Raw genomic sequence first — 144,179 nt, forward strand, 5'->3', positions numbered from 1 at the left:
GCATGAGCCTACATAGCTCCACTGACCCCCCCCCACATTACTGCAGAGGAAGCTAGGGTACATGGAGGAGGCGTTACCCAGCAGGAGATCAAAGGGGCCATCAAAGCAATGGCCCGTGTTCAAACACCGGGGATGGACGTTTTCCTGATAGAACTATATACCACTTACCCAGTCCTCCTGGCTCTCAGGCTGGAAAAGCTGTACAATGCAGATCTATCCTCAAGCAGCTTGCCCATTTCCACTCGGGAAGCGGTAATTGTCCCCTTACTGAAGCTAGGGAAACCTCAGAGCGACTACAAAGGATATCAGCCACTCTCAATGCTCAATGTGGATTCAAAAATCCTGAGCAAGATCCTGGCGGCGCTACTGCTCCCCTATATGAATAGACTCATCCATGCAGACCAGACTGGCTTCATTCCTTGCCGAAATACAGCCCTCAGTATTAGACACCGTCTGTCAATAATAGAACACAGAGACCTTCCTTGAGAAGATGCAGCGATCCTCACTGTGGACATGAGAAGGCCTTTGATAGCCTGGAATGGGGTAATTTGTATGAGTTATTGAGGTTCATTCAGCTGTGGGATGCGTTCCTGACCTGGATCAGATTGCTTTACACGGTCACAACCTTCAGAGTTCCAGAGGGGAAAGGTAATATCATTTAGTTACTGGGTTCGGCGAGGAATATGACAGGGCTGCCCATTGTCCTCATTGCTTTTAACTATGGCCATGGAACCCCTGTCTGCCAGGGTGAGATTCCGGCTGAACTACCAAGGACTGAATATAAACCGGGACTGGCACAGCACATCCCTCTATTCTGATGACCTACAGATTTTTCTGAAATATACACATAAGGATCTAATTGGTGCAAGAACCATGCTAGAGGACTTTAGTGAGTTATTGGGACTTAAAGTAAACTGGTGGAGGATCCAGATACTATCCCGCTGGAGCAGCTGAAGCCATTGCGGTGGGCCCCCAGAGACTTGCCTTACCTGGGAATTAGGATGTTTCACAACCATGCTGACCTGTTAGGGGGGAATGTGGGTAGGGCCATCAGATCCGTGAAAACAAGTCTGGAATTTTGGAAAACACTACCGCTCTCGGTAATGGGGAGGATAGTTTTACTGAAGATGGTTTCCCTACCACTTTTTCTATACTTTTTTTGGACCCTCCCAGTGTGGATACCTAGGGGGATTTTCAGAGAGCTAGATTCCTTCCTTCTCTTCTTTATCTGGGGGTCAGCCTGCAAAAGAATGTAATTGACTGCACTGCAATGTCCTATTACAGAGGGAGGGTTAGCGAGGCCCGACTTTGAAGCATATTACATTGTGACTCATCTGCAGTGGTTGGTGGGCTGACAGAGACCTGACAGGGTTCTTAGCCCATTCGTGCCTGGGCTGGTGGATCTGGTGAAAACTTAACTGAGGGTGAAACACCCTTATTCCCTGGACACATGGGAATTCTGGGTACTAACCAAATGCTCGATCTGATGTTTGTACACAACCCACACTAAGAGCCCTTACTGCCCAGACTTGCCTATTACTATGCTGCGAGCACCCACCATGGAAGGTACTGGGGGGGTCTGGAGGACTTGATGACTTTGGGGGCCACCACTCTGGGTCAGCTGGATGGTGCTGGGGAATTACTCCTGTTTGAAGACTTTTGAGTGGAGTTTGACCTCCTGTGGGGACATTTCACTTCACTGCAGCAGTCAGGAAGCAAACAAGCTCTGTGGAACCTCAGGCCTATGGAAGCTGCCGTTATATAGCCCTTTCTTCCGGCACCGTCAAGGTTGTAACCTGCTTATATCGGGCCATTGGAGCAGATCTACAGCACACTCTGGAGAAGCTAGGGAATAGCTGGGAGGGAGACCAGGGGATACCGATTTCAGAGTTGGCTTGGGCCTTGATTCTGGACAGAATCCCCTGGGTGTCCAAAAATGCTTGCTTTAAATTGATCAATTTCTACATTTTACATAGGGCAGACTTAACCCCAGAATGTATTCAGCATTACTTCCACGTAGAAGATGTGGCCTGCCGTAGATGGTGCGAGATGTGAATGGACATCCTCCATATGCTTTGGTCATCTCCCTATTGCATTCCTATCTTGAAGAAATCATGGAGATGCTAGAGACCGTGTTAAGTATAGAGGTTGCATGCACACCAGGGCACTGCCTTTTAAACTGATATCCACACACCTCCAAAACTAAAGCCACTAGTAAATTTCAGGATCTGGCCTTTCTTATAGTAGAGGGAAATAATGAGCTTGAAAGGTGGGCAGCATGCGAAGGGTAGGGTGCTACTGAGCGAGATCAAGAGAGGGATTGGGAGACGGCTCGAGCATGGGAGGCAATAGTTGCAGATTTTCAGTCCCCCGAGGCAGATGAAGGGGGGTTACATGAGAGTCCGTTATCACGCCAAGACATTGTTTAGCCTCCATTTTTTCATTAGTGTCCACGTGCCTGGGTGCTCCACCTCCCCCAGCCGATACTCAACTTATATCATGCCTAGGTACAAAATGGATTCTACCCTGGAGTCCTGGAAGAGCACTTATACCAAAAATACAATAATAGGAGAGGAGGAAAATGGAGGGGGTTCCTTTTATTTGTGAGGGTTCAATCAGGAAGGTATTATTATCCAGTGTTATTTGGTGGCTTTCATTCTGAATGCTATCTGATACATTAAGTGACCACATCTGTTATTTCTTCTTTAGCTAAGGGAGCTCATTGGATAATGCCCTAAGGGACATTGGTGAATGTAGCACGTATTCATGAATTCCAATAAAATGTGTTGAAAAGAAAGGTACACAGAGACGTACAGATGGCGAGAGAGGTTACGAGAGAGGGTTCAGGCCTTTGGTTTTACTTCTGGGGTCTCACGTTCAAGGTAAGTAGGTCCAGTCTTAGGTCATGCTTCACACAGCACATCAGTCCTTTTTCTGAGCCTCCAATGGGCCAGGATGGTTCTGATGAGACGTTATAGGGTGCCACTTTTATGCTCAGTGGCAACCAGATGATAGGAACACCCCCTTTGTCCGAACCTTAAGTGGTTCTGGCCAGTTCTTCCTTTTACCCCGAGTCTGGCTCCAGTATGGCTAAGGAAGAAAAGTGCAAGCAGGCATAGGTGTGACAGGACAGAGATAATTTTAAGTCAGACATGGGTTGGGTAGAACCCTAGGTTATCCTTTGAAGCCCAGGAAGAGAGTTGGGTACAACCTCACATGCCTTCCTGCTCAGGAGAGGAGCACCCTCCCCACACTCAAGCTCTTTTTGTCTACTGCCTGCAAGGAATGCACATCATACCCCAGGAGATCCATTAATAGTCATGTGATCCTTGACACTGTCAAAAGGCACATTTGCTTTCGGCAGAAACATTTAAACTCTCAAAAAGTGGCATTTCCAAAACAGTAATTTAAAATCCAACTTTACCATTAAAGATAAAGTTGATTTTAAATTCAAATTAGTGGAAGGATTATTTCTCTAGCTGTTCTCTAACTGAAGGTATTTCCTAATATCACTCTACGGGAGGCTAAACTTGCCACAGCGAAAAATAGCTTTGAGGGATTCTCATTGCCAGGACATGTAAAACTTAAGTGCACATGTCCTTCTTTCTACATACTATGCACCCTGTCATAGGAGGCATTAGCATATCTTATGCATGTCACATCAATATTATAAACAAAGGTTTAGGGTTGGCAAAAGGTTTATTCTGTCAGGACGAAATGTCAGTTGTAAACTACGTTACAGGCTGCAGTGGCAGGCCAGAGATATGCTGTACAGGCTACTTTCACGGGTGGCACGATGAGTGATGCAACTCACTAGTAGCATTACATTTGCAGGCACTCTGCACCTGCAATACCATTTACTAGGGATGTATAAGTAGAATAAATGCGTCAATTAAGCATATACAGATCCTACCATGTTTGGAAGGGAGAGCTCAAGCACTTTATCACTAGTTAACAGGAGTAAACTGAGCAGAGTCCTAAAGCCAACAAAAACGGGTTCAGCAAAAATAAGGTCATAAGGGTAAAAAACTCTGGGGTGATCGTGCAGAAAGGGCAAATTTCCAACAATGTTTTATTAATATGATGAATTCCACAGTATGAGCATTCAGTAAATTCATAGACTGAATTGGACACTGAAGAGTGGTTTCTCTGATGCTGGCTTTCCATGCAGTTCGAATCATATACAAGAGCCCAGCCTAACTCTATATTCTAAATGCACATATCACGTCATGGGTAAAAATGTCATGACCTATAGATAGAGCACCCACACAGGGCCATATTACACCACCGGGCTCCAATCTCAGTGGGTCACCAAAAGCCCTTAAAGTTCAGAAGTTATGTTCCATGACAGGTGCATGTGAATGCACACCTTGCTTTTTGCTTTGGCTCAGAAACTGTGTTAGACTGGTCATGCTACTTGACTCAACAGGAGAAAGGCTATGACAGCTGCAGTTGTTCCTCACTAGAAGGATGAACGACTTGAAGACTGGACTATTGGTGTGCAGCAGAGGGATTCAGTGGGGGTAGGAGGTGTCATAGGTTTGTCATGAGATCAAGAGGTCCTTGCTAAAGCCTTGTGCTGTACAATCACCGTCAGAAGAGCCACAACAATAGTTACAAAATAACTTTGAAATTACCCTTCTTTATGTAATTGCTTTAAAACTCCAAAGCACCAACTGATTTATCACCAATTGAGTAATAACCCTCAATGTAATTGTTGGAACTGGTCATCTCTGCAAGGTCACACCCAAACTTTGTGGGCCTTTCTCTTCAGTTTTTGCTGAAATTATGTTTACTTCTTTAGGACTCTATTAACTTTACCGCTGCTAACCAGTGCTAAAGTACTTGCACCCATTCCCCTAAAATGGCTTGATTGTCATACACCTGATTGGCATATTTAATTTACTTATAAATCTTGGGATAATTTACTTCAAGCTAGCTGTCTGAGCAGTACCATATTTTGGAGCATTATCACCTGGCCTTGTTTTACCCCAGATGATCACATTACCACAGACAGGTGGATTTCTCATGTGAAGCAGCTATAATTGTATGGCTTCTGCCTTCATCCTGGATTCTATTTTGACCATGGAAGTGACTTCTAATCTAATATTTACAATAGAAGAAGTTAAAAGGGGTATACTATGCTTGACTAAGTCCGAGGCCCGGATGGTACCCCACTTGACCTGTACATAAGTGATATCGAGACATGGGCTCCAGTACTAATTCAGACTTTAAATGCTGCGGTCAGTGACCTCCTCATTCAGGATCTATTCCCATCATTGTCCGAGTCTCTCAGAAGGGTAACAAGTACAACCTCCAGTGTAATAGACCAATTTCTTTAATTGACTTGGTTGTAAAGGTCTTTGGAGGGAAGTAAGATAGTATCTGATCTGCTATATGGATTTAGGGACAGCAGGTCTATCATTGAGCAGTGTCTGAATTTATAAATGGTTTTGATCAAATATACAATAGCTCATTCTGGTTCTGTACACATGGACTTTATGGACCCTACATTGGCCTTCAATAGAGTGAACCGTGAACAACTATGGGAAATCCTTTTGACCATGGGATTGAATCCAGACATTGTCTACTTCTTGAGGGATCTTCATGCCAATACTATAGCAGCAGTCCTACATGCAAATGATTCCATCTGTACACATCATTTAAAACTGGTAGATGTGTCTGACAAGGATACATTCTAGCTCTGTTTCATTTACCTTCTACATAATTAGATTACAACGGGCACTAGCGGCAGCTAGAGCAGACTGCCCCTTAAAAAGGACATGATCTCTGCCAGTATTACTTTACACAGATGACGCTGTTTTGATGGCTTGGACAGTGAGGTGTCTGTAAATCCTTCAGGAAGCATTTGTGGCATTGATGGAAGAGGTGGATTTAGCTGTCAATTTTAATAAATGTTTTTTAATGGTGGTGGGACCTCGCTCAGCTAAGTCTCAACCTTTCCAAGTGGGGACACATTATTTATCAAAGGTGCATGCATTTCCTTATTTGGGAATTTTGTTTAAAGCTTAACTGTGTTGGAAACCCCTAATGCACGTTAAAAAAGTGAGTTTATAAGGGTCAATGCAGCAGTATTTAGCTCTCCTTCCAGATTAGGCAGGGGGGCATTAGTGGCTCTAACGCATATGGTGAAGGTACACCAAAGTGGGTGAAAGAACACTTTTTAAGAGAAGGCTATTGGATAAGCAAGAATTACAGAAATCTACAGTTTGAGGGTTTATCTTGCTGACAATGGTTCAATCAGTGGAACCCTATTTTGCATTTGTGACCAATAGTACTCATCATTTTTTGCTCTCTAGATTTAGGTTCAACCTGTTCATTCTATCATCAGCGACGCTTAGAGGATAGAAAGAATTAAAGACATTGGATCCTTGTAGTTGCGACCATGTGTCTCTACAAGATGCTATTCACTTTACAGTGTTCTGCAGATTTTATGTTGAACTGAGGAAGGTTTATATTATTCTACTGTTAAACGATTGGAATTTAACTCAAGTCCAACCTGCTTTAATGGTTTTACAATTACTTTCTGGTGGATGTATTACTTATAATTACATCAGTTTTCTAAAAGCTTCCTTTAGATTAACACGTGCATGGGGAGACTGAATGTAACTGTGTACTTATAAGTGTATTTTTAATTATTTAATTTCCTGTGACTCTACTTTGGTGAAATCTGTATTAATCGAATAAGGAAATCAGATTTTTGTCTGACTGAACATACACAGGGCAGGCAACTGCTATCTGGAAAATTACAGATGCTGTGCATGTGTGTTTTTTATGTAGATCTAAAGCATTGTAAATATTGTATTGGTGATCTGTTTTTTTAATCAATATGGATGTATTTATTGTTGTACTTTTATTGTTTTTATTGAAGCTGAATAAACCTTAATAGAACTAAGTATAAGTCCCTTGTAGAGTAGTAAACTGTACACCCAGGGCCTGTACATTAAGGGCTACCAGTTGACCTGCAGCACTTACTGTGCCACCCACTTAAGTAGCCATGTCCTAGGCATGCCATTGCAGCCTGCATGCAGTATTACACTGCTATGTTGACTTTGCATTTAACCCTGGTAACACACTGTAAACTCCCATTTTATTACATCTGTCACCCCTTAGGTAGGGCCTTGGAAGCCCATGGTTGTTTAAGTTTTATATGTCCTGGTAGTGAAAAAAATCCTAACTGTATTTTTCACTGCTGTACGGCCTACTCCTTCCATAGAATAACAATGGGCATCCCTTATTACATTTAATAAGCTGTAATTCCTAATTGAGAGCAGGTAGATCTGTCCTGTTTGGTACCTATGAAATTGTAATAATAAGCCCTCTTTAAATATATAGTCAGATTTTTCAATACAATTTTTAAAAAATTAACGTTTAGAAAGTGGCCATTTTCTTACCCTTGGCCCTTTGTGCCTCAGCCTCTCTTGGGTCACATGATTGTGCGTAACTGACAGTTAGGCATTGTGAATTCCACCCAGTCAGTCACACAAAAGAGGGATTAAGTGTGCGTGAATGGGCCATCTGCTGGCAGGATGCGGTGGAGCTGAGCATAGCCCCACTTACAACTGGATAGCCTAGGTTATCCTTTGAAGCCCAGGAAGAGAGTTGGGTACAACCTCACATGCATTCCTGCTCAGGAGAGGAGCACCCTCCCCACACTCAAGCTCTTTTTGTCTACTGCCTGCAAGGAATACACATCATACCCCAGGAGATCCATTAATTAATAGTCATGTGATCCTTGACACTGTCAAAAGGCACATTTGCTTTTGGCAGAAACATTTCAACTCTCAAAAAGTGGCATTTCCAAAACAGTAATTTAAAATCCAACTTTACCATTAAAGATAAAGTTGATTTTAAATTCAAATTAGTGGAAGGATTATTTCTCTAGCTGTTCTCTAACTGAAGGTATTTCCTAATATCACTCTACGGGAGGCAAAACTTGCCACAGCGAAAAATAGCTTTGAGGGATTCTCATTGCCAGGACATGTAAAACTTAAGTGCACATGTCCTTCTTTCTACATACTATGCACCCTGTCATAGGAGGCATTAGCATATCTTATGCCTGTCACATCAATATTATAAACAAAGGTTTAGGGTTGGCAAAAGGTTTATTCTGTCAGGACGAAATGTCAGTTTTAAACTACGTTACAGGCTGCAGTGGCAGGCCAGAGATATGCTGTACAGGCTACTTTCACGGGTGGCACGATGAGTGATGCAACTCACTAGTAGCATTACATTTGCAAGTACTCTGCACCTGCAATACCATTTACTAGGGATGTATAAGTAGAATAAATGTGTCAATTAAGCATATACAGATCCTACCATGTTTGGAAGGGAGAGCTCAAGCACTTTATCACTAGTTAACAGGAGTAAACTGAGCAGAGTCCTAAAGCCAACAAAAACGGGTTCAGCAAAAATAAGGTCATAAGGGTAAAAAACTCTGGGGTGATCGTGCAGAAAGGGCAAATTTCCAACAATGTTTTATTAATATGATGAATTCCACAGTATGAGCATTCAGTAAATTCATAGACTGAATTGGACACTGAAGAGTGGTTTCTCTGATGCTGGCTTTCCATGCAGTTCGAATCATATACAAGAGCCCAGCCTAACTCTATATTCTAAATGCACATATCACGTCATGGGTAAAAATGTCATGACCTATAGATAGAGCACCCACACAGGGCCATATTACACCACCGGGCTCCAATCTCAGTGGGTCACCAAAAGCCCTTAAAGTTCAGAAGTTATGTTCCATGACAGGTGCATGTGAATGCACACCTTGCTTTTTGCTTTGGCTCAGAAACTGTGTTAGACTGGTCATGCTACTTGACTCAACAGGAGAAAGGCTATTACATCTGCAGTTGTTCCTCACTAGAAGGATGAACGACTTGAAGACTGGACTATTGGTGTGCAGCAGAGGGATTCAGTGGGGGTAGGAGGTGTCATAGGTTTGTCATGAGATCAAGAGGTCCTTGCTAAAGCCTTGTGCTGTACAATCACCGTCAGAAGAGCCACAACAATAGTTACAAAATAACTTTGAAATTACCCTTCTTTATGTCATTGCTTTAAAACTCCAAAGCACCAACTGATTTATCACCAATTGAGTAATAACCCTCAATGTAATTGTTGGAACTGGTCATCTCTGCAAGGTCACACCCAAACTTTGTGGGCCTTTCTCTTCAGTTTTTGCTGAAATTATGTTTACTTCTTTAGGACTCTATTAACTTTACCGCTGCTAACCAGTGCTAAAGTACTTGCACCCATTCCCCTAAAATGGCTTGATTGTCATACACCTGATTGGCATATTTAATTTACTTATAAATCTTGGGATAATTTACTTCAAGCTAGCTGTCTGAGCAGTACCATATTTTGGAGCATTATCACCTGGCCTTGTTTTACCCCAGATGATCACATTACCACAGACAGGTGGATTTCTCATGTGAAGCAGCTATAATTGTATGGCTTCTGCCTTCATCCTGGATTCTATTTTGACCATGGAAGTGACTTCTAATCTAATATTTACCATAGAAGAAGTTAAAAGGGGTATACTATGCTTGACTAAGTCCGAGGCCCGGATGGTACCCCACTTGACCTGTACATAAGTGATATCGAGGCATGGGCTCCAGTACTAATTCAGACTTTAAATGCTGCGGTCAGTGACCTCCTCATTCAGGATCTATTCCCATCATTGTCCGAGTCTCTCAGAAGGGTAACAAGTACAACCCCCAGTGTAATAGACCAATTTCTTTAATTGACTTGGTTGTAAAGGTCTTTGGAGGGAAGTAAGATAGTATCTGATCTGCTATATGGATTTAGGGACAGCAGGTCTATCATTGAGCAGTGTCTGAATTTATAAATGGTTTTGATCAAATATACAATAGCTCATTCTGGTTCTGTACACATGGACTTTATGGACCCTACATTGGCCTTCAATAGAGTGAACCGTGAAAAACTATGGGAAATCCTTTTGACCATGGGATTGAATCCAGACATTGTCTACTTCTTGAGGGATCTTCATGCCAATACTATAGCAGCAGTCCTACATGCAAATGATTCCATCTGTACACATCATTTAAAACTGGTAGATGTGTCTGACAAGGATACATTCTAGCTCTGTTTCATTTACCTTCTACATAATTAGATTACAACGGGCACTAGCGGCAGCTAGAGCAGACTGCCCCTTAAAAAGGACATGATCTCTGCCAGTATTACTTTACACAGATGACGCTGTTTTGATGGCTTGGACAGTGAGGTGTCTGTAAATCCTTCAGGAAGCATTTATGGCATTGATGGAAGAGGTGGATTTAGCTGTCAATTTTAATAAATGTTTTTTAATGGTGGTGGGACCTCGCTCAGCTAAGTCTCAACCTTTCCAAGTGGGGACACATTATTTATCAAAGGTGCATGCATTTCCTTATTTGGGAATTTTGTTTAAAGCTTAACTGTGTTGGAAACCCCTAATGCACGTTAAAAAAGTGAGTTTATAAGGGTCAATGCAGCAGTATTTAGCTCTCCTTCCAGATTAGGCAGGGGGGCATTAGTGGCTCTAACGCATATGGTGAAGGAACACCAAAGTGGGTGAAAGAACACTTTTTAAGAGAAGGCTATTGGATAAGCAAGAATTACAGAAATCTACAGTTTGAGGGTTTATCTTGCTGACAATGGTTCAATCAGTGGAACCCTATTTTGCATTTGTGACCAATAGTACTCATCATTTTTTGCTCACTAGATTTAGGTTCAACCTGTTCATTCTATCATCAGCGACGCTTAGAGGATAGAAAGAATTAAAGACATTGGATCCTTGTAGTTGCGACCATGTGTCTCTACAAGATGCTATTCACTTTACAGTGTTCTGCAGATTTTATGTTGAACTGAGGAAGGTTTATATTATTCTACTGTTAAACGATTGGAATTTAACTCAAGTCCAACCTGCTTTAATGGTTTTACAATTACTTTCTGGTGGATGTATTACTTATAATTACATCAGTTTTCTAAAAGCTTCCTTTAGATTAACACGTGCATGGGGAGACTGAATGTAACTGTGTACTTATAAGTGTATTTTTAATTATTTAATTTCCTGTGACTCTACTTTGGTGAAATCTGTATTAATCGAATAAGGAAATCAGATTTTTGTCTGACTGAACATACACAGGGCAGGCAACTGCTATCTGGAAAATTACAGATGCTGTGCATGTGTGTTTTTTATGTAGATCTAAAGCATTGTAAATATTGTATTGGTGATCTGTTTTTTTAATCAATATGGATGTAGTTATTGTTGTACTTTTATTGTTTTTATTGAAGCTGAATAAACCTTAATAGAACTAAGTATAAGTCCCTTGTAGAGTAGTAAACTGTACACCCAGGGCCTGTACATTAAGGGCTACCAGTTGACCTGCAGCACTTACTGTGCCACCCACTTAAGTAGCCATGTCCTAGGCATGCCATTGCAGCCTGCATGCAGTATTACACTGCTATGTTGACTTTGCATTTAACCCTGGTAACACACTGTAAACTCCCATTTTATTACATCTGTCACCCCTTAGGTAGGGCCTTGGAAGCCCATGGTTGTTTAAGTTTTATATGTCCTGGTAGTGAAAAAAATCATAACTGTATTTTTCACTGCTGTACGGCCTACTCCTTCCATAGAATAACAATGGGCATCCCTTATTACATTTAATAAGCTGTAATTCCTAATTGAGAGCAGGTAGATCTGTCCTGTTTGGTACCTATGAAATTGTAATAATAAGCCCTCTTTAAATATATAGTCAGATTTTTCATTACAATTTTTAAAAAATTTACGTTTAGAAAGTGGCCATTTTCTTACTCTTGGCCCTTTGTGCCTCAGCCTCTCTTGGGTCACATGATTGTGCGTAACTGACAGTTAGGCATTGTGAATTCCACCCAGTCAGTCACACAAAAGAGTGATTAAGTGTGCGTGAATGGGCCATCTGCTGGCAGGATGGGGTGGAGCTGAGCATAGCCCCACTTACAACTGGATAGCCTGGGCTCTGCCTTCACACAGCAAGCAATCTTGTACTTTCACGGCAGCCAGTTGGAGCCAGGGTGAGAGTCAATAAATTCCATGCACTTCACAGAACCTTTCCGGAAGCTTCTCCCACCTTCCAGAAGAAGGACATGAGGGTAGAAAAATAGGACTTTCACACCACCTCTTTAATTCACTACTAGAAGTACTCTCAGGGGACTGCTGTGACCTGCTGTGCGCTCTGTCAGATTTTTGCTGTACCTGAAAGGACTGCTTTGCTGCCTGTAGCCTGTCTTGAACCCTCAGAGGACAGCCCTGCCTTTGAGCCCCGCATCTACATCTGCACCCAGGGCAACCAGAAGTGATTCCAATGGCTAGTTAGTTGGCCTCCTCTTCAGAGCCACAGGAACATAACAGGCTCGCACCATCTTCATTCCACATGTGGACCCAGCTGGAGCAAGTCCTGAACCTCCCAGAGGTGTCCTACCAGTCCTGGACCCTTGGCTGTGGTGCTAATGTTGCCCAGTTGGCCAGTTTCCAAAACTGAGGGCGAAACCTGGCCAAAAAGTGCTCTGAGAACCAGGAGGAGACCAGGGCCAACCCACTCGTCTATCCGCCAGAACTACATCACCGATAGGATTGACTTTGTAGCTTTTCCCACTACATTCTTCTCCGCAAAAGCAAATCTGTTGCAGGGGGCCTTCACCAAGGAGGTATCTGACCTTGTGGAAGTGTCTTTGTCTACAGCCCTCTGCTTTCTCCCATTAGTTTGTTTAGACTTCCAGGTGAACGTAGAAATCTTCACTGCAGCATCAACCCAAGGCCATCCGAGGACCATGCTCCTGCCTCAGACACCTCCTGCAGCCTTGCCCAGTTCAAATTTACTATCTCAGACATTGTTCCTCAAGCATTCTTTAAAGTCTGAAGGTAAGCTTTGACCGGGCCCTATCCACTTCTTTTATCTAAATAGCGCACCATTGCAGTTGGCCTTAAATCTTTTTTTTAAATAACTTTTTATTAGGTTTCCAATCACAGAGTGCCAGTATTTCTTGCTACATGTATAACATGACAGTTCATGTATTGTTTATACATATCAACAGTACAATTGTTTGAATCCAGCAAGCGAAATCCAGAATATATACCAAATCGTTATTCTCATCCCCTCCCACTCTCAGCATTGTAATGCCCTGCATTCCTGATGGCGGAAGTAACACCCAATGCCTCTGCCCACCCTCCCCGTATCTTAGAGTATTTCTTGGGGCACCCTCGTGCCTTATACATGGGACACCCCAAACTCATTTAATGGTCCATGCTCTTACCCCACCCCTCAACAGAAGGTGCAGCTACACCTTTCAATGCTTTCGTGATATGTTTTTTTGCTACCACTAGATCTAACCTTAACAGCGCTTCCTGATAATGTGTGCCCCTCAGGTCATTTGTGAAATGTAACAGCACTAGCTTGGGTTCCCTCGGTGTGTCCCTTCCAAACACTTCCCTCAACCTCCCCAGAACTCCCTCCCAAAAATGGGAGTGCAGAACAATGCAAGAATGTATGGGACAAGTCTCAGAGAAGTCCCACAACACAAGCAATCATCAGTAGTGACCAATCTCATACAATGGGCCATGGTATAATATATTTAGTGAAGTATTTTAAGTTGTAAATGTCTGAACTGTGAATATATGATAGCCTCCTTTTTGCCGCCTGTGCCTCTTTCTAGTCCTCATCCTCAAATTCTCCAATTTCCATCTCCCAAGCCCTACGTATCACCACCATTGGGTCAGGCATAGTTCGCATGAGCATCTTCTATGCCTGTGACGGTTTATGTTCACTAATATTTCTCAGAAGGAGCCTAGCCTCCAACGGACAGAATTCAAAAATCTCCATATTCTCCTGGAGCATCGGAGTCTGCACATGTCAGAGTTGCAGGTACTGGAAAAAATGTTTGTACATAAATACTTTACACATTGCCTCTAAATTAAGCCTTACTGCTTTATGTGCCAAGATACTTTTTGTGGTTTACCTTGCAAGGGATGTTGGCTGTTGCTTGCCCAGAGCTCACACCCTACGCAACCAACAACCCAGTTTCTCACAGTAATCCATCAGCAAGGCAGCCTCTCTCACATTTCACATCCTTAACTTTATCATACTTCCACTAAGAATACTTGTGTTTTACAGTTTTCTCATGCAGCATATGAATTTTGTGTATAGTATATCCTGAACTGACACACTTCTAGGTATCTGGGTGATTTTAGGTGCAGAAAGGTGTTTGGATAGACCACAATTCAGAGCTCTAGAACTGATGCTAAAGAAAGTGTGTGTTACTCAGATTGCCTATTAGTGAGCCATAAAGGTGCGCATATCACATGCTCATGCACTTGTTGTGGTTGTAAAGCAACACTCACTTATGTTTCAATAGTAATTAGGTGTTCATTTAAAAGTATTTGAAGAAATGATAGAGTTGCCGAAATATGAACTGTTCCAAAAGAAAAACAATTCTATGTTTAGAAGTGAGGTGAGTGTGTTTGTGTGTGGACGAGTATGATGTCATGGTGAAGTGTAAGTGACGCAAGGAAATACATGCAAAAGGTCTTCATCATGACAGTTGTGAAAACATGTGACCAGTTTGCTGGCAATGAGTGTAAGTACTCTTAAAGTATTCCAATTCAGTGATGCAGTCTCTGTGTATGTTTAACTTTTTCTAGTTAATGCTGCATGGTGTATGGGTTTTTCCCGTTTCCTAATGTTGTGCTTCAATAGTTTTGATTTTCATACAACACATGAGTTTGTGTACTGCCTACTGTTTATGACTCGGCACTGCGCATATGTGTGAGTTCTAAGTGTGGATGGATGTTAAGAATGGGGCATGACTAAGAGCTCTGGAGGAGACACTGAATGCAGTGCATGTTTTTCACAGTTCATGTCGTCACTGGGTCTGAAACTATTTAGCCTACACACTTACCTAATCATTGGCTTCTCTGCAGAAAAAAGCAATGGCAGTTGTCACATATGGTCCAATGATTTCCACTTCCCTCTGGACTCCCTGTGTGTTCCCTCCGTCTTAATCCATCCCATTTCCACTGCCCTCCCAGTCAGGGAAACCATATGGAACATGCATAACTAAGAGCTCTAGAGACAGAAAGATGGTCACATATAGCCCAATCAAAATTATAATTATATGGTAAGTGACAAGGGTACGCAGCTGTGGAAGCAGGAACAACAGCAAAGGAAACAAATGCATCTTGTAATGTGTGGGGTGGGGGTGCCAACAGAGAATATTGCAACTGGCACTACGGATGTCAGACAATTGTGAGCATTCCAGAAAACAAAGTGTTACTCCAGTAAGTTAATCCTGCAACAGGTTCTTCCTGGAAGAATATTATATTGATTCTGCTTCTAAGGATTACTGATTTATATCATGACCGTCACTGCAGACCCTCATTCTTAATAACATAGTCAGGTATTATATTCCTCTGTCTCTAAGCAGGAGCGCTAATACATCCCAAGTGCTGATGAAAACAAAATGCTGTTCTTATTTGTGTCTCACAGTCATCCTGCTGACAAAATCCAGTTCTCTCTCTCCCACCTTGTTATCAAGATGTCCTGGATCGAATGAGAATGCTATTGCCCTCTCTAGCGACAGCAAGAACACAGTGGTTAAGCACACAAATAAAAGGTTGTGTTGGTTTGTGAAACAGGGAATATTTAAGCAGATCTGTGATTGGGCCATTGGGCTATTATTCCAGTCTGCCCAAAATTGATGTGTCAGTTGGTGGTTTGGCCCCGGCCACAGGAGAATATCTGTCTCATCATATATCCTTGACTCTTTGGTAGATCAATCCTCTTCTATGGAGTGACTGCTCAGCAATACATGTAACTATTTATATTTTAAAAATACACTAAGATGCGAACTTTTGCATTTAATTTTTCACTGCAGCAGACTGCCTTTGAACAAAAATGTATCAGTTAGGACTTAAAATGCTTGTTTTGGTAGGTTCATGGTTGGAGGCAGGGCGAGTTATTCAAAATATGTTCACACCAAACTCCCCACAACGTCACATTAATAATATATCCATCAAAACTGATTTCTAAGCTGATCAATACTTGTCATAAGACTGTACCACATTATGAATTGTTCCCACCTCTATATGTAAGTAATTTTAATTCAAGCTTTAGGCAGCTTGCATTTTCTCGTGCTTAACTGGAGAAAGCCGCTGGTGCTAAGCTTCAGTACACGGTTGTGCTGCACTTACTGTTATTTACGTACTGTATACAGCTTTGGGGAACTGACTGTTAGCCTCAGTGCCTAAGAGGGAAACGATTAGTTCTTCAAAGATTCACACATCAAAATTGAAATTTGGAAACGCTGTAATAAAATCCCTTGATTCTTAGTAACTAATTCCAAAAAGTCTTGGTATCGGCACTGCTAGCGATTAAGTAGACCTGCTTCCCACACTACAAATTCATTTAGGAATTAAATAAAAAAGAAGCAGCTTTCTCACTTTTATGTGCATTTTCATAGGGTTTTGTAAATTTCTCCAGTCGACTTTAATGTGCTTTGTTCTCTTTTACACATTCATCAGGACCAGATCTCTATGTGTGTTAAAATATGGCCCATGTGACTTCAAACTATGTAGAAACAAATAGCCAACTGCAACGTTTTACGTTATAACATCAGGGCCATTGCCAGTCACCAACATATCCTAGGCCGATTGCTTGATGGAATTTACAGACTTATTCCAGGTTCTTTTATATCATTCAGTTACTTTTTGAGCTACAGCAACAAATGGAGGAAAATTAAGTGCCTCATCTTAATCGAGAGGTTTCTATTTCTTCACCCTAACACATGCCTTCAGGTCAAAACATTCACCCTAGTGTTTACACAGAAAAAAGCTGATTCCGCTGCATTCTTGAGAAAGTGCTATAGTTTCACATTTAAAAATGTGGAACCTAGAATGCTATCAAAAGCAGACATTACAATCCATGAGGTCTGTCGTATTAGCATACCATCATCTATCCACGACAGTCAGCCTGCATGGGCAGTCATGTAGCATACTGCTGAGCGGTGTAAATAAACTATTCAATTGAAGATAGCTCAAAAGGCACTGAAACTGTCACGTGCCCTGAAATATGAACACTTAGCGCGTGCAATGTAAGGGGGCCCTGTGACATTCATGTAATGCGGGCTGGATTGATTCTGGGAAGAATCTTGCAGGGGGAGTTACACTGAGGTTATTGCAACGATGGTCTCCCAACCATAACATATTTAAATTAAGGTATTTCAGGGTTGATGGAACTTGCATTTCCCATGTGCAGGTACATATGCACCGAGATTTAAGTTTTCACCTTGTCAGCATTTGTGCTTCTAAATGACTGGTACTTCTGTTGAGCAGACGAGTGCTCTATTGACTTCAGTGCACATCTGCGGTCGTTCCTACGTGATGTGTGATGTGAAGCTGTGATACCACACTATTCATTACAAATGAAGTGCTATGCAGAGGCGGACGGTGAACTCTGAATATGTAGGAGCGTAAACGCCTGCATCTAATTGGATCAAGCGGTTGAGCACGTCTCACTTCCTTTGGGGGTGTCCTGGAATCATTCCCAAGAGCAGTTTTGCATTTTTAGGAACAATTTTATTTAAAAAAAATACTTTGATGGAGCGCTAATTAAACACGTCGGACTTTCATGCCGTGCAAGACCAGTTTTACCTCACAAAAAGGGGGGGGGGGGCGGGGGGGGGGTGCGTTGACAAGATAATATATTTTTCAGCTCAATTTGCAAAAAAAAAAAAAAAACATTTAATTATCTGTAGGTATTGTATGAAGCGACAAAAATCGCGGTGTGCCATTTTACGTGGCATATTTTTTTTTCAAAATGTATGTAGCCTCTTTCTTCACCTATACATTCCACTTCCTTGTATCATTACATCCTGACCGTGTAGATGCCAGGGTGGAAACAAAAACATACAATCAGAAGCCATTAGAGAAATCTTATGTAACCTCATAAAGCAGTCCTACCACTTTACTTGCAAAAGCCTTACAGCAGCAGATTTCAGAAAGTTTCAAACAGTTTCACATGCCTAGGCATCCAAGAGTCACAGTGATACTGTAATAAATAGGTTTATCAAAACAGATGCTCCAATTAAACAATACTTATTTATACTAGTAAGTGCATGTGCTAACAACCAAGCTGTATTGAAAATGGGCCTGCCGAGGCGGCATGATTTAGCAGAAGACTATTGGATTTAGACGAATGTCTGAACAGTCATTTTTTTTTTACCACAAACAGGGGGTTGCTAATTTCTAGAATACACACATTTTACAATTTTACCATGAAATATAAATATTTCATTTTGAACAAGGAAGGTTAATCCTCTACGCTCTATGGTTTTACGCGATTGACCCTAAAAAAAGGGTGCACCAAAGCAGTTAGAAAGTAGAAAAAATCAGAGTAAGAACCCCACTCCACTTTACAAAAAAGAGTGAATAGTTTAATGAATACAATGAGAACAAAATATAAAAAATCCATAAAGAGCAACAAGAGGTATGAATTTTTAAAATTTGAATTACATTTTAACACCAACATTTTTAAAATGCCAACCATGGGCAACTGGTTGTGATAGACCAGGACAAGTGTAAGTTTTAAGGCTGACCATGATAGAGTGAATACAAGACCAGGAAGGTTTACTTTCTGATTTAGTGTTTGAAATGGATGTCAAAAAACCTCAGCAGGACAAGAAAACAGGCTGAGACTGAGATGAGTTCCATAAGGCCGGTTAGCTATTGGAAGAAGTCCCAGTGAAGCTGTTGAATTTAAGGTGGAAAGCCCGAGCAGCAGAACTTCAAAATTTGCATCTAAGGATGGTCCTTCACTGTCTGGATACTTTTAGGGGCACATTTACAAGAAAGTGGCACATCAGTCCCGATGCACCATTTTTCTTGCGTCCCCCTACCGCCACCTAATGACACTATGGTTGCGACATATTTATAATGCAGGGCACCATGGCAGTCCTTAGCACAATAGCATCAACATTTTCCATGCTATTGTGGTACTTTGCTGCATTAGCATAAACAATGTTGACGCTAGTGCAGCAAAGCACAAGAAGGCCCAATAGTTACTATGTGTTCATCATTTTAATCGCTGCCTTGGGCAGGCATTCAAAATGATGCAAAAAATGACACAGTGCCATTTTGTTGGGCTTCCCTGATGCAGGCATAATGTGGCACAAGGGGTCACATAGTGGTGCAATGCAAGCATTATGCCACTTTGTAAATCTGGTCAGGGAAAAGGCCACCTTAGGACCGCATTAGTGTAAAAAGAAAATGACGCTAGGGCGACACAAGGTGGCACAAGGGGCTTGTAAATAGGCCTCCTTAGTGCTTTCACCAGGTGAAGATTCTTAGCTTCGCACTGTTAACGCACATGTATTAATTAGAAATTATTAACAAATGTTTATGTATTTTGAATAATGAAAAATGTAGAAAAGGATTAACGTAGAAAAATAACATGCACGTTTGAGAAAGAGCGATCACCAAGATTCACAAATTATATTAAAAGAAAGACTAGCATATGTGAAATATTGAAAATGTATTAGAATAACTTAGTAGTATGCCACATTGAGAGATATAACTTATGTTTTGCATTATATTGTAGAGCTTAACTTAGCCAAAGTTGTGGCCTAGTTTTTCCAGGCCTCGTGCAGAAGCTGAATATTAACGTTCAAAGAAAGATGCTGACAAATCAGATTAACCATGAACTGCTCATTGTTTAATAAAATTGTCTAGCTGAAACCTTTGCATGAACCGACAGACAGGAGACGATGGAAACCAGAATATATCAACTACTGTGTAAGGGGCTCAGCGCATACTTTCCCAGAACTCAAACAATAGAGACACTGACTGGAGAAGAAGATGCAACATTTTTGATACCTGACGAGCCGGATGATGATGACATTGCAAAGTGAACGAATCAACAATCTGAGAACTGTACAATATTAAAATTCATAGATTTGGAGTAAATATACCATTGGATAGAATCATAACTGGTGATTAATTGACGAATTAGGAATTGGGGGATAGTCTGGGTGACTTTGATATAATGCTGTGATAAAGGGGGAAAACTTGAGATGAGACGAATGGCAAGAGATGTCAAGGCGATTCGAGATTCTGTCATTGGGCTCATGCTCTTGAGAGCCTGATGTGATGCTGATCGATTGATGACCTTAGGGCGAAGGCTGACTTGTTGCTGATCCATAACGAGGATAGGTAGATATGGCAATATGACTGAATTAACTTTTGTGCCTTTTCTTTCTAGCTACCAATTGTGCTGTTTTAAGTAGTTTTTCTTTTAGCTAGATGTTTTCCAAATTCATGTTCAAAACTGTTTTCCCATGAAGTCCCACATGCTGATTCAAATCTGGGTTAAGTGAGGTTCCTATCTTCTGACATTGACAAACACAGAGACAAATGATAGACAAACTGATTTGCTGAACTCTGCTACTCATACTGACTTATTAATTCCTGATTAGATTATTGACCCATGCTACTGCTTTAGAAGGTACTCTGATGCAAGTTTTGATTAGACTTTGTTTTTGGTGCCTTCTAATGAATTAATACGGATTTGCTGACTCAAATAAAGTTGAATTAATTTTCATAAATTAGTATTGTAACTAATAGGGAATGCAACTGCTAAAATGTTTAGTGAGTTGTGGTTATTCATGACTGGACGGTCATGGGGTGTTATGTTTCTGATTTATTACTGATGAATACTAATGTTTATTGAATTCGGTATTAATTATTAGTGTGATTACCATTAGCCTTGCTGCGAATCAAAAGGTTCATCGACCTATACGCGTCCCCTTGTAAGTTTAGTTACTAAGCACCAGGCGCGCTAACAGTTTTTGGTAGCAGCTTGATGGTTAATTTCCTTGGAGAACTAATCAGGTGGTTATGGTAGTAGTTCAAGGTTGGTTAGTTATTCATTTTTTTAGGTCTGAATTTTGTTTTCTGAGATGGCAATTGTAGCAAAGATGATGTCCCCTTAAGCCCAGAAATGACCTTCTCATATCCTGCAAGTAGAATTGAGTATGTTCTTGGCGTTTTAATGATAGTGTGATAGTGATAGGTTGCGCTTGCACAGCTCATGCATATAGCAGGTGAATTTGACATGTGTGAGGGAAGTAGGGAGTCTGCGTACTCCAGTTGAAGTTTAGCAGGAGTGTGCGTACTCCATAGTCTGGGAGTAGGGAAGTCGTCGAACTTCATATGTGTGTGGTGTATTGTGCCCAAAAATTGTCCACATGGTTGTTGATGATGTACCTGCGTGTTCTAAGATTCCGGAGTATATTGACAAGTGTAGGAGACACTTGGCTATATGTTGTAATCCGTCTGGTTTAGTAGGTTCATTGGGCATAGTCAACAAGTTGGTGTGTAAGTTAAATGAGTAAGAGAAATTCTTCGACTGAGATTTGGCAAGTTCTATGTCCACCAGTACAGACCCATTGATCAGTTGTGAGTAAAACTTGCGGGTCGAATTTTACTTGCGAATGTGGGAGACTGAGAAAGAGGAATAGCTGTGTGAGCGAAAGGGCCATCAGTGAAAATCCATAAGGTCTCTGAAGCAACTGTGTTACCTTCCTGTAGTAAACCAGCAGATTTGTTTTTGATTATTGTTTTTTGATTAATGTTCACAATAATTTGCATTAGTTTGTGCGAATTGAAGTTTAGGAGGACAAGCCGCAAGACTTTGTCAGCTGCCGTGTGTGTAAGTGTGACATCATTTGAGCCGCTCTCAAATAGGTTGGTTACTGAGAAGAGTCGTGAGCGGATTGGCAGCCGTCCTTGAGAGGCAGTTGGTTGAGAAGGCAGGTGAAGGGAACCTTGGAAGTAAAAGTAATTTCCTGATTTGATTCAAATACACAAAAGACAAAAATGATGAAATTTTTCAAAGCGTTCAGTAGTGCCATTAAGGGTGATACTCACATTAAGGCGACTGTGGAGGAGCCTTTGGTTAAAACAATGGTGAAAATTGACAGAGAAAGAGAGAGGTTTAGCGTTCCAGACCATGGATTGTTTAATTTGAGAGACTTGGATCAGTTGCGGATTATGTTGTATGATACAAAACCTCTTCTGAGACCAGTGCATTTTGGGGCTTTAGCAGTTTGGGAGCTCATAGCAAGACAACAGCAGGAAATAAAGTTTCAAAGGAGAATAGAAGAAGGTGGAGAAGTCTCTAGCAGAAGCAGGATGGGATTGGGAATAAAAAAAGCGGAGAACAGCAACATTGCAGGATGTTAAGTTGTTTCCTGCTATCACAGAGGACGCTGAGACAGAAGGGAAAAAGGAAACTAGCAAGAGTGATAAGCGTTTGTCATGGAGTAAAACGAAGAAAAAGACCTACATAGAAGAAGAAGACTCAGATATTGAGGGTATTATTACTCAGGTGTTGAGAGCCTGACCTCCACCATATGGGGTGCATGAGGGAGGTTTGAGTACGAGTTCTGCTCCAACTGCCCCAGCACAAGTGTAGGGGACAGCGGAACCAGTGCAGACAGATAAGAGACAGGTACAAGGGGTAGTACAGAGTACTCCTAATGCATTATCAGCTTTCGATGGTCCAAGCACAGATGCATTCACCACTAACACAGAGAATTTATCCTGAAGTACCGATTCTTGAGACAACTTCGAACTTAGTGGTTCCTACGAAGAAAGTGGTTCAGAGACCATTGTTAGTCCAGACTGATCCAACACCGATGTTGATGCCCCAGGCACAGCCACAGGGTTTGCGGAGGTTTACACCAATGACAGGGACACAGTCAGATGTGACTCCAGTGATGAGTCAGAGTATGGGAGTAGCCCTTCCACAGACTATGGGTACTAGAGCAGTACCCAGATGCAATATCACTACCAATTAATGTTGGTCCAGCGGTACCATTGTTTGCGCAGCAGAAATCAATCACTTCAGAACAGGGTGAAATGTTACAGAGCCTCGTGAGGAGGGGGTGAGAGAACATGTGCAGGTAATTTCCTCCATGGGTCAGACTTTTTCTGGATCCAGGCCACTGATAGATCTCAGTCCACTAGTCACGCTTCCCAATAAGGCAAATGGCCCAAGTACTTGATACCACAACCTCCAGGTGGAGAGGCGCAGCAGGTGCCATCACCAAATGCTATAAACATTACATTAAAAGGATTGACTGCACAGCAGTTGAATGAGTGGTTAGACAGTTTGAACACTCCACGGATTATGTCCAAGAGTGAAGAGCAGATTGATCGTGTCAGGTTGAGTACAGAAATAACAGAACTAGTCGAAGGGACAATGGGAGTGAATAGATTGGAATCCTATGCAGAAAAATATTTGAGATACTTAGGTCCGAGAATCACGAGAGAAGTGGGCAGGATACAGCAGAGTTTAGCAGGTTTAGCAGAAAAGCATGATGTTGAAATTAGAAAGACAAAACATTTGAAACAGAGTTACAGGTTAGATTTTGAGGCAAAAGATTTTGAACACATGAGGTCAGCCGGAAACAAAGTGCATCTTAAAGAATTATTGCAGAGTGCTCAGATCTGGGGAGCATTGGAAAAGTGGGAAGGCAGATGGGCAAAGAAGAAGGATAAACAGAAATGAGATTCACAAGAAGGGTCTGAAAGTGTTAAAAAAGAAAAGGATCCGGGAACATTTTTACCAATGAGGGAAATTCCAGGAGGGCAGTTTGTTCATGTTCCGTGGCATAGGAGTGATATTCTGTCATTCACAAATGATTATCCAAAGCTGAGGGAGAAACCGGTTGAATGGTACCAGCAGACAGATAGATTTGTGAAACGTCTGTGGGAAGACTTGAATACTCTGTTGGCGACAATAGTTCCAGCTGATTTGTGGGTGGAATGCAAAAGAGCTGTAAATTGGCCAGCGAGTGAGCCAGAAGGGATAGAACCACAGGTGCACCATCTCCCGAAGTAATGAAGCATTATTATAAGGTGATTGAATTCCTGAAGATGAGAATTTCACCTAAAAATATTGATTGGCAGAGAATTGACGCCACAGTGCAAGAGGTAAAGTAGTTGACACGTGCATATTATTAGAGATTGTTAAAGGCATTCAAGGAGTACAGTGGCAAGGAAGCGATCGTGCCTAAAGACATGTTACACTTTGTATTCAGGTTTGTGGAGAGACTGAGACCAGGTCAGATAATTAAGAGTCACTTGATTTGCTGGCAAGCAAAGCCAATTGATGAGGTGTTGCAGTATGCAAAATACTGTAGTGATGAGATTGAGTTGAAACAGAAAAAGCTGAAGGAGAAAGCAATGGTAATGTAGATTAAGGCAGCACAAACAGGAGTGCAAGGGACTTTTGTTCAGAAGATACCACAGCAGCAGGGAAATGTCATATTCCAGCCTCAGATGAGAGGTAGGGGTCCTGGAGTCAATACGAATCGTGACCCAGATTTGAGTACTGTGGTGGTTCAAAATGATGTGCAAGGGCTGAAGAAGATGTTACTGTGTCACCTTTGTGGAAACGTGAGACACTGGAAGTGCCCAATGATGGTACAGGATGGTGTTGTTCAGCAAAGTGGTGATGTCAATACATTTCAAACTGTGAAAGTCCCAAGAATTAGAGGACTTAATCCAAATTTTCAGAATAATGCGAATCAAGTGCAGAATTTTCAACCCATGCAACAGATGCAAATGCCTCATGCACAAATGACACAGTTACAACCAGTGAAGAAGCAGGTTCCCATGGTACCTAGACAGCAAATGCAAATACATCAAGCCCCGATGAAGCAGCAACAGGTGGTGTTTATTCAACAGGTCACGGGTCAGAGACAAGACAGAAGTAATAACACTGTGCACCAATTTCCATTACATAGTGAGAATGAAATAAACAGTGACTGATCGAGTGATAGTTCGGATGAGGAGCCATGAATGCTTGCAGCGTCCCTAGAGGTAGATCAGAGAGGACCTTTTGTGAAGGGAAAATTAATGCGTCATAAGGTATCATTTCTGGTGGACGCAGGAGCGACACGTTCTACAGTAATGAGTGTAGAAGTTCCAAATTTATCTCTTTCAGGAAGAACAGTTCAGGTTGTGGGGGTAGCGAATAAACATTTGACAAACTCAATCACAGATTCAGTACAAGTTGAGATTGGCAACTTCTAGGGACTACATAAGTTTGTAGTCTGCGATTCTAGTCCAGTATCCCTAATGGGAAGGGACTTATTATGCAATTCTAAATGTTCGATCTCTTGCTCAACTGCTGGGATAGAAATTCAGACAAATAGTGACGATGAAGAAGAACTAACTCCGGAAAGTGAGAATGACAATACCACTGAAGAGTACCCATTGATTGAGATTTTTCCAATGTTCACAGTAAAGGAGCTTCATTCCGATTTGCAGGGAACAGTACAGGAAAATGTGTGGGATTTAACAGGCAAAGAAGTGGGTCTGATCAAGGGAGTGGAGCCGATTAAGGTTACCTTGAAGCCAAATGCAGTGTTTCCACAGCTTTTACAGTACAACATGCCACAAGATGTCTTGATTAAAGTAGCACAGATAATTGGAGATTTGTGAAGCAGGGAGTTTTGAAAGAAGTGCTAAGCAGCCCATGTAATTCACCGATAACGGGTTTGAAAAAGCTTTGTGGAATGGTGCGAATTGTGCAGGATCTGAGAAAGATAAATGACAAAGTGGTCAATTGTTGACCCGTGGTGCCAAATCCGGCAGTAATAATGTTCCAGATTCAATGCAATGCAGAATGATTTACTCTGGTTGAATTGTCACAAGCTTTCTTTTCTCTGCCTCTTCATGAGGATAGTCAGTTTCTCTTTAGTTTAAAATTCCTAGACAGAGTCGACAGCTGGTGCAGGCTTCCTCAAGGGTACACGGAGTCTCCGTCTCAGTTCAATCAGATTTTGAAAAGTAATTTTGAGTCTTTGGAACTACCGTACCAAAAGACTCGGTGCAATACATTGTTTACTTACTCATTGCCTCCAAAACAAGGGATGAGTGAAAGTACGACTCGATTGCCCAATTGAATAATTTGGGAAAATTTGGTGATAAAGCGTCACAATTGAAATGCCAGTAATGTCAGTAGTCAGTGAAATATCTAGGTCACCAAATTGAGAAAGGGTCAAGGAGAATTTCCAGAGAAAGGATTACAATGATATTGCAGAGAAGTCCCCCGACTTCACAGAGAGATGTTTCTGGGAATTGTAGGTTATTGACGTCAATGGATTCCACATTTTGCTAAGATTTCAAAGCCATTGCAACAACTGACACATAAGGATGTTACTGATCCCATAACATTAGACCAGCAGCAGATGAAAGCATTCACTGAGTTGAGAGAGAGTTTGTGCAGAGCTCCAGCGTTGGGTATGCCTGATTGCATAAAGCCATTCACATTGTTTTGTAATGAACGTGATGCTTGTTCTCTGTCTGTCTTGACACAGGTCCATGAAGTTGCTTATTGTCCAGTAGCCTATTTTTCAGCTACCTTGGACACAGTTGCAGCAGCCTTACCTGGTTGTTTGCCTGCAGTTGCCGCAGTTGGTCAAAGCCTTTCACAATGTGAGGGAGTAGTGATGGGATATCCCCTGACGGTAATGGTCCCTCACTCAGTTGAAATTTTACTGACATGGACGAAAACACAGTATTTGACTGGTACCAGAGTGACAAGGTATGAGAAGATCATTCTAGGTGCTCCAAATGTAACATTGAAAAGGTGTACAGTGCTGATCCCAGCAACCTTACTTCCAAGTTATACTGTTGAAATTGAAAAGGAAGAAGACATTAAGCATGATTGTCTCGAGGTAACTGAGATGTGCACAAAACCATGACCTGACATCAGAGATACTCGATTAGAAGACAATTGGCAATTTTTTTTGTTGATGGTTCATGTCTCAGAGATGGTACAGGGACACTGAGAGCAGGCTATGCTGTATGCACAATTATAGGTCCTTTAGAAGCTTCTTGGCTTCTAGGCGTGTATTCTGCACAAGTAGCAGAACTGGTTGCTCTTACTAGAGCATGCCATGGATCTGCAAGATAGCCAATATGGATTTGGAATTGTTCACGATTTTGGTCAATTGTGGTCACAAAGAGGATTCCTGACCTCTACTGGTTCAGGAATGTGAGAAATGGCAAAAGAATAAAAGAATTGTTGTATGCAAAACAATTGCCCGAAGAAATTGCTGTGGTAAAATGTGGTGCACATCTAAAGTCACAGGATTACATGTCACTGGGAAATGGATATGTGGATCAAGTCGCAAGGATTTGTGCATTGAACTGCATATCGTTCAAAGATAAGTGGGAACTAATGTCGGAAAAAGATGCCCCATGTACAAGTTATGCATTAAAGGTGATTGACACAATGGAAGAATTGACAAGTTTGCAGAGCAATGTTGACAAGGAGGAGAAAAGAGGATGGTTGAAGATGAAGTGCGCGCAGAGACAGGAGGAGCTACGGGTATCAGAAGAGGGCCAAATGGTTCTGCTAAATAGTTTGTTATCACAAATGGCCAGGCACACATTGGAACGGATGCTATGGTTCATTTGTTCAAAATTGATTGGTTTAACCCTACGTTTAGACAAGCCGCAGAAGCAGTATGTCATCGCTGTGTTATTTGTCAACAGTTAAACACGGGAAAAGGGACAGTGGTTTAAATGAGCCACATTGGAAGAGCAGGGGTTCATTCAGCAGAATGCAATTGGATTTCATTGAAATGCCTGCAAGTGGAGGTTTGAAATACGTATTGGTGATTGTGTGCATTTTTAGTCATTGGATTGAAGCTTACCCTACAAGAAGGAATGATAGCCTCACAGTAGAGAAGCTGTTGCTGAGAGAGTTAATTCCACGGTTTGGATTTCCAAACTCTTTAGAATCAGATAGGGGAACATACTTCAATAAAAAGGTGATTAAACTTTTGTGTGCAGCACTAAACATTGAGCAGAAATTGCATTGTAGCTAGCGCCCTGAATCATCAGGACTAGTGGAACAGATGAATGGTACTCTGAAATCAAGTATTGCCAAGATGTGTGCAGCTACAAATCTGAAATTGACTTTGGTGTCGATGTCAATGAAAAATACACCTGACTGAAAGACAGGATTGTCACCCTTGAGATTCTCATGGGCAGGGCAATAAGATTACCAGCAGTTCCAGCTAATGCACTTGTCAATATTACAGATGATATGGTGTTGGACTACTGCAAGGTTTTGGCTGATGTGTTACACTCTTTCTCTTAGCAGGTGGAGGCCACCACACTGCCACCAATTCACGATCCTGGTAACAACCTGAGAGCTGGTAATTGCGTTGTCTTCCGAAAGCACGTGTGCAAGATGTGTTTGGAGCCTCGTTGGCAGGGACCCTAGCAGGTTATTCTGACAACCACAACAGCTGTAAAATGTGCAGGACCTCTGAACTGGATTCACGCGAGTCACAAGAAGAAAGTGGCATGTCCACTGGATCATGAAGAAGCATTGTTGAGAGCACCAACAATCGCAAAACAAGTTGCAGCACCTGAATCAGAAAAGGAACAAAGAGAGGCTGAAATTGATCAAGAAATTGTGGAAGATGGATCAATCACCCCTGTAAGATACGAAAGTGAAGAATTACAGGAGGGTGCAGAAGAATCAATCTCAGCGTAGAGTTGTGTCAAAGTGATTTAAGTCCTTTTGAGCCTGTTGCAGGTCCATCAAAAGAAAACACCACAGAAAAGGAAAAGGAGAAAAGTCCAATCTTGAGAAAAATATTGACAGAAGGTTTGAGGAAAGGAGACAATTGGCCTCAGTAATGAATAGAGAAAAGAAAGGCAGTGGTAATAAATGAAACAATAGAGGAAGAAGTAGATACCACAAGAAAAGAAGAGTTAAGTGAAGGATAGTTAAGTGGTGACCGAAAGCTAAAAAGAAAGCGAATAGCGAGTCGAAGATACCGTGGTCCAGAATGGGCATATGCAGCTACAAATGAATGGCAGCACAAGTTTATGTCTTTTTGTTTTGATCGAGAGTTCCAGAGTCAGAATTTTGATGTAACCGGAAGGTGAACAAGGAGCTGAACTGTCGAACCAATCTGAAAACATTTTGAGAGAAAAGACTGTTGAAATATAACTGGAAGAGACATTGATAACCTGGTTTGACATTGAAAACGGAATGTGACAAGCTGCTAATTGATATTGACAAGGATAAGGGTTCCTGGATATGAAACTGAGCTGTTGAAAGAAGAATATTTGTATTTTTTTATTTTTCGCTGCATTTTCCAAAAGTTACTTCTGCTTTCATATTCTTTACAGATCAGGGCTGAGGTAAATAATGAAGTTAGAATGCAGGGCACTGTAAATATATGAGAGTTGGATTGGCGATTATGTGTGGGATTTTGTTTATTGTATTGATTGTGGGCATGTCTGTTCTTGCGAAAGGAGCCATCCATACTACTGCTTTTGAAACTACTACACTAACGGCTTTGGAGAAGTTGAAGTCAGATGAGAAATATTTGCATGACAATACTGATGCTCAAGGAGAACTTTCTTCTAATGTCTTCTATCGCTTGTTGAGTGAGTATGTTGAGATGATGGATTCAAGGGATTGTCTTCTGTGTATGCAAATTCCTTCGTCAGTAGAGGAAGGAGTTACATACCACAGCCTTCCACTAACTTAAGGGATAAGTTGTAGTCTGCTTCTAACAAGGTTCTATGATCAAGATTATGTACAGTATTTTTACTCTAACTATGACGTAGTGTTTTCTGTTTTTCCTATTATTAGATGTCTGAGTAGAGTAGCTAAGGATTATGACATAGTATTGGTTAGAGGATTTTTTGAGCCTACACTAACGTTTGTAACGGCATATGCACATAAGAATATTCTCACACGCTTGCCTACACCTTTAGAGAAAAGCTTTTTAGGGCATACTGATGATAGGAAAACGCTTAGAGAAACGGCCTTACAAGAATGATTATACTGCAATGAAGACTCAAGGGAAATTAGCTTTAGATGCATTACATGTAGAGAAACTTTGTATATATAGGCCAGAATCATGCACAGACACTTTATTTGTGGGTACGAGTGAATGCAGACATGTGTTTTTGTTCCAGAGTAAATGGACTTTATGTTGAATGGGCAGGACCCTGCAATTCCAGGTATTTACTATATTTGTGGACTTAATGCTAATTGCCATCTTCCAAGAGGCTAGTATGGGACATGTTATTTGTTGATAGTATTCCCTAAGATTTTCCAGATAGAGGACTTGAAAAGGTTTTCGAAATTTATTGAATTACATCATAAGAGAGAGGAGGGAATCCTCTTCTGCGATAGTGGGAGATATATTTGGTGCAGTGATTTCTTCATTGGGAGTCATCCTGAATTTGATCAAGATTCAAAAGTTGTCTACTATTGTGGATAACATGTTGACAAATTCAACAGGGGCAATACTCCTGATGGATACTGAATTTGCTGCCGATAGAGCCATGACTCTTCAAAATCGTTTTGCTTTAGACGTCCTTCTAGCGAAGGACGGCGGAGTCTGTAAAATGATTAACTCTAGGCATTGTTGTTTATTTATCCCTACCAATAGTAAAGAAATAAGAGACTTACGGCCACAAGTACGTAGCATTTTGCACATCTCAAAAGGCAAATCAGGCCGTTTGCGAAGTGCAAAATGCACTTTGGGATGTAGAGACCCATTTTTGCGATTCTGTAAATTATTTACCGAATCGCAAAAAGGGTTTGCAAGTTGCAATTAGGAAGGGGTGTTCCCTTCCTAATTGGGAGTCGCAGTCCAATGTATGATTGTTTTGTGACCGCAAATGCAGTCGCAAAACAATCGCAGTTAGCACCAGTTTCAAACTGGTGCTAACCCATTTGCAAACGGGAAGGGGTCCCCATGGAACCCCTTCCCTTACGGACCACTGCTTCCTCTGAAAAAATAAAAATAAAACATTTCATTTTTTGTTTTTGAAATGCATCTCGTTTTCCTTTAAGGAATACGGGCTGCATTTAAAAATAAAAAAACTGCTTCATTTAAGAGCAGTCACAGACATGGTGGTCACCGTCCTTGTGAGGGTGGCCGTCCCAAGGGGGTCGTAAATTGCGACCTACCTTATGAATATTTATGAGGTAGGTCATTTGTGACCCCCTTGAGAATTGCAAACAGTGTCATTGACACTGTTGAACATAAGGTTTTACGAATTACAAATCCTGTATTTTGTACATGTGGCCCTTACTTACTAACCTGACTAACTCAAGTAAGGATTTGAAGGAATTGAAGGAAGGACCCAGGTGTAAGGAAAAAGATTGGGAAAGGATTTGCTTCAGTGGGGAATTGGCTTAGTAACATTTGGAAGGGGGTAATATTAAAAATCATACTGGGAATATTAATTGTGATTGCTTGCATATTAAGAATACGAGGACTATGTAAATTGTGTCATAAGATTAAATTGAAAAGGTCTCAAAATAATCAGAGAAGAGAAGAATGAACTAGAGAAAGAGCCTACAGGGAAGATTTGAGGAGAAGGCAAAATGCTGAAGAAACTGAATTGTAAAACTGTTGGTGGTAAAAGTAGTGTGATGACATTTAGGGCCAGATGTAGCAAGGGTTTTGCGATTTGCAAACAGCGAAAATCGCCGTTTGCGAGTCGCAAAAGCCTCCTTGCTATGTAGAAATGCATTTTGCAAGTCGGATCCGACTCGCAAAATGCATTTCCGACTCGCAAATAGGAAGGGGTGTTCCCTTCCTATTTGCGACTCGCAATGCTATGCATTTTCATTTGCGACCGCGATTGCGGTCGCAAATGAAAGCGCAGTTACCATCCACTTGAAATGGATGATAACCCAGGCGCAAACGGGAAGGGGTCCCCTTTGTGTCTGGAAAAAAAATAAAAAAATCAGGGCAGGCAGTGGTCCAATGGAAAGTGCAGCTCGTTTTCCTTTAAGGAAAACGGGTTGCACTTTGAAAAAAAAAAACTGCTTTATTTAAAAGCAGTCACGGACATGGTGGTCTGCTGTCTCCAGCAGGCCACCATCCCCGTGAGTGCCCTGACTCTCTATGGGGTCGCAAATTGCGACCCACCTCATTAATATTAATGAGGTGGGTCTTTGCGACCCCATAGCGAGTTGCAGAAGGTGTCTGAGACACCTTTCTGCATTCCAAATGGCGAGTTGCAATTTGCGAGTCGCTGGGACTCGCAAATTGCAACTCGCAATTTGGAATCTACCTACATCTGGCCCTTAGTCATCAGAGGAAGGGTTGTTAACGCAAATCTATTAATTAGAAATTACTAATGAATGTTTATGTATTTTGAATAATGAAAAATGTAGAAAACGATTAGCGTAGAAAAATAATGTGCACGTTTGAAAATGTGCCCTGGGAGAGTGATCACAAAGATTCACAAGTTTTATTAAAAGAACGACTAGCATATATGAAATACTGAAAATGTATTAGAATAACTTAGTAGTATGTTATATTGAGAGATATAACTTATGTTTTGCATTATATTGTAGAGATTAACTTAGCCAAAGTTGTGGCCTAATTCTGCCAGGCCTTGTGCAGAAGCTGAATATTAATATTCAATGAAAGATGCTGACAAATCAGACTAACCATGAACTGCTTATTGTTTAATAAAAGTGTCTAGCTGAAACCTTTGCATGAACCGACAGACAGGAGATGATGGAAACCAGAATGTATCAACTACTGTGTTTCCCAGAACACAAACAATAGAGACACTGACTGGAGAAGAAGATGGAACATTTTCGATACCCGATGAGCCGGATGATGAGGACATCACAAAGTGAACCAATCAACAATCTGAGAACTGTATAATATTAAAATGTATAGATTTGGAGTAAATATACAATTGGATGGAGACGTAACTGGTGATTAATTGACCAATTAGGAATTGGGGGATAGTCTGGGTGACTTTGATATAATGCCGTGACAAAGGGGGAAAACTTGAGATGAGACGGATGGAGAGAGATGTCAAGGCTATTTGAGATTCTGTCATTGGGCTCATGCTCTTGAGAGCCTGATGTGATGCTGACCGATTGATTACCTGAGGACGAACACTGACTTGTTGCTGATTTATAACAAGGATAGGTATATATGGCAATGTGACTGAATTAACTTTTGTGCCTTTTTTTCTGGGTACCAACTGTGCTGTTTTAAATAGTTTTTCTCTTTGCTAGATCCTTTCCAAATTAATTTTCTAAACTGTGTTCGCATGAAGTCCCACATGCTGATGCTAATCTGGTTTAGTTGGGGTTCCTACCTTATAACATTGACAAACACAGAGACAACATACCATCGTCGTGGCTACCAGCCACCCAACCACATTATGACCCTCAACGGAATTCCGCCAAAAGGTTGGCAGAATATCGTTGACGGTCATGGTGGCGGACCGCTGTAAGGTGGCGCTGCTGTCAGCAGCAGCACCATGCCAGCAAAATACCACCTACCGTATCATGAGGCAGCGCCGCGTCCCATCTCCTGCAAGCAGGTGAGTCGGATTCTTTGACAGGAGAGGGTGGTTGGGGTGGTGTGTGCGTGTGTGACGGTGGTGTGTGTCTGTCTGTTTTTGTATGCGTGCATCCGGGTGTGAGTCGCGTTAAATGCGTGCGTGAATGACTGAATGTGAGTGTACGTGTATATGGTGTGTTGTGAATGCGTGTGTGCGACAATGTATGTTGGTGTGTGTTGCGGTGTGTTGGTGTGTATGTGTGCATGCGTGGGTGGATGTGGGTGTGTGTATGATTGTGTATGTGTACACCTGAGGGTGTATAAATGTAGGGGGACCGGAGAGTGAGGGGGAGGATTCTGGGGAGGGGGCGGGTGAGACCCCTAACAGTTCCAGGGAAGGAATTCCCTGGCGCTGATATTGCCTACTGCCACGGTTTTCATGGCGGTACGCTTCCTGCGAAAACCATGGCGGTAGGTGAGGTCATAATCCCGAGGGTGGGATTGTGACGGCCACCGGGATGGAGACCGAAGTCTCCAGCCCAGCGGCCGTTACCACCCTAGTGGCCAGAGTGGTACATTGGCGGTTTGACTTGAGCCAAACCGCCAATGTCATAATTTGGGAAAAGGTGCCTGCCAGCCTGTTGGCAGTACCTTTCCCCAAATTACCGCCAACCGCCAGGGTCATAATGAGGGCCTATGTTTTGGGCACCTTCTAAAGAATTAATACGGATTTGCTCACTCAAATAAAGTTGAATTAATTTTCATGAATTAGTATTGTAACTAATAGGGACTAAAACTACTAACACATTTAGTGAGCTGTGGTTATTCATGACTGGAGGGCCATGGGGTGTTATGTTTCTGATTTATTGCTGATGATGACTAATGTTTATTGAATTGCGTATTAATTATTACTGTGACTGCCCTTAGCCTCGCTAGGATACTCCATGCGAATCAAAAGGTTCATCGACCTATACGCGTCCCCTTGTAAGTTTACTTACTAAGGACCAGGCACGCTAACACCACTATATCACTTTTTTGAAGCTCAGATTCCTCCAGAGGGGCAAGGCTGCCCACTGTAGCCAAACAGTGTTCCATGAGGCAGGATACCTTTTCTGAGATAACCTGCTTAAATGGATTGACTAATACACAAATGCTTAGAGCAAGAGCAACCTGAATCGTTGGACTGGGTGCAGCAGAACTTCATAAGGGGTATACAAAAACAATGATAAAATAGTGGTGAAGCAACTAATGCTTAAATCCCAGAGTGAAAAGAAAATGAACCAGTGCTTAAATATAAAATGTGTGTGCTCACTCAAATTAACTATATTACAATTGATACTATGAGTATTATGACTACTTTTTCTAATATTATAAAGGTTTCAAGAACTGTCAGTAATAGTTGTCACAAAAAGTAATTGACCTATATCACAAATATATGTTTATGCTTACGATATACCTTGTTTGGTTTAATTATTCCTTTACTTGTGTCTCATCAACTAACTTCACTTATATTTCTCAAAACCAACGGTTCTAGCACTGGTTCATTTTCTTTTCACTCTGGGATTTAAGCATTAGTTGCTTCACCACTATTTTATCATTGTTTTTGTATAACCCTTTGGTACTTACTAATTAATCAAGTGACCATGAAATCACTCGCAAAACGACTGCGTTTCTATATCGGTGTCATCTGTTGCACAATATCGGTGATCCTTTCCGCAGAGCATTCTGCTCTTTTGCTCACTCTTCGGTGGCTTTTGGAGGCTTCTTGATATCTTTCTTTATTTTATCAATACTCTCAACAAGTTTTTTTCTTTTTCTTTCAGCCTTGAGAAAGCCCCGGCTTATAATGCCAGAGGGGGCGAAACACGTGTTGGCTGTTTCTTTTCTTCCTCTTGTGCCATTATTTTGGATGTTGCTTTCGCTAAAGGAAATGAAGTGTCTTTCTTTGAACGTTTGGAAGTAAAATAATGATTGAAGAAATAATGCAATAAACCTTGAATTTGACTGCTCCAAGAATTTTGTGTGGGACCTTACCTTTCTTCTACGCTGTATACTCGATTTTTGAGGACGTTTGGGTCCCTGTCCTCTGGCTGAGTCCCCTATCTTATGAATTTGGCACTTACACAGGAGAATAGTAATTTGGACCCTCTCCATTTTTGGAGTTTTTGCTTTTCAATTAAGGTAGAGCAGAGGTATTTGGAGCCCTGGGAATGTAAAGCCTTGTGAGTAATACAGAGGGCTTTAAAACTAATTTGCTTCCCTATTGACAGCCACTGCAGCTGCCTGAGGCTCTCACTGGCAGATGCCACCTCTCGGAAGGTCCAGCACTAGGAGAGCTGCAGTGTTCTATATAAGTTGAAGCTTATGCAGAGATCCTTGATTAATATTCAGCAGTAAGGTATTGCAGTAATCAAGTTTAAACATCACCAGAGTATCAGGGAGGTTCTGAGATCCTGTGGGAAAAAGCGTAACATTTTCTGAATGGTTTTGATCAACCAAAAACAGATTTTGGCAGTTTGTCTAACCTGTGAGTCAAAGGATAGGGCACTGTCAAACAAAATTCCTAAATTTCTTGCTACCAGTAATGGAGTGGGCAGGTTACCGCAAGATTGTGGCCATCAGCGCGTGCTCCATAATGAGCTGTCAGAGCCGAAAAAAAGAATCTTGTTTTTTCTCTCCGTTCATTTTTAGCATTTATGGCTTATCCACTTGTTGAGCTCATTCATACAGTTGAGGACTCTATCCGCTACCTCTTCCCAGTTCCTAATGACTGGGATGATGAGCTGAGTATCATCTGCATATGAGGAGACTAAAAACCCAAACCAGCTGACCAGTTTCACCAGCGGTGTCACATACTGGTTAAATAGGGAGGGCCAAAGGGAGGAACCTTGAGGGACACCGCAGGAAAGTTGGAACGGACGGCTCTGAAGTCCCCACAGCTCACGATGGTGGATCTCTCACACAGAAAAGAGTGCAGAATGCCCAGTGCATCATCTCTAACACCAGCCTGATAGAGGCGAAGCATAATCAGTTGAGGGGATAGGGTATTGAATGCAGCCAAGAGAGCTAAAAGAACCAGAATGGCCCCCCTGCCTTGGTCCACCATCCGGCAGATAGAGTCTGAGGTGGCAATTAGAGCTGATTCTGTGCTGTGTGCTTTATGAGACCCGTGCTGGGAGGGGTCTAAGTAAGCATTTTCCTGAAGGAAGTGAGCCAGTTTGATATTGAGGTGTCAAATCACAATTTGTGAGTTGCAAAACATTATGTTGAATGTTGTCAATGACACTGTTTGCGATTCGCAAGGGGGTCGTAAATGCCCTACCTCATGAATATTCATGAGGTAGGTCGCAATTTCTGACCCCCTTGGCAATGGCTGCCCTCACTGGGATGGTGGCCTGCTGGAGACAGCAGACCACCATGTCTGTGACTGCTTTTTAATAAAGCAGTTGTTTTCTTTAATGCAACCCATTTTCCTTAAAGGTAAACGAGATGCATTTCAAAAACAAAAAATGAAACGTTTTTGTTTAATTTTTTCAGAGCAGGCAGTGATCCATAGGACCATTGCCTGCTATGAAAAAATGTTTTTACTGCCAGTCACAAAGGGTAAGGGGTCCCATGGGGACCCCTTCTCGTTTGCGAATGAGTTAGCACCAGTGTGACACTGATGCTAACTGCAATTGTTTTGCGACTGCATTCACGGTCACAAAACAATCTTACATGGGACTGCGACTCACAATTAGGAAGGGGACACCCCTTCCTAATTGCGACTTGCTATCACTTTTTGCAATTTGGTAAATAGTTTACCGAATTACAAAAATGGTTTCAACATACCAAAATGCATTTTGCACATCGCAAACAGCCTTATTCGCTGTTTGCGATGTGCAAAATGCTACGTACATGTAGCCCTTAGTGTTTAACACCTCCCGGTAAGCCATTTCCAGTGACTAAGAGACATGGTTGGGAGCTAGCCTTAAAACTTTAGGGGGACAGGGATCATCACAGGGTCCTGACCTAACCCCTGACAGCAATGATTTGATTCTGTCGGCTAACAGAGGGGGAAATTTAGTAAGTAACGCACACCTTGTGTTTTTATATACCAGCCCCAGATTCTACAAAATTAAAATGCGTCAACTACCTTGTCACAGAAGGCTTGGAAGTTCTCTAATTCAGGGGAGGTGGCAGGGATGGCCAGGGATCGAACTACCTTAAAAAGTCCCCTGGGAACATTAACTGCTTCCTTAATCTTAAGCGCATAATAGTAGGATTTGGCTTTCCTGATTGCCTGTTTGTAATCTCCAAGCCGCATCCTGAGTTTATCTCTCTCTTCTAAGTTTTGAGCTAATTTCCATCTGTGCACCTGCCATCTATACCATGTTAGCAGTTCCTTAAGTTCCTTGGTGTACCATGGGGTTAAGCCTTTCCTGCTGTCCATCAGCCTCCATTTCCTCATGGGGTCATCAGGTCTACCGCTGCCCTGATCCCCTGATATTATCTGTCAACCAATGAACTATACTGCCCCTTGTCCTGTCCCCAGCTACTTTCCAGCACCTGCACAAACAACTGCTCCCCAATTTTACCTCAGTGTCTGACCATCTTTGGGGCAGGGGGGGATGTGAGTTGGTTCCTCCTTTCCTGCCACATTGAAGCATAGCAGACGATGATCGGACCAGTCAAGGGCTAAATTCTCCATAAGAGTGCAACTGTCATGGCATGAAACAATACTGTCCAGGGCATGCCCAGCGTTGTGGGTTGCCGATGGAACCTTAAGGTCCCAGTCACAGTTAGTCATCAAGTCCATAGAGGTACCCGTAGCACTATCCAGTTTGTCCTCCAGGTGAAAGTTAAATTCCCCTAGCACAATAGATTTAGAGGTCGTTAATAACGTTCAATAATAGAGGGCCAGTGTGATTAGAAAGAGTTCTTAGGACAAGGGGGATGGTAAATCAGGAGGCCCTCAAAGCAGATCAGGTTCCTAAGTCGGACCTCAAAGAACGCACCTTCACAAATTTGCTTGCTGACATTTATAGGATCCAAGGAACAGTGGAATTTATTCCTGAAAATCACTGTTAGCCCACCTCTCCTCTTACTAGTTCTATTGAGCCTGGTGCATTAATAACCTGTAGGAGTGGTTAAAACAAAGCTAGTGCCAGAATCTTCTCTGGCCCAAGTTTCTTTAATGAACAAACAGTCTAGTGCCAAGGCATCAATAGTGTTGCCAATTTCAGCACTATGTTTGATAAGGGAAAGTTCATTAATAAGACCGCATTTCAGCCAACTCAAATCGTAGGACCCTCTGTCAATAGGAGTAGGAGATAGATTTTTCAGGGCATTGTGATGTGAAACATGCCCAGCTTCCCATGTGCAGTTACTGCATTTCCAGCCCCCTAGCTGATTCGGCAAGGCCGGCTCCCCACCCTTACAAGTAAACTAGGAGGCGAGACTTAGCGAGAGCTGTCTGAAGTACTGGAGACGTGAGACGTCCCGGTACGAACGTGCAGCATTCCCAGCCCCTGGGCAGGCATGGGCGGGCACAGATGGGCTTGCCTTAGGAGCACCAGCACAGCACCTGCTGCCCGATTGGTTTATGAACCGATGGCCAATCCATTTGGTGCAGGAGGGCCTGAGAGACTAGCCCGCTAACCCGCCCTATGTCTCATATACACCCAAAATAACCTCTGCCGAACACGGAGGAGGGCATCACAACAGAACGGGGCTGAAAAGTGCAATGTGGAAAGCTCACACAAAGTAGAGGAATTAAGCAGGATCAGCTTCGATATTCGGCATTCCCACATTCAATCGTGTTGGCTGTGGGTTTCTGAGGAAAAACCTGGACCCCAGCACTTATTCTTTCATAAACTAGGCATTGCCATTGTAGCAGAAGAAAATGCACTGCAATGACAAAGAATGGATAAGAGAGTGACTGAGTGAGTCATTGTGTGAGTATACTGAAGTGTCTGACATACTGAATGGGGTGTTATCTAACATTTGTAGGTAAATTATTTAGACCTTTGGATATTGTTGGTAAATTGACACAAACACACTTTTGAAACATGCTAGCTAGTTTACATTCAGCAATATTTCATGCCCATTTTCTTTAGAGGTCTACCTGTGGCGTCTTTAAAATTGCATAGTTTAAGAAACTAAGGGGCATATTTAAGAGCCCCACCGGAGCATCAATTTTCGTGATGCTCCAGTGACACTAAGTATTGCTTTATATTTACAAGTAGGTATAATGCCACTTTTTTGTGGCAATACGCCTCCTTGTAAATATGGACCCCTCCGATGCAGTTTTCTGTGTCAGAGGGGCTTGCAATGGATGTTGCAGTGGTCATTCCACCGAAGCATCCATTGCTTTTGGCACTGCCTCAGATTTGTTGCCAATCCAGGTGTGGAATTAGCATATCAAAATGGGGATAAATGCTTTTATTCATCCTCCTTTTTTGCTTTTTCTATAGAAGAAGCCAAAAGCCAAGGATGATTGTTTACATGCAGGAAGGTGCCCCTTCATGTACATAAACAATTATTCAAAATGATGTGTTGGTACTTCTATGCATGCTTCACTTTGCAGCACACATAGAAATGCCAAATCGTCATTATAGATTGTTCATGTGTAGGACGGGACAACTTCCTGCGCATAGACAATCTAGCCCCTCAATGCAGATACCCTTGCACTACAGTGCAAGGATGCCAGCATTGGTGCTAAGCAGCTTAATTCAGAACCAGTGCAGGGGGAATGCAGGGGTGCGCCACATTCCTTTAAATATGGTGCACCTCTGCATTTCTAAAGTGGTGCAGCGCAGCACTGCTATTTTTGGGGCAGCACTGCGCTGCGCCACTTTATCATAAATCTGAGCCTTAGTACACCACTGATTACACAGGGGCATTTCTGAAAAAATCATAGGTTTCCAATCTTCAAAGTCCACTTTAATCTTTATTACTAAGGAAGGTTATTTAGCAGACTGGGGGAGCAATGTTGCATTTCTTATCTATTGCAATGTTCTTGAAAATTATTATTCTCTATGTGTCTTTGCATTTTATAATGGCAGAGAGAGAGAGCTGGTCAAGCTCCATAGTGGTGAATCACTGTACTATTCACGTCAAGTGTCATGTTCTTAAGAAAATAAATAAGTTCCATGGTCTTGGCCAGTGACCTGTCAATGGTAAGCAACAGTGGGAATGTGGAACCCTATTCTTTTGGGCCTGGAGAAGCCTAAAGACACCCCAATTCAAAGTAAATGTTCAATGGCATTCACATCTTACTTATAACCCTCTCTTTTGCTTCTCAAAATCCATTTTGCTATTTTATTGCATGCATTAATAAAGTCATCAACACCAAAAACTCTGCAAAATCATAAAAACACGCACAATTCTAATTTCATCTAACTTAAATTTAAAGTCAAACTCACCTATTCAAATCCAGACACTTTTTAACCTTAAGTTGAGAACAACTGAAATCTGCCCATTATCCTAGAACAGAAACTGCACCTTAAAATGAGGAAACTGAAGCTGGTCATGAACACTGCAATTTTTTGTGCAAGCACAAATCTGAAACTAAGTAAATCTGTCTGAGTGAGTCTAAGTGTAGGAAAGTACCATCTTCCTTCACATGTTACCCCCATTTTTACCTGTATGTCAGTATGTTTTTGCCTGTCTCACTGGGATTCTGCTGGTCACGGCCCCATTGCTCATAGTTTATGGCCTAATGTGTATGTCTGTATAGTGCTTGACTGTGTCACTGAGGCTCTGCTAATCAGAACCTCAGTGCTTATGCTCTCTGCTGTCTCTGCCTTTAAATTTGTCACTATAGGCTAGTGAATTTATGTACAAATTTCAATTGGCACACTGGACCTCCCTTATAAGTCCCTAGTATATGGTACCTAGGTATCCAGGGCATTAGGTTTCCAGGAAATAATTATGGGCTGCAGCATTTCTTTTGCCACTCATAAGGAGCTCAGACAAACCCTTTCACAGGACTGCCACTGCAGCCTGCGTGAAATAGTGCACAGACTCTTTCACAGCCATTTTCACTGCACTTAAGTAACTTATAAGTCACCTATATTTCTAACCTTCACTTACTGAAGGTTAGGTGCAAAGTCACTAAGTGTGAGGGCACCCTTGCAATCGTAAAGGTGCCCCCACATAGTTCAGGACCATTTCCCTGGACTTTGTGAGTGCGGGGACGCCATCACACGTGTGTATTACATATAGGTCAATACCTATTCACAATGGTAACTCCGAATATGGCCATGTAAGGTGTCTAAGATCACTGACTTAGCCCCCATACCAAATCTGGTATTGGGGATCCAATTCCATGCATCCTGGGGGCTCCACTATAGACCCCCAGTACTGCCAAACCACCCCTCTGAGGCTTGCACTGTAGCTACAGCTGCTGCCACCTCACAGACAGCGTTCTGCCCTCCTGGGGTCTGATCAGCTCAGTCCCAGGAAGGCAGAACAAAGCATTTCCTCTGACAGCAGGGTGTTACACCCTCTCCCTTTTGAAATAGGTGTTACAGGCTGAGGAGGGGTAGCCTCCCTCAGCCTCTGGAAACGCATTTAAGGGCACACATTGTGCCCTCCTTGCATATGCCAGTCTACACTGGTTCAGGGACCTCTGGTCCCTGCTCTGGTGTGAAACTGGACAAAGGAAAGGGGAGTGACCACTCTCCTGTCCATCACCACCCTAGGGGTGGTGCCCAGAGCTCCTCCACTGTGTCCCAGACTTCAGCCATCTTGCTTTGCAAGTTGTGGGTCACTCTGGAGGACTCTGAGTGGCCAGTGCCAGCAGGTGACGTCAGAGACCCCTCCTGATAGGTCCTTACTTGATAAGGTAGCCAATCCCCCTCTCAGGGCTATTTAGGGTCTCTCCTGTGGGTTCTCTTCAGATTCTTTTTGCAAGTTTCCAGCAGGAATCCTCTGGAACAACAATTTCATCCTCTGATCACGGATCAATCGCAGCCTTCTCCAGGAACCGCTGTAACAGCAACAAAGTATCCACAAGAGATACTTTCCTTCTGCAACTTCAGCTCCAGCCAGCTACTGCAACAGTTTCCACAGTGTGCACACTCTGAGGACTCCCTATCTTCATCCTGCATCAGAAGGACCGAAGAAATCTCCCGTGGGGTGACAGAGTCACTTCCCTTCTCACGCAGGCACCTTCCAAGTTGATGACCAGTACTCCTGGACTCCTCTCACAGCGACGAGCATGCTCATAGAAACACAGAAGGTGGACCCCATTGACACAGACTGTCCTGATGTCCTGCTGACACAATTTGGAGGAGGTAAGACCTTGCCTTCACTGAGAGCAACAGTACCCCTGTGCACTGTGTCTTCTTCAGCTCCTGAGGCCTCTGTGCACTATTTGCAAAATTCCTTCCTACACAGCCTGACCCAGGTCCCCAGCACTCTGTCCTGCAATGCTCAACTTGCTGTGTTGACCTCCGGCGGCGTGGGACCCTTCTTTACAATGCTGCACCAATTGCGTTTTGCACCTTCTTTGTCCCCGTGTCCTGGGACTCCTGTGGGTGCTGTTGGGCATCCCGAGGGCTCTCTGAAGTGCTGAGAGCCCCCTCTTCCCCTCACACAGAGATGAGGTCCCCAGGTCCGTCCTGGGTCCAGCCAGTGCCATTTTGATGCAAAACACAACTTTGCCAGAACCAAGGCTTTTTGGAGGAATCCATTGCCAAAACTCACCTGCATCCCACTTCACAACGTGGGACATCCTTTGCATTATGCAGAAACCCACTGGCATCTTCCTAGGGTGCATTTCTGCAGTCTTCGCCCAACCGGGAACTCTTCTTTTGCACCCTCCTCTGGGTTGGCAGGGGCTCCTGTCCTTCCAGGAACTTCTTTCAACTTCTGCACTTGGTCTCCTTCTTTTACAGGTCTTCAGGTCCAGGAATCCACTGTTTGTTGTTTGCAGACTTTGTTGGGTCTTGCAATAATTCCAATCATGAAGTGTAGTGTGTCCTAAGGAAACTTGCAGAACTTTACTCCTGCTTTTCTGGGCTCCGGGATGGGCTAATTTACTTACCTTACTGTATTCTTACTCTCCCAGCGATTCTGCACACACTACACTTGTCTAGGGGGGAATTTGTGATTCGCATTCAACTTTCTTAGTATATGGTTTGTGTTGCCCCTAGACCTATTTTCTACCATTTTATTCTATAGCATTTTCTATTGTTTGCATTATCCTATGTCTAATTACTTACCTTATTTTGGTATCTAGTGTATATATTGTGTATAATACTTACCTCCAGAAAGAGAATTTTTGGTACTGTGTCACCCAAATAAACTACCTTTGTTTTTTTGGTAACACTGAGTATTGTCTTTACTTGAGCATAAGTACATTGTGACTAGGGGCCAGATGTAGGAAACATTTTGCATGGCGCAAACTTCGAAATTCGCAGTTTGCGCCATGCAAAAGGTGCATCGCGATGCACATTCCCATTTTGCGAGTCGGTACCGACTTGCAAAATGGGAATGCGACTTGCAAATAGGAAGGGGTGTTCCCCTTCCTATTTGCGATTCGCACCGCAATGCTGAATTGCTTTGTGACCGCAAACACGGTTGCAAAGCAATTCGCAGTTAGCACCCATGTGAAGTGGGTGCTAACTCATTCGCAAAAGGGAAGGGGTCCCCATGGGACCCCTTTCCGATGGGGACCCCTTTCCCTTTGTGAATGGCTCTCAAAATATTCTTTCAGAGTAGGCAGTGGTCCAATGGACCACTGCCTACTCTGAAAAAATGAAACCAAATGGTTTCATTTTCCCGAGTGTATTGCAACTCGTTTTCCTTTAAGGAAAATGGGCTGTAATAAAAAATAAAAAAAACTGCTTTATTAAAAAAGCAGTCACAGACATGATTGTCTGCTGTCTCCAGCAGGCCACCATCCCTGTGAGTGCAGGGAATCGCAAGTGGGTCGCAAATTGCGACCTACCTCATTATTATTAATGAGGTGGGTCTTTGCGACCCCCTTGCGATTCGCAGATGGGGTCAGGGACACCATCCTGCATATGGGATTGCGACTCACAATCTGTGAGTCGCAATCCCGTACTTACCTAAATCTGGCCCTAAAAGTGGTATTGCAGGAGCTTTGCATGTTTCCTAGTTCAGCCTAAGCTGCTCTGCTATAGCTACCTCTATCAGCCTAAGCTACTAGAACACTACTACTTCACTAATAAGTTATAACTGGACCTGGTATAAGATGTAAGTACCCAAGGTACCCACTACAAACCAGGCTAGCCTCCTACACTGAGTAACTGAGAATGATTGTGACTGAGGGAGAGTAAGAATGAGAGTAAGAATCAGTGAATGTATTCAGAGTGACACTGAGCAAGCCAGCATGAGTGTGAATGAATGGGACTGAGTGAGACTAGGTGACTCTGAATGAGATTGAGAGAGTGTGTGGAACTGAGTCAGAATGAGTGGTGCTGACTGAGAATGAGTGAGATTGAGTAAGAATGAGAGACACTGATTATGACTGAGAGAGAATCAGTGAGTCAGTGAGACAGTGAGACAGAGGAAGACCGAGTGAGACAGAGTGAGTCAAAATGAGACTTAGTGAGACTGAGTGACCCACAGTGAGATTGAGTGAACCAAAATGAGTAAGAATGATTGGAACTTAATGAGAATGAGTGATATTGAGTGTGTCAGAGCAAAAATGGGTGAATTGGAATGGATGAGGATCAGTGAGACTGACTGAGTCAAAGTAAGTCAGACTAAGACTAAGTGCAAATGAGTGACACTGAGTGAAACCAGGTGCATCCCAGTCAGACTGAGTGGAGCTGAGTGACAAGGAGTGGTATTTGCTGAGAATGAGGGAGACTGATTGAGATTGAATAAGACTAAGTGAGTGAATGAGACTGACTGGGATGAGAGGACTGAGTGAGCCAAAAGGAGATAGAGTGAGTCAGAACGAGTGAACTGAGTAGGAATGAGTGAGGCTGAGTGAGTCAGAGTGAGAGTGAGTGAGTCGGAGTGAGTGAGTCAGAGTGGGATTGAGTGAGACAGTGACAGAGTGAAGTTGAGTAAGTCAGAATGAATGAGAATGAGGTGGACAGAGTGAGAATGAATGAAAGTGTATAGGAATGTGAATCATAGTAAGACTGAGTGAACAGAAATACAAGTGAAGAATGAGAGTAAGTGAATGTGAGTGAATAATGCTGAGGAAAAATGTGTATGAAAGCGAGACTGAGAGCCAGTGAGTGTGAAAAGATGCCATGAACATTATGAGAAGAAGCCAGGCTCCCTCACTGGCATTTGAGAAAAGGTTTACACCCTCCACTTTTGAAGATTACCAGCCACCTCCGAAAATAGTGTGTAGCATGTAATATCACTGTCTAAAAACGAAGGTGATTTGTATGTTATTATTAGTAATTATGTAGTTTTTTCACGTTTCAGTTGTAAAACAAATCCCACATCAAGGTGATTTGTCATTGGAGGAGTACATGAGCTTTGCTGAAGCTAGATTTGAGGTCTTCTCTGCATCAGCACTAAAATCCTGAGTTCTCTATACCATATGGCCCCCAAGTATCATCTTTATCTTATTTAGCACCCAGAGTTTCAGATGAGAACGTTACCACTTCATCCAACTCATATCTTTTCTCTTAGCAATTACAGTTAAAGACTCAATAGGTTTCATGGTTGGTATACCTCTCTTTTTAGTGGAAATATCTTCCAACAAAGACATCTCATAGATGAGGTCAATGTGTCAGCATACAAAACGTCAAATTGTTCACCACTCTTTCCCACAAGTTTTGAATGTCATAATATTCCCACCACATGTAAAAATATATGTACTTATTTCCCTCTGATACTAAATACACAAGGTAATTCTAACTTTTTTTATTTTATACATTAATAAATAGCAAGTTCTGATAAGTTTGATGTACACATTTATAATGTGGTTTGATGTAGCCATTTCGATTAACCATTTAGTGTATGCTATATTTCCTCTGTCATTCCTATGGCTCAACTGCCTTATGAAACCTAAAATCCAGAACACATAACCTTTTGGGCTGAGCGGGCTTTCGACTCCGTACCTCGACCTCTCTCCTGCAGCTGCTGTGTGTACGCTGGCAAAACATAGGCTGTCGGCTCTAACTAACAGCGTTCCTCGTGTCCTCTTAAGGGTATTTAAGCAGCATTAGCTGTTTCATGTTTGTTCACTACTTCACTGCACTGCTCAGCTCAGCTCTGAACAACCATTTCCCTGTCAAAAAACAAAACGGTCAGTGATGAGTACTTAATATGCAATTGCACAGGTGTGAAGGAAACTGCAGGGGTGAAAGCTGCCATTATCACGTTTCATAGATACGATACACAATGGGGAACCATGCAGGCCTTATTGCAATAAAAGCCAAAAAGTTTCCAACACTGGACAAAAAAAATATACTGGAAGTGATCAGCATGAAATATTTTGTCTTCTAAAGAAAGGGTATATGACGGGGGGACTGTGCATCAAATGTTTTAAATGCTATTATTGTAACACAAATTAATAGTAGTTTGTTTTATTGTTCATCATCGGGGATGAAGTTCTACGTAAATGCAATCACATACAATAGCAAAACATATACATCTCTAGTGGGTGGGCAAAGATCCCTTCTATAGCAATCTAAAATCCGTAAGACAGGATGCATCACAGCCTTTCATTATTTTATGGTTTATTGATATGGGTATTTTCAGTACTGCAGAACTGTACAATCTCCTGTAGCAAGTGCCATGTAGAACAAAACATTTCTATTGGTTAAATAAAAACATAGGTTTAAAGAAAGTTTAAGGATACAACATGTAACGTGCAACAACACCTATTAAAGGAAAGTGTCAAAAATAATTAATAACATCTCTAAATTAGATTTTTTAAATCATGACCCTTTACACGCAGCTTACATTTCCCTGAATAATGCATGATTAATTAAGGGTTCTGTGCAGCGCTATTATGTTTTATTCAAAGTAGCCATAAATGATACCCTTCAAAAAACTTGAGACATATTTTTTAAATGTAACTCCATTGTTCCCTTAATTTCTAATGATGACTGATTCTGAGTGTTTGTGAAAGTAAAACTAAAACTAGTAAATCTGGCCCATTGTAATTTGCACGTATCGATTGTTGTGCTTGCTTGACATAGTGTGGGTTTATAGTGTGGCTTACGCAGGAGTAATTTTTGTGGGGGACGTGGTGATTATGAGGACGCTCTTATTGTGTTGCACTGATGTTCAAGATCCCCTTATACTTGAAGTATAGCCAAGAGGAGAAAGATGTTCATTCTCCCAACCTGATGCCTGCCATCCGTATGTAGGTGACAGGCTCTAATGTGTGGAAATGTTAAATCTGGCACTTCATTGTGGTATGGGTGCCATTTGTTAGGGAACAGCTGGGTCTTTACTGAATTCCATGTGGTCTTGGTTGTTCCTTACCTTTTCAAGAAGTTAGATCTAGAACATATCTGCCTGTATGTTCTTGAAGGGTGGGATTGTCAGTAGAGGGGTCAGTTTTGGTGGGAGGGTTTAATCGGTGTGTTTTGCCATGGCTTCATTTGGATTCTCCAGTAGGCAATGAAACATGCTTTGAAGGAGACATGAATAATTACAGGTAGCCAGTGATATGTGCATGTGAAGATTTTAGTTTTGGGTGAGTTGGTCCATGGCTTAGAGTTAGTGACCTAGCCTGGAACCATCTAGGTCTATCTGGTCCACACAAGGGTGGCCTGGATACTGCCTCTGTAGTTGTAACAAGTTAGATTAGGGGCCTTCAGGTCTGGTAACGGTTGAGATAAGCACTGAACAAGAGGGAAAGATGATAGAAACTTAGGACACCTCAGTGTTAGTGTGGAATGGAGTTGATGAGTAAGATGGGTGCAAGATGATGATTTATCTGTTGGAGCTAGGTCGAAGGAGATTTGGTGTATGATTATTTCTCGTAGTCCAAGACCTTCTAGCTTTTCTTGTGGGGAACAGTTATGGACTGTATCAATGGTAGCTGACAGTTCCTGAAGTAGTGAGTGACAACTATATTCCTGTCAGTTAGGTCTGCCAGGATGGAAGCTAGTTTGAAAGGTGAAGAGCATTTTATTTCCTTTTAGAAATGCATGGATTTAAGTCAAAGAAGCTCTTACATTCAGTTTGCATGGTATTATTTGAGACTTGGTGGTAGCTTTTTAAATCAATTTAATCTTTAATATTTGGTTTGGTGTAAGAAGTCTGAAGGTTATTGGAGAAGATGCCTGCATTTAGAGAGGTGTAGATGATGGGTCTAGCCTAGATGGCAGTGTTAGTGGAGATGTGAATGTCCTTCAAACTTGAGGTTGACAGTGTTCAAAAGGAAGCCAGCCAGAATGCGAAACTTGGGCAAGGCTTTACATTATTTGAGTTACTTTATGATTGGAGCAACATTTGTCTGCTGGCAGACATTATCAGGTGCTTTGAGGATTGAGAATGGATGTTGAAAAGACCCTTTCTCTCAGATATTGTTCCAGGATATTAGAGTTTATGACCAAAGGTCTACAAGGACATCGCACAGGACTTAGGGTAGTGTAATCTTTCGAGCAGTGTGGGCCATGTTTTGGAATTAGGAGAAGACCTATTCCTTCCATAGCCCTTATTATTCAGAGCTCCAATGGGAGTCATAGCCTTTTTGCTTTTTCGATGGCCAATTTGCGCATTGTTGTTTGATGCCGGAGAGGAGCTTGTTATTGTGGTCTTTTTCTATTTGAGCAGGATAGAAAAAGAACTATAGTGATACATCAAATGAGAACCAAGTCAATATATGGTAAGCAATTAATGGATATTGCCTGCTTTATAGAGTATTATCACCATTACATTATATGTTCCTTCCCTATAGATCATTCACAGTGACAGAAAAACCTGGCATTAAAATGCAAGACAACATTGAGGACTAAACAACTCTAGATAAAGTGCATTGCCAAATAACAATATCACTGTCACCATTTGACTTGACTCAGAGCATATCCCATTGAGACTTAATCGATGGCCCCTCTTGGCAATAAAAGTGCAATGAAAGTGCAAAGAGAATGTAATGCTTGAGGGCAATAAAATGCAAACTTGAAGAAAGTGTAATTAAAAAAATTAACAAAGTGCATTGCCAGTACATTGCCGGTCTCAATAACGTGCATTGAGAAATAGCAATATCACTGTCTGCCATTTGACAGGACTCAGAACAAACCTCCTTGTGCCTTAAGTAATTGCACCCCTAGGCAATAAAAGTGCAATATGATTGCCAAGAGAATGCAATACATGAGGGCAATAAAGTGCAAGCGTGGAAGGAGTGCAATTCAAAAACTTAATAAAGTGTATTATCAATGCATTACCGGTTCAAGCATCAAGGCGGCCCAGCAAAGAAATATGAAAAGAATTATTATCCAAACAGTGTCTCCTGGGAGACTTTAGGAAAAGGTGAAATCTATATTATAGCAATAATTTACACCATAAGCACCTTGTAGCAATAATTTGCACACTAACATAGATTAAAATGTACTCCCAACTAGTGAAGCATATCAAGAAGCTGTAACCTGGAAAAAAATGCCCAAGTAGCCATGAATGTCTGAAGGGACCCTACTTGCTTAGTTTAAGCCTCTTCAAAAGCTTGTGCATGTATCATTTTGTCTTACCATTGCTGATATGATGGAACCATATCTGTTTTCCAACATTGAAGAATCAGCGAGCTTGCCACTCCAGTAGCTACTGATATAAATAATTGCTGGTATATCGTTAGGTGTTAGAAATGGGGTCTCTTGTTGGCAGTTGGTTTGCACCCTGCTCAAGTAGGGACCCTTATTCTAGTCAGAATAAGGGAGATACCCGCTCAGATAACCCCTGGTCACCCCCTTGGTAGCTTGGCAGGAGCAGTCAGGCTTTTCTTAGAAGGAATGTGTAAAGCACTTGCACATGATACACAATAATACAGTGAAAAAACTACAAAAGGACACCACACCAGTTTTAGACAATAGCCAATATTTATCTGTGTAAAACAAGACCAAAATGATAAAAATCCAACATACAGTGCCAAAGATATGAATTTTGTAAGATTTATCTTTAAAAATACAGTTCCTTGAAGTCAATAGCTCCACCTGGGGCTATCACGGCATTGTGATCAACAAAACCAACATTTCAGGCCAGTCGCAAGCAGTCCCTTGGATTTGCAGGGCATATTGATTCTCGCAGTGAGCACCGGAGAGCGGCATCGATGGCGTTGCGATGTCGGTTACGGAGTTGGTGCGGAAGTCATCAGGCCCTTGAGGTCACATGCGTTGCAGATCAAACTCCGGGCTGATGAAGTCAGGAGTGCTGGTATGGATGGCATCGGGGCTGCGGTGCGAAGAGGGACAATGCAAAGTGCGGTGCCACAGGTCACAGTGCAGGCTGCGGCTTGGTGACAGCATCCAGCAGCTTTGGTGAAACCAGGTCTGCAGTGTGAAGCGGGTCGGTGTGACATGCGGTGTCCACAGATCACGGTGCAGGCAGCGGCATCGTCGTTTCTGAAGTGCTGCCATCGGAGGTCCAAGCCAGCAGTGTGGGACAGGATGGGACGGTGATTCATGCTCCTCACGAGCAATGTCCACAGGCCATGGTGCAGGCAGCAGCAGCGCTGTCAGCAGGAGTGGCGGAGTCGTGGAGGCCCAGGCTGCGGTGTGAGCAGGTAATGCCAGAGTGCAGGGCATACAGGTTGAGGTGCGAGCAGCGGCTTGATGAAGTCATCTGATGACGGCGTCAGTGAGACCAGGGTCACGGTGGGAAGCAGGGCAGCGCAGCTCCGTGAGGCGTCGCAGGTCACGGTGCTGGCCAGCGGCTTCGTTGGCGGCGGCTCAGTGGTTTCTCCTTGTGAACAGCACAAAACAAACAGTTCCCAGTGCTGTAAGTCAAGGAAACTGACGTCTTTGGTGTCCCTGCGACTTCCAAAATGAGTCAAGCTCTACTCCAAGCCTTGAAGAACTTTCTAAAGCAGGACACACAGCAAATATCACCCTTTGAACTCTTTTCAGGCATAAGCAGCAACTGCAGGCCAGTCCAGCAAAGCAATGCAGCAAAGGGACAGTACTCCTCCTTCAGCTCTTCTCCAGGGCAGAGGTTCCTCTTGATTCCAGAAAGATTCTATTAAAGTCTGGGGTTTTGGGTCTTCTTCATATACCCTGATCTGTCTTTGACGTTGGCAAACTTCAAAGCAAAGTCTCAAGTGTTTGCAAGATCCTTCCTTGTCCAGGCAATGTGACGCCGCGCCTCACCACAGCGTCTCTTTCTTCGACCGCGGTCGGATTACGCTTCCAATTTTCGGAGCGCCATCCTCCGTGTTTTTTCCACGTTTTGGCGACGGGTTCCAGGAAGCATCTTTTGCGCTCCTGGTCGCGTCGCCCTTACCTATTTTAGGGGATTCTCTTTTCTTCTGTCGGTGGTGGTCTCTTTGTCGTCTCTTTTTTCATTGTTCCGTGGATCCTGTTTTCTTTATTTTCCTCTCTATTCCTGCTGATTTCCATGTTGTCTTCTTCCTGTTTCCATTTTCCAGCATGCCCTTTTCTTATACACTAGGGACCAGATGTAGCAAGGCTTTTGCGAGGCACAAAAGCCCTCACGCTATGCAGAAACGCATTTTGCGAGTCGGAACCGACTCGCAAAATGTGTTTCCGACTCGCAAATAGGAAGGGGTGTTCCCTTCCTATTTGCGACTCGCAACGCTTTCGCGGTCGCAAATCAACTCGCAGTTACCATCCACTTGAAGTGGATGGTAACTCATTCGCAAACGGGAAGGGGTTCCCATGGGACCCCTTCCCCTTTGTGAATGAACACAAAAAACATTTTTCAGAGCAGGCAGTGGTCCTATGGAACACTGCCTCTGAAAAAAACGGAAACAAAAGGTTTCGGTATTTTTTTTCCAAGTGCAGCTCGTTTTCCTTTAAGGAAAGCGGGCTGCAGATGGAAAAAAAAACTGCTTTATTGAAAATCAGTCACGGACATGGTGGTCTGCTGTCTCCAGCAGGCCCCGTGAGTGCCCAGACTCGCAATGGGGTCGCAAACTGCAACCCACCTGATTAATATTAATGAGGTGGGTCTTTGCGACCCCATTGCGAGTTACAGAAGGTGTCTGAGACACCGTTCTGCATAGCAAATTGTGAGTTGCAATTTGCGAGTTGCAACGTACCTACATCTGGCCCTACATCCTTTTCCCTATACTTTTCTATGGGCTTTTCCCAATTCTAGATGGTGTCGTTTTCATTTCCTGTGAAGTCACTTCCTCTTTTCAAGTATATAAGTCATTCAGTCTTGCTCTACCTTGCATTGCAAAAACTTCCTTTTGGTGGTGCTCTTTGCTCCTGTTCGTCGTCTCTGTTTTCGCTTTTGGAGATTTTTGCCTTTTTCCTGTTTTTCAAGTCCTATTTTTTCTTCTTTTTCAGGAGTTCCTGTTTTGAGGTTTTTTCCCCATTTCTTGAGGTTTTTCCTCTGGGACCCCTTCTTGAGGGTACGGTCTGCTTAGGCATTCTCTGTCAAGCAGCACCGTGGCTACTAGAAAGGTTTGCCCGTATCTGGGATTATTCAGAACCAGAAAAAGACCGGGTATTTTCTCCAATCCTGCATCCAGAGGTGAGAAGCTGAGTGCAGTTCGTGACAGGCAAGGCCCCAGACGCACACCAGGGGGTTGGGGACTGCATTGTGTGAGGGAAGGCCCAGTCCTTTCAAGTGTAAGTGACCACTCCTCCCTCCACTCTAGCTCAGATGGCTCATCAGGATACACAGGCTACTCCCTAGCTCCCTTTGTGCCACTGTCTAGAGGAGAGGTGTGAACAGCCCAACTGTCAAACTGACCCAGACGGGGAATCCACAAACAGGCAGAGTCACAGAATGGTTTAAGCAAGAAAATGTCTACTTTTTAAAAGTGGCATTTTTAAACTCACAATATAAAAAACAACTTCACTAAAAGATGTATTTTAAAATTGTGAGTTCAGAGACCCCAAACTCCATATTTCTATCTACTCTCAAAGAAAATCTGCACTTTAAGGTTATTTAAAGGCAGCCCCATGTCAACCTATGAAGTAGATAGGCCTTGCAACTGTGAAACCCGAATTTGGCAGTATTTCACAGTTGGGATATGTCCAACCTTTTAAATAAACTGCACCCTGCCCATGGAGCTACCTAGGACCTAACTTAGGGGTACCTTAGATGTACCAAAAGGGAAGGTTTGGGCCTGGCAAGTGGGTACACTTGCCAGGTCGAATTGGCAGTTTAAAACTGCACACAAAGACACTGTGGTAGCAGGTCTAAGACACAGTTAAAGGGCTGCTTATATGGGTGGCACAATCAGTGCTGCAGGCCCACTAGTAGAATTTGATTTACAGGCCCTGGGCACCTCTAGTGCACTTTACTAGGGAATTACCAGTAAATCAAATATGCCAATCATGGATAAACCAATCAACAGTACAATGTACACCAAGAGCATATGCATTTTAGCACTGTTTAGCAGTGGTAAAGAGCCCAGAGTCCTACAGCCAACAGGTCAGAAAAATTAGGAGGAAGGATGCACAAAGTTTAGGGATGACCCTGCAAAAAGGGCTGGGTGCAACAATAGGGGGGGATATCTCGTATGAGGAACCAAACCAAACTAGCATACTTGACAGTACTTTAAAAAAACTCATCCCACAATCAGTGTATATTGAGGCAGTCACAAAAGGTGTGTACCGAACCACCCAACTCATTGACCTTACATCTAAAACAATGGTCCTGCCAAGAGGGAAACATCCTGTGTAGCCTATGCGGTGTGCAATAGGCTAACCATCTCGATAAAAACAGCATTCTTTAAATTTGCAGCTCTTAATGATCTACGTCCTAATTCACTGGGAAACTGCCATTCTTTAGTGTTGAAACTACAACCAATTCTCAGGAAAATATTTTAGAGCTATTCTGGTTGCAAGTTCTGATTAGGAATATCAGTTTCCCATCCCTGATAGCTTAGTGTCACTAATACGCTGAACCAACACGTGGGCATCCTCATTCATCATCACATAGCTATTCTTGAGAAAACTAAAAATTTTAACAAAACTAAACCAGAGTGTTGGGCAATGGCTACCAAAATGTTGGCTTATTGAATCCCATGAAACTAAATTAGCACCATTATAAAAGTCACCTAAACTCTCATACCCAGAGCTTTCCACCTCTGTAATGATCCTTTAGATTGAATCAAACCCCACATTTTGCAGTCATGTATTTGGGTATAACTGTCACAGGCCAGAACAGCCCACTTTGTGAAATATACCTGAATGCAAGAAGCTAGGGTGTGTACCCAAGTTTTCTTGGAGAGTTTAGCTGTTCTCAAGAAAACCGGTGATGTGATTGCACTTTCTGTGATCCAAACAAACCAATGAAAAATTATCAAAGCCCGTGGAAGCTGTTGGTAATAAAACCATAGCATGGACTGTTACAGCCTGGAAATATGTCTGCAAGTGCGGTAGTGCTAGTACCTCTGAGTTACCTCAAGCTGCAAAGTGGACATTTTCACCATGGGCTGTTTATTAGCCCAAACAAATCTTCTAATATTGGAATCCAGCTCCTTAAAATAAACACTGAGGCCCATATTTATACTTTATCGCCACAATTACCCCACTTTTTGATGCAAAAACTGCACAAACTTACAAAATACAATTGTATTTTGCAAGTTTGCGCTGTTTTTGCGTAAAACAATGGTGCAAATATGGTGCTAAAAAGTATAAATATTGGTCTGAGAATTTTCAAGGGGAGGGTAAAAAAACAAATGAAAACAAATGGAAGAATAGGCATGTTAATTAATGTGACCCGGCCAATCAGAGAGAATGGCAAAAGTGTCTAATGCTCCGGCAATCCCTCGAGCTTGATGAGTATTACCTCATAATTTACGTGAAATAAATGGGAAAAATTATTTTGAGTGTACATTCCTAGATATCTAATGGGATGTTGCAGAACTCTCTGTAGGCAGGGTGAAAGTTCATCTCGCATAGCATTGAACAAAATAAGTTCAGTTTTGGCTTGATTGACTTTACACCTCCCGACCCAAGTAAATCTGGTGATTTGGTCAATGACATTATAGATATTTTGAATCTTGGCCTTTAAATATAAGATCAGGTTATCTTCAAACAATTCAATGTTTGCTTTCCGCTCAATAGGGGGCATGATAAGTGTATTAGAATGGACTCTAACTGCCAGCAGTTCTATGAAGAAAGTAAAGAAAATAGAGGGCAGGAGATAGCCCTGGCGTGTACCACACTAAGGGCCAGATGTAGTAAATCGGCAATTTGCGACTTGCAAATTGCGAGTCCCTGCGACTCGCAATTTGCAAGTTGCAAATTGCTATGCAGTACGGTGTCTCAGACACCGACTGCAACTCGCTATGGGGTCGCAATGACCCACCTCTTGAATATTCATGAGGTGGGTCGCAAATTGCGGCCCCATAGCGAGTATAGGCACTCGCTAACATGGAGGCCTGCTGACGTCAGCAGACCTCCATGTTTGTGACCTGCTTTTCAATAAAGAAGTTTTTTTTTTTAAGTGTAGCCCGTTTTCCTTGCAGGAAAACGAGCTGCACTTAAAGAAAAACCGAAACCTTTAGTTTCGGTATTTTTTCAGGGCAGGGAGTTGTCCCTTGGACCACTCCCTGCCCTGAAAAAATATTTTTGGGTCCAGTCACAAACTGGAAGGGGTCCCCTTCCAATTTGCGAGTGGGTTACCATCCACTTGAAGTGGATGGTAACTGCGATGCCATTTGCGACCGCGTACGCGGTAGCAAATGGTATTGCATCCCACTGCGACTCGCAAATAGGAAGGGAACACCCCTTCCTATTTGCGAGTCGGAAATGCATATTGCGAGTCGGTAACGACTAGCAATATGCATTTCTGCATTGGCAAACGCGTTTAGCGAGTCGCAAACGGCAAATTTTGCCGTTTGCGACTCGCTAAACGTTTGCTACATCTGGCCCTTTATCTTTACTGACTCAGCCTCCTTTGTGTTAACAATGATCTTGGTTTCTGCCTCGCTGTGTAGCTCCCAAAACATATATTTATAATTAGGGGTTAGAAACCCAAACACTGCAAGAATACAAAACAGGGCATTCCAGTTAACCCCTTCGCTGCCAGGCCTTTTCCCCCTCCTGTGCCAGGCCCTTTTTTGACTATTTGGGGCAGTTCGCGCTTAGGCCCTCATAACTTTTTGTCCACATAAGCTAACCAAGCCAAATTTGCGTCCTTTTTTTCCAACATCCTAGGGATTCTAAAGGTACCCAGACTTTGTGGGTTCCCCTGAAGGAGGCCAAGAAATTGGCCAAAATACAGTGAAAATTTCGTTTTTTTCAAAAAAATTGGAAAAAGGGGCTGCAGAAGAAGGCTTGTGGTTTTTCCCCTGAAAATGGCATCAACAAAGGGTCTGAGGTGCTAAACTCAGCAGCTTCCCAGCTTTCAGGAACAGGCAGACTTGAATCCGAAAACCCAATTTTTCAACACAATTTTGGCATTTTACTGGGGCATACCCCATTTGTGCAATTTTTTGTGCTTTCAGCCTCCTTCCAGTCAGTGACAGGAATGGTCATGAAACCAATGCTGGATCCCAGAAACCTAAACATTTCTGAAAAGTAGACAAAATTCTGAATTCAGCAAGGGGTCATTTGTGTAGATCCTACAAGGGTTTCCTACAGAAAATAACAGCTGAAAAAGAAAAATATTGAAATTGAGGTGAAAAAACCATAAATTTTTCTCTACGTTTTACTCTGTAACTTTTCCCTGCAATGTCAGATTATCGAAAGCAATATACCGTTACGTCTGCTGGACTCCTCTGGTTGCGGGGATATATAGGGTTTGTAGGTTCATCAAGAACCCGAGGAACCCAGAGCCAATAAATGAGCTGCACCCTGCAGTGCGTTTTCATTCTATACCGGGTATACAGCAATTCATTTGCTGAAATATAAGGAGTAAAAAATTGCTATCAAGAAAACCTTTGCATTTCCAAAAAGGGCACAAGATAAGGTGTTGAGGAGCAGTGGTTATTTGCACATCTCTGAATTCCGGGGTGACCATAGTAGCACGTGAATTACAGGGAATTTCTCAAATAGATGTCTTTTTTACACACACTCCTATATTTGGAAGGAAAAAATGTAGAGAAAGACAAGGGGCAATAGTACTTGTTTTGCTAATCTATGTTCCCCCAAGTCTCCCGATAAAAATGGTACCTCACTTGTGTGGGTAGGCCTAGCACCCGCGACAGGATATGCCCCAAAACACAACGTGGACACATCACAGAAAACAGAGCTGTTTTTAGCAAAGTGACTACCTGTAGATTTTGGCCTCTAGCTCAGCCGCCACCTAGGGAAACCTACCAAACCTGTGCATTTCTGAAAACTAGAGACCTAGGGGAATCCAAGGAGGGGTGACTTGTGTGGCTCGGACCAGGTTCTGTTACCCAGAATCCTTTGCAAACCTCAAAATTTGGCTAAAAAAACACATGTTCCTCACATTTCTGTGGCAGAAAGTTCTGGAATCTGAGAGGAGCCACAAATTTCCTTCCACCCAGCGTTCCCCCACGTCTCCCGATAAAAATGATACCTCACTTGTGTGGGTAGGCCTAGCACCCGCGACAGGATATGCCCCAAAACACAACGTGGACACATCACAGAAAACAGAGCTGTTTTTAGCAAAGTGACTACCTGTAGATTTTGGCCTCTAGCTCAGCCGCCACCTAGGGAAACCTACCAAACCTGTGCATTTCTGAAAACTAGAGACCTAGGGGAATACAAGGAGGGGTGACTTCTGTGGCTCGGACCAGGTTCTGTTACCCAGAATCCTTTGCAAACCTCAAAATTTGGCTAAAAAAACACATGTTCCTCACATTTCTGTGGCAGAAAGTTCTGGAATCTGAGAGGAGCCACAAATTTCCTTCCACCCAGCGTTCCCCCACGTCTCCCGATAAAAATGATACCTCACTTGTGTGGGTAGGCCTAGCGCCCGCGACAGGATATGCCCCAAAACACAACGTGGACATATCACAGAAAACAGAGCTGTTTTTAGCAAAGTGACTACCTGTAGATTTTGGCCTCTAGCTCAGCCGCCACCTAGGGAAACCTACCAAACCTGTGCACTTCTGAAAACTAGAGACCTAGGGGAATCCAAGGAGGGGTGACTTGCGGGGCTCGGACCAGGTTCTGTTACCCAGAATCCTTTGCAAACCTCAAAATTTGGCTAAAAAAACACATGTTCCTCACATTTCTGTGGCAGAAAGTTCTGGAATCTGAGAGGAGCCACAAATTTCCTTCCACCCAGAGTTCCCCCACGTCTCCCGATAAAAATGATACCTCACTTGTGTGGGTAGGCCTAGCGCCCGCGACAGGATATGCCCCAAAACACAACGTGGACATATCACAGAAAACAGAGCTGTTTTTAGCAAAGTGACTACCTGTAGATTTTGGCCTCTAGCTCAGCCGCCACCTAGGGAAACCTACAAAACCTGTGCATTTCTGAAAACTAGAGACCTAGGGGAATCCAAGGAGGGGTGACTTGCGGGGCTCGGACCAGGTTCTGTTACCCAGAATCCTTTGCAAATCTCAAAATTTGGCTAAAAAAACACATGTTCCTCACATTTCTGTGGCAGAAAGTTCTGGAATCTGAGAGGAGCCACAAATTTCCTTCCACCCAGCGTTCCCCCACGTCTCCCGATAAAAATGATACCTCACTTGTGTGGGTAGGCCTAGCGCCCGCGACAGGATATGCCCCAAAACACAACGTGGACATATCACAGAAAACAGAGCTGTTTTTAGCAAAGTGACTACCTGTAGATTTTGGCCTCTAGCTCAGCCGCCACCTAGGGAAACCTACCAAACCTGTGCATTTCTGAAAACTAGAGACCTAGGGGAATCCAAGGAGGGGTGACTTGCGGGGCTCGGACCAGGTTCTGTTACCCAGAATCCTTTGCAAACCTCAAAATTTGGCTAAAAAAACACATGTTCCTCACATTTCTGTGGCAGAAAGTTCTGGAATCTGAGAGGAGCCACAAATTTCCTTCCACCCAGCGTTCCCCCACGTCTCCCGATAAAAATGATACCTCACTTGTGTGGGTAGGCCTAGCGCCCGCGACAGGATATGCCCCAAAACACAACGTGGACATATCACAGAAAACAGAGCTGTTTTTAGCAAAGTGACTACCTGTAGATTTTGGCCTCTAGCTCAGCCGCCACCTAGGGAAACCTACCAAACCTGTGCATTTCTGAAAACTAGAGACCTAGGGGAATCCAAGGAGGGGTGACTTGCGGGGCTCGGACCAGGTTCCGTTACCCAGAATCCTTTGCAAATCTCAAAATTTGGCTAAAAAAACACATGTTCCTCACATTTCTGTGGCAGAAAGTTCTGGAATCTGAGAGGAGCCACAAATTTCCTTCCACCCAGCGTTCCCCCACGTCTCCCGATAAAAATGATACCTCACTTGTGTGGGTAGGCCTAGCGCCCGCGACAGGATATGCCCCAAAACACAACGTGGACACATCACAGAAAACAGAGCTGTTTTTAGCAAAGTGACTACCTGGAGATTTTGGCCTCTAGCTCAGCCGCCACCTAGGGAAACCTACCAAACCTGTACATTTCTGAAAACTAGAGACCTAGGGGAATCCAAGGAGGGGTGACTTGTGTGGCTCGGACCAGGTTCTGTTACCCAGAATCCTTTGCAAACCTCAAAATTTGGCTAAAAAAACACATGTCCCTCACATTTCTGTGGCAGAAAGTTCTGGAATCTGAGAGGAGCTACAAATTTCCTTCCACCCAGCGTTCCCCCAAGTCTCCCGATAAAAATGATACCTCACTTGCGTGGGTAGGCCTAGCGCCGGCGACAGGAAACACCCCAAAGCGCAACGTGGACACATCCTAAATTTTGGAAAAAAACAGCGGTGTTTTTTGCGAAGTGCCTACCTGTAGATTTTGGCCTCTAGCTCAGCCGGCACCTAGGGAAACCTACCAAACCTGTGCATTTCTGAAAACCAGAGACCTAGGGGAATCCAAGGAGGGGTGACTTGCGGGGCTCGGACCAGGTTCTGTTACCCAGAATCCTTTGCAAACCTCAAAATTTGGCTAAAAATACACATGTTACTCACATTTCTGTGGCAGAAAGTTCTGGAATCTGAGAGGAGCCCCAAATTTCCTTCTACCCAGCGTTCCCCCAAGTCTCCCGATAAAAATGATACCTCACTTGCGTGGGTAGGCCTAGCGCCGGCGACAGGAAACACCCCAAAGCGCAACGTGGACACATCCTAAATTTTGGAAAAAAACATAGGTGTTTTTTGCGAAGTGCCTACCTGTAGATTTTGGCCTCTAGCTCAGCCGGCACCTAGGGAAACCTACCAAAACTGTGCATTTCTGAAAACTAGAGACCTAGGGGAATCCAAGGAGGGGTGACTTGCGGGGCTCGGACCAGGTTCTGTTACCCAGAATCCTTTGCAAACCTCAAAATTTGGCTAAAAAAACACATGTCCCTCACATTTCTGTGGCAGAAAGTTCTGGAATCTGAGAGGAGCTACAAATTTGCTTCCACCCAGCGTTCTCCCAAGTCTCCCGATAAAAATGATACCTCACTTGCGTGGGTAGGCCTAGCGCCGGCGACAGGAAACACCCCAAAGCGCAACGTGGACACATCCTAAATTTTGGAAAAAAACAGAGGTGTTTTTTGCGAAGTGCCTACCTGTAGATTTTGGCCTCTAGCTCAGCCGGCACCTAGGGAAACCTACCAAACCTGTGCATTTCTGAAAACTAGAGACCTAGGGGAATCCAAGGAGGGGTGACTTGCGGGGCTCGGACCAGGTTCTGTTACCCAGAATCCTTTGCAAACCTCAAAATTTGGCTAAAAATACACATGTTACTCACATTTCTGTGGCAGAAAGTTCTGGAATCTGAGAGGAGCCACAAATTTCCTTCTACCCAGCGTTCCCCCAAGTCTCCCGATAAAAATGATACCTCACTTGCGTGGGTAGGCCTAGCGCCGGTGACAGGAAACACCCCAAAGCGCAACGTGGACACATCCTAAATTTTGGAAAAAAACAGAGGTGTTTTTTGCGAAGTGCCTACCTGTAGATTTTGGCCTCTAGCTCAGCCGGCACCTAGGGAAACCTACCAAACCTGTGCATTTCTGAAAACTAGAGACCTAGGGGAATCCAAGGAGGGGTGACTTGCGGGGCTCGGACCAGGTTCTGTTACCCAGAATCCTTTGCAAACCTCAAAATTTGGCTAAAAATACACATGTTACTCACATTTCTGTGGCAGAAAGTTCTAGAATCTGAGAGGAGCCACAAATTTCCTTCTACCCAGCGTTCCCCCAAGTCTCCCGATAAAAATGATACCTCACTTGTGTGGGTAGGACTAGCGCCCACGAAAGGAAAGGGCCCAAAACACAACGTGGACACATCACATTTTTTTATAAAAAGCAGTGCCTACCTGTGGATTTTGGCCTGTAGCTCAGCCGACACCTGAGGAAACCTAGCAAACCAGTGCATTTTTGAAAACTAGAAACCCAGGGGAATCCAAGATGGGGTGACTTGCGGGGCTCTGACCAGGTTATGTTACCCAGAATCCTTTGCAAACATAAAAATTTGGCCCAAAAAACACTTTTTCCTCTCATTTCGGTGACAGAAAGTTCTGGAATCTGAGAGGAGCCACAAATTTCCTTCCACCCAGCGTTCCCCTAAGACTCTCGATAAAAATGGTACATCACTTCTGTGGGTAGGCCTAGCGCCCACAAAAGGAAATGGCCCAAAACACAACGTGGACACAACATATTTTTTCGCAGAAAACAGAGGTGTTTTTTGCAAGGTGCCTACCTGTGGTGTTTGGCCTGTAGCTCAGCCGGCCCCAGGGGGGGGGGGGGCAGAAATGCCCTAAAATAAATTTGCCCCCCCAACCCCCACCCTCCCCCGCCGGGAGCGACCCTTGCCTACGGGGTCGCTCCCCCTGCGTGACATTGGCACCAAAAAACAAATCCCCGGTGCCTAGTGGTTTCTGCCCCCTTGGGGGCAGGTTGACCTAAACTCAGCCAATCTGCCCCCAAGGGGGGCAGAAATGGCCTAAATACAATTTGTCCCCCAGGGGAGCGACTTTTGAATGATGGGTCGCTCCCCATCTCTACAAAAAAAAACAAAGAAAAAAAAAAAGAAAAAAAAGAAAAATTCCCCTGGCGCCTAGAGGTTTCTGCCCCCCCCCCCCCCGGGGGCAGATCGGCCTAATAATAGGCCGATCTGCCCCCCGGGGGGGCAGAAATGGCCTAAAATAAATTTGCCCCCCCAACCCCCATCCCCCCCCGGGAGCGACCCTTGCCTACGGGGTCGCTCCCCCTGCGTGACATTGGCGCTAAAAAACAAATCCCCGGTGCCTAGTGGTTTCTGCCCCCTTGGGGGCAGATTGACCTAAAATTGGCCAATCTGCCCCCAGGGGGGCAGAAATGGTCTAAATACAATTTGCCCCCCCAGGGGAGCGACCCTTGCCTGATGGGTCGCTCCCCATCTCTAAAAAAAGAAACAAAAAAAAAAAAACACACACAAAAAAAATTGCCCTGGCGCCTAGAGTGTTCTGCCCCCCCCCCGGGGGGCAGTTCGGCCTAATAATAGGCCGATCTGTCCCCCGGGGGGGCAGAAATGGCCTAAAATAAATTTGCCCCCCCAACCCCCACCCCCCCCCGGGAGCGACCCTTGCCTACGGGGTCGCTCCCCCTGCGTGACATTGGTGCCAAAAAACAAATCCCCGGTGCCTAGTTGTTTCTGCCCCCTTGGGGGCAGATTGACCTAAAATTGGCCAATCTGCCCCCAGGGGGGCAGAAATGGTCTAAATACAATTTGCCCCCCCCAGGGGAGCGACCCTTGCCTGATGGGTCGCTCCCCATCTCTAAAAAAAGAAACAACAAAAAAAAAAAACACAAAAAAAAAATTGCCCTGGCGCCTAGAGTGTTCTGCCCCCACCCCCCCGGGGGCAGTTCGGCCTAATAATAGGCCGATCTGTCCCCCGGGGGGGCAGAAATGGCCTAAAATAAATTTGCCCTCCCAACCCCCACCCCGCCCCCCCCGGGAGCGACCCTTGCCTACGTGGTCGCTCCCCCTGCGTGACATTGGCGCCAAAAAACTAATCCCCGGTGCCTAGTGGTTTCTGCCCCCTTGGGGGCAGATTGACCTAAAATTGGCCAATCTGCCCCCAGGGGGGCAGAAATGGTCTAAATACAATTTGCCCCCCCCCCAGGGGAGCGACCCTTGCCTGATGGGTCGCTCCCCATCTCTAAAAAAAGAAACAACAAAAAAAAAAAAACACAAAAAAAAAATTGCCCTGGCGCCGAGTGTTCTGCCCCCCCCCCCCGGGGGCAGTTCGGCCTAATAATAGGCCGATCTGTCCCCCGGGGGGGCAGAAATGGCCTAAAATAAATTTGCCCCCCCAACCCCCCCCCCCCCGGGAGCGACCCTTGCCTACGGGGTCGCTCCCCCTGCGTGACATTGGCGCCAAAAAACAAATCCCCGGTGCCTAGTGATTTCTGCCCCCTTGGGGGCAGATTGACCTAAAATTGGCCAATCTGCCCCCAGGGGGGCAGAAATGGTCTAAATACAATTTGCCCCCCCAGGGGAGCGACCCTTGCCTGATGGGTCGCTCCCCATCTCTAAAAAAAGAAAAAAAATAAAAAATAAATTGCCCTGGCGCCTAGAGTGTTCTGCCCCCCCTGGGGGGCAGTTCGTCCTAATAATAGGCCGATCTGTCCCCCGGGGGGGCAGAAATGGCCTAAAATAAATTTGCCCCCCCAACCCCCCCCCCCCGGGAGCGACCCTTGCCTACGTGGTCGCTCCCCCTGCGTGACATTGGCGCCAAAAAACAAATCCCCGGTGCCTAGTGATTTCTGCCCCCTTGGGGGCAGATTGACCTAAAATTGGCCAATCTGCCCCCAGGGGGGCAGAAATGGTCTAAATACAATTTGCCCCCCCAGGGGAGCGACCCTTGCCTGATGGGTCGCTCCCCATCTCTAAAAAAATAAAAAAAATAAAAAATAAATTGCCCTGGCGCCTAGAGTGTTCTGCCCCCCCTGGGGGGCAGTTCGTCCTAATAATAGGCCGATCTGTCCCCCGGGGGGGCAGAAATGGCCTAAAATAAATTTGCCCCCCCAACCCCCCCCCCCCGGGAGCGACCCTTGCCTACGTGGTCGCTCCCCCTGCGTGACATTGGCGCCAAAAAACAAATCCCCGGTGCCTAGTGATTTCTGCCCCCTTGGGGGCAGATTGACCTAAAATTGGCCAATCTGCCCCCAGGGGGGCAGAAATGGTCTAAATACAATTTGCCCCCCCAGGGGAGCGACCCTTGCCTGATGGGTCGCTCCCCATCTCTAAAAAAAGAAAAAAAATAAAAAATAAATTGCCCTGGCGCCTAGAGTGTTCTGCCCCCCCTGGGGGGCAGTTCGTCCTAATAATAGGCCGATCTGTCCCCGGGGGGGCAGAAATGGCCTAAAATAAATTTACCCCCCCCCCCCGGGAGCGACCCTTGCCTACGGGGTCGCTCCCCCTGCGTGACATTGGTGCCAAAAAACAAATCCCCGGTGCCTAGTGGTTTCTGCCCCCTTGGGGGCAGATTGCCCTAAAATTGGCCAATCTGCCCCCAGGGGGGCAGAAATGGTCTAAATACAATTTGCCCCCCCAGGGGAGCGACCCTTGCCTGATGGGTCGCTCCCCATCTCTAAAAAAAGAAACAAAAAAAAAAAAACACACACAAAAAAAATTGCCCTGGCGCCTAGAGTGTTCTGCCCCCCCCCCGGGGGGCAGTTCGGCCTAATAATAGGCCGATCTGTCCCCCGGGGGGGCAGAAATGGCCTAAAATAAATTTGCCCCCCCAACCCCCCCCCCCCCGGGAGCGACCCTTGCCTACGTGGTCGCTCCCCCTGCGTGACATTGGCGCCAAAAAACAAATCCCCGGTGCCTAGTGATTTCTGCCCCCTTGGGGGCAGATTGACCTAAAATTGGCCAATCTGCCCCCAGGGGGGCAGAAATGGTCTAAATACAATTTGCCCCCCCAGGGGAGCGACCCTTGCCTGATGGGTCGCTCCCCATCTCTAAAAAAAGAAAAAAAAGAAAAAATAAATTGCCCTGGCGCCTAGAGTGTTCTGCCCCCCCTGGGGGGCAGTTCGTCCTAATAATAGGCCGATCTGTCCCCCGGGGGGCAGAAATGGCCTAAAATAAATTTACCCCCCCCCCCCGGGAGCGACCCTTGCCTACGGGGTCGCTCCCCCTGCGTGACATTGGTGCCAAAAAACAAATCCCCGGTGCCTAGTGGTTTCTGCCCCCTTGGGGGCAGATTGCCCTAAAATTGGCCAATCTGCCCCCAGGGGGGCAGAAATGGTCTAAATACAATTTGCCCCCCCAGGGGAGCGACCCTTGCCTGATGGGTCGCTCCCCATCTCTAAAAAAAGAAACAACTAAAAAAAAAAACACTAAAAAAAAATTGCCCTGGCGCCTAGAGTGTTCTGCCCCCCCCCCCGGGGGCAGTTCGGCCTAATAATAGGCCGATCTGTCCCCCGGGGGGGCAGAAATGGCCTAAAATAAATTTGCCCCCCCAACCCCCACCCCCCCCCCCCGGGAGCGACCCTTGCCTACGGGGTCGCTCCCCCTGCGTGACATTGGCGCCAAAAAACAAATCCCCGGTGCCTAGTGGTTTCTGCCCCCTTGGGGGCAGATTGACCTAAAATTGGCCAATCTGCCCCCAGGGGGGCAGAAATGGTCTAAATACAATTTGCCCCCCCAGGGGATCGACCCTTGCCTGATGTGTCGCTCCCCATCTCTAAAAAAAGAAACAAAAAAAAAAAAAAAACAAAAAAAAAAAATTGCCCTGGCGCCTAGAGTGTTCTGCCCCCCCCCGGGGGGCAGTTCGTCCTAATAATAGGCCGATCTGTCCCCCGGGGGGCAGAAATGGCCTAAAATAAATTTGCCCCCCCAACCCCCCCCCCCCCGGGAGCGACCCTTGCCTACGGGGTCGCTCCCCCTGCGTGACATTGGTGCCAAAAAAACAAATCCCCGGTGCCTAGTGGTTTCTGCCCCCTTGGGGGCAGATTGACCTAAAATTGGCCAATCTGCCCCCAGGGGGGCAGAAATGGTCTAAATACAATTTGCCCCCCCAGGGGAGCGACCCTTGCCTGATGGGTCGCTCCCCATCTCTAAAAAAAGAAACAACAAAAAAAAAAAACACACAAAAAAAATTGCCCTGGCGCCTAGAGTGTTCTGCCCCCCCCCGGGGGCAGTTCGGCCTAATAATAGGCCGATCTGTCCCCCGGGGGGGCAGAAATGGCCTAAAATAAATTTGCCCCCCCAACCCCCACCCACCCCCCCCGGGAGCGACCCTTGCCTACGGGGTCGCTCCCCCTGCGTGACATTGGCGCCAAAAAACAAATCCCCGGTGCCTAGTGGTTTCTGCCCCCTTGGGGGCAGATTGACCTAAAATTGGCCAATCTGCCCCCAGGGGGGCAGAAATGGTCTAAATATAATTTGCCCCCCCAGGGGAGCGACCCTTGCCTGATGGGTCGCTCCCCATCTCTAAAAAAGAAACAACAAAAAAAAAAACACAAAAAAAAAATTGCCCTGGCGCCTAGAGTGTTCTGCCCCCCCCGGGGGCAGATCGGCCTAATAATAGGCCGATCTGTCCCCCGGGGGGGCAGAAATGGCCTAAAATAAATTTGCCCCCCCAACCTCCACCCCCCCCCCGGGAGCGACCCTTGCCTACGGGGTCGCTCCCCCTGCGTGACATTGGCGCCAAAAAACAAATCCCCGGTGCCTAGTGGTTTCTGCCCCCTTGGGGGCAGATTGACCTAAAATTGGCCAATCTGCCCCCAGGGGGGCAGAAATGGTCTAAATACAATTTGCCCCCCCAGGGGAGCGACCCTTGCCTGATGGGTCGCTCCCCATCTCTAAAAAAAGAAACAACAAAAAAAAAAAACACAAAAAAAAAATTGCCCTGGCGCCTAGAGTGTTTTGCCCCCCCCGGGGGCAGTTCGGCCAAATAATAGGCCGATCTGTCCCCCGGGGGGGCAGAAATGGCCTAAAATAAATTTGCCCCCCCAACCCCCACCCCCCCCCCGGGAGCGACCCTTGCCTACGGGGTCGCTCCCCCTGCGTGACATTGGCGCCAAAAAACAAATCCCCGGTGCCTAGTGGTTTCTGCCCCCTTGGGGGCAGATTGACCTAAAATTGGCCAATCTGCCCCCAGGGGTGCAGAAATGGTCTAAATACAATTTGCCCCCCCCAGGGGAGCGACCCTTGCCTGATGGGTCGCTCCCCATCTCTAAAAAAAGAAACAACAAAAAAAAAAAACACAAAAAAAAAATTGCCCTGGCGCCTAGAGTGTTCTGCCCCCCCCCCCCCCCCGGGGGCAGTTCGGCCTAATAATAGGCCGATCTGTCCCCCGGGGGGGCAGAAATGGCCTAAAATAAATTTGCCCCCCCCAACCCCCACCCCCCCCCCCGGGAGCGACCCTTGCCTACGGGGTCGCTCCCCCTGCGTGACATTGGCGCCAAAAAACAAATCCCCGGTGCCTAGTGGTTTCTGCCCCCTTGGGGGCAGATTGACCTAATATCGGCCAATCTGCCCCCAGGGGGGCAGAAATGGTCTAAATACAATTTGCCCCCCAGGGGAGCGACCCTTGCCTGATGGGTCGCTCCCCATCTCTAAAAAAAAAAAAAGAACAAAAAAAAAAAACACAAAAAAAAAATTTGCCCTGGCGCCTAGAGGTTTCTTCCCCCCCTGGGGGCAGATCGGCCTAATAATAGGCCGATCTGCCCCCAGGGGGGGCAGAAATGGCCTAAAATAAATTCCCCTCCCCCCCAGGGAGCGACCCTTGCCTAAGTGGTCGCTCCCTTTGCGTGAAATTCACGCAAAGAAAAAACTCCCTGGTGTCTAGTGGTTTCTACCCCCCTTGGGGGCAGATTGGCCTCATCAAAATAGGCCAATCTGCCCCCAAGGGGGGCAGAAATGGCCAAAATATAATTTTCCCCCAAGGGGAACGACCCTTGCCTAAGGGGTCGCTCCCCACCTCAATAAAAAAAAAATGAAACAAAAAAAAAAAAATAATAAATGGTCCCTGGTGCCTAGAGGTTTCTGCCCCCCCTGGGGGCAGATCGGCCTAATAAGGCCGATCTGCCCCCAGGGGGGGCAGAAAAGGCCTTTTCAAAAAAATGCCCCCCCTGGGAGCGACCCTTGCCCAAGGGGTCGCTCCCTTTTGTCAATTTCTACGAAAAAAAAAAAAATCCCTGGTGTCTAGTGGGGTTTCAAAAACCGGATTGCAAGCAATCCGGCTTTTGAAACCCTCGGAGGGACTTCAAAGGGAAGGAAATACTTTTCCTTCCCTTTGAAGCCCCTCCGGGCCTCCCAAGTGATTGAAAAAGAAATGCTTTTGCATTTCTTTTTCAATCGCGCTGGAAGCAGAGCTTCCAGCGCGACGAGGGAGGCCCCTGTGACACATCAGCGCGCACGCGCGCGCTGACGTCACAGAGGGGGGTGGGGGGCGTCGGGGGTGGAAGGGGAAGGTCTTCCCCTTCCATCCCCGACTTGGGGGGGGAAGGGGGGTGCACGGGGGGCGCGCTAGCGCGCCCCCAAGTTCCCCTGTGCCATGGACGAGATGATCTCGTCCAAGGCACAGGGGAACTGTAGCCTTGGACGAGATCATCTCGTCCAAGGCACAGAAGAGGTTAACAAGGTGAAGGGCTTTTTCAGCATCCATCATTAGTATTGCAGCCTTTTCCTTGTTAACTGAGAAAGAATCAATGGCTTGAATAAAAAAATAAGTGTTGGCAGCCATCGATCTGCTAGGTAATAACCCGGTCTGATCTGGATGAATCAACCGATGAGCACATGATGCAATCCGTACTACCCATATTCTCGTAAATCACTTCTAATCAACGTTTAACAGACTTATAGAGTGAGAACAATTGAGATTTTTAGGTCCTTGTCTTTTTTAAATAAACTCACCACACTGATTCATTAAATCTCTTTGAGAGCTCATCCTTAACTTGATTATACAAGCTTGTTAAAAGAGGAGCAATTCCACCTCAAAAGCCTTGAAAACTTTGATAGGGAGCGCCATCATTCCCACTAGCTTTGACATTAAACATGTACTTGAGGGCCACTTTAGAAGGCAACATGTTTGTAATAAGAACACTGTTTTGAGTGATGGAGACTTGCCGTAGCTGCACCTGAGAAACATAGTGCTTCAGCTCTGGTGTCAAGACTATCTCGATCTCCTCATAAATGTGTGTAAAATGCTGAATACTTGGGTTATTATTTGTCTACTCTCCTGGGTTTTGGTTGACCATGCCAAGAACTTCCCTACATGCTGGCTTTCCTCAGAGAGGTTCTACTGGAATGCCTTAGTCCTTGCAGAAAACGATTCCTGCACTCATATTTTGCCCAAGCAAGCTGATCTTGTATTTGCAACCGAGCTGCCCAGACAAAGGGGCCTCGTGGTAGCATTACAAAATCTCTCAATGTGCTATCTACAGCCATTTGAAGATTTTGAATTGTATGCATGCAAGCCTTCGCTAAACTAGCTTCATAGAATTGTGCGTGTCCCCGGAATGCAGACTTAAACGATTCCCAGACCATACAAAAAAGGGCAGTATTGACATTTATCTTGAAAATTTCTCAAATAAAACCCCTCATTTCATTCAGACAGATTGGATCGGCGAGCAGAGATTTATCAAACTGCCACTGTGACCTCTTTTCTTACACTGTATTAAGAATTACCACAAGAGAAATAATTGAATGAACTGTGAAGGGGTTGGCCAATGTCTCCACCCACCCCCTTTTTAAATCGTTTCATTAGCAGTGTTAGAAATGGGGTCTCTGGTTGGCAGTCAGGTTGCACTCTGTCCAAGCAGGGACCCTCTTTCTAATCAGGGTAAGGGAGATACACAGCTCAGATAGGACCTTCACAACCCCTTGGTAACTTGGCACGAGGAGACAGGCTTATCTCAGAGGCAATATGTAAAGTATTTGTACAAAATACACACAGTGACACAGTGAAACACCACAAAAGGACGCTACTCCAATTTAAAAAATAGCCAATATTTATCTAAATTAAACAAGACCAAAACATCCAAAATCCAAAATACATGAGCAAAGATATTAATTTTTAAAATAAAAAGAGTTTTAATCCATAGAAATGAATGGATGCGTTGTTTTAGCACAAAGTACCTAGTGTGTGTCAAAAATTAAGGCGCAATGGTGACTTACAAAAGCAAGCAATGTATTGATTTCTTACTCACAGGTGAGGCCGTGCATCAATTCTTTAATCACATAGGGGCTATGCATCAATGTTTTTCTCTATTCCGGGTGTGCAGCCTTGCCTCCGTGTGAGGATGTAGAAAACTTTGATGCCTAGGATCGGTGCTTGGAAATTTACAACGCACTGTGCGAATAGTCCACATCGAGAACAGGTGCTGCATCATTTCTCCAGCCACGATGCAAATTTTCAGCTGCAGGAAGAGTCATGCAATGATTTTTCTGATGCTTATGAGAGATATGCCTGGCAGAAGTGAGAACCAAATTTGGAAGTATTTCACTATCAGGACATGTAGAACATATTAGTACATGTCATACCTTTTAAATACATTCCACCCTGGCCATGGAGCTACCTAGATCCTACCTTTGGGGTGACTCTCATGTAGTAAAAGGGAATGTTTGGGCCTGGAAATTGGGTGCATTTGCCAGGTCGAAATTGCAGGTAAAACTGCACAAACTGACACTGCAGTGGCAGATCTCAGACATGTTTAGAGGGCTACCCATGTGGGTGGCACGAGCAGTGCTGCAGGCCTACCAGTAGCATTTGATTTACAGGCCCTGGGCACCTCTAGTGTAGTTTACTAAGGGCTCACTAGTAAATTGAATATGCCAATCATGGAACCCAATAACCAATACAATTAAGACAGAGAGCACCTGCAGTTTAGCTCAGGTTAGCAGTGGTAAAGGGCTCAGAATAACAAAGCCAGCTAAAACAAATTACAGCACAGGAGCCAAAAACAGGAGGTCAGAAGCAAAAAGCCAGGTCTAACAAGTAGGACAACATCTAGTCTTGAGGCTGACCCGAACTTGAGAGAGTAGTAGGTAAATTGTGTGAAAGTGGGATGCTGAAGATGCCAAGGATCCACCAGGGCTAAGTGTTGTTGAAATAATATTAAGAGCTTAGCTTTTTTGACTTTTGCTGCCTCTTGGCTTGATATTTTGTATCAAAAGCAAGATCTTGTATTGTGCAATTGTAGTCATTTGATTTCTTCTATTGTTGTTTAAAGTGCCTGTTGTCTCCAAAAAATGTCTTTAACATTTGTGCTGAATTAGGATGTCTTCAGTCAGTGGTTTGTGCATGAGGAGATCCTAAGGGTGAATCAAAGATTTCAGCTATTCTTCACTTCTGCAACATTACTGGGATCTCAGTGATACTATGAGAAGAGTGATGAATGAGATGAAGCTGTGCTTGTTCCAACATCTGTAGATGTACATATTGCTCTTAGATATTGTACTAGTAGGCCAGTAAGCATTAAATGGAATGAGGTGTTGTTCTTTCCAGTTGACCGAAAGATGTCCAATGTCCTCTGAAGAACCCTGGTGTAAAAAGTTCAAGTTCAAGTTTATCCAGCCCAGTCTATTGGCTATCTTGAAAGCAGTTTAGAGTCCCTAGGTCTGACATGAGGGATCTTGCATTTGAGTGTGTATAGTTACTCAAACAAGAAATTCTTATCTTCCAGTATGCAGACGTAGTTGAGGAAGGGCCCATTGAGGAAGTACCTGCAGAAAGGCAAGTTGTTTGGTTGAGGCCTGCACATCAATAGGAATATGCAAGTGAAGGTTGATTAGGTAAGCAGTGGATGGAATATGATTCATGTTCAGCAGCAGTAACCTCCTTTAAAATCACAAAAGAAGAGCACCTGGATTAAAAAAGCACTTCTGTTAAGTACTGATGGTTTAAGGCACTGTACAAATCCTGACAAGGTAACATTTCATGTTCGCAAGATAAAAATAAAAGGCACATGTAACAGGTTTGTGGAGAGCCATTCACATCATGTTTTTCAGATACTCACTGAGTCTGACTTTGCTGTTTCAGTGCATATCCGAGAAATAATTTAGTCTTGAGTACAATTGAGGATTTTTTCTTTAAATAGGTGAGTCTAATTTTCCTATTTTAAAGTACAAGTTAGTGGGCCAACTAGTATACATGGTCATGTAAAATTTGGTAAATATGATAAAATAGTAGATATTTGTGTTTTAAAGGTGTATCAAAAGCCCTTGCTGCATGTCAGAAGATAAAGGGAGAAGGAGGAATGTTATAAGGAGAACAGCAGTAGTACTTACTGAAGTAATAGAGTCCAGTAGAGAGGTGAGTATTTTCTTTCAACAAGTAAATGGTAATAGAACCTCTCATAAGTGTCTACAGTCTCACCACTCAGGGAAACTGACAGACCTCAAGGGAGTAAAGGTGAATCACAACACATCTCCCTTCCCACACACAACCTAGTAATAATTGTAAGTAAATGTGAAGGTTCATGAAGAGTTACACAATAAGTACCTTAGAGATAATAGTATTAGATACAACTCATTTGTACTCCTTCCATCAATTTGGAGGTTTAGTGACCTTGTTGCTTCTTCTAACTTTTGGCATGTTAGTTACCCAACTCTTTCTTTTGTTATGTAGTGGACCCTTTGAAGAGATTTCAGGGCAAGGAGCTATTCTGTCCATGCTCCACAATTTTTCAATAATACTGTGTTCTGTTCAATTTTAAAGATTCTAGAAGATTGTGAAAACCTTGTGAAATATTTCTTATCATTTCGGGAAGTTTTGTACTATGACCCGTTAGCCTATTTCCCAATTTTTCTCTTTCACTCCCCATTTTCTTTCGTACCAGGATTTGTATTTATTTTGGTGGGCATGAACAGATTGGGCCATAGTCTATCTATCAAACCATACTGGATTACCACCATTCAACCAGTTTGGAGTGAGTTTGGATCCTCTACCATTTTTAGAGCTGTAAAGGAAAATACCTGAGTCACAGAATTAGGAGAAATGTGGTATGACCATAACATGTCTCTCAGATTCTTAGAGGTGGAAATTCCAGGAGAGTGGGGTAAATGGATAGATTCTGTAATCATTTTGTTTATTCTTTCAACCAATCCATTAATCTTACTGCAGTAGAGAGGTGTTTTTATGTGAGTGATGGATAATCTGGTTAGGAAGGTTTGCATGGCATCCAATACAAGCTGCTCCCCATTATCAGTCACTACAGCAATGGGAATGCCCTCTTGTGCAAATGTGTCTATTCAACATTGTATTAATGATTCAGTATTAGTGTTATTAGTGAATTTAATGTCAATCCAGTATGGGCAATAATCAATAATTAAAAATATGAACTTGTGAGTAACTCCAGCAGCATTGATGGGACAGATAATATCAAGCCCAACTTGTCTCCTGGTTTAGGTGTAACAGTGATGCGAGATAGTGGAGCTTTTCATGTTGACCTGGTTTTGATCACTTCTGCTACATGCATAACAGTTACTCACTCTTCTCTCCGCCAGTATGTACATATTGTGTAGCCAGTATTCATCAATAATTTTGTTTTTCGTTAAGAATTTTCCAACATGTTCCTCGTGGACAATGCCAGTAATGTATCCCCTTATGTTTTCTGATGGCATGATTCTGTCATTTTTCAATATGTACTCTCTATGAATGGACAATTTATTTCTTACATTCCAATAAGGTTACAGATTGTCATGTAAGGATTTGCATTTTTCTAGCCAGTCATGATTTTCTCCTTGATTGTTAACAAGGTGGGGTCTTTCTTGCAGTTTTCATTTACTTTTAACTGCAGTCAGTACTATAGATAACACTGTTTCATCAGGACACATAGAGTCTGATGAGTGTTCTCTTATAGTTAGTCTAGACAAACTGTCCGCTGCTAGGTTTCTACTCCTGGTACATATTCTGTTTTAAAATTATAACCTTGCAAACCAAGAACACATTTATAAACGCGTGGAGTGGTATTTTCCATACCTTCACTAGACAACATTAAAAGTAATGGTTTATGGTTCATCCTTAGTCAGAATGGCAAAATCCCACAGGTAAAATTTGAAATTGTTTATACTCCACAAACAAGCCAGTGCTTCCTTTTTCACAGCAATATAATTGAGCTCCGACTGATTCAACTGTCTGGAGCAAATACAATTATTTTTTCTGACCTATTGCTTATTTGGGACAGGGTAGCTCCCAGGTCTTTGTTATTGGCATCAGTGGTCAGAAAGGTTTTGTAGTTCACGTTAAACTTTCCTATGTTGGGTGCCTTAGTAATTGCTTCTTTAACCTTCATGAAAGCTTCAGTATGTACTTCACTCCACTCAAATGTGGTGACCTTCTTTAAAGGAAGATGCAATGTCTGAAAAATTCTTGACAAATCTGGACATATATTATGCTATCCCTTAAAATGATTTTAACTTCTCTTCATTAGAAGGGGCATTGCACTCAGGATCAATAAGAATGACATTTGTGTTGATACCTTCACTTGCGATGGTGTGACCTAAGTAATTAACCGAAGTGACACCTATTCTGCATTTGTCTCTCTGTATAGTTAGGCCTGCTAATCAGATGATCCACACACTAAAATATAATCTTTGAACTATGGCACACCTTGACAGTCTTTTAAAAATGTGTTCAATCACCAGTCGCTGATGGTAGTCTGAAAGGCAACTTGCAGTACTGGCATGCCCCAAAGGGAATGGTATGATAGAACTCTGCATGCATTTACCCTGCATGCTTTTACAATGCAGTCTCAACCACATTAGTGATATTTCTACAGATTTCTGACCAGTACAGCCCTTTATTTAAGGGATCTTCCAAAGGAAGTGGTATAGTTCTAGTTTGTTGGACCACAGGAACAGAATTACTGTTTAAATTTATCTTATGAATGAATTTTTTATTAGGGTCAGTTCATCAGTAATTACTTAAAAGACGTCTTCACTTTAGTTTGTGACCACCACTGATCTTTCAACCATGAGTACTTGCTCTTCATTGTTAGGGTCCACATTGATGCCTAGTTTCTTTTTGACCTTTCCATCCCAATAGATTAGCCCCTTGTTTAGTCAAATGTACCTACTCTATTGTACTCCTGTCTGTGAATGATATACACATTTTTCCCACCCCTGCTATTGGAATGGGGTATTAGTTGTAATCCCCTGATTGAATATCTGTTGGTTCTATGTTGTACATTTTCACCATAAATTTTTCTGTTATAGGCAATACGAGTATAAGAAGAGCTTGAGTCAGCAAAAACATTAAACATTACATCATCTAAGGCAGTGTCACAATTAGAATAATAAACAATTTTTGCTGTTCAATTGAGCTCACTTGTAAATCAAACCTGTTGTCTTCCACACATTCATCATCTAAAGATTTTACTAACTGAACTTCTTTAGTTTCATTGTTTTACACATCTTAGCAAAATGTCATTTTTTATTGTATTTTCTACACAATACAGTTCTTGCTGGACATTTAGGACTGTTAGCTAAATGGGTCATGTTGCCACATGTAAAGCATATCAGTCCGTCACTTTTGTTTAATGTTTTGTTAGATTTTTGCAACAGTAAATGTTTTATCTTGTATATTTCTTCTGTCTCACTTATGTTGTTAAAATCTATGGAATCCTTACTCAATTCTTCTTTCATGCGAACCTTCATTTCCTTTTTACACCTTGCAGTATGTTCTGTTCCTCTAGCTAAGTCAATGGCTTCTTGGAGGTCAGGTTTTAGGGCCAATAGTTTTTCTTGAACTTTGGTGTTATTAATGCATCTTACCAGTTGGTCTCCCAAAGGTGAGTCTGTAGTTGACCAAAATCACAGGTGGTATATATCCTCTCAATACTGCAATGTAATAGGTAATTTTCTCTTTCTTACCTCGTATCCTGCTAAAGATCTCATGTCTCCGATCAATGTCTCCATGGTCTTAGCAATCCTGATTGTGCCTGGTAGTGAAGAATTGCCTTCTGTTTGATGGTTTTGTCTGTGTAGTGACATATAAATTAGTCCAGATTCAACTGTTCTTCAAACGTTTGAGCTTGACATTCTGACACCAACTTTCTTTAAAATTAATATGTTTGTATTCACAGCTTCACTAGCTTTCTGTTCCCTTTTAAACAACTCATGCCTTGCCACTACTAGAATTGGTGGAGCATCAAAACTGTTGACTAGTTCTTTATAGCGTTTTCATACTCATCAAGTTCTTCTCCTCTGACTACCTGTATACCTGATAGATGTTTAAATGTAGCTCTGCCTTCAAACCCAATAGAATGGAATAGTAGATATTTTTTCCACTCCGGCCTAAACCTTGCTGCTCCAATTGCTCCCAAATAGGTTTGAACAGCATCATACCACTGTCTCCATGGTATAGATGGATCACCTGGGCCTTCTAAAAAAGGAGGCATAAGATTGACTGGCTGCACGAAGTTTAAAAACTACTATGGATGTGAAACAACTCAATGAAAAGAAAATATAAGGAGACAATTTTGAATCTGTTACGGTTCAAATGAGTTTGAGAATAATGTGCTAGTATTACAAATATCAGTGTTGTATCTGATTCACTGTTCAGCCTGAAGTGGTGTGCACAACACCTGTAAGAAACATATGAACCTTTATAATGGTTTATGCACAGCTGTAAATATTGAAATAGCAAAAATGTCTTTCGTAGAGTCATTTTAAAAAGGAATGGTCCAATAATTTCTTTTTAATTAACCTTCCTGGAGCACCCTGCAAGTAGTGTTACTGTGCAACAATACACTGGAGTGCACTGTCATCACCAGGTATAGAAAGTGCAACCATATGTAGAAACCTGATGCCAGTCTTTCAAGATGTGGTCTAAAAATGTGTTCAAATACTTTTGAGATAATTTAGGATAGCCGCCGGTATTCCAGTTTCTTATTTTAGGTGATCACACTAACAATATGCTCAACCACTTTCAAGTTAACTTAGGATGTTCACCGGTCTTTCATTTTGTTTTTAAAGGTGATCATGCTTTGTTAAAAGCACTGTGTTTCCGAAAGTGTGAGAATGGCGGCTGACTTTTCATTCTGTATTTGTCGGCAATTGTGCTTATTTATTTTTATACTGCATTTCTTACTATTTTAAGATGGTTGCAGTTTTTTTTTACTTTGGTTTTGTAGGAAATCACAGTCCTGGCACACTCTCATTGGTGTGGCTAAAAAAAAAAACCATGGAGCATGCAAGTATTAGTATCACACTGAAATATAGCTCACCACCTACCCGCTAGATGAGTGTGCCAGATTGGGTGATTTTCTTCACATTTCCCAGTAGGTCCGCTCCTCCTCAGTACTTCTTGTGCAGCTTTGCAATGTAACTTGTTGGGTTCTTCTTGTCTGTGGTGAAACACTACTGCACATGTAATGAGCATATAACAGCACCAGTGGGATGGCAAGATGATTAATTGTTAAAATCCACCGAAAATAAATCACCCTAGACAACTTCAGACTAAGCGCTTATTCCAAATGTCATTTCAAACACCTCACAACATTCTAAGGAATGCTCAAGGTGATACATTCCATGATTGAACCTTGGAAGAAAGAAACCAGTGAAAGTACTGCAGTTTATACAATACATTGTTCAAACAAACATGTTCACCAGAAATGCTACAGTTGAGTCTGTAAGTTGACCAAAATCACTGGGCAACTCTCCCAATAATGCATTGTAATAGCCAACTTTCACTTCTTTACCTTGTACGATGTTAAGAACTTATGTCTCTCCAAGACTAGGCTAATTTTCTCCTTAAACTTAAAATATCTCTCTAATCTTCTTAATGTGGTCTCATATACATTTTACTATTATGCACCCTCTCCTTCACCCTCCCCTCCTTCAGTGTGGTCTGGGAGATGTTCATATATGTTCCTAGCATGTATATATGTTGTGCAATAATACATGCTGTTTTCTTATAGGACTACATGTTATCCCAACTATGGCAATTAGGTAGAATTCAAAGATTGGTATCCATCTCTACGAAGGTAGATATGATTCTCCTACTTCATTTAGGAAAAGTGGAGGCTGGTTCATGTAATGCGATGCCATAAGAGGGGTAAAGGCACACTCAACACAAAGTTAAGTTTAACAGGATTGACTTACAATAGCTATTAAATGTACTTAGCTGGAACAAAAGTTGGGTAAAGTACAGGGCTATGAAACAGTGAATAAATGTAAATAACAGGCTGAAACTTCCATTCAATTATTCAAGCAACAATTAATGCAGGAAGAACACCAGAATGCTTTGCATTGCATTTCTGTAATGAAAATAATACTGGATAGATTATGTATAATCATTGTATACAGAATACTAGAACATATCCAATGGTGTCTCTTACATAGGGCGTCCTTTTCCCAGCCCACACCAGGTGTTCTAGGAAGAGTGTAAATTATTGAGGGAGAACTGGTGAAAGCTTCCAGTGATAATTAGAAGAGCTAGAAGTGCAGTGTCAAGATGCAGAAGTGGGAGAAGTTGAAAAGATTCCCCCTTCATTAGTAACAGTGCAGTAATGAGGCGCAGAGCTACCTTTGCGAATATGGGCATGTACTCACTATGGTTCAATCTGAAAGGTGCAGTAGGAGAAATACAAGATGGTGAGGGGACACCCACCTTAGACTCGGCAACTATTCATTTTGGTATGCAGCAGGCAAAAGTTAGAGTGTGCTGCAACACCCACCTCGGACTTGGCATTGATACTGACATGCGGCCCGGAATGAATCACGCCCACTTCAAGTTGCGGCTTCTCTTGAATATATGGAAAGCTGATCACTGACAGGAAAAGCACTGCAGCCAAGAAGGAACCAATGTCCACTACATGTGCAGCTTTTCTCACTGTACAAGAAGCCGGTGTGACAGCTGAAAAGTTGTGAGGTGATGTCCACACATCTTATTGTTTGTTCCATTCAATTATACACATGTAAAATGGAACATTGTCAAACAGCAAGGAGGTGTCACTAGGGTTCCTGCCTACTTCAGCACCGCTTGGATGGCTGCCCACCACAGACACAGTTAACAGATGGAAATGCAAAGTGTTTCTCTTTCTCAGATGTAGATACCCTTGATCTGTTCCTCACCATTATTCTATATAACTCTAAAAATCAAGTGAGATTGTGATTAGTTTTACATGGCCTCTCTATTGCACCGATTTTCATGATACCACAGAATAATAGACACCAGTTTCTCTGCAATGAGGTAATTATGTCACACTATGATCACTCTTGCTTTTCTAAAACCTTCTTAAACTGTTTTGATTTAGTCCAAACACAAGTATTAAACATTAATTCTGATAGTATCATGCCATGCTACTACTGAATATTCCCATGTGATGTTTATTTTATGAATCAATGGCAAATTTGATGGCAATATACTCACCATCTAATCTGTGAAAACAATACATAGGCCAGGCCCTGTGGCAAACCGCCACTGCACATGGAAAAAATCCAAAGGTTACAAGGACGTTATAGTTAGGCTCACATTTTAAATGTATGAAACCATAGAAATTCATCAGTTATAGTTAGTTACCTCAAGTAACTATAACTTGAGCCCTGAGGTAACTATAACTCCCGCCCTAGCCATGCACTACTAATGACCCCACAAATTAGGGCACTCACTGCATCTTTGATGACATCATTAATAATATCAATTTAATATTTGCAGTGAACATTTTGACAAAAAACTGTGCATGGCGGGCAAGTTACTGTTATCTTAGGGCACAAGTTATAGTTACTTGAGGTAACTCTAACTATATCTGGTTCTCTTACTCAGCTTCTGCCCTCACAGGATCACTCTCCAACTAGCATAGACTAGGTCTACCACCTAAAAGCTTTCTTAGATATCAGAAATCAGTGTACGAAGTGAAGGCTGCACTCAAGAAGTAAAATTTTGTCCCATAACCTTCTTGCTTCAGTTGATAATTCTTTCACTATAAAGTAAGGAATTTACAGGGTAGCGAACAAATGATTATAAGAATAGTGTTCAGGGGGTTGAGAGACACAGGCTGCATCCTCCATCACCAACAAGCCACATCTTTTTCCTGTAAATCCAAGCATAAATATCTTTGAACCTTCTAACTACTGGCTGTAATTAAAGCTTTAACTTCAGAGGAAGATGGTTGAATGCAAGAGTGCAAAATAAGTGGGATTCTTTGTGGAACAACATACACTGCTTTTTGAATTTCAGAGTTACTATCACCATACTGGATTAGACTACTGCATTCTATAATGCAAAGCACTCGGAAAATCCCTAACACCTAGGATATTTTATTGACAGTACAGTGATGAATACATGTTGAGTTACGTAATTCTTCCTGGAAGTTAAAATAAGCCCCCAGTCAATGTGGAGTCGCAGATGGTTCAGGTGTGTTGTGCCTCTAGTTCAATATGTATATGACTCATGTGGCTCACATGTTCAAATTCTGTGGTCTTGATTATTAGATGTTTGTACAAGATACACTCACTCTACTTCATTTGCGCCTGGACTTGGATGGCAGAAGTAGAATTAGTGAACCTTTGGAAGAATTCCTCACTGGATGGTGGTGTGCTGGAATGACATGTTGGTCTTTCCTTTTGAGGGATTGATATTTGGCGACGTTCCTCCATAGCAATGAATGCAGTTTGAGAAATTTGAATTCCATCTTCAACAGCACACCCCTTTAACCTCAGATTTGTGCATTACTGAGAGGTGTACATTACCAGCCGTGCACCATTTTCTAAACCATTGTTGCTTTTTATTTAAACATTTACTTTGTGTGTGTGTGGGTCTGAGAGATCAAACGATCCACCGTGTGACATGCATCACATTACAGCAAAACAAAATTATAAACACAAGATTTTCTTTAAACATCTAAAGCTGTCTGAAGGGATGGAGGTACATCGTCTATCACTACCATGAAAAAGTGAACATGCAAGAATTGGAAATATTGTTATTTCATCCACATTGTCCTGAATATATAGAAGGAGCCATCCAGAGCTAATATGTATATGAGTGGTAAATATATTGTTAACTTTGTTATTTAGATATTTATTTGTCTCCCTTGTTATACATATATCTTTACCTTTAGAAATCTCCCACATCAATTGAGGATTTCACTCCTCACACTTTCACAGGTTAATTGAAACACAATATTTGTGCTGGCAGCTTCAGCCTTTGTGGTAGAAGTAATTCCAAAATCCTAACCATCACAAAGTGGCTTTATACACACCCGTCATCTCACTAATACTTCTGGAGTGGAAATGTTGTTGTGACTCACTTAAAAATGTAGCAGATTCCGATATGGAAGCCTACATCTGCCACTAAACGTCCATCAACAGGATTTGCATTCCCAACATCACAGTATTGAGCATTTGGGGCCAGATGTGCAAAGCCCTTTTGCCGTTAGGAAGCAAGTGATTTACAAAATCACAAAGCTTTTTTGTAAGTCAAAAAATGTGTACAACGAGCAAAATAGGTTGTGTGATCTATTCCAAATCGTGATTAGAAGGGGGCATCATAAATACAAGTTATTGATATGCATCAATATTATGCAGCAACAATTTAAGTTGCAAACCAATGACCAGTTATTGTCAACTTAAAGAAGGTGACAACTGATCCACAAAAGGGAAGATGTCCCCTTTGAACTGCAAACACAGGGAATATAGTCTGCTGTTTCTTGGAGGCCATCGTTCTTCTGTTTTCAGGCAATCATTGGGGGTCTCAACCTGACTTCTGAGTAATATTTTGGAACGTCATTCTATGACTCCATGCAACTGAAGATTTTTTGATAGCACTATTAGATCATAGATCACCATGCAAATTCATAGAAAGCTGGTGCACAATTTACAACCACTTTTATGACCTGTGTCTCAATACATATGACTTTGTGCCCTCAAGGGAAAAGGGCAACAATGCAACAAACAGAGTCACTTTGTGAATTTCACATCAGTGAGTATACAAATAGTTGTATGTGGGGTGAATGTCTTCTCCTCCTAATGTTCCCCCACCTGATTGAGCTGAGTGTAAGGTTTCAAATATTTACAGCCTAATCTATGAGCATACCTAGAACCTATCACTGGTGATCCTTAACCATTCCATTTTGAACAATTGTAAAAGGTATGCATTCGACTTTGGCAAACTATTCCCGAGTAAGGGGAAGACGGCGGGTTGATCCTGTCACTTGGCCATCCTCCTCCTCAATCACCATCGCTGCTTCTGCCACTCACCGCCAGTGTCACGACTGGAGGCACTGGCCACTCATAATATGCTCAAGATTTTTGATAATTGGACAAACATTCATGGTTACTGACCAGAGGTGGGGGACCTTAGCTTTCTTGGTTGCCACTCATGTTGCAACTTTGCGGCGGGGGAAACACGGATTCAGAGAATCCAGAGCTCTTGTCCTGGTTGTGTCTCCTCTAGCAGCCAGTGCTGGGACTCCCCCTCTTGTTGCTCACTGGAGGTGTCGTGGATGTCCCATTAGCCACCATTTTTTCGGTGCCATCTTTGTTGGGAGCATGGGAGCTACTGCAAGCGCAACGGATGGAAGCACAACAGCTGAGTTGCCAGTGAGGAGGATGTGGGGTCAGCCACTATCAAAGCCGTCAAAGAGCATGATCGCTGCACAACGTTGGTCCAGTCTAAGCTTGAAGATTTTGGAGAACCGCCAGAGGAGGAACAGTCTGCGGGTTTTTGGGATCCCAGAAGAGAGAGAAGGAGATTATCCCAGGCAATTTAACGTACCGTTGTTAAAAAAAAACATTTCCGGAGTTGTCAGACTGGGATATTGGCTCACAAATAAAGCAGGCGCATCAACTTCCTGTGAAACAGAATAATTCAGCAGTGGTTTCTCAGACTAGCCGGAAGCACCCAAACCCTATTTTTATATTTGTTGGGAACTTTTTGTTTAGACAGGTCATCTCACTGAAAGCTCGCTCTGCCTTGCCTGTAGCTGGTGACTCCATGTCTACCTTTGTCTGATCAGACCTCTGCACAACCATTATGGATAGATGGTGGAAACTCCTCCATCTAATTGATCCACTAAAGGCAGTTGTGGAACAGGTTTATTTACAAGAGGCTGCTAGGCTCAAGATTATCAAAGATGGCCGGTCTCAAATATGCTTTAATGAGCAGGACGCTTTGCAGGTTGTAAGTAGTTTGAAGGAGGCTGCTCTCAAATTCTTGCTATCATAGATTACTTATCATATTTGGTTATGATTACGGATACATTTCTCTCTGTACTGGGTTGCTATATGATGTTGCTGGTGCTAAAAAGGTTTATAGGGTGTTCTTGTGGGGTGTGATTTTTCTCGATTCTCCTTTTATGGGTGGTCGAGTGGTGGTAGCAGATGGTGGTGAGGGAGAGGTGGGCTCCTATGGTAGTATTTCTATCAACAGCTGTGGGATGGGGGAAGCTCAATTAGCTAAACACTGGGAGAGGATTGTGGGTGGGCGTAGGGTGAGTTTGCAGGGGGAGGCTGTGTGTAGGTCTAGGACTGTTCCATGGGGGCTTGTTTTGGAGGGGGGAGAAAAGAGTAAAAAGAATCACCTTTCTCTATTTGGACGTTCTAGTAATGCTGTGCATACAGAGCAGGAATTGAGGGGTTAGGAAAGGGGATTGAGTGTGTCCGAAAAGTGTTTGTGTCTCAGAAATGGCTAAGTAAAGGTGCATGTATCAGGCCTTCATTCAGTCAGTAAGCAACAACTGGTTCAAACAGAGAATAAAATGCATAGCCCGCACCTTTTTTCTCTAAAAGAGACTCATCTTGCTTATGAAGATTGACATCTGCTTAAGCAACGTGGCTATAATCAGGTTATAAGTACATCACAATCTGTTTCTAAATGGGGGTGGCTATTATGATAAACCAAAACTTGCAGTGCAAGGAGCTAAATGCTGTTTCAGATGCAAGAGGGAGGTGGTTGATTGACCAGATAGTGGTGTTCGGCCAGAAACGTGTGGTTTGCTCCATTTATGGGTTGAATATTGATGAGCCAGATGTTTTATACATGCTTTGCTTGGAACTGGTAGACTGGTCTGGGGTGGTGCTGCTAATGGGAGGCTTTAACTGTGTGATAGATTACTGCATTGATTCTAATAACTTTTGTGCTATTCCTTGCATAGTTAAAATGAGGGCTTCTATTCTTGATTTTTCCAGAATACATAGGTTAGTGGACCCCTGGGGCGGGCTTTATCATATTGCCAGAACATACATTTTATTCTGCCCCTCATGAGCACTATTTAAGGATAGATATTGCCTTTGTTGTTAATCTACTTATACAAGATACAGACATACAAGTTTGCCCAAAGGTTACATTCAATCATAAAACCATCTTGATGACATTGAATGTGACTTCACCTAGTAAAGAACAACAGCATTTTGCTTTTCCCCAATACCTTCTCTCAGACCCTGACTACCTCACGGCTATGTCGGAGGTTCTGAATATCAACGTGGGTACAGCATCACCTACAGAGGTGTGGGATACAATGAAGACGCACATCAGAGGAGTTACGGCACGGTTTATCATTCATGAGAATAAGGATTTGTAGGGCAGTATAAGTGTGATCATACAATAAAATATTTATACTTTTTGATGCAAAACTGCGCTAACGCAGTTTTGCGTCAAAAAAATTCGCGCCGGCTAACGCCATTCTGAAGCGCCATGCGGGCGCCGTATTTATTCAATGAGGTTAGCCGCCGGCGCTGCCTGGTGTGCGTGAAAAAAAACGACGTACACCAGGCAGCGCCGGCGTAGGGGGATATGGAGCTTGGCCGCCAAAAAATGGGGCAAGTCAGGCTGAGGCAAATTTTTCGCCTCAACCCGATTTGCGCCATTTTTTTCGACTCCCAAACCCCATTGAAATGACTCCTGTCTTAGCAAAGACAGGAGTCATGCCCCCTTGCCCAATGGCCATGCCCAGGGGACATCTTTCCCCTGGGCATGGTCATTGGGCATAGTGGCATGTAGGGGGGCACAAATCAGGCCCCCCTATGCCACCAATTTTTTTTTAAAAAAATACTTAACTGAACTTACCTTAATGTCCCTGGGATGGGTCCCTCCAGCCTTGGGTGTCCTCGTTTTTTTTGATGCAATTCCGGCGCAAACAGAGTATAAATATGCCCCTACATGCTCAATTAATTAATGAGAGGTCTTTGCTGGGAGAAAAGCTGAAAGAAGGGGTTGCTGTCCTATCTCAAACATCGGGCGCTTCATGTATGAGTACTGTTAGAGAGTCAGATGAGTCTTGTTTTAGCATATCAGATCTTATAAAGAAAGGCTAAACAGTCAATTAAGCAGATTAAAGGCAGCTATGGGTTGACGTATGCACAGCCTCACGCAATTGTGCATCAATTCTTACTCTTTTATCAAGAATGATACAGTCAGCCCTTACAATAGAAGAGTCTAATGGGGATTAGTGCATACGTTCAGGGTTGTAGATTACCACGTTTAGGGGATTCCCAGGCATCAGTTTTACAGGCTGACATTACAGCGGGGGAAATTGAGGCTGCTCTTGCTTCCTTCCCATCATGCAAGGTCCCTGGGGAAGATTCTATTCAATTGGATTTTTTTAAAGTATTCAAGGATACTATAGTCCAGCCCTTTTTGATCGTCTTACAGTATATCGATAACAACAGGGAAATCCCTGCCACTTGCAACTTGACTAACATTCCAGTATTCCTTAAAAGGGCAAGCCAGCGGAAGATAGGGCCCACAAGCGACCTATCTCTCGAATCAATGCTAAAATATTTCCCAAGATTTTTGCCACCCGGCGTGCCCTTCTGCTGGTAAACATTGTCTCATTACAATTGCATGGTTTCTACCCCTTAAATGGCGGCCGCTGCGAGGCAGAGGTAGCGACCACTGACCCTCGGGTAGGTCGCTCCCCTGCTCACGCAGCGCCTCCAGTCCCTGACTGCCTTCCTCTCCTGTGAGTGTGCTCCCCCCTTCTTGCCCGTGTACCCCGAGTGCTTGTGCTTGTGCTGGTGCTGACTAAAAATCCCTTTTCTCTCCTTGTATCCCGTGCGTGTGCCCCCGAGTGACTGAAATTCCCTTTTCTCTCCTTGTATCCCGTGCGTGTGCCCCCGAGTGCCGTGCGCCGTCCTCCCCTCTCAGCCCCTCCTTTTTAGTAGATTTTAGTAGGCTCTTGTTCCCTTTTCGCCGTCTTGCCGCTTTTCCCGCCGCTCCTACCGCGCTTTTCCCGACGTTTTTTGCCGCTCTTTTTTGCAGCTCTTTTTTCCTGCTTCCAGCTCCCCTGCCCGCCCACCTCCCGCCTCCCAGCTGACCCCACCTACCCCTTAAATGGCGGCCGCTGCGAGGCAGAGGTAGCGACCACTGACCCTCAGGTAGGTCGCTCCCCTGCTCACGCAGCGCCTCCAGTCCCTGACTGCCTTCCTCTCCTGTGAGTGTGCTCCCCCCTTCTTGCCCGTGTACCCCGAGTGCTTGTGCTTGTGCTGGTGCTGACTAAAAATCCCTTTTCTCTCCTTGTATCCCGTGCGTGTGCCCCCGAGTGACTGAAATTCCCTTTTCTCTCCTTGTATCCCGTGCGTGTGCCCCCGAGTGCCGTGCGCCGTCCTCCCCTCTCAGCCCCTCCTTTTTAGTAGATTTTAGTAGGCTCTTGTTCCCTTTTCGCCGTCTTGCTGCTTTTTCCCGCCGCTCCTACCGCGCTTTTCCCGCCGTTTTTTGCTGCTCTTTTTTGCCGCTCTTTTTTCCCGCTTCCAGCTCCCCTGCCCGCCCACCTCCCGTCTCCCAGCTGACCCCGCCTCCCCACCTACCCCTTAAATGGCGGCCGCTGCGAGGCAGAGGTAGCGACCACTGACCCTCGGGTAGGTCGCTCCCCTGCTCACGCAGCGCCTCCAGTCCCTGACTGCCTTCCTCTCCTGTGAGTGTGCTCCCCCCTTCTTGCCCGTGTAGCCCGAGTGCTTGTGCTTGTGCTGGTGTTGACTAAAAATCCCTTTTCTCTCCTTGTATCCCGTGCGTGTGCCCCCGAGTGACTGAAATTCCCTTTTCTCTCCTTGTATCCCGTGCGTGTGCCCCCGAGTGCCGTGCGCCGTCCTCCCCTCTCAGCCCCTGCTTTTTAGTAGATTTTAGTAGGCTCTTGTTCCCTTTTCGCCGTCTTGCCGCTTTTTCCCGCCGCTCCTACCGCGCTTTTCCCGCCGTTTTTTGCCGCTCTTTTTTGCCGCTCTTTTTTCCCGCTTCCAGCTCCCCTGCCCACCCACCTCCCGCCTCCCAGCTGACTCCGCCTCCCCACCTACCCCTTAAATGGCGGCCGCTGCGAGGCAGAGGTAGCGACCACTGACCCTCGGGTAGGTCGCTCCCCTGCTCACGCAGCGCCTCCAGTCCCTGACTGCCTTCCTCTCCTGTGAGTGTGCTCTCCCCTTCTTGCCCGTGTACCCCGAGTGCTTGTGCTTGTGCTGGTGCTGACTAAAAATCCCTTTTCTCTCCTTGTATCCCGTGCGTGTGCCCCCGAGTGACTGAAATTCCCTTTTCTCTCCTTGTATCCCGTGCGTGTGCCCCCGAGTGCCGTGCGCCATCCTACCCTCTCAGCCCCTTCTTTTTAGTAGATTTTAGTAGGCTCTTGTTCCCTTTTCGCCGTCTTGCCGCTTTTTCCCGCCGCTCCTACCGCGCTTTTCCCGCCGTTTTTTGCCGCTCTTTTTTCCCGCTTCCAGCTCCCCTGCCCACCCACCTCCCGCCTCCCAGCTGACCCCGCCTCCCCACCTACCCCTTAAATGGCGGCCGCTGCGAGGCAGAGGTAGCGACCACTGACCCTCGGGTAGGTCGCTCCCCTGCTCACGCAGCGCCTCCAGTCCCTGACTGCCTTCCTCTCCTGTGAGTGTGCTCCCCCCTTCTTGCCCGTGTACCCCGAGTGCTTGTGCTTGTGCTGGTGCTGACTAAAAATCCCTTTTCTCTCCTTGTATCCCGTGCGTGTGCCCCCGAGTGACTGAAATTCCCTTTTCTCTCCTTGTATCCCGTGTGTGTGCCCCCGAGTGCCGTGCGCCGTCCTCCCCTCTCAGCCCCTCCTTTTTAGTAGATTTTAGTAGGCTCTTGTTCCCTTTTCGCCGTCTTGCCGCTTTTTCCCGCCGCTCCTACTGCGCTTTTCCCGCCGTTTTTTGCCGCTCTTTTTTGCCGCTCTTTTTTCCCGCTTCCAGCTCCCCTGCCCGCCCACCTCCCGCCTCCCAGCTGACCCCACCTACCCCTTAAATGGCGGCCGCTGCGAGGCAGAGGTAGCGACCACTGACCCTCGGGTAGGTCGCTCCCCTGCTCACGCAGCGCCTCCAGTCCCTGACTGCCTTCCTCTCCTGTGAGTGTGCTCCCCCCTTCTTGCCCGTGTACCCCGAGTGCTTGTGCTGGTGCTGACTAAAAATCCCTTTTCTCTCCTTGTATCCCGTGCGTGTGCCCCCGAGTGACTGAAATTCCCTTTTCTCTCCTTGTATCCCGTGCGTGTGCCCCCGAGTGCCGTGCGCCGTCCTCCCCTCTCAGCCCCTCCTTTTTAGTAGATTTTAGTAGGCTCTTGTTCCCTTTTCGCCGTCTTGCCGCTTTTTCCCGCCGCTCCTACCGCGCTTTTCCCGCCGTTTTTTGCCGCTCTTTTTTGCCGCTCTTTTTTCCCGCTTCCAGCTCCCCTGCCCACCCACCTCCCGCCTCCCAGCTGACCCCGCCTCCCCACCTACCCCTTAAATGGCGGCCGCTGCGAGGCAGAGGTAGCGACCACTGACCCTCGGGTAGGTCGCTCCCCTGCTCACGCAGCGCCTCCAGTCCCTGACTGCCTTCCTCTCCTGTGAGTGTGCTCCCCCCTTCTTGCCCGTGTACCCCGAGTGCTTGTGCTTGTGCTGGTGCTGACTAAAAATCCCTTTTCTCTCCTTGTATCCCGTGCGTGTGCCCCCGAGTGACTGAAATTCCCTTTTCTCTCCTTGTATCCCGTGCGTGTGCCCCCGAGTGCCGTGCGCCATCCTCCCCTCTCAGCCCTTCCTTTTTAGTAGATTTTAGTAGGCTCTTGTTCCCTTTTCGCCGTCTTGCCGCTTTTTCCCGCCGCTCCTACCGCGCTTTTCCCGCCGTTTTTTGCCGCTCTTTTTTGCCGCTCTTTTTTCCCGCTTCCAGCTCCCCTGCCCGCCCACCTCCCGCCTCCCAGCTGACCCCGCCTCCCCACCTACCCCTTAAATGGCGGCCGCTGCGAGGCCGCGCCCCTGGCCCCCGCGCCCCCCGCTTGACCTATGACCCCGCCACCCTCGCCAACCTCAACCCCGGCCGCGCGCCGGGCTGCTACCGCGCCACCCCGAAACGAACCCACGGACCCTTCACCTGCAGCAACTGCCGCTTCACCTGCCTACGGACCCACACCGCCACCACCAAGAACGACGCCCCCGGAAGCAACCTCGAATGCATCCTGGTCAACACCCGCTCCGTCCACAGGCACGCCATCGAACTGTGGAACCTCATCAACTCAACGAACCCAGACATCGCCTTCCTCACCGAGACCTGGATGAACCCCTCCTCAGCACCCGACATCGCCATAGCCATCCCCGACGGCTACAAAATCATCCGGAGAGACCGCTTCAACCGCACCGGAGGAGGCATCGCCATCGCACACAAAAGCTCCATCAGCATCTCGACCCACACCGACAACTCACTTCCCGACGCCGAACACCTCCACTTCGCGATCCACATCGACCCCAAGACAACCCTAAGAGGCACCCTCATGTACAGACCACCAGGACCCCGCACCAAGTTCAGCGAAGACATCGCAGACTTCGTCAACCCCCACGCACTCTCATCCACCGACTACATCCTCCTAGGAGACCTCAACTTTCACCTGGAGAACCACACCGACAACAACACCACCGCCGTTCTAGACAACCTCGCCAACCTGGGACTGAAACAACTGGTCAACACCCCCACCCACTACGCCGGACACACGCTCGACCCCATCTTCTCCTCAAGCAAACACATCACCTTCAGCCACACCACCGAACTCACATGGTCGGACCACAGCTGCGTCCACTTCAGCTTCAAGAAAACCACTGTGCATCACCACACCCGGCAACCACCAAAAAGACACTGGAACCGAATCACCACAGAACAACTCGCAGCAACGCTCTCCCTGAACAAACCCACCAGCACCAGCAACCCCAACGAGGCCGCCAACAACCTCACCAACTGGATCTCCGACTGCGCCAACCTCCTGGCCCCTCTGAAGACCCAAACCAACACCAACAACCACAAGAAAAACTCCTGGTTCACCACCGAACTCAAAAACTCCAAGAAAGTATGCCGCCTCCGCGAGAAGACATGGCGCCTCAACCCGACAGAGGAAAACCTGACAGCTCTCAAGGACACCACCCGCCAACACCACCAACGCCTCCGCACCGCACGAAAAACAGCCTACCAGAACAGACTTGACAACAACGCCCACAACAGCAAGGAACTATTTGGCATCGTCAAAGAGCTCTCCAACCCGGATGCAGAAACCAACCCCATCCCTCCCTCACAGGACCTCTGCGACTCCCTCGCAACCTTCTTCCACCGTAAGATCGCCGACATCTACAACAGCTTCACGACCACCAACATGAACCCGCCCCCGGAAGCCGCAAACGACATCTCCACCATCCTCGCCTGGAACCCTACCACCACCGAGGAAACCACCCGCGTCATGAACTCGATCCACTCGGTATCACCCTCCGACCCCTGTCCTCACCACATTTACAACAAGGCCGACAACATCATCGCACCCCACCTCCGAGACGTCATCAATGCCTCCCTCACCACTGCTACCTTCCCTGAAAGCTGGAAACACGCAGAACTCAACGCCCTCTTAAAGAAACCTACAGCAGACCCCACCGAACTCAAAAACTTCCGGCCTATCTCCCTCCTACCGTTCCCCGCCAAAGTGATTGAGAAAATCGTCAACGCTCAACTCACCGCCGCCCTGGAAACCTCCGACTCCCTCGACTCCACTCAGTTCGGATTCAGGGCCAACCACAGCACCGAAACCACCCTCATCGCAGCCACGGACGACATCCAAGCCCTGACCGACAAGGGTGAAACCGTGGCCCTCATTCTCCTGGATCTCTCTGCAGCCTTCGACACGGTCTGCCACCGCACCCTGATAGACCGCCTCTGCAGCGCCGGCATCAGAGGCAAGGCCCTGGAATGGGTCATCTCCTTCCTCTCCGGAAGGACCCAGAGAGTCCGCCTCCCCCCCTTCAGATCCGCAGCCACGGAGATCATCTGCGGCGTACCCCAAGGATCCTCCCTCAGCCCCACCCTATTCAACGTCTACATGATCCCCCTGGCAAACATCGCACGCAAACACGGACTCGACATCATATCCTACGCCGACGACACCCAGCTCATCTTATCCCTCACCAACAACCCCACATCAGCAAGGACCAGACTGCACGACGGCATGAAGGAAGTAGCGACCTGGATGACAGACAGCCGACTGAAACTGAACACAGATAAAACGGAGGTCCTCATCCTCGGCCCTACCCCCTCCGCATGGGACGACTACTGGTGGCCCCCCGCCCTAGGCAGCACTCCCCAACCGACCAACCACGCACGCAACCTCGGCTTCATCCTGGACTCCTCCCTCTCGATGACCAGACAGGTGAACTCGGTGACCTCAGCGTGCTTCAACACCCTCCGCATGCTCCGCAAGATCTTCCGCTGGATCCCCATCGACACCAGGAAGACCGTCACCCACGCCCTCGTCACCAGCCGCCTGGACTACGGGAACACTCTGTACGCCGGCATCACCACCAAGCTGCAGAGGAAACTTCAACGGATCCAGAACGCCGCAGCACGACTCATCCTGGACATACCTCGCCACCACCACATCTCCGGACACCTGAGAAAACTCCATTGGCTCCCGGTCAACAAGAGGATCACCTTCAGACTCCTCACCCACGCACACAAAGCCCTCTACAACCTCGGACCCAAACTCATCAACTCCCGCGTCTCCTTCTACACTCCTCCGCGCACTCTGCGCTCCACCGGTCAGGCCTTGGCAGCCGTTCCCCACATCCGCAAAACCACCGCCGGAGGAAAATCCTTCTCTTTTCTGGCAGCGAAGACCTGGAACTCCCTGCCCAGTCACCTTCGCGCCATACCCGAACACCTCCCCTTCAGAAGGCAGCTCAAGACCTGGCTCTTCGAGCACTGACCCCCTCCCCCCCAGCGCCTTGAGACCCTTATGGGTGAGTAGCGCGCTTTATAAATGTGATTGATTGATTGATTGATTTCATAACTGGCAGGAAAACCATACCAATACGGTGGTTGCTGCTTTTGATGTGGCTGGGATATTGGGTGTGAAATTAGGTATGGTCCTTTTGGATGTCCAAAATGCCTTTGATTGGGTAAATTGGGATTCTTTGTGGGCAGCGATGAGGCTCTTCGGGATCCAGGATCGGTTTTGTAAGTGGATTCCGTCTTTGTATAAGGCCCCCTGTGCCAAACTAGTGAGAGCGACGGTATTGTCAGCACTGTAAAAGATCCAGAAGGGCACCCCCCGTAGGGTATCCCGTCCCCCCTCTCCCCTTTGCTATTTGCTCTGTAACTAGAGCCATACTTTTTATCTTTACCGATGAATGAGCACATTCACTAATCTCTTTTTAAGCATCTAGAAGGGGCTTTAGGTAGCTTCATGTGGTGCTATAAACAGGCCAGGCATGCCATACACTTCATTAGGCTTCCTTACTGGCAGGGCGATCTTCAGTTACCTGATTTTAAAATTTATTTTGAGCATCATTTGCAGAGCACTTACACAATTTGCGAAAAATATGCTATGGTACTCTCCAAATGTAATACATGCTGACACACCACTGTGGGATAATCCGGCATTTCCTAAAATATTCAATGATTCTGTATGCAGGTTATGGCAAGGTCAAGGGGTAGAAACGGTCGGGGATCTATATGATTTAAATGGTTTTCACTCTTTCCTGGGGCTTCAAGCTGCCTACGATTTGCCTTACCATTCCTTTTTCAAATAACTGCATCTGAGGGATTACTTTCTAACTGGAGTTAAAATGCTAAAGTTTACAGAATATAGAGCTTGCATGTGAAATCCTGCCTTCTGAAATTTATGGTGTTTTGCAGACAGTTGATGGTTCTGTACATCCAATTAATCTTAAACTTCAGCAAATGTCATCTGCATGTTGGACTACGCATGAGAAAGCTGCCCTAAGCGCACCCGCCCTGCTGCTGGTATCTCATATATGTTTGTTACCTGCCCCGTTCTTGAAGAATTCTGGGAAAGGGTGGTACAGGTTTCATCAGCGTGCAATGGGTATGGGTTAGACCTCACCCCTAACGAAATAACATCGGAATATCGCCTGGAAGAAGATCTTGGGGCATATTTATACTCTGTTTGCGCCAGATTTGCGTCGTTTTTTTTTGCGCAAATCCGACGCAAAACTAACTCCATATTTACACTTTGGCGTTAGACCCGTCTAGCGCCAAAGATCTTGGGGTTTGCGTCATTTTTTTGCGTGGACACCTTCCTTGCGTTAATGATATGCAAGGTAGGCGTTCCCGTCTAAAAAATGACTCCGAGGCATGTGCGCTGTATTTACACTCCCGGGCAAAAATGACGCCCGGGAGTGGGCGGGTCAAAAAAAATGACGTCCAGCCGTTTTAGCGTCATTTTTTAACGCCTGGTCAGGGCAGGCGTTAAGGGACCTGTGGGCTCGGAAGGAGCCCAGAGGTGCCCTCCCATGCCCCCAGGGACACCCCCTGTCACCCTTGCCCACCCCAGGAGGACGCCCAAGGATGGAGGGACCCATCCCAAGGAACTTAAGGTAAGTTCAGGTAAGTATTTTTATTTATTTTTTTGTGGCATAGGGGGCCTGATTTGTGCCCCCCTACATGCCACTATTCCCAATGACCATGCCCAAGAGACATAAGTCCCCTGGGCATGGACATTGGGCAAGGGGGCATGACTCCTGTCTTTGCTAAGACAGGAGTCATTTCAATGGGGGTTGGGAGTAAAAAAAAATGGCGCTAATCGGGTTGATGCGAAAATTTTGCCTCAGCCTGACTTGCCCCATTTTTTGACGCCCAAGCTCCATTTTCCCCTACGCCGGCGCTGCCTGGTTTAAGTCATTTTTTTTGACGCACACCAGGCAGCTCCGCCGGCTAACGTCATTCCATAAATAAGGCGCCCGCATGGCGCTTTGGAATGGCGTTAGCCGGCGTTAAATTTTTTGACGCACAACTGCGTTGGCGCAGTTGTGCGCCAAAAAGTATAAATACGGCCCCTTGTGCGTAAGAAAATGCGCTCTATTTTCCCTGTCACTGCTAGACTCTGTATTGCTAGCGCGTGGGTGTTGGACTCCACCATAGGCTGCCTAATGGTGGGCGATTATCCTACAATTTTACAAATCGAAGCTTGCCCTGGCCAGAATCAGGGACACCAGCTCACTTAGGAAACTTGACAAGGTGTGTGGGGATTTAACTTGGTTCCAAGTGATCTATGTGACTAGCCTATAACAGTTATTGCTGTGCCTATAGGACATGGGTCGGCTGCCGCTTGTGTTTGTTCTTTTCGGCATACGGGGCCCTGTGCTTTCTATTTCGTTTTCTTTCCATCATCTTTATTCCCCTAGTTTAGCCCCTTTAAGTTGCTTACTTTTAACAATGTTTTTATTCTTGAGTATTTCAGTTTTTTTCCGTTATAGGTGTACTCATAATAATCATTTCTGACTTAAAACAAAAAATAATGAAAAAAAACGACTTCGGCAAGCTGTCGAAAAGGGGAAGTAACACCTATTAGCAACCACCTCTCCTCATTTGCCTCACAGTAGATTACAATGTTCGTTTTGCGATTCGTAACGGTAATTATGAATCACAAAAACTTTTTGTTATTTAAAAAGCCCGGTGCAGGAATTTGCGAACGTCACGTCTTTTATGCGTTAGGCCTGTTTACTTTGAGGCTTAGAACTCGGACTTTGAATAAAAGTGTGAACCTTCTTCCTAATAAATGTAATATAATATCTCTGGCAGTTTTCAGCACATTAACTGTAAAGTCAGTGGCTGTTTTGTGAATGAGAAAAATATAGAACATCCAGCAGAGGAAAAACGATGGGAATTATTCCGAAAAAAACTGTAGTTGATTGGTATGTTGGCCGAGCATTCATATGTTGGCAGGTGCACTGCCAGCACTTTTAAATGCCTTTAATGTAAAATTGTTCACAAAAAACGACTAACTACTTTTACAAAAACACATGTTTCAGCTGGTCTGAGACGAAGAGGTTGTACCTGATAATGGATAGCCGATCTGGGAATGTCTTCTCAAGCAAGGATAACACTTGATACGCACTCCCCCGGGTCTTGGGAGGTGAATGTTTGTGCTGACAGAGCAGCTGGCGTGACACAAATATGAATCAATGCCTTTTGCTTGGTTGGGAATTTAAAGGATAGAGATTCGATGGAGGGGAGCTTATCAATCAAGATTGTAACATACAAGGAAATGCATTCCATACATTCTGTGAAACCCTGTGTATCACGGATGGGACATTATTGTTTAGAGCTGGGGATGGGAGGGTTGATTTACGCTCTGCACATTATGATATTGTACATGAATAATTCACATTGTATTACAAACACAACCTCAAAATGCTACGTGATTCAGAGATAACATGCCTGCAACATCAAATGTACACTGTTTGCAACAAAGAAAAATAAATATAAGGTTACAAGAGATATCCAAAAACTATAGTAGATTCAAAAGCCAATACCAAATAAACTGCTAAGGCTCTTCCTGTCAAAGACGACGCCAGGCAACATTTACAGAACTTTATTAGCTCCACAATGTCTCGAAGAAGGAAGTTGGAACGTAAAGAGCACGACTGTTTCTCTTCGAGCCGACCAAATATGCTGTAGGATTGTTCAAGATTTGACAAATATTGGACACATTCAACTTCCTTAACTCTTGGATCATCCGTGTCGAGAAAAATAAAACTCGAAATATGCTCAGGACTTTCGCATATGTTCATACTTGCCTCATCAGGAGGCCAAGTGATTTTAATTTGATTCAGTCCGAATGTGAATGGGAGAGTGGCACTACTGCCTTAGATGTGGTATACAACTAGCCTTCTTGTTACCTATGCCACCAAATAAAAAGAGATTTAGGTGCCTCTGAAAATGAAAAATTGTACATGACAAAATATTAACATGGATAGTGATTTAGGGCAAGATGTAGTAAAGTGTTTTGTTATCTCAACTGTCCCAGTTCTTCGAACTTGGCGATTTACAAATGCAAAAGTACTTTTTCAAATATGTCAAGCTCAACTTGCGATTCAATGACACATTACCGAGTCACAATTTGGGTTTGCTACCTTATAAAGATTCTGTATTTGGAAGGGGCATGTTTAAGGTTTCCCTTCCAAATACCAAATCATAGAAGTATGTACTAATATTGTGTGAACAAAACAGTCACAAAACACTCATGCTTTTCCACCACCTGCTAGTTGATAGTAAAACATTAGCACATAAGAATGGGTCACCTTTTGAGAATGTTTAAAAAATTAAAATGAAACATTTTATTTTTTATTTTTAAATACACCCCATTTGCCTTTAGGGAACACAGACTGCATTACAAAATATATGTATTAATCAATCAATCATTTATAGAGCACAGCAAATCACCATTGAGGGTCTCAAGGTGCTGGAGCTTTATGCTGCTGCATGAAGGAATGATCATTTGAACATCCAGGTTTTAGTTCTCTTCTGAATAGCTGGAGTGATGGTAGGGTCCTGAGGTGCAGGGAGAGGTTTTTCCAAACCTTGGCTGCCAGGAACGAGAAGGAGGGCCCTCTGCTCTTGGCTCGATGGATGCATAGGGTGTCTCCGAGGGAGAGGGAAGCTGATCGGAGGTCTCTGGTCAGTTGGTGGAAGGTCAGGTATTTGTTCTTGTATGCTGGTACTTCACTGTGCAGGGCCTTGTAGGCATGGGATAGCATCTTGGGCTGGGATCTCTTTTGAAATGGGAGCCAGTTTAGTTTTTTGAGATGGGGCGTGATGTGGGTCCTTCTTGGGAGGCTGATTATGAGTTTTGCTGCGGAGTTCTGTGTTGTTTATGGTCTCTTCAAGAGGTTTGTTTTGATTGCTACTTTTAGAGTGTTTCGTTAATCCAGTCTGCTGGTGATGATGGCCTGCGTGGTGGTCCTTCTGCTGTCTGATGAGAGCCACTAGAAGATCTTGTGGAGCATGAGAAGGGTGTTGAAACTGGTGGATGGCACTGCTTCAACTTGTTTCTTTATCAATAGCTTGCTATCCATGATGATGCGGAGATTGCAGGTGTGGTCTTTTGGGGAAGGGTGTGCTGAGCTCTGTGGGCCACTGTGTGTCAGTTCATGGGAAGGTGTTGTTCCCAAAGTTGACGACTTCTGTTTTTTCGGTGTTGAGTTTGACACAGTGTCCTTTATCACATCAGCTATGTTCATCATGCATCTGTGGAAGCTAGCTCTTGTGGTGGAGGGATCTTTGGACAGTGAGAGGATGAGCTGTGTATCATCGGGGTAGGAGATGATGTTGAGTTTGTTTAATCTGACAGTGACAGCCATGGGGGTCATGTAGGTGTTGAAGAGGGTTAAGCTGAGGGATGATCCTTGGGGAGCTCCACAGATAATATCCTAGGGCTCTGAGGTGAACGGTGGGAGACTGATCCTTTGGTTCTGCCAGGGAGGTACGAGATGATACATTTAAGGGTGTTCCTTGAATCCTGATTTGGTGGAATCTGTTGAGCAGGATGTGGTGGGAGGTGGTGTCAAACGTGGTGGACAGGTCCAGGAGGGTGAGGACTACTGTTTCCCCATGGTCCAGAAGGGTTCTGATGTCATCTGTGGCTGTAATCAGGGCTGTCTCAGTGCTTTTGTTAGCTTGAAATCCAGATTGGGAGGGATCCAGAAGGATCTGGTCTTCTAGGTATTGAGTGAGTTGCTGGTTGATTGCATTCTCAAGGACTTTTGCTGGATAGGGTAATAGAGAGATGAGTCAGTAGTTCTTCAGTTTGTCTGGGTCAGCGGATGGTGGTTTGCTGACCCAAGCTGGCTACCACTCTTGTCATTGCAGCAAATTCTAGTGAAACACAATTGCAAGCTACCTCATTAATGATCATGTGGTAAGTCAAATTGCAACCCACTACAAATTAGTAATTTCCAATACAACCTATCAGTAAAGAAGTTGCTTCACAATTTGACAGTCTAGTCACAAAATACTGGTCACAAATTTTGACCAGTATTTTGCCACCAGGTTGTACTTCTATCTAGTCCTTAGAGCCTGTAGCAGCATTTTGACCTAATTGTGATTCTTCCAAATCACAAGAAAATGGGCGTATACTACCTGACTTAGTACTTGAATGAACATATCTAAGTGCTTGTCATTTGTATTTGCTGACAATCAACTTGGTATGTTGTTATGGCCTACTCTGAACAAAAGAAAATATTCACCATCCTGCTGTTGTCCCTGGGTATCCACTTCTGCGTTCCTCACTGCAGCTAATTACATGCATTTAACTGCAACTTTAGACCTCTTAATGCTCTTCTAATGTCAGTTGTTCAATTTTATCAAAATTTATTGTATTTCATTTTCTTTCTCATGATTAACAAGTGTGTGAATGCACCCATATTAGAGAAAAAAATGGAAAGGAAATTGTAAAGAAGGGACCCTAGAATCACTGGCACAGCAAGCCAGAAATATATATTTCAATAAGTAAGCAGAAACAACTGCAGAAATGTATTTAAAGTTATACAGCGAGATGACAATGCTCCAGCCACCCATGGAACCTCCCCACATTCTCAGTTCTCTTAATCTACAGTATAACCATGGTTACATAACACAGCACATTTTCTATTTACAGACAAAAAGAACATAATAAACCAACAAAAAGATACATAGTGAAAACGAGTCTAAAACATTACACTTAACCATGTAATAATTAAAATCTAGGAACAGATCTGGAAGGTGCTTTATTTCCTTACTGTGTCCACCCAAAAACCCATACCCACCCTAAAACCTAAAAATGCCCTTACCACCTAAAAACCCATACCCACCATAACACCTAATAATACCCTTACCACCCAAAAAAATCATACCCACACTAAACCCTAAAAACCCCTCACCACCCAAAAAACCATACCCACCCTAAAACCTAAAAATGCCCTTACCACCCAAAAACCCATACCCACCCTAACACCTAAAAATGCCCTTATCATCTAAAAAACATTCTCGCCCTAAAGCCAAAAAATGCTCTTACTACCCATACCCGCCCCAAAAAAACTGAAAACCTCTTACCACCCAAAACCCTTACCCACTGTTAAACATAAGAAAAACCTTACCACCCAAAAACCATACCCACCCTAAAACCTAAAAATGCCCTTTTATATAACTTAAAACACCTAATACTTACTGTACATACATGCAGAACCTTTACCACTCACACACCTCTAGCATTGATGCCTTTACAAAATGTAAAAAAATAATACTTACCTTTAAAATCTTTACCACGCATATGCCTTTACCATGCATGCCTGTACAGTGAAATTGTTGTAAAGGCATGCATGGTAAAGGTAGTAAAGAAATATTTGTAGTAAAGGCACATTTGTTAAAGGCATGCATGGTGAAGGCATATGTGTGAAAAATGATACATGGTAACAATCATGCGTGGTAATTACCACATTGTAATGACTGTTTCCCCATAAAATGAATTCATCTAAGAGTCTCCTGCAGAGAGTTTGTGCAAGAATGGGTGCAGAAGTCATTTTATTCCTACTCTAGACACAAGCACTATTATAACATAGCAATCTCTAGACCTTTGCAACATGTATGAGCTGCTTCTTCATGTCAGCCAATCCACAAGCAGTATTTTCATGGGAACAGGAACATGTCATTGTCAGTTTACTAAGACCACAAAATTCTCACCAGAAATATTTTAGTGAATTATTTTTATTAACATTTCTATACATGGATAGCAGTTCTCTCATTTAACTCTATTTGGAGAACATTTTAGTTCATGGTAAGGCCTTTTCATCATTCCATTAAATCACAAGTAACCTATTGATTCATGAACCCTACCTTTGTATGTTTTAAAACATTTTATAGATTTATCTAAATCATTTTAATGCATTTTTAGATTCTTACAATAATATGCCTAATGGAAGGTTAAAACCAAATTATTTAGCATTAAATCATCTCCTGCACATCATGTAAGCGTTGTCTAAAGTTTAACATTTCACATTCTGAACCTATGTCAGCTTTGCAAAGTGCATCATAAATTGTTTAAGCCAAAAAAGTGTGAATGTGTCTGCTCAGTGCATTTACTCAAATAAAAAGGCACTGCACTACACCTACATGTTAATTCTGCAAATTCTTGTCTTAATTTTCATTATTTGAAAACGCTATATCACTACGCACAAAACACTTGGCCGGAAATTTATTGGCAGTTATAGTGTCCCTCACCTTCGTACAGTTCATTACCCAATCCTGCATCCCTCTGCCTTATGATTTAAAACGTTTTTTGCAGATCCTTCATCTAGCCTTTCCTGTATTACCTTCTTTGGCTTTCCACGTTTGACTTGTTTACTTGTGTTTGGAGCATGACCATCTGGTACTGGTCTTGGTCTCTGATGCCAAGCATCCTTGGCAGCAATGCCATTATCCTGCTCTAATGATTGCACCATCTGCAGAATTTGGGTCAACTGCAGACTTTGTTGGAACTGTGATATCAATATATCTGACATGCTTAATATTCTCCCTGATTTCTGACCTTTGTCGCTTTCTCACACTTATTTACCTTTTAATTTTGATGTCATCTGAGAGTGAGTAGCTGGGTCTTTTCTCATGCACAAACTATTTCCACCCAGGTTTGCCAACACCAACCTGTGACAGCAAGTGATCCAGTGTTTTTGCTCTCTCTTCACCATTTTTCATTTATTTTTCTTGTGAGATAATCAAGTGGTCAATACCGCCATAGGGAGTTGCAATCAGTAAGGACTCACAGCTGATCTATGTTTCTGGCCAATACTTGCTACCTACTTAAAAAAAAAAAAAAAAGGCTTTGGCCATCTCCTTCTACTTAGCTTCTCCCTTCCTTTCACCAAAATTTATGATAATAGAAGTCACTGTAGGTAAATGTGCTGCCTCATACATTACTAACAGATCCAACATTGTTTTTATTCTGCCGTTCTCCTTGACATATTTACACTTTTAGAAAAGCTTTACACAAGGTTCAATGCACTCTTCTCTCCTCTTCAAAGCATACCTTAAACCACTAACATCATGAAATACTTCAGCCATATCTGTAACATGATTCAGAACATCAATGAGCTTGGAAACCTATGTTGAAAGCAGTTAACCATTTGGTGTTAGTCAACCACCTCAAACTCAAAACAGACATTTACATCTGTGGAACCTAAGCAAAGTTTCACTCCATGACCACAGGGCTTCTGGATCTCAAACAACCACAAATCACTTTGACAGAAGGAAGAACAATGGAGTAAGCATAATATGCACTCTGTTCCTTGCACCTTAAATAAATCAAGTCACCAAAAGAAGATTGTGACATACGATACCACTGAATATTTTGAAATAATTACTCAGAATTGAAGCTGTGCAAGCTTGAAATGTGAAAACTAGCCTATGATTAATCAAATATTTGAATGTCTGCTCTACATTGCACCCTAATAGATAGTCCACCTCATCTCCAAAAGTGCAGCAACCATCTACGTTCACTCTCTGATTTTCGTTTGTGCTACTCAAATACACCATACATTCCCAAATACCCAATAAACAAACATACATACATATATCATTTGACTAAAAATGGGCCAATAGTAGTTGTCACAGTGGTCTTATTTTGTGACAGATAAAATGGCACTATTTTTGAAGCTATGTATTTAGTATATGTAGTGTTATGGGAAACAGAGAGTTAGTCTTTCCTAACTGAATGATTTTTTGAAACTTTTTCTATCATGCATAATATTCTAAAGCTCTAAAAACAAATAGTTTAATAAAACATCAAAGGATTTTGCAAGAGAAAAAGTCAGAATAAAAAAAATAAAAAGTTTTTATCAGTACATTTGTGGTCAAAGCTAAGTTGGATGAAGTTCAGAAATAAAGTAAACTCTGCAAAGTATGAATTGTTCTTACTTGACCCAATTTTGCTGCCAAAATGTTAACATTTGTTCACCCCTTAAAAGTATTTTTGTCAGTGTAGCTTTATCATTTCATGTCACTGCCAGAAATTCACAACATTTGCCAGGAATCATCCAGTGTTCTAGCAATGTATTTTCACCATATCAGATTAAACATGACTGAGGGATCTGAGGTTTGCAGCAGAAAAATCCTAAACGTACCTGACTAACTCAGTCTGCACATGCATTTGTTAGACCTCCATTTTAGGTAGTAGCATGCACTCTTTACTAGATTACTTCTAGGGTTCACAATTCTTTATGCATGAAAGCTTGGAAAAAGGGAGCTGTTGGTGTCGCCTTTTACACAGCCAATGTCTTTCAGCATATTGCTACTTACCATCTTTAATGTATATCTGTAAGCCACATAGAAAACCATACCAGCCTGCTTTTTTCTCAGTGAAATTAATTCTTTAAATCATAGAAAAAAAATAGAAACATACTTTGTTAAATGTAATATTATGTAAAAATAATAAATTTTTAGATATAGGGACTCATTTACTCATTTTTCACGCAGGGCAGCGCAGCAGGCCACTTTGCTATGCTGCCCTACGTTCAAAGGAAAGGGAAGGAATGTGCCATATCAAAGAAATACGGTGCATTCCTATCTCGTCTGCCTGAGCCGGAGCACAAATTGGTTCCTAGGGCCAATGCAGGCATCCTTGCACCATGGTGCAAGGGTGTCTGCATTGTTGGTACAATTGTTTTTCTACAGGAAGGGACACCTTCAATGGAGGTGTTTTCCTCTTTCTATGTGTGCTGCATTCTGCAGCACACATAGAAAGAGGAAAAACAAGGAGAAATAAAGTTATTTCTCCTGGTTACACCTCCCCTAGGGAGGCACACATATCCTCATTTACAAGGTTTTGGTGCAGGGAAGTGCTGTAAGTATTCTTGCTGCACTGCCCTGCATCAAAAGAAAAAGGCAGGAATGCACTGTATCTATGAGATACAGCTCACTCCTTTTGACACATTCCCAGGTTTACAAAATCTGGAAATGCATCAAGTTCCATGGGTGTTGCTTCAGAACAGCGACCGCAATACCTCTTTGATGCAAAGTAAGGCAATGCTACGACTTGTGCTGTGATGCCTTACTCCATATGTACAAGGCCATGAAAAGTCACACAAAGTGGCTTTGCGTGGACTTGTAGATACAGGCCTGCCGGAGTGCAATAAAAAGTGATACTCTGGTGGCAAAGGCCTCTTGTAAATGAGGCCCTTAGAGAGTAAATTGTGCATGAAGTGCAAGGTGCCTCTGTTGATATCACCTAGCTAAGCTCCAGCCCTAGTTGAATCATTTTTAAACAGAGCACAATAAATAAATCAGACATAAAATTTTCCTTAGCCAAGATCCCTAATGTACCAGTTTAGGAAGAAATATTGTATTTTCTTAAGAAGGTAAGAATATTGTGGGATGTGACACGAAAATCAAATACATTTTTTAATGAATATTTAAATGACAGGTACACAAATCTATTTATTTTCAAGCACTATGGCCAGCAGAAGAAAAACAAAACACCACAATTATTTATCTAATCCTTACACTGGGCAAAGACAATTATAAAGCAGTGGTGCAGCTTGACATCTCCAGGACCATGGCAGTGGCATTGTAGATCGTGACAATCCAGTCAAAGGTTAAATGGAATTTCTCCACTTTTATAGTTTTATGCAACATGCCTCAAGTTTATTTCCACACATCTTTGTTATTCAACACTTACAAAGATGTGCCCTTAGAACAAGGAACTGAATATTGCTGAATGTAATACAATAACTCTCAACTAAACCTCCACAAATTCAGTAGTCAGAGAGCCACATCAGTACAACAAGGAGCCTGGGCCATTTATTCAATTGAAAGAGGAAGGAACTCTCTCTTGACGGCTCCAAAATGGACATTCTGGAACCACATGATGGTGAGCCTGACAGGATTATGTTTGTGTATTTAAAAATCCCAAATCTAATGGATGATGTAGAGAAACACAATAGAATCTTTTGTTCAAATATGCACCCGATTAAGTGATATTTTAAACTGGAAACACTACATGTCAAGAATGTTGTCCACAGGGTGAGCTGTCCAAAACATTTCAAAACCATGGCACATTTGGGCTGCAGCAAGCTGCAAGCTATTAGTGTGAGTAACCTCCAGGCACAGTTATAACAGATTGCAACAAAAACAAAGAATGAGGTGACCCTCTTGTACCCTAAAATGAGCAATCACAATTGTGGAATCTCGTTTTAAAAGTACACGAGCCAGAGTGGAGCCAGCATTGTATTTGAATTCCTTTATGTGACAGAAAAAGCCTACACCAGGGCATCAACATAAGAAAGGTTTTCCAACCAGAGTATACCTAGCATTTATACAATGAGCCATTCAAGGTTTAGTTGTGCAGGTGCATGGAATGGCAGGGCACTATGTACTGGAATACTTTTCATCCTAAAAAATGTAAAAAAGAACAGAACCAGCACCTGACCAGAATCACATTTAAGAATATCTTATGCCTCAATTGCAAGTTTGGTGGTGAAAACCACCAAACGTGCACACAGGGTAAAAACCAATTCCTTGGGGTTTGGTAAATAACAGTGCACTGCAGCCTACTTGTGAAGTGCTTGTGTTGAATACTGAATGTTTGCGATTATGAGAACCTTAAAAACAGTTTCCAAGCCTTGAAATTCTAGTTACCCAAGTGGGTTACCAAGCACAAACCTAAAGCATGACAACCCCAGCTATACCTCAAACTTTAGAAATAAATAATTGTGACCAGCCTCCACATGTCTAAAGTGGAAGACATGAATGAAGGTCTCAAGGTCAGATGCATTTAATGAAGACATGAGATGTGAAATGGAAGTACACATGGCTGGTAAATAGTTGACAAGGTTGAGGATCATCATGATTGTGTAGAGTGACCAATGTAAATTGGTATAGGTGTTCAAATTTGTGAGGTATTGGGTTGTTAGATGAGAGTGGTGAAACCCTACCAAAGCAACAACCATAATCCTCATCAGGGAGGACCACAAAAAAGTCAGTAAATAAACCTATGCTTACCATCTGGTAGCCTGGCATGAAAGCAGCCAGGCCTAACTTAGGTGCAAAGTGTAAAGTATTTATGCAGCATGCAAATAGTAATAAAATGAAAACACAACACAAGACAAATCCCACACCAATTTATAAATGTAGAGTACAATTTAATAAGTTATTTGTCATCCAAACGACAAAAATCCAATCAATAGAACTAGAGATATGCAATTTCAAAGGTTTAGGTAAGTATAGCTCATAAAAGTGCAGAGAGCCAGTCATGGTCACCTGGCCAGGCTAGACCGAGGGAAAGTCATATGTTCAATGGAGTGTGGGCTGGATACTGTGACCAGGTGAGACCTTCTAAAAGTCTGGCTCAACGTGACCAGTTTGTGGTGGACGAGACCGCATGGATTAGGAAGAGCTTTAAGAATGGTCATCGCTGTAGCACGCAGGTCCTGTTGGGCATTGCGGATGGTTGCTGCAGGAGCTTCATCTTGCTCGTCACTGCAGGCTGTTGAAGCTGTAGCATAAATGCAGATCTTGCAGTGCTGGTCATCGCTGGCAGTCACTGCAGTGTGAAGAGGTAGGTCTACCAGATCTTTGGGTTGTCCGTTGTTGTTGGCGATGAGTTCTTGGCAGGAACAGGCCTGTTTGTGGTCGTGAAGAGCTCAAAATGTAAGGATGTCTCCTTTTTTCACTGGAGGAGCACAGGTGATGCCAGCCAAGGGTCAATGACTTGATAAGGAACCTCTTGAGGATCAGAAGCTCACTCCAGCAGAAGCCAACAGGGCTCAGGTAGGTCCATTTGCAGGTCCAGGTAGATCCATTCCAGCAGGTCAACTGGGTGGTTGCAGGGAGGCCTCTGGACCTCATTGTGTCCCTGTAGTACAGAAAATGGGCCATCAACCTGACCCTTGAAGTAATTCATCCTGGGATAAAGGGAGCGGTTCCCATTTTCCTTCTCAGAGAGCTGGGCATGGCCTCGAGCAGCAGGGCAATCCTCTGGCAACGTGACAGTCCTTCTTCAGTGATATCCAAAGGCACAGCAGTGTAATGAAAAGCTGTCTGAGGGTTCATTATTTGCACTTGGGGTCAGCTTTGAAGTGGTATAAACGTCTGGAAATTTTCCCCACATATGGTTCTGGATTTTCCTGTCTTCCTTCCCAGGTCTGAAGATGTCTGGGGAGACAAAAGCCTGATGTCAAGTTGTTTGTGAATGTGCTGCGAGAGCTTCTTTGAAATGTAAGTGGGGCAGGGAAGAGCTCCTTCGCTCTCATTCTGGCATGATGGCCCTTTCCCAGCTACACCAGTGTCCTCTCTGGGCCCGATACATATTCCTGCTGGGGAAGTAGTAACATGCCCCAGCATCTGGAAACTCATTGAATGCCTCAGAAAGTTCAGGGCGGGAAAAAGATAACTATCTAATAAAATGGTAATCTAAAATCCAACTTTACCATTAGAATTGATTTGAACTTACAATCCATTTGAGTGCAAATAAGTCATTTCTAAGTGTTTCCAATCTGAGGTTAGCAATTACAAAATGTAATATGACAACCTAATGTTATCCTATTTGAGAGGTACACCTCAAAATAGTACAAAACAAATTTAGGATTTTATACACTTCCAGGGCATGTAAAACTTAAAAACACATGCCAAACTTTTTAAATACAAACATCCTGTCTGTGTCTGTTCAATGCCTACCCTGTGGTGGCTTATATGTACTAAAAAGGGAGGTTAAGGCCTGGGAAAATGTTTATTCTGTTACAAAAAAATGGCAGATTGAAACGATCACAGGATGCAATGACTGGCCTGAGACATGTTTTAAAAGGCTATTTAAGTGGGTGATGCAACATGTGCTGCATGCCTCCTAGTAGCCTTAAAAGGCCCTGAGTACATGGTGTACTGCTTTGCTAGGGCTTAATAAGCACATTCAATGTCCAATCAAGTGTCTGTCAATTGCACCATACTTTAAGGAGAGTGTTCACACACTTTAACACTGGTCACCAGTAAAAAAGAGGAAAAAGTCCTGAAAGCCAACACAAACAGGCTCAGGAAACAGGACAGGTGAAGTAAAAAGTTTGAGGGGTGACCCTACTGAGAGGGTCAAGTCCAAAAATATTGATCCATGTATGTGATGTCATTAGGCTAACAACTCTGTAATGACAATGATGACATGTATTGAGACTGGACTACAAAAATCATACTGCTTTGTAATCTTGATGATCAAGGGTTGATTTGTCTGCCAAGTACCTCAAGGTTTTTGTTTTTTTGCCAAAACAGAGCGATTGCTGTTGCTTTTTGTCAGTATCATGACATTGTGGTTTCATCCAGAGCACTTAACACAACAGTTCCATATTCACAGATCCACATCACACAGCATTTGCACATAAATAGTGTACTTGATTTAGAGGTTTCAGCACACATGTTTCTGTATATATAAAGCAATCAGGTATACATGAGTGCAGTCTATCCTGCTGTCTGATAGATGCTTTCTTTGCTGACATTAGTTATTTGGGTGCCCAAAATGAACTGTATATGCTACTCACTTGCTTTCTGCAAAGCACTCATCATTTAGCAGAGCATTTTGCTAGAGGTTGACTGAGAAATTTCATGCACCAATACTAGTGTCTGGTGTGTAGTGCCTGTTGCAACAAATTCTACCAATGCTAACATTTTCAGGAAAGGGGATGGCAACGGATCCCTATGTTGGTCTCCAGGGTATCGTAATGATAAAAATATGTTTAAACAGCACACATGGCCTACAGACATGCAGTATTTAACATGTCTGCTAAATGTCACATGCAATTTTTAACTTGTGACTGGATGATTCTTTAAAGTCATTAGCTGTTTACCCCTGTATGCACTAATTACCACTTCATCTAACTTTTATTCAAGGCCTTAAGTCCTGATTGCAAGTATATCGCAGGCTTATCACTCCTGAAAATAATGATACTACTGGGTATGTTTTTTGTCTGGTTGATAAATAGCACATGTTACAAGTTTGTGGAGAGTAACATAGATTTGGTTGTTTAACACTTCAAAATCTGTATAATACGGTAAATACTATATGCTGGTCTCACATTCAATTTCTAGACATTTGACCTGACAAAATAAAATTTTAATAAAATAAATAAAATAAAATACTTTCTAACTCATAATTGTGACCCATGCGTAAAGAAGGGTGGGCTGAAACGACGAAGAAGGACTGAACATGAATCAGCCTCACCATCTGGCAAAACCTTGCATCATTCAACCTTTGCTGGACAATTCAGTTCACCTTCAATAAGTACTGCCCACTCTCAGGGGTCAAAACCATCCTTAAATTTCACTTCCTCAATAATTGGCATAGAAAAAATGCACTATGTCTGGAAAGACTACTCCAGGCCTCTGGTGTTATAAGGTGCAAGCTCAGCATTCCATAGGAGTTCACAAAACAATGTGCACAACCTTCCATAAAAATCACACTGAACTGCAAAAAAGGCAATATGTTTGGAAGTTTAAAAATAGCAATATCCAAACAAGAAGTCTCATTCATTTTGTAAGGTTTACAGAATATTACAGACCTGTGGACTGTTGTTATATCAAGCAATGAGTTTATCACTGTCAGTGATCAGTGTAGATGTTAATGATGAAAATAGCACGCACATCATGATTTTACGACGTGATTGCCCAAATAAGGCCTTGGTTTCGCTTTCCAAGACAAATTGTGTCAGGTAAAGGACACATTTTAAAATATGTTGCATTAGCCTCATGGTGCAATTGTGTTATAACACCTCTAATTAGACTAATCGTGTAATATGACTACACAACTGCAAGTGTGTGGGTGAAGAGAGCACTGTGTGTGTGTGTGTGTGTGTGTGTGTTCTGTTGTTTGGTGGAAGTAAATGGAAGTGAACCAGAGTTTAGCTATTAGAATGTATTCTCATTTCTTCTATTACCACAATTTAGTTTTTGAACGTGTTCCCAAATCTTCTATTTTCCTTTTTCACAACATTCATAATTGGGTGTCTCGTGGCAAATAACATGAACTCATTCCCAGTTTCATTCATTTACTTCGTGTTTTAATTGTGTTTGCATTATTAATCCCAATATCAACAAAGAAATTAAAATTATTAGATGCAGAGTTTTTTGTTGATTTGAAAGATTGGCTTACTTATTAATCTGCAAACAATAATGTAAGATATTTTACATCCCTAGAACGATGCAACCAATAAAACATATTTAATTATCAGTGATCTAGCAAAGGTCAGAGTATATTAAATATGTCAACAAAGAGCAAGCTAAATAATCTATTCAAAACCATCTCCCCAAACAGATTTAAAACTGAAATGCATTGCTAAATTTAGATATAACTCCTCCTTACCTATGACTCCACCACCTACCAACGTCATACACAGAAAATTCACACTTGACCTATAAGCCTATTCAAGAAGCAAACCAAACATTTTGCATTGTACATGTTACACTCATACCTTGTGTTTTCTGTCCAATTGCATCCTACAGTTTTTCCAATAGCTTTTATTTTGATTTTAATGAAAGTGCTTTTACTTAATGTAAAATTTAGAAATTGCCTTTATGCTATTGAAGCGAAAACACTTGAGTTAATGGACAGAAATAAGGGTTAGGTATGTTGCATCAAGAGTCATGCTCCTTACTCAATATCTTCTATTCTTTTGTAAGATATTTTTGTGCAAGCGGAAAGGGCACATAATTCATACCTTTCAATTTGAAAATGACAAATAGGGTAGCATTTGCTGATGTTAATTATTGCTTTGGAAGTATTGCTGGTGGTCTTTATCAGTCTTTTAAGGATGTCCATAACATTGTTTTTTTCTTTTTTCATTAAATTCTCCAAGTCGAGGAAAGATTTTCCAAGCACACTAGCTGCAGTACACCTAGAAAGAGGAAACAACGAGGATAAATAAAGATAGTTCTCCTTATTCTGCCTCTTCTGGGAAGGCATAGCATTTTGGGGCATTCCCAGGTTTACTAGTATTGGTAAATCTGGAAATGTGCCAAAATCCATTGGTGGATGCTTAAAACACCCACCTTCTAACCATTGAATGCATTTGCAAGGCACAGCAATGCTTTGCAGCAACTTACATCTGGTTACATTACCCCAGATGTACCAAGCCATGTAGGGCCATGCAAGATGACCTTGTGTGGCTTGATCAATCTGACTCATGGATTGTGTTGCCCTTACTTCACCTTGCATAACACAAGGGCAAAGCAATCGAAACATAAATCTGGCTCTGTAAGAATACTGGTAGCATTTCCTAGGGCTGAAAGTGCAGTAGTGCAATTTGTTTGTACTAGTGGAGCCCTCAGGAAATGGCATAGTTAAGATAAATACCCTTTTTGCACATTAGATAGAAGATTTTAACTAAAGTGTTGCTGCATTATCTGAAAGTCTTGGTCCAAATACTAAGCCTAGACCAAATTGGCTTTTTGGCTCATAGCCTGAGACACTTGTAAACTTTGTGTAATGTTAAAAATGCTTCCGACCTAGTAAGGTTTTTTCTGTTATTTTCCCATGCCTTCAAGGGTTTATTTAGTGTGTACTATACAGAATTAGAAATCTGGTAGTTAGGCACAACCATGTTGCAATAGTTGGTAAAACTAAATACTTGGGCCCATATTCAGCTTCAACAAAGAAGAGTTTTGCGACAGTAAAACATTGCCCGAGAATTCTTCAGTTATATTTTTCATCTAGTGTGGCACTCTAACTTTTGTCAGATGTTGATTTGGTCCCAAAAAGCTATGGTACCCATTCAGCTAAAATATTCTATGTAGATGATTTGCATCTGTTTTCATAAAATCCAAAGTTCTTGAGAAGAATAAAAGAGTTGTCTAAGCAAAAGCAAAAAGATTAACTATAAATAAAAAAAAACAGTGGCCATGAAGTTTGGCTATAAACCAGTCATTGGAAAGAGTTTCTTACATGGAGTCAGATTTGAGGAGGTCTATCTAGGACTGATTTTATCTGCGAATGTGGGCTGTGGTCTTACATATCCATCAGCATGTGAGAGAAATAGACAGATGTGAGATAGAGAGAAAGTTCACTTTGCCAGGGGGCTTCTTGGAGGATTTTGGCCCTGGGCAATTGCTCACTTTGCTGACCTGTGAGGTTCACTTTGAGCTAAGATTGTAGTCTCTCAAAGGTAGGTCAGTTTACATCACGTTGAGTTTAAAACTGAAACCATTTTTACAATGGGGACTCCCTTCTGTACCTTTCTTTTTTGGATCATCCTGGTTCACAATAAAGTATCATGGGATCTTGTAATGGCCTGCTCACAAATGAATTTAAGTGCAAAAGCAGTGTTTCCGGAGTACTTGATGGTGCAACAATGTCAGATCTACGGATTATGAAAACGCTCTTTAGAAGAAAAAAAACAATCATACATATAATGAGAGGTGAAGAAAATGTCTATCTTCCAAGATTTTAAGGCTTGAGGTAAGCACCATACTTTGTAATGATTACTTACTGGCCCATTGAGTTCCTAACCAGCTATAGATGCTTTTTGGAAGTAAACATCTGTTAGGGCAATTTATGGCCTTAAGGTTAAGCCAATTAAAGCAAGGGACAGGGGTGTCAACAGCTATGAGGAAGGGGGAGGGGCATGAATTTGCTACAAAGCACCTGCTGCAGTCCTGCTGCATGGGGCATTTCTTCTGCTGGAAAGGGGTTCTCAGCCACCTCAGACTGTCTTGAGCTGAGGGGACTCTCACCCGCATCACCCTTTGCATCAGGAGGTACCTGTGTCAACAGCTGCAAGGAAGGGAGCAGGAACCAAGCATCCTACAAAGCACCTGCTGCAGTTCTGCTGTGTGGGACGTGCACAGGCCAATCCTGGGCGAAGCCTGAGCCAAGTGCAGACCAATTGAGCCCATCAGAGACCGGTAGAGGCTGGCCCAGGCCACCCCTCTTTGGTCTGCAATCTAGCTACAAGTATGAACAAGCAAAAATCTACATGCAACATTGGACTGATCGACTCCAAGATTGCTGTAAGTGCCTGTCCATTATGTCATGTTATACATCGGCGGTTCGGGCCCTAAATGAGGAGATCCAAAGTGTTGAAGAAAACTTCCACCTAGTGATGGACTCACAGGGACACACACATATTGAGCCTGGTGCAGCAGCTGAAAATGGGCAGATCAGCGGTTGGGAGGATGTCAAAAGTAGTAGATGACTCTGAGCAAGGAGAAGCATCTCAACAGGGATCTACTATGGGGGAGCCTATGACAGTGGAGATTCATCCAACCTATGGTATGTCATCGTTTGAATGGGTCCCATCAGCCAAGAAAAAAGAAAGAAGTACTTTGTAACAAGACCTTAAACTGTCACGATGAAATCTGCCAAATACTTGATATTAACTCAGCCTTGTCTTCTGTGCCCCCCGACTGACTCTGTGTCAGGGGATATTGAGCTCCCCTATCCCTTGCAAGAAATTTTAAGTTACTAATGGAGCCTTTGTTACAAAACGTGAGCATAAAGTTCTGAACTTATTCCAAAATGTTATGGAGGGTTTTCAGGGGAATCTGGTGAACTTAGACGCAACTGTCAGCAAGTTAAATTAATTAATGAGAGGTGTTAGGCCATGACAGCCTTAGGGTGGTCACCCCTTACTTTTTGCCTGCCTCCCTCCACTTTTTGGACACTGTTTTTGATGGTTTTTAGACTCTGTGCACTTTACCACTGCTAACCACTGCTAAAGTGCATATGCTCTCTCCCTTTAAACATGGTAACATTGTATCATACCCAACTGGACTATTTAATTTACTTATAAGTCCTTAGTAGAAGGCACTATATGTGCCCAGGGATTGTTGATTAAATGCTACTATTGGGCCTGCAGCACTGGTTGTTCCACCCACTTAAGTAGCTCCTTAACCTTGTCTCAGGCCTGCCATTGCAAGGCCTGTGTGTGCAGTTTAAAAGTACTTGCAAAGCCTAATACTCCCCTTTTTCTACATACATAGGGTGCTGTGTGGGTAAAAGGCAGGACATGTACCTGTGTAGTTTACATGTCCTGGTAGTGTAAAACTCCCAAATTCGTTTTTACACTATCGGAGGCCTGCTCCCTTCATCGGCTAACATTGGGGCTGCCCTCATACAGTATTAAAGTGGTAGGTAATGATCTGAAAGGAGTAGGAAGGTCACATTTAGTATGACCAGAATGGTAATACAAAATCCTGCTGACTGGTGAAGTTGGATTTAATATTACTATTTTAGAAATGCCACTTTTAGAAAGTGAGCATTTCTCTGCACTTAAATCTTTCTGTGCCTTACAATCCACGTCTGGCTGGGTTTAGTTGACAGCTCCTTGTGCATTCACTCAGACACACCCCAAGCACAGGGTACTCAGCCTCACTTGCATACATCTGCATTTTGAAAGGGTCTTCATGGGCTGGGAGGGTGGAGGGCCTGCCCTCACACAAAGGACTTCCACACCCCCTACTGGGACCCTGGCAGACAGGATTGAACTGAAAGGAGACCTGGTGCACTTCTAAGCCACTCTTTGAAGTCTCCCCCACTTCAAAGGCATATTTGGGTATAAAACAGGGCCTCTGCCCTACCACCTCAGACACTTCCTGGAGAAGAAACTTGTAACCAGAACCTGCATCCTGCCAAGAAGAGCTGCCTGGCTGCCCAAAGTACTCACCTGACTGCTTTCTCTGAAAAACTGCTGCTTTGCTGTTGCCCTGCTGCCTTGCTGTTCCCTGGCTGTGGTGAAGAAGTGCTCTCCAAGGGCTTGGATAGAGCTTGCCTCCTGTTCCCTGAAGTCTCAGGACCAAAAAGAATCATCTTTTGCAACTGGACTCCTTGTGCGGAGAAAATTTGACGCACCACTTGCTAAAAACAACGCACAGCCTGTTCCGCGGTGAAAAATTCACTGCACGCCGACCCGGGATGACGCCGCTCGACTTTGTGCGGAAAAGATTGACACGGAGCCTGCGGTGCGACCGGAACTTCAACGCACGGCCCACCAGATCGACGCACAGCTGACCTGGGACGATGACGCCCGACTTCCAGAGGGGAAATCGATGCAGCGCCTGCCGTGAAGGAGAAATCTCCTCGCACTGCCCACCGGAATGACGCAGAGCTTCTCAACAAGCCCAGGATTCCATGCACAGACCACGGGGCATCTGAAAACCCCGCAACCCGAAGAGGATCCACAATCGAGCGCTGGAAATCGACACCCAGCCGTCCCTGCGTGGAAATTAAACGACGCATCGACCGTGTGCGGCCTGAGAAATTGATGCACACCCCTTTGGTTCCACACTTCTCTTCGTCTGTGGCCCTTTGTGGAGATTTTTCACCCAAACCAGGTACTTTGTGCTTGAAAGAGACTTTGGGCCTCATTCTGACCCTGGCGGACGGCAGAGGCCGTCCGCCAGGGTACCGCCGCTGAATGACCGCACCGCGGTCAAAAGACCGCAGCGGCCATTCAGACATTTCCTCTGGGCTGGCGGGCGCTCTCCAAAAGAGCGCCCGCCGGCCCAGAGGAAATGCCCCTGCAACGAGGACGCCGGCTCAGAATTGAGCCGGCGTAGTTGCAGGGGTGCGACGGGTGCAGTTGCACCCGTCGCGTATTTCAGTGTCTGCTTAGCAGACACTGAAATACTTTTCGGGGCCCTCTTACGGGGGGCCCTGCCGTGCCCATGCCATTGGCATGGGCACGGCAGGGGCCCCCAGGGGCCCAGCGGCACCCCCTACCGCCATCCTGTTCCTGGCGGGCGAACCGCCAGGAACAGGATGGCGGTAGGGGGTGTCAGAATCCCCCATGGCGGCGCAGCAAGCTGCGCCGCCATGGGGGATTGTAAGGGCAGCGGTAAACCGGCGGGAGACCGCCGGTTTGCCTCTTCTGACCGCGGCCGAACCGCCGCGGTCAGAATGCCCTGCGGGGCACCGCCGGCCTGTCGACGGTGCTCCCGCCGACCCTGGCCCCCTTTGTTTGCTTTTAAAAGACTTAAGACACTTTATATCACTTTTCAGTGATATCTTTACATTTTCTTTTTGCATCTTTGATCGTTTATGACCTGCAAATATCCAGATAAATATTATATATTTTTCTAAACACTGTGTGGTGTATTTTTCTGGTGCTATATGGTGTTATTGTATGATTTATTGCACAAATACTTTACACATTGCCTTCTAAGTTAAGCCTGACTGCTCAGTGCCAAGCTACCAGAGGGTGGGCACAGGATAATTTGGATTGTGTGTGACTTACTGTGACTAGAATGAGGGTTCTTGCTTGGACAGAGGGTAACCTGACTGCCAACCAAAGACCCCATTTCCAACATTGGTGATCAGCGGTGAGGATAGGACTTGTGTTTGTGCAGTGACATACAGTAGCTAAGTATTTCACTACCTACCCACAGTTGAAGGTCAACTTGATTTTTTAATTATTTCTGCAATTTCGTTTTCCTGTCAATGTTTTGACCAAAATCCTCACTCAACATGTCTCAGGCTGGGTCTCAAACAGAAGATTTTGACCTAGCCCTGCTGGAGACATACACTGTCAAGCAGCTGAAAGGATTCTGCAGGGATATGGGAGTACCCACCCAAGGTGCCTCCAGAAAGGAGGAATTTCAAAAGGTGCTGAGGGCCTGGTCAGAAGCCCATTCAGAGGAGGGTGCTGAGGAGGAGGAGGAGCCAGAAGATGGCCCCCAAGAGGATTTTTTGCCATCAGTGGATGTTACCACTGCAACCGTGCCCCCTGCAAATCTAGGGAGCAGTGTCTCTGATCAAAGCCTGACCGCAGAGGAAAGGAGAGAGGAGAGAGAGTTTCAGTTGCAAATGGCAAAGCTAAAAATTGAGGCTCAACAGGAGGAAAGGTGGGCAGAGAGAGAAGCCAAGCAAGCTGAGGCTGAAAGAGCACCAAACAGGTTGAAGCTGAGAGAGCCTTGGCTGAAAAGAAACTTTTTTTGGCTCATGAACTGAGTCTCAAGGAGCTGGAGATCAAGGCAAGACAGTCTGAGTCCAGCAGTAATGGTGGCAGCATACAGACAGGACCTGCTGGAGAAAAGAAGGTTTGTATACCCAAAAATGTTGTGCCCAGTTTTGTGGTGGGAGATGACATAGATAAGTCGCTAGATGCTTATGAAGTTGCACTAGAGGCTTATGAGGTTCCTGAAGGGCAATGGCATACAGCTATGTGGAGCTATGTGCCAGTACTGGGGAGGGACACACTTCTGACACTGGATCCTAAGGATCGAAACACATACCCAGTTCAGAAAGCCATCTTACTTGCCAAGTTTGGGCTGACCCCTGAGGGATACCATCAGAGGTTTAGGGAGAGCACCAAACAATCCACACAAACATGGGTAGATTTCTTTGACTTTTCCAGTAATGCACTGAATGGATGGGTACGGGGCAGCAAAGTAAATGATTGCAAAGGGTTATATGACTTGATTCTGAGAGAGCATATGCTCAGTGTTACTTTTACAGAGTTGCGCCAGCACTTGGTAGATAGTAAGCTGACTGACCCCAGGAAGCTTGCTGAGGAGGCAGACCTCTGGGTTGGCACCTGAGTGTCCAAAAAGGTATCTGGGGGGGATTCAAAGAAAGGGGGTCAGGGTTCCCAACAGAAGAAAGAGGGGGGAGAAAAACTTAAAGATACGAAGTTCTCAAAAGGCCCCCAAAAGAATTCCTAAGGGGATGGCGGTCACCATTCCTCTCCAAGGTTTGCAAAGAAGCCAGGGTATTTTGAAAAAACATTAGGGAAGTTCATCCCAAATGCTTAGAGTGCTACCAGTTTGGACACTCTAAGGGCAACTCCCAGTGCCACAAGAAGGCACAGTCCACCACTGGACAGACATCTGGGTTGGCTAGTGTAGCGCTGGGGGGGAGACAGTCCCAGTTAGCTTTGGGGAGCAGGCAGAGGTTTCCCAAGTGTCCCTGGGAGAAAGAGAAATGGTGCCTAAAGCCCACATGCCAGAAAATACTTCAAAGTATAGGCAGTGGGTCACCTTTGATGGGCAAAGGGTGGAGGCTCTGCATGACACAGGAGCCAGCATGACTTCTGTCAAGAGTCAGCTGGTGTCATCAGAGCAGATAATCCCAAATACATTCCACCAGGTCATAGTCGCTGACAATCATGAGAGTCACCTACCGGTGGCTCTGGTTCCCTTTGAGTGTGGGGGGTCTCTGGTACTCTGAAAGTAGCTGTGAGTACTGCCATGCCTGTAGATTGTCTGTTAGGCAATGATCTTGAGCATACTGCCTGGAAAGAGGTAGAGCTCAGATCCCACCTGGAGATGTTAGGTTTGCCAGAGTGGGACTGCCTGACCACACGGTCCATGGCTGCCCGGGAAGGGAGTCAAGGTCGTCTGGAGCTTGGAACAATGGCCCACACAGCTGCCAAAGGAAGGGCCAGAGGCGCAGGAACCCCGCCTCAAATGTTCCCACGGTGTTGGATGGGGCCCCTGAGGAGGAGGAGGCCCCTGAGCCAACTGGGGAGGACATAGCTGACCTGGGTAACCTACCTGAACTTGTTGGCTGGCAAGTAGAGGGTGGGCCAACCAGGGCAGAATTCTGGAAGGCACAGAAGGAATGCCCCACCCTTGAGGGTCTGAGGCGACAGGCCACAGCCCAAGCAGCAGGTGACGCCTCTGGCACTCACCATATTTACTGGGAGAATTATCTCCTTTGCAGTGAGCCTAAGGTTCCAGGTTCTGGGGCAGCCCGTGTGCTGGTGGTCCCCCAGTATTACCGGGCCTTCCTACTGGGTCTGGCTCACGACATCCCCCTGGAAGGACACCTGGGCCAACACAGGACCTTTAACAGGCTTGTCACCCACTTCCATTGGCCCAGAATGAGGATAGCCTCAGATAATTTCTGCAGAGCTTGCCCCATCTGCCAGGCTAGTGGAAAGACAGGGAAACAGCTTAAGGCTCCCGTGCTCCCAGTCCCCGTCATTGGCACCCCCTTTGAAAGGGTGGGCATCGACACTTTTGGTCCCTTGGACCCCCAAACTGCCTTTGGCAACAGGTTTATCCTGGTTTTGGTGGACCATCCCAACCGCTATCCAGAGGCAATCCCTCTGAGAACAGTGACTGCCCCATTGGTGACCAGAGCCCTGTTGGGAATATTTACCCGTGTGGGATTCCCAAAGGAGGTTGTGTCTGACAGGGGCACAAACATCATGTCTGCGTACATGAAGTCCATGTGGGATGAGTGTGGGGTAACCTATCGGTTTACCACGCCTTATCATCCTCAATCCAATGGGCTTGTTGAGAGATTCAGCAAGACCCTGAAGGGCATGATTAGTGGCCTGACCGAAGCCATGAGGTGTAAGTGGGACATCCTCTTACCATGCCTGTTGTTTGCTTACAGAGAGGTGCCCCAGAAAGGGGTGGGGTTCAGCCCCATTGAGCTTCTCTATGGTCACCCTGTCAGGGGACCTCTCAGCATTGTTAAAGAGGGCTGAGAGAAAGCTCCCAAGACACCTCCCCAGGATGTGGTTAGCTACATGCTGGCCCTCCGCAACCAAAACCAATGCTTCTGGACGCTGGCCAAGAGTAACCTCAAGGCCAGTCAAGAGGTGTTGAAGGAGTGGTATGGCTGGAAGACCACTCTGGTTGAGTTCTCACCTGGAGACAAAGTTTGGGTGATGGAGCCAGTAGAGCCCAGGGCTCTCCAGGATCGCTGGACTGGCCCCTTTGAGATCAAGGAGCGTAAAGGGGAGGCCACTTACCTAGTGGACCTCAAGACCCCTAGGCACCCCCTAATGGTCCTCCATCACAACCGGCTCAAACCTCTCTTTGAGAGGTCTGAGGTCAGTACACTCCTGGTCACAGATGAGGGCATTGAAGAGGAGAGTGAACCTCTACCTGACCTCCTCTCTGCCAAAGAAGGTGATGGGGCAGTGGAGGGTGTCTTTCTCTCTGACTCCCTGACTCTAAACCAGAGAGGAGACTGCTATGAGCTGTTAGAGCAGTTTCCTCCCTGTTCTCCCTTACTCCTGGACTGACCCCCCTATGTGTTCATGACATTACCGCAGGTGACAGCCCCCCTGTGAAGAACACAATTTACAAGTTATCGGATAAGGTGAAGGCCAGCATCAAGGAGGAGGTCTCCAAGATGTTGACTTTAGCGGTTATTGAGAAATCCAGTAGTCCCTGGGCCAGCCCTGTGGTGTTGGTTCCTAAGGCTACTGCCCCAGGTGCGAAGCCAGAACTCAGGTTCTGTGTGGCCTACCAGGGTCTCAACTCAGTCACATGACCTGATGCTCACCCCATCCCCCGAGCTGATGAGCTCGTTGACAGACTAGGCGCTGCCAAGTTCCTGAGTGCATTTGATCTTACTTCAGGGTACTGGCAGATCGCCCTGACTGAGGGGGCTAAAGAGAGATCAGCATTTTCCACACCTGATGGCCATTACCAGTTCCGGGTGATGCCATTTGGGTTGAAAAATGCCCCTGCTACCTTCCAACGGTTGGTTAACGGGGTCCTAGCTGGCAAGGATTCCTACTGTGCAGCCTACCTGGACTACATTGCTGTCTTCAGTTCCATCTGGGAGGAACACCTGCTCCACCTCAAGGAGGTACTTCAGGCTCTGCAACAGGCAGGCCTGACCATCAAAGCTAGTATGTGCCAGATTGGACAGGGTTCTGTGGTGTACTTGGGACACCTAGTAGGTGGTGGCAAGGTGCAGCCACTCCAGGCCAAGATTGAAACTATTAAGGTCTGGCAACCACCTAGAACACAGACTGAGGTGAGAGCCTTTTTAGGCTTCACTGGATACTACCGCAGATTCGTCAAGGGCTATGGTACCATTGTGTCACCCTTGACAGAACTCACTTCCAAGAAAGAACCTAGTTTGGTGAATTGGACAGAGGCTTGACAGAAAGCCTTTGATTCTCTGAAGGAAAACATGTGCACGGCCCCCGTGCTGAAGGCCCCTGACTACTCCCAGGAATTTATTGTGCAGACAGACGCTTCAGAGCATGGCATAGGGGCTGTTCTAGCACAGCTAAATGAGGAGGGCTCACTCCAACCAGTAGCCTTTCTTAGCAGAAGGCTATTACCACGGGAACAGAGGTGGAGTGCTATTGAGAGAGAAGCTTTTGCTGTGGTCTGGGCACTGAAGAAGCTAACACCCTAACTGTTTGGGACTCACTTCCGGGTTCAGATATACCACAGGCCCCTAAGATCGCTCATGCAGATGAGGGGTGAGAATCCAAAACTCTTGAGGTGATCCACTTCCCTACAGGGGATGGACTGTATGGTGGGGCATCGCCCAGGGATTGACCACGCCAACGCTAATGGTCTCTCCAGATACTTCCGCCTTAGCGATGAGAGCTCCCAGGAGGTTGGGTAGCTCTCCCCACTTTCAGCTGGGGGGAACACATGTTAGACCTGACAGCCTTAGGGTGGTCACCCCTTACTTTTTGCCTGCCTCCCTCCACTTTTTGGACACTGCTTTTGCTTATTTTTAGACTCTGCGCACTTTACCACTGCTAACCAGTGCTGAAGTGCATATGCTCTCTCCCTTTAAACATGGTAACACTGGATCATACCCAATTTGACTATTTACTTTACTTATAAGTCCCTAGTAGAAGGCACTATATGTTCCCAGGGCTTGTAGATTAAATGCTACTAGTGGGCCTGCAGCACTGGTTGTGCCACCCACTTAAGTAGCTCCTTAACCTTGTCTCAGGACTGCCATTGCAAGGCCTGTGTGTGCAGTTTCACTGCCACTTCGACTTGGCATTTAAAAGTACTTGCCAAGCCTAAAACTCCCCTTTTTCTACATATAAGTCTCCCCTAAGGTGTGCCCTAGGTAACACCTAGGGCAGGGTGCTGGGTGGGTAAAAGGCAGGACATGTACCTGTGTAGTTTAAATGTCCTGGTAGTGTAAATTTGTTTTTACACTACTGTGAGGCCTGCTCCCTTCATAGGCTAACATTGGGGCTGCCCTCATACAGTATTAAAGTGGTAGCTACTGATCTGAAAGGAGTAGGAAGGTCATATTTAGTATGACCAGAAAGGTAATACAAAATCCTGCTGACTGGTGAAGTTGGATTTAATATTACTATTTTAGAAATGCCACTTTTAGAAAGTGAGCATTTCTCTGCACTTAAATCTTTCTGTGCCTTACAATCCACGTTTGACTGGGTTTAGTTGACAGCTCCTTGTGCATTCACTCTGACACACCCCAAACACAGGGTACTCAGCCTCACTTGCATACATCTGCATTTTGAATGGGTCTTCATGGGCTGGGAGGGTGGAGGGCCTGCTCTCACACAAAGGACTGCCACACCCCCTACTGGGACCCTGGCAGACAGGATTGAACTGAAAGGGGACCTGGTGCACTTCTAAGCCACTCTTTGAAGTCTCCCTCACTTCAAAGGCACATTTGGGTATAAAACGGGGCCTCTGCCCTACCACCTCAGACACTTCCTGGAGAAGAAACTTGTAACCAGAACCTGCATCCTGCAAAGAAGAACTGCCTGGCTGCCCAAAGGACTCACCTGACTGCTTTCTCTGAAAGACTGTTGTCCTGCTGTTGCCCTGCTGCCTTGCTGTTCCCAGGCTGTGGTGAAGAAGTGCTCTCCAAGGGCTTGGATAGAGCTTGCCTCCTGTTCCCGGAAGTCTCAGGACCAAAAAGACTTCTCTCTAGCAACTGGAGTCCTTGTGTGGTTAAAATTCGATGCACAGCTTGCTAAAAACTCCTGCGTTGCGACCGGAAATTTGACGCACGGCCCACCAGATCGACGCACAACTGACCTGCGATGACGACGCCCGACTTCCAAAGGGCAAATCGACTCAGCGCCTGCCGTGAGGGAGAAATTTCCCCGCACCGCCCACCGGAACGACCCAGAGCTTGTCAACAAGCCCAGGATTCCACGCACAGACCCCGGGGCGTCTGAAAACCCCGCAACCCGAAGAGGATCCACGCCCGAGCGCCGGAAATCGACGCCCAACCGTCCCTGTATGGAAACTAAACGACGCATCGACCGTATGCGGCCTGAGAAATTGACGCACACCCCTTTGGTTGCATACTTCTCCTCCTCTGCGGCCCATTGCTGAGATTTTCACTCAAACCAGGTACTTTGTGCTTGAAAGAGACTTTGTTTGCTTTTAAAAGACTTAAGACACTTTATATCACTTTTCAGTGATATCTTTACATTTTCTTTTTGCATCTTTGATAGTTTTTGACCTGCAAATATCCAGATAAATATTATATATTTTTCTAAACACTGTGTGGTGTATTTTTGTGGTGCTATATGGTGTTATTGTATGATTTATTGCACAAATACTTTACACATTGCCTTCTAAGTTCAGCCTGACTGCTCAGTGCCAAGCTACCAGAGGGTGGGCACAGGATAATTTGGATTGTGTGTGACTTACCCTGACTAGAGTGAGGGTCCTTGCTTGGACAGAGGGTAACCTGACTGCCAAACAAAGACCCCATTTCTATCAAGAGGGAATATGGGTAGTACAAGTGAGCACCCAATGTGCATGGTATGTACCATCCAAACTCCTTACAGAGTACATATGACATTGTCAGACCCCTTAAAAGTGATGAAATGTCAGGGAATATCAATACCCATTGATTGATGTGACAAAGATACCAAGTAAGAGAGTTTATGGCAGACAAAAATGGGATAATGGGGAAGGAGCCAAGCATTCGCCTGCCCAGGCTTGTTCTTCTCGTATGCCTGGCCCTTCACCTACACGATTAGCTCAGCATACAGTTGTTGGTGGCCCCCTTCCCACTTTGGTTAGCACAAGGCAAACAATTGCATACTGCAGCTACCCACAAATCTACTCCATTAGTGACGATTCTGGTAGATGTTCCACCTTTGAAGCTGACGATGGTTGAAATCACTCCTGAGATTATTCGTAAGGTCACACATTGGTATAACAATCATCTGGGCAAGAGCAAGCACCTGTCTAATCATATTATCATGGCCAGAAGAGTGGGTTTGGTGGGGTGCAGAGAGAAAAGTGGGGAGGGGGATTTTATTTTCAGTAATGTTAACCAACCTGATTTATGAGAAATTATAATACGTGAGGTGGGTTACTCTAGTTCCATCCCAACTGAGATAAAAGTGTTACCATTCTGCTTCTTCTATCCACCAGAAGGCACACACAGGACTATGAGCACCAGGATCCTGGGAAAAGGGCAGTTTGCTCATGAGACAGAAGCTCAGAAAGCCCCTATTCAGATGGACATTAGGGGCCAGATGTATGAACATTTTTGCACTCGCAAATGGTGCGAAGCGCAAAATTCGTCCGCTTGCAAGTGCAAAAAAGTGGTCTGCGATGCCTGAAAGGCATTCGCAGACCAAAAAATAAGAAATCGCAAAAAATTGCATTTTTTTTCGTTGCGACCTGGTTTTGCGAGTCGCAATTTGCGATTCGGTATTTCCAGTAGGCAATTGCGAGGCGCAAATTGCAAATCGCAAAATCCAAGTCGCAAAGAGATGCATCAAAAAATAGCAAATTGCGATTTTTCGCAGAATGGCATTTTGCACATGCAAAATACCACTAACTGAAACCAGGTGGTAACCATGTGCAACCTATATAAAGAGGCGCAGAATGCCTCAGACTCTTTTCAACAATGGCTGCACTCTACGTCATGGTGAGGATGATGAGGATCTTAGCAGGTTTGAGGAGAGGGAGGAGGAGACAGGAGCACATTTTCATAGTGCGCATTACACTTTTTAACCTGACAGAGGAGGAAATATGTGAGAGGTATAGGTTGAACTCAGCCATGATACTTGATCTGATAGCTGAGCTACAACCCACACTACAGTGCAGAACACTAAGGACTCACTGCATACCCACCCATGTGCAGGTATTATGCTCCCTCCAACTACTCGCCTCAGGGAGCTATCAAGGGGTCATAGCAGCAGCTGTAGGGGTATCACAGAGTGCCCTCTCTAGATTTTTCAATGCATTTATCAACACCATGCTGCGCAAACTACACCAGTACATCAGATTCCCCCACTCCCCACAGGAAATACAGCAGACAAAAATTGAATTTTACCAGATAGCACACATGTGGCAATCTGTCCACCATCCACCACAGAGTATGTGTACCGCAACAGGAAATACCAACATTCACTGAATATACAGGTGATGTGCAATGCCTCCTACATCATTACAGATCTCGTGGCCAGGTACCCAGGGAGCACACATGATTCGTACATCTTTCCCCACAGCATGATTCACACACAACTGCTAGCTGGGGATTTTGGTGAAGGATATCTACTAGGTATTGTCCCTCTATATAAAGGGGCATTGATGGCGTGCTGATGTCAGATGGCCCACTTCTTATCATACCCTCTGTCCCTTCCAGGAGACAGTGCTTACGCAGTGCACACCCACATGATGACGCCCTACCTCAATCCTGCAACACCAGCTGAACGGAGATACAATGCAGCACACAGGGCAACCTGCAATGTGGTGGAGCGCACATTTGGACTGCTGAAGAGTCGCTTCCGGTGCCTCCACAAAAGTGGAGAGGCACTACAGTACAGTCCAGAGATGACATGTAGAATAGTGGCTACTTGTGTTATCTTGCACAACATAGCTACTACCAGGGGCATACCTGTAGAAATATGTGATACTGAATCTGATGAGGATGATGATCCCATACCACCCCTACATCCAGCAGACAGGACCACTGCAACAGAGGGAAGACTAAGGCGTGCCGACTTCACACACAACCATTTCAGACGTGAGTATAAATGACACAAATCCTCTGACAACTGTACCTGTAGTGAAATAAATTTATTACCTTAAGTCAGGTAATGTTTGTGTGAGGAATAACAAAAAAACATTAAGTGAGAAACTCAAAACAATGAAGGACCTGAGTAATTCACTATTACTTTATAGTGAAAACATAAGTCCACTGGCAGCTAGAGTCATTTTTTGCGGCCACGCACACCACTCAGGTGCCCAGTTACATCACTGGCACCTCTATTGTCAGCCTCAGTGGCAGTGCTGTGCCTGGCACTGTGCCGTCTGGTGTCCAATGCTGGTACAGCTACACTGCTGAGGCTCGAACTGTCCTCAGTGTCCCCCAGTGCAAGCTCACTCGGAGTGGCTGACCTTGGTCCCATAATGTGTTCGATCACATTGGTGATCTGCACCAGTCCATTCACAACATCCCTGCTGCTGTGTGCTGCCTCCACTTGCGCAGCCACTGCACGAAGGGCAATCAGTGCAGTTGAATTTGCCTCCCTGTTAGACGAACGACAAAAGCTGCCAAACATGTTCCGAAATCTGTGCTCCTGTCTGTGCTGGCTCACCCTCTCATGGTGCAACTCCTGGCAGAGTTCACAGACAGCACTTGTGAGGATTCTGGTGTCCTGGGATGCCTGCACCTGTCCCTCACTCAGCTGTACTATGTTGTTATTGAGGGAGTCAAGTTGGTGATGCAGGCCCACCATGTTGCGGTTATGTTTGCGCAAGTTCTTTTCTAATCCGAGGATCCTCTTATTTTGTAGGCACTGCTGCTGCAACATAGCAGCTTCCAGCCCACCAAAGAAGGAGGGACCCTCACCTGCCTCATGCTTCTGTGCCCCGGAATCTGTTGCCATCCTGCGTGGTGCTGTGGTCTGATGACACCTGACCTCCTGCATCTGGCCCTTCCTGCTGCTCATCTGAGTCGTTGCTGAGCTCTGGCAGTGGCAGTGCCCTGGGCCTGCGTCGGACATGCTGAGGGACCCACTGGTGTTTGAATTGGAGGCCAGATGGGTGTCAGTCTCGCCTACCCGTGCTGATGCTGTGGCTGCTGGGCCTGGCCCACCTGCAACGACAATATGCAGCATGTCAGTTATGTATGTTACATTTACGGTCAGACAATTGTAATAAAGGTACAGGTACTTCTCTACACTGTGTTGTGAGTGTTGTGTTCCTCTGGGTGTCACTCTACTTAAATACATTGTATGTGCTTCTTTTGGCTCTGGGTTGTGGACTGCCACTCCCATAATGCATTGTTGTGCTGCTTCTAAGATGTGGACTGGACTTCTTCTCACAATGTTTTACATTATTTGCTCATTCCTAAGGGGCTTTTGTGCATACACATATTGGGTTATAAATCAATATTGCACTTATCTTGGCTGGTATTTGGTGTGCCGGAGGTGTCGATCTCTGTGACCCGTGTCACAGCTTCAGGGAGGAGTGTCGACTCGACTAGGTCCTCCAATGGTGTGGATGGTGCCTCTGTGGGTGGACCGCCTCCTGTGCCCCTGGCCTCCTGCAGTCTCCTTGCCACCCTCTCCTTCGCATGGGACCGCAGGTCATACCACCTCTTCTTGATTTCTTCAAAGCAGCGCTGTGCCACTCCAATTGCACAGATTTTTGATTGTATATCCACCCACAGTCTCCTTTTCTCACTCTCAGGCATGTGGAGTGAGTTTTTTCCAAAAAGGCGGTCATGGCTCCTGACCACCTCCTCATTCAGCACCTCAAGTTCCCGCTCGCTGAATTTTAGCTTGCACTTTCTTTCTCCCTTCTCCTGTGCTTGGCCTGGGGTGTCCATCCTTTCTCAAGTGTGCTGGCTCCTTCTGAGTGCTGCTCTGTGTGGCTGGGCTGCTCTCTCTCAGGATGCTGGTTTGGGTGTGGCACCTGAAACTGCCTGGGATGACTCATTTCCTGCTGGTGATGTCATCAGGATGCTCCAGGTGTGCTTTCTCGAAATTTCTCGCAATTTGCTATTTTTTTACCGAATCGCCAAAAAATCGCAATTTCCAAAAATGCAAATTGCGATTCAGTAAATGGGCCTCGCAAACCACAAATAGCGAATTTTAAGAAATCGCTAATACCGAATCACAATTTTGTTACATGGCCATTTGCGACTCGGAAATAGCGATTTCTTAAAAATCGCTATTTGCGATTCGCAGTGCCGTTTTTTCATACATATGGCCCTAGATTTCTTCCACTGAGCTTGTTAGACATGAATGATCTCACGTGAAGGATAGTTTTCAGTATACTGATTTTATCTCCGCAGAGAACGAGGTATCTATATGAGGCCCCAAGCTCAGAAGCGCCTTTCAGGGAAAGGATAGTTTAGAAAATGGGGGTGTTGGTTTCAATGGGAATGTTGTATCTGCATGTGGCTCTGGCTTGATTGTGCTGACTTGGAATATAGCAGGGTTGAATAATAAAAGACCTTATGGGAGGTGGCTCAATTTATTGAAGTATCAGCATATAGTGGGCATACGTGAAACCACAGATATGGATAACTCCTTCTATATGGATGGGTACTCCTCCCTTTTCTCTCCAGCCCTGCTGTCACTGCATGGCAGAGCTAAGGGGGTATTAGTGGCATTATTATCTTCAAACCTCCATTGTGAGTCCATACAGCTAGATGCAAGTTCTAGCTATGTGTTGGTGATGCAGTTAGAGTTCAAGCAAGCTCCCAACCTTCTGGTGGTTAAATTCTTTTACCCAGTCTGAGCTCGTGGAACATCTGCTGGCCCTGAAATCATTTTTAGAATCCTATATAGAAAATCATGTTCACCTATATCTGCTAATTTTATTTGGAGGTTTTAATATTCATCTGCATATTCTGTGTGCCACTTTAACAAGGATTTATCTCTAGAAAGCTTTAACCAAAGTTGCATTGAGCACACAGGACAAGGGCATCTGCTAAACTGATTTTTTAGCTGAATTTTACTTGGGAGATACTCACCAAAGTAGGGAAGATGGTAATATCCCCACCTTTGCAGGTAGTAGTTCCTGCTCGATTATTGACTATATTTCTGTTTCATCCCCATTAGTGCAGTCTGTTTTACAATTTGAGGTCAAATTAAATCAATTTAGTCACCATAGTCCTTTACATCTGGTTGTTGATGGGAGAATGATAGAGGAAGATAAATCGCCACAGGACCCAAGCATTCTAACAATTTCATCACAGGATCAAGCATGCAGATTGAAGTGGAATAGGGTCCCATTGGACTCCTTTTTAAGTAATCTACAAGATGTTTGCAGGCACAAAATTAATCTGTGTCTAGATGGTGGCACGCAAAATGATGCCCTAATGAGCACTTTTAACAGAGTAACTTTTATGTTTCAAATAACCTAGTTAGGGTTGGTGGTATCTCTAAGCAAGCGTGAGGAAAGTTGGTTTGACCACAATTGTTCTATGCCTCATTGAAGCTTATAGCTTTAAAAGCCATTTCTGAGAATAGTGTGCTGATAACATCTGTACAACCAAACCTTAACAGCACAGAAAAATTAAATTAAAAAAAGATGTCTGGGACCAACTACTTCAGACTGAGTTCTGAAAAACAGTGCTAGATTCTGGGAAATGGTGAGCAGGTCTTTTTTTAATGGAGGGCCTAATAGTGTTTTAGAATGCACCCTTACACCTGATATAATGCATTTTTGGGGGATCAATGGGAGAGGGACAACGGACACCCCTAACAGTCCGAGTGAAGACTTGGTAGGGGATTGTGAATTGATGTTTACTGAAGAGGAAGTAACTGAGGCTATCTCCACCGTGTTGAATGACATGAATGAATTATTGACTGACAAGGTGCCGGGCCCAGATGGGGTACCAGTAGACCTATAGAAGACAGACCCCAAGTATTGGGCTACAACTTTAACTAATGTCTCAAATGCTACCAGTACCACTGGAATACCCTCCTCTGGGTCTAGATCTATAGCTACCCCAGTCATTATGAAAGGCACGAGAAAAGACCCACAATGCTTTAGACCAAAGTCACTTTTTGACCTGGTGGTGAAGCTGATGGGGATAGTGATTCTCTTGAGGCTAACTTGGCTGAATCAAAATTGTGAACTCCAATTTGCAGTTTGGGTTTAGGCCAGGGAAGAGCACATTAGATCAATGCCTAAATTGGAAGCTAGTTATTGGAAAATATACTTTAGCTAAATGGGACAGCTTATATCTAGCCTTTATGGACTTAACATCAGCCTTCGACAGGGTCAATAGGATGAAGTTATGGTTAGTCCTTCTTAATATGGGAATAGATTGCAACATTGTAAACTTCTTGCACAACTCACATGTAGATTTATCTGCGGTGGGGAGATTTGATCAGTCAGGCAATCTTTCATTGCCCTTTAGAGTGCATGGGGATGGTTAAACCACGGTGCACCTAAGGCCCACTTTAATTTACACTATATAATAGTAACCTGGGACCACCACTGAATGCAACCTTTAAAGAAATCTCTTGAGCAGAGTCACAGGTAATTACAGCACTCTTATATGTGGATGATGCTGTGTTGCTAGCAAAAACCACATTGGGACTCCAGCAACTTCTTATTTCTTTGTGGGTTTGTGAATACCCTGAATTTGGCCACTAACTATGCCAAATCCTATATCATAGTGATAAAATCTAAAAATAAAGGCTATAGGAACTATGTTATAACGGAAGATGTAATCACTAGGGTGAACACCTTCTGTTATCTAAGGGTTCTATTTGATGATGGAGCTAGCTGGGCTCCACTCGGAAGGGCTGTAGCATCTATTTTTGATTTTGGCTGTTGGCTGGGCGCTAAACCTGTAGATCCTCTGGTCAAGGTTTATAAGTCTAAATGTATCTCTCTGGTTAGCTACTGGAGTGACATTTGTCGATATAAATAGGCCAGAGACTTACAGACGGTAAAATACAAATTTATTTGACAGTTAATTTCCATCCCACAATCTATTGTTTCGTATATTATCCCAAAGGCTTGGGTGCTAGGTACATCTCGGATCTTTAAATTCTACATCCCCTATTAACGTGGGAAAGGATCTGGATTAAGCCTGATTTGGAATTAAATCAGACATATATTATGGATTGTTTGTCCCTGGAAAAGGTTAACTCCATCCCATGGCTAGATTATATCAATTCCAAGTGGATATGTTCAGACGGTCAGTGCTATATAGATCACCAGAAAGGAGGACCTGGGTTGAGTAAAGAAACTCTTTCTCTCTGTAGCCCAAGTCGAGAGCGAAGCTAGCGAGCTCAGCAAACGTTCAGTACGTGTCTATATCTTATTAAAGACGTCCCCCTTTACAGAGCCCTATTTAACTGTGGTCATGAATCCCTACCACCACTTTCTGCTAACGAGATTAAGGTTAAATCTAGTGCATTGGTTGCTGGTAGATTCCCAAGGGTTGAACAAAGTCAGTAATATGGGTCCTCATTGTTATGACTATTTTTTCAAAGAAAGACACCACACACTTTTCCATGTTTTGTGATTACTTTAGCTTGTTAAGAAAACAATATATCTTACTGTTGCTAAGAGGGAAGCAATTTGCACAAGTAAGCCCAGTTTTTATATATCTGTGGATGTTGCCTAATGTCCATGATTGATTAATGTAACAATTTTTTTAACGGGGCAATAAGAAGCTGAAAGAGACGATTTGCATGTCTTGGGTCCCGAGACAAATTAACCCCTGCTGTTGTGATTCTGTATTATTATTTTGAAGAGGTGGAATCTATTATTGTTTTCATGTTGTATTTTTTAGGAAATTAAGTATTTTTAAATGTGTCTGTAACTTTTATGGATTTGTGATTTTATTTAATGTAATAAAGTATATTTAGCTGTCTGACTGGCTAGTTACAGGAAACTGAGGTTGGAAAGATAAAATATGGAGAATTGATATCCCGGAGAGTCCTGTATCAATGAAGCTCCTCTTCATGTTATGGTGAACTGCCCATTTTATGTATGTGATAGTATGTTGACTGGGTTACCGTCCTCAGTGAAGAGTGCTAAGCTTGAGAAATGGACGTGAATAAATAATAGCAACACACTTATGCACTGTTTTATGCTAAGTTGTTTATTTAATATGGTTTTAGGGAAACAGCAAAATCTGAGTTATGTTTAAAACTGATGTTGTTTTGGCAGTAATTTTTAACTCTATACTAAAAGTCAGATGTATTAGGATTACAATACCCACTTAACAGTTGCAAAATGTGCAGAGCCTTCAGCGAATTCAATCAGATCAAAGGGGCTAGACATGGACATTTGCTCCAATTCTTGAACTTGGTCTCTATGAGGTAAGGACAATTCCTTCTTGAAGCCACTTTGCCTTCCCCCTATATGAATTACATGTGAAAGACAGGTGTCCGCAGGAAGGGTCTCAAACTGGAGAAAAAGCTAATTACATAAATAGCTTCAGGAAATTGGAAGCTCGAGAATGAAGATTCTGAGGACCAACACAGAGGGAAGTTGCAGAGGGATTCACATTGAAGGTTTATTCAATACTCCAAGAAAAAAATCGGGGACAAAAATGCAATAGGTAAGATTCATATAATGTGCTGAAAAAGTACTGTGATAGCATTGTGATGCAGTGAAAGGAAGGGAAGGTATTTCTTACATAGTGAACCAACAGGAAAAGGAAATGAGGTGACAAATCACATGCTCGTGGCCATAATAGTTTCAGAAAAAGGAAATACAGAAACTTGTGCTCATCACTCTTTAAATTACTGGACAGAACATGAAAAACCTGAACTGGACTGAAGGCTTTTAAAAGCTTCTAGAGGCCTCCAGACAAGTGATATTCCTTCTTGACCATGAAGGCCATGTTCCTGCTGGTTAGTATTGGTTCCAACTCTGTCCATCTCCCAGAAAAGCTAAACTCCAAAATTGAGCTGGATGAAGGAACTCCTTCATGAACTCCAGAAGGGGAACATGAGTCAACCCCTTTGACCTGCAGGTTTGTGGAGATCTCCAATGCTACCAAACAATTTCATTTAGGAGGCCATCGGTAAATGAGTCTCCAGTGGGAACCCACCAGTGCCATGACCTTCCTGCAGAAATGCTGCTTGTGGAGAAGTTGCAGGGGCAAAATTTTAATAGGTTAGTTTGCTGTCTACAATTTGCTACCTCAAGCAGTCACTGGATTGGTGTCCTTCAGGGGATAGCAGACGATCATCTTTGACAGTACATGCCAAAAGAGAAATGTGTTTATTAAGAATGAGTTCCCTAATGAAACTGGGACACATTTTGAAAAGAAAATCAGTTTTGTTACACTTCAGTGAGAGCAGGTAGTGGTCCCCTAGACTCCTGCCTATACTAACTGAAACTACACCCTTGAATCCTAAAGTTCTAGGAGTTCAAATGGGCCACCTTGCACTTTGTGAATCAGTTACCACTCAGCTTGGGAGTCAGTAACTGATCAATCATTTACAATTGAAATTGCAGTTGTAAACCTTTAATACATAACATACTGACACAATTCTAAAGAAACACTTCTTACATGCCCCTTCTTAGTGGATATTTCATATGAGTTTGAAATCCTATTTTGCAAAATAGGCTTAGTACCAATGTTTCTTCTATTTTTTTTTCTTCTGCGTGCTGCAATAAAGGTTCTCTGTGTAGAGCTGCCAGGGCTTCATGCCAGTTTGCTATGCAACAGCTCACTATTTAAGCAATTACAGTGCATGAGCTAGCAAAGTCTGTAGGCTCTGCCACTTCATATGAAATGTAAAAGGTGCATTTTGACTCACTATTAGATGCATGTATTAACCATATTTAGGTAAAACGTATTATACACTAACTTGATCATGCCGGTTCCCAATGACATTTACCTCATCACACCTACATTAAACAGGAACAGAAATTATAGAATTCAAGTTTGTACCATTAAGTAAATTTGAATTGAATAGTATGGAAGAGTATTCAACAGAACTCTCCTGTTTTCCATGTCAGTCATGAGTAGCTGATACAGTCATGTTTGTTTCTTGCCATTGCATAACATGTTTTTTTCCACCACATTAGAGCAGCAAGACTACGAGCGCTAGAATGCAGAAGTGAAAAAAGGTTTGGATGAGTTAGTTATTCCTGGCATTAGACATCAGGAGATGAGATTACCATGCCCTGATGTTGGACAGTAACAGATATCTGCCTCTGGTGCCCAAGCATAACTTTGGGTCATGTGAGAAGTGCAACTTAATGCATGCCAAGGCCATGAAGGAGTGGAAAGCGGATTTTATTTCAGTTTTAAAAAGGTAACAGTACTTAACTGCAATGTTTAAATAGGTTTAGACCTATTTAAACATTGCCATCTTTCTAAAATAATTGTGAAAAATTCTGAGGGGGGGCCCAATGATTTTTATTTTTCAACTGGGGGGGCGCGGCATTAAAATGTTTGAAGACCACTGCCTTAGTGGCATGAACTAAGGATCATGCCAGGTGTGTCACTGCTCCAGGTAATTACATGACTCCCAGGAATTTACATCATCCTCAGAGCTCTTTTTGGTAGAGATGCAAAAGTCTCTTGGCCCAGAGAACTCATGCTTTCTACCCACAGTTTACATCTCCTGGGGTTAAACTGCATAGTTTGTTGTCTTCACCCAGGCTATGCTGGCACTTTTTTCATCCAGCTTCCTCTGGTTCACTTGAAAGCTGCAAGAGCCCTTGAGGCCTCTGACCTGGATGAGGTTTCCACCAAAGGCTCCAACCCTGACGCTGGGCAACCCTGTGAAGCCTCTTCCTGATTCTGCCATTGCACTGCCCAAACCTCTTCCACTGCCAAAGGAAATGGCAGTGCATTTTGATATGATCCCACTGCCATGTCCAAAATTTGATGGGGATAGAGATCCTTGCATGTCTTTTCCTTGTAATAAGTACTTTGGCGGGTTTGAAGAGATTTCTGGCTCTTACTCCAACCACATGCAGATAGTCGATATCGTCAACCATGACGATAGCAATGAAGTGACTAAAGTTTATCCCCTTAATAGTACAGATGGTGGGGACAGGATGGCTCAGCAGAAAGGAAGTGACCTGGGCACTTTTCCTGAGAAAGATCTGGAGAGTCCATCAGCATCTCCAAAGGAGGAGGTTGCGTCCTTCATGTCTGTGCTACTCTATATTGCGGTGGTTCTGGAATGTATTTGTTGTTAGATGAAAGCAGATCTAACCACAGAGAGATTCTGCAGACAGACTCCTCTGCTGTGGATCCCTTGATCTCTTCAATAAGGCCTTCATAGATCTCATTTTGGTCACATGGAGTAAACATGTTTCTGCTGTGATGGTGAATCATCAGGTCACCCAGCACCATTATCCTTCGACTCAACCTTCCCTGGCTCACTCCAGGAGGGTCTGGTGGTATAGGCTACCATGTCCTCTGAGCAGAATCCTGACCATTTCATCTCTACTCCCTGAGAGGGAGTCTGGGAGGATTGAGGCAAAGGGGAAGAAGTTGTTCTTTTCATGGAACCTTGGCCTTTTGCTTCAAGATTGTGATTCACCTTCTAGCCTTTTGTTCTCTTGATCTTTAGGAAATTGCCCAAAGGTTTTTTCCTGAACCTCCCTTATCACCTTTTGTACCATTTTGCTGAAGTGTTGCATGATGGTCAGGACACAGCCAAAGAGAACCTCTTCTGCTCTGGTCTCCATATTGTGAAGTAAGTACTGGGGTCAATGGGTTTCTTTATTGAAATGCATCTGTGAGGCTTAATATGCTTAGCTGACTATTTGTAGATGTGCAGTTGATTTTTTATGCCAATTCCCTTTGATGATGCTCATGGTTTGGCAAGAATGCTAACTTGCCTTTAAATCATTTTAAGCAGAGTTTATCATGGCCCACTCATTTGGCCTGGCTTCCCCTGCTCTTTGGTTCAACAGACAATACTGTAATACCCTTCACAATCTGTGCAGTAGCAGTCCACACAGTTATTACCACAATAAAAAGATGTGGTGGTTCAATAAGGTACCGAGGGCAGCAGCAACAGTCGTTCTGCTCTTCAGAACTTCAAAACCATCTTAGATCACCTGTGAGGGAACAAATGTGGCCTGTAGGAGAGAGGAAGCCATTTTACTTGCCTCATTAGTTGTACATCACTGTGGACCGTTGGTTCCGGGAGAGTGTAGAGTACGGCACACCATTCAAGGAAATGTACTCTCCCATTTGTTTCCTCTGACCGTTCAAAGGACCATGCTTTTCCTTTGTGTTGAAAGTGGACCCCTCAGCAGGGTCACTCACAAGCTTTTTGCCTTTTACCCTCCACTTTTTGCTGAAGGCATTTTTGTTAGCCTCAACACTCCGTGCACTTTGTCACTGCTTACCAGTGCTGCAGTGCTTGTGCTTGCTCCATAAAACATTGTCAAATTGGCTAATACATAATTGGTGTATTTAGTGTACTTTTGAGTCCATTGTAGAGTGGTATACCATATATCCAGGGCCTGTAAATTAAATGCTAACAGTGGGCATGCAGTACTTTCTGTACCACCCACTTTAGTAGCACAGTAAATATGTCCCAGGCCTGCCATTGCAGCCTGAATGTAGTGTCATACTGCCATGTTGATTTGGCATTTAAATCCCCTCGCCAAGACTTAAACTCCCCTTTTATCACATGTATGTCACCCCTAAGCTAGGCCCTAGGTGTCCATGGGGCAGGGTGCTGTATAATTAAAAGGTAGGACATTAACTTAAAGCTTTACATAACCTAATAATGAAAAACTCCCAAATTAGTTGTTCACTACTGTAAGGCCTACTAGGATAACAATGGGGATTACTTATTACATTAAATACGCTGTAATTCCTAAATGAGAGGAGACAGATATGTCATGTTTGCTGCCTATGGAATTGTAATGATAAACCCCTTTTAATGATAAAGTTGGATTTTTTATTACAATTTTGAAAATGCCCCTTTTAGAAAGTTGGCATTTCCCTGCTCTTTGTGCCTACAGGCTTTTTTGGGTCACTTGACTGGGTGTAGTTGATAGTTAGACTTTGTGAATTCCCCCAGACAGTGAAAATATAGTGGGATTAGGTTGCCTCATTGGCACATTAACAGGCTGGATGGAGGTGGGGTGGAGCTGATCAGATTTCCACTTGTATCTGAATAAGCTGTGCCCTGCCTCATTACATTAGGCCTCACAACCCTGTATTGTCACTGCAGCCAACTTGGGGCCAGGGCAGGAAGGCAGGAAAGCGTCAAAGCACCTTTCCAGGAACTTTTCCCACCTTTTAGGTGCAGAACACCAGGATATGAAAATAGAATTCTCAGACCCATTCTTCAGTTCACTACTGAACCTGCAGAAGGACTCTCAGAGGACTGTCTGCTGATATGACCTGCTGTGCACTTTTCTAGACTGCTGCTGTACCGGGAAAGACTGTCCTGCTGCCTGTAGCCTACCTGAACTCTCAGAGGCCAGTCCTGCTGTTAAGCCCTGCATCTACAGCTTCACCTAAGACTATCAGAAGTTACTCCAAGGGCTGGTTTGCTGGCCTCTTGTTCAGAGCCACAGGGATACAACAGGCTCCCACCAACTTGAACCTGAACCTAGCCTGGGTAAGTCGTGAATGTCTAAGAGGTCTCCATATACTCCTGGACCCGTGGTTGAGGTGCTAAAGGTGTCCAGATGTCGGCAGAGGCACTTGTTTCTTTTATGTGCTATTTTGAATCTTAAAATCTAAAAATTCATACCTCTTGTTCTACTGATTAGATTTTTTTGTTATTTTGGTGTCAAATATTTTATTAAAATGTGCTCTTTTCCTAAACTGGTTTGGGATTTTTCTTGTGTTGTCACTTTATTACTGTTAGTGTGCTGCATAAATACTTTACACATCACCTCAAAGTTAAACCTGACTGCTTTTTGTGCCAAGCTACTCAGGGTTAGCACAGGTTTATTTAATGACTTTTGGTGGTTCAATCTGCAAGATATTGTGACTTTTACTTGACCAGTGCTCCCACCCCAGTCAACCAACAACCCCCTTTCTCACACTTTGGAAATATGAACACTTCATAGAAGTAGAAGAGTTACTTGTGACTTGAACCTGGCTTTGTCTCATCGTGAGGCCCTTTTGGAAGAGCAAACATGCTGAGCTTTCATGTGGCTTCTGCCTGTCAACCCCACTCTGAGCTCATGCACCAGGAGTTGAAGACAAACATTAACCCTTGATTTGAAGCAGTAGAGAGAATAGGATACCTGTCTGGTGCCAGAATCGCACAATGTGGCACAAAAAAACTTGGGGTCAATGTTGGCTTCCTTGCCTGATCAAGTTGTTTGACCTTAGGTAAATATTATCTTTACCTGTACCTCTTTTTTCTTCATTCTTGCATATGAGATTATCTTGAAATATGTAAGTTGAGAATGTGTTCTCTACAAAACCTATTTTGTGTTTGATTTAATAGACGTACATGTTACTCCACCCTTAAAAAGAATGTAGGCCATATGTAGGGTGCACATGACAACTGACTTACTTCTTAGTTCATTAATGGCATTATAGTCATTGCAGGAGGCAGCATTGGTTTTAAGCTGATATTTAAAAACTGTCAATTTTACTAAATGATATCACCTCAGTGACATATTCTGATGTGCTAGAGTAAAACACTTCTGTATGTTAAAGAAATATGCTTTTTAAAATCGTGAAGAGGCTTGCTCATGTTTTTGCAAGATGTTTGTGGCATCATTTTCATGCCACACATTATCAGGCCTTGGCTTGTGCACAGGTTCTTAGAGCAAAGCCGGACCCATTCCTTGGAAGGCCATGTTAATTTGTTGACTATTCTAATTTTAGTACTTCACTGTAAATATCTCGACAGCTATGTGTCTCTTTAGATCAAAATGACACAAATCTGCCCTCTGCTCTGTGCTCTACAAAAAGGCCAAATATTGCATGAACAAAACTATGACCCAGTTGGAGGCACTAGGAGAAACTCACACTGCTTTCAGACGCAATCTTGGAGAGTTCAATCTTGCCCCATCATAAACCTCAACAACGCCCTGAACTCATCCAAACACATAAAAAAAACTTAGGGCCTGATTTAGAGTTTGGTGGAGGGGGTTACTCCATCACAAATGTGACAGATATCCCGTCCACCGTATTACGATCCCATAATATCCCATGGTGATCGTAATACAGTGAATAGGTTATCAGGCACATTTGTGATGTAGGATCCCATCCGCCAAACTCTAAATCAGGCCCTTAGTTTACATGATGCACTGTACAAGATGCATAACCTGCATGAAAAAATAATTTACTGAAACTTAGCTGAGAAAATAAAATACTCCTAGGAAGCAGGATTGGATGTTCCATACAAAATGAAATCACAAAAGTGAAATGTATTCGGGAATGCATTCCTGACATATTACTTTTAGAGTTCTTGTATATGTTCTCATGAAAAGCTGCTTTTATCTGCAACATAACAGCATGAATATAGTAGTTGTTATGAACCCATTACTGTTTTCACTGGTCCCACCCCTAGAAAACCCATGGCCTCAGTCAATGTAGTCTGCTTAGAACTAGAGAGGGCAGTGTCATGCAAAACATGCTTTGACACCTAAAGGGACTGTTAGATGTCCAATGAATTTTAGCACCAGTCACTCAGAAAGTGTTGGAGTGTGTCTTTTCAAAACAATATTAATTATGTAATCTCACAATATATTGTGTGATGAAGCTGCATAGAAAATGCGCTAACATAGAAAATAATGCACGTGTTTGAAATGTGCCCACGGGGAGTGGCTACCAATATATATGAAGACTAATGAAAGGCTTATTAATTCAGAATTTTTATGCAATAATTCTTTGAATTTGTATTAGTATATCATAATTAGAGTTATGTGTTAAGAGTTTGCTTTATTAAATCAGAAGGCCTTAGCTTAGCAAGGGTTTGGGCCAAGCTGCCTGGCCTCATATTGAATTGTATTTTCTAACGTGTAGTGTGCTGTTTTCCTGAAGAACACAAAGCTGTACTTTTCCAGGAGCTATATGTGTGTGTAGCCGTAGTAAATTCTTTCTCACGAGAACCGGCTTGCTCAAGGCGACATTCTTGCTGGATGCAACAGTGTAATTCGCAACAGGTGCAAGGTTAACCGTACTAGGAGAAGACAATGAAGACACTGACTGGAGCATAAAGTGTAAAATTTTCTACCTGACATTCTAACCGTTGAAGACGTCAATAACATGGACCAATCCGCAACATGGGAACTGTAAACGGTGGAAAATTCTAGTAAGGTGCTTACCAAATTATTGGACAGAGATAACGATGCACCAAACTTTATCCAATGAGGAATTAGGGAATAGATAGACAGTTTTGATTAAACGGCGTGACTCAAGAAGAAATCGGGACACTAGCCTTTTTCCTTTGCCATAAGACTTTTGTCATTTGCCATTCTTCCGGACACTCCAAACCCATACTTTAGAGTTTAATGGTCCTGCCACTTTAAACCATCCTCTTTCCCATTCTTGCTGGATACTAACTTATCCTCCATCTGAGGGAAGAAATCCATTTCTTAGCTATGCTATCTTGAGACTTTACCCTGTCCTATCTCTGCTGATGGTGAATCGACTGATGTCCTGAGGACGAGGACTGACGCTGTTTGCTGATCTGTTGGATTGGTAACTATCTGATGCAAAATTGTGATTGTCTCTTTGCCTTTTCTTTCTAGGTACCAACTGCTATTTTTGAGAGAGGCCTTAGTTTAGATGTTTTCTAAATTTGTGTTCACTAAAATGTTTTGCATGAAGCACAACATGCTAATGCTAATTCGTGGTTAGGTAAAGCGTTCACAAACATCTTATGCAAATAGACAAATGACAGAGTTCTTGCTTTGTTGAATCATGTACTAATGAGACTCTGCTAAGTTGCTTCATATTAATGATGTGCCTGAATACTGAATGAATATAACTGATGCACTGATCAAAGTCGTGCTTTGACTACTAATTAGGATTGTTTGGCGTGGTTTATTGTTAATAAGACTAACAGACATGATGTTAGATTGTAACCAATAGGGAAATAAATATCTTAACTTTTGACTAAACTGGTGTGGTTATTCGTGACTGAGAAGTTATGGTGAGTTTGATGATAAATTCTTATTAAATGTTTATTGATTAGCAATTGTTATTATTGATTGTTTATTGATTTATTGATTGGTGATGTCAAGAAGATGTTTCATGCTGGGAAGTCCCCAAACGTGGTCCAAAGGTTTGTCGACCTAAACATGTCTCCTTGTAAGTTTACTTATTAAGGCACTGTTGTTATTTCTCTATAACACCTGTGAAAAGGTCAGTAGGATTGTGCAAACAACTACAATAAAAGCAAAAGCCAGCAAAGCAAGTATTTAAGAACATTTTATATTTGCAGGTCTTTAAAAGGCATCCCAAATAAAGCCAAACAGAATGAACATAGTGCAAAAGTTCATGATAGGCAGTGAGATATCATCACTTTGAATTCTAATGTCCTTGACCAAATAGTAATCAAACTTTCCTTCTAAAACATCCTCCTCATCATCATCTTCATTATGACTTTCAACAGACAAATCAACAAGTTGACACCCTTGCTGTAGCTGTCACCAAATCAACATTCTCTGCCACTGCCAATTCCAATGCCACCATCTGTAAAATCATCTTCTCACCTAAATCACTGGTGCAGCAAGAAAGCTACCATCTCCGGTTGCTCTACAATGAACTAATTAGGGATGCAGAAATATATCCAGAAGAATTTCAAGATTACAATTAAATGTGAACATTTTTCGGAATTATTATCAAGTTCTTCAGCTTTAGTACCCTGGTATTTTCCATGTTAGTTGAAAATCCATGAGGTAGCTCAACAGTAGGCACATTGAGTCTGATTTACAAAGGTAACTTGCTTTTTTGAGTAAGTTAACTACTTTTTGGCTGTTCACAAAATCTCAGAGTAAGCTTATTCCAAAAGTGTAAGTTACATGTTTACACCAAATTGAATGGCATGGGGGCTAATCACAAATGTAAAGTACACGCTTGAGTAATTTACACATGCAATTCATTTTGAACTTTGAGTAACTTTACTAGTTTCAGCTATTTATAAAATCATCTACAGATTGCATATCCTTCAAAATTTAGGTAGATCACTCTCTTTTAAATGAAACTCTGTGGCCTAGATATAGGGCCTTATTAAAACCCTGGTGTTGTAGTGGCTGTCGGACCACTACCAAAGTTGAAGTCTGACCGCCACATTATGACCACAGTGGTAGCACAGAGTTTAGACCCCCCAGCACCAACCCTTTTCATGGACAAGATGTTGTGGCTGTGCTAGCGGTCCTAATCTGTCAGGCGCTGCCCTTGGGATTACGACTCCCTTCTCCTCCAACGGTTTCATGAATGTGGCACCGCCATGAAACAGCTGGTGGAGACAGGGTGCATGGATCCCTAAGGGGGCCCATGCACTTGGCATGGGTAGTGCAGGGGACCCCTTGGCCAGCCCTGTTGCAAAGTTTAGCTCTGTGCTGGTTCACATCCCTTTCATTGACAGGGTTGTAAGAAAATGGGTTATTAGTTGGGGAGGATGATAGTTCCTCCCATGTGATAGGTCAAAATCTTCTCAGGTCCAACAGAAACGGTTAATACATAAACCTGCTGGGCTCAACCCCTGGTGCATATGGTACACAGCAGACAGGCTTAATGTGCTTAGTGTAAGGAAAAGTGGGCAACGTATTTAGCATTAAAAAATGCTTTAAATATCAGAATGCAGCACAATAAAAATCCCACAATTAATTCATAGAAAGTTTAATGAGAGAAATGAAGCCAAGGTAAATAAAATCCAAAAAGAAGAATCAAATATATTATTTTTTAAAGGTTTAGGGCAAAAAGAGAAAACAAAATATAAAATATCAATCAGAGTTCACTGTTCACAGTTGACCGTGACTAAGGTGCTATTTCATGCTGACTTTGATGGAGTGGAGATTGACTACACAAAGCAGATTATCTAATTCAAAATGTTTACTTTCTGACAAAGGGCCTGATTTAGATACTGGCAGATAGGAAACTCTGTCAATGACATAATGGCTATCCCATCCACCATATTATGATCGCCATATGATATAATAGGATCGTAATATAGAAGAGAGGATATCCTTCAAATTTGTGCCAATGTATTCCCACCTGCCAGGATCTAAATCAGGCCCTATACATCCTGTCAAGGTGGCGTAATAATTTTATTAGGTCCTGCTGATGCCATTGATCTTTGTGGAAAATTCAAATTTCATACAAACTCAAGTCTTCCCGTTGGTTGCATACTTTCCACATCGTCAAGTTCTCAATATTTCTACCTATCGACTTAGTCACTTTTTTGGAGTTTAAAAGCCTCAATAGGTCACGTATGGAAGCAACCAGCAGGGTCTAGTCTAGGTTCAGCTGCAACTGGTCAGTTTGGAACTCCAGGATAAATGGATCTTTCAGATGCTTGTGCCTTTGAACAGACAACGTAGGTCAGCCAACTCAACATTTGAGTCCACTTCTCAGCCCTAGGTACAACTGGGAGCAGGTCCAGTCCTCCATGTTCCCACCCGTGTCACAGACAGCAAGTTCAGTTCTTTTCTGTTCGTCCACAAGGAGGGATGTGTTGCATTCAGCTGTGGGAGAGGCCCCACTTTTGTAAGGTTCACTAGCCAGTGGGTTAGGCCAACACCTGAGTACCCCTTAACCAATGAGAAAGAAGTTCTCAGAGGCAAATCATTCCCTTTTTGCAACAAATTATGTTTGCCTTACTGCAAACTGCCCCACACTGCACTATTCTTAGAAAATTTCATCATGGCAGCACCATTCTTTCCTTGGAGGTTGTTGGTGTTCCAGCAAGGGTAATGTTTAAGGACATGAGCAGTACCATACATCTCAAATACACCAAATTGGAACAGGGACCAGCTCTCCTCCTCACTGGGCTGATGGTAAGCTCACTACAATTGGCCCAGAGAACGAAGTCTTCTCAGGGGAAAGATTTGTGGTGATGACCACAATTTCTCTTATGCAAATATTGCTTCAAATACATCTTCATAGAAACTTTCATACAATCTGTTCTCCTGACAGATTTTCCATGGTTGTATGATCAATCTGCCTCAATTCTCATCTGCAGATCATGATTGTATGAATCAGAATGTGTCCTTGCTGGTCTCCGTTTCGCACTTCCTAGCCCTCTATGTTCACTTGTGCATGCAAAAAGTGCATGAATCGGGCACTAACTTAAAATAATATTGCTGCATAGTCTCATTCCTATTGCACAAGAGAAAGCACTTTTGAATGAAATGTTTCTGTCTGCAGCACATACGCTTACTCCATGAGTTAGATGATCCAATGCATAGAGCAGATATAATGGCTTGCAAGGATGCGGATATTGCGAGACTCCCTCGTTAGGGAAGATGTACTCTTGACGAGGACAAGGTGAAACAGAACGTTTCAATTAAGCAAGGGCTCGGGACTTAATGGGAAGTAAACATGAAGCAACTTACAAAATCTGTCTCATAAGCAGGTTATTGAAGCCTACCATTTGCCATGTCGCATTTCCTTTTCTATGAATGTTTTTATTGACCTTTTTACATTTTGCAGTGTTCATACATTATAGATATCAATGAATCAATGAGAAATGAACATTTGTAGGTAATCGCCACATCTAGCACTTTAGTGCAATAATCAGTCTGTACAAAGCTTTGTGTATTTTGCTCTGTGAGAGCCTTAAATTCAACTAGACCCTTGTGCAACCCTTCCTGGCCATAAGTTGTGTAAACAATGAAAGCATGGTACCAACAGTACTCAGACCCAGATTTGAGAGTGTGTATAACCAATTTTCAAATGTTGCACAGGGAGTAGAGAGGGCAAACAAACTCTAGGGTCTAGGAGAGATCCACCAGCACTGGGTGGCAGT

Source organism: Pleurodeles waltl, chromosome 8 (genome assembly GCF_031143425.1).
Source record: "Pleurodeles waltl isolate 20211129_DDA chromosome 8, aPleWal1.hap1.20221129, whole genome shotgun sequence".
Lineage (NCBI taxonomy): Eukaryota > Metazoa > Chordata > Amphibia > Caudata > Salamandridae > Pleurodeles > Pleurodeles waltl.